Raw genomic sequence first — 144,179 nt, 5'->3', positions numbered from 1 at the left:
TTTGTGCAGCCCAGACACTGCATAGTTGCCTCCCCCAAAAGGGTCCAAATCATCTCTCACCTGCTCATATAAGTCCAACAGGTTAATGCGGTTCAGCCTAAACATCCCCACAACCTGTTGATCCGAGAGGGAGTCCAGGTACAGCCGAGCACGATACATACGTGGGGTACGCAGTAGTCGGGGGGCTACCTGGATCTGGCGCGCAGCTTCCTCCCTCCTGCGCAGCTCCTCCAAATGGGCCACATCACAGATAAGCAACTCCAAACCACTCTGCAAAATCTCCATGTCTCAAACCCTCACAGGTGTCCTTAATGATGTTGGGGTTTATGTAGGGGTGTTGCTGAGTGAAAATGAGGGCACCTGTGCTGAAATTAACCATGTGTGCACTTGACCTGGGCCAAATCGCCAAACAGAACCTGGTCTGAAATAAGTGCGATTATTAGACACCTAAAAAGTGCGATTTGAGAAAACGCATTGCATTAAATAAGCGATTTGTATACTTTTCTATACGAAAACATCTGGATGCGATATAAATGCGAATTTATCTCGCACTTTTGGTCCGCATGCGTTAACGCACATAATATGCGATTTCAGTCCCTTAGCGCATCCTATTAAATAGGCGATTTGACGTAAAAATGCGATGTCGCCATTTTGTTTACTAATTAACGCCAAAAAAACACAAATCTCATCCCATAGAATGTCACCCTCTGTCTTTAGTCTTATTACTTCACTTAAAAATAAGTTTTACCCCTTTACCCACTGGGCCATTTTCTCCTCAACATGTACATTGCCAGCAATTGATGATTCCCATTCAGATGGTTTCACATCAACGAGGCTACCCATCACTGTTGCCATCGATGGCAACCATCAATGATAAACCCAACGATGGCCATCCCAATGAAAGAGTATACACTCAACAATTGCGGACACTACCGATATCGGTGACCCTACAAACTTGCCGATGCCGGCGGGTAAAAGTGAAGGGAGGGGGGAAAGCTGCATTCACGGCTTTCAATAAGGATGTACATTGTCTGTATGTACATGTGGGTAGGGGTCGTTGGGTCCACCCTATTTAGGTCCACATACAGTAGGTCGACCACTGCAGGTTGACAGGGCTCAGGTCAATACTTAAAGTAGGTGAACCGGGCTAAGGTCGACATAATCATTAGGTCGACAATAGGAAAGTCGACAGTCAAAAGGTCAACCTTTTGACTGTCGACCGCCCCATTGTCAACGTAATGCTTGTGTTGACCTACCGACCCTGTCAACCTTAGCCATGTCGACTTATTTCAGCCCTGTCAACCTTCAGTGGTCGACCTAATGTCCGTCGACATTTATAGGGTCGACCTAATGACCGTATGCCGTGCATGTACAGGAGCGGGCATTGCTCATCATTTGCGGCGTACACACTGGGTGATATTATGAAAAATATCGCTCAGAAGTGCCAAAATGAGCGATATTGTTCATTAGATCGCCCAGTGTGTACGCACCTTAATCTGTGCTCCAGATTGGCAGTTATGTCTAATGAGAGAGTAACCTATTACCGTGGGCTTTAAATCTATGGTTCATATTAACATGGAATTATACAGTAGGTGAGTTGCAGAGGACAGCGAATCGTTATCCTGAGGGCTCTGGTCTCCAGGGGCCCATTACAAGTTACTTGGCATAAGCCCTATCCTTACCCTAATAACACATAATAAACCCATAAAAGGCTACTAGAATAGCTGATACAGTATGCAAACAAACATGTTTTGCAAGACTGAGAATAGATCTTTTACCTCTCCACCTACCTTCCTCGTCATCATGAGAACATCAAAATACAAAATACACTAAAATAGAGATGGCCATCGATCATCGATGATTCACAATCATCAAAGGTATGACCGATGTACAGTAGAATAGTTGGTACTTGTGTATTATCACGGCGCCCCCTGATATTAAGTTGCACGATTTTTAATCGCATCGCATGCCATCGCATGCCATACATCTGATGCACAGCGATGCGATGCGATTTAAGCCCCTATACGATTTGAAATTGTATAAGCACCCTAACGGGTGCTTACAATGTTAAATGCACCTCTACGCCACCCCCAGTATGAACGCCAACCCGAAGTGTGGCGAGCGCAGCGAGCCCGCGAGGGGCGGCAGTACGCGTCCTCCGACCTTTTCATACCCCCACTATCCACGTCGGCGTGGAGTTAATTTCATATAGTGTGGCGAGCGCAGCGAGCCCCGCGAGGGGACGCTTATTACTGTACATGTATTCCGCGTCCCCACCCATTAGGGTGCTTATACAATTTAAAATCGCATCGCATTGTATGGCATTGGGGGAAATCGCATCGCATACCATCGCATGCCTTATGGTCTGCGATGCGATGGGCGCCATGATAGTTCACAAGTACCGAATAGTTTTGCCATCGATGGGGGAGAACCAGATAGTTTCCCTCCACCAATGGCGCAGCATAACTGAATAGTGTTTTTTGTTTTTCAGGGGCTGGGAATGGAGCATAGCCCCTAACACCCATAAAGCCCCGCCCCCAGGTTCTGATTGCCCCACAGGCCAGTCAGTCAAATAAAATGAATGGCCATCGATAGCTAAATCCATCCATGGCAACCATCGATGGTGATAGCATCGATGGCCATCCCTACACTAGAATACAACTAGATTACAATGTGCATTATGCTAATTTGGACTGATATGCATTCTTTCCTAAAGCACAGTAGACGGGACGGGACGGGGGGGGGGGGGGGGTGGATTTGAGAACAGCACATGTCTGTTTATCTCTTGCTGGTCCCATCTTCCCAGCTGAGTTAATATAGCCCAGGGCAGCTCTTTAGATGGAAGCCACTATTTGCAAATGTCAGGCAACTACAATTCGTATACCCGATATATATATATATATATATATATATATATATATATATATATATATATTTATCACTAAAAGGAAAAGAAACAGGTCATAGCTAGGGGGTGTACATTTAAGCTTTACCAGTGGTCCTACCTTCTTGGGGTGACATGGTGACAGCCGGAATGGGGTGAAATCGCCTTATTATGGCGCTGATCAAACATTGCCATTTATTTACTAAGATTGTAGTCAGGGCCGGTGCTAGGGTGTTCGGCACCCTCCTGCAAACTATAAATTTGCGCCCTCCCATACTTTACAAAGAGACAATGCTTGCCGAAGGCGCACGTTGAAAAAAAGAGTGTATAATGCCCATAGTAGTAGCGCCTCTGATACTTAAAATGTGCCCAGTAACAGCAATGCTGTATCTAGACATTTTGGTGGGTAGTGCCAGAAAAGGAATTGGTGGCCAACCCCCACACAGTGAAAACGGGTATAGTGCGCGCCGAAGGCGTGCGTAAAAAAATCTACATTACACATTATGCCACACACCTTAATGCCATTACACATTATGCCACACACCGTAATGCCTATGACACATTATGCCAAACACTGTAATGCCTATGACACATTATACCACGTCATAATGCCCATTACATATTATGCCACACGCCATAAAGCCTACTGTATTAGGCATTATGCCACACACTGTAATGCCCATTACATATCATGCCATAATGCCCATTACATATTATGCCACACATGGCAATGCCCCTTACACATTATACTGCACACCTTTATGCATAATACACATTATGCCACACAAGTAATTGGTCGACCAGAGATGGTCACTGATGAAAGGGAACCTCTGCCAACGGTGCCGCAGAGGTAATCAGCTGGTCGCAGGAGCAAGCTTCTGCGACCAGCGATTAGAACGGGGCTGAAAACGGGGCCGCGCACCCGGCGATTTATCGCCGGAGCACACTCCCAATCAGCGACCATATTTCCAGCGATTTCAGCCCCTATCGCCTCCGTGTGTACACAGTTTTAGCGTGCACCAGGATGAAGACAGGGTCGGTTGCTGACATCCAGGCACACATCATCCCATCCACATACCCATGGAAACGTCCAGTATTTTCATGGGTGCGCCCATAAAACGCTGGACGTTACCATACCTGCCCCCTACCTGCCCTGATCCTTGCAAATGGCTCAGCGACCGTGCAAGTACCCGAAGCCATTTGCAAAGGGGAGCTGCACATGCGCATAATATACCCTGAATCAGAATGAGGGCCTGTAATGCCTATTACACATTATGCCACGACTGTAATGCCTTTTACATATTATGCCCCATAAGTGCCACCTGTCTACATGATCGTTGCCAGGAGTTACATGCACAGTGCAAAGAGTTGTATGGTCGCTGCCTGGGATTACATACTCATTGCCAGGGGTTAAATGTGAATTGCCAGGTTTTTATCCAAACATTAGTGTGTGTATGTGTGTTATAAACGTGTTTTTGCACCTTGACAATGGGGTTTTATAGACCCGAAACATTGAGTCTCTTGCACGCTATGTTTGGATAAAAAACATTTGCAGGGACTATGTAAAAACCGGACCCGGACTAGACTCTGGACCGCCGGACAGGACATCACAATCTGCAGTCCGGAGCTTGTAGGGTCCGGTCCGTGTCCTGTCCAGGGGGTGTCTTGTCCGGGGGGGTCCCTGTGATAGCTATCACCAGGGTCATGGGGAGGGGAGATTACAGCCTCCCCGTGTGCTCCGGACCGTCCGGTTTTTGCTACATGCCCGGACCAGGGAGACTTTATTCTCCTCCTCTACCTGGTGACAGGTGTCACAGGCAGCCCCCCCGGACAGGACACCCCCGGACAGGACAGAGTTTGATGTCCGGTCCGGCGGTTTTGTCCTGGTCCGGTTTTCACCCATACCCACATTTGCACTGTACCACTACTTATATGTACTACTTATAGTCTCTGAGTGCCACTACTTATATGCATCTACAATCCTTGAATGGCACCAGAGTGTTTCCTAATGCATGAGTGCTGATCCTCCCCAAACTAGCCCAATAAATATGTATATACATACACACAGTGACAATGCTGTGTGTGTGTGTATATATATATATATATATATATATATATATATATATATACATACATACACACACACACACACACACACACACACAAGGCTCTGGTTAAAAAAACACACACACTTACACCTCACTGTAGTAATCCAGGGTATGAAAGGTTAAACTTTTGGTGTGATTGTCTCTAGCAGCAGCTCCCCGTGCATCAGCACTCTCTACCTTATCACTTTTCAAGGCTTAGTACATCTGCCCCTGTGTATACACAACATCTATATACACTATGTGGAAGAAAGTCATTGGACACCCTGGTTTAACTCTGAAATAATGGAATCTTCCTGACAAGGTGAATATGGACTCTTCCTACATGTATAAATATGGAAGCAAGCGTCGCAGCAGATCATTTGCTGATAAAATGACGGACAGGAAACGCACTCGGTTATCATCGTTGAGCTGTGGCTCACAAGCCTCTGATCACAAAAACCAATACACGACAGAGACTTTGTTGGTGTAAGGAGCGGAAAAACTGGACGGTGGAGCAATGGAAACAAGTTCGGTGGAGCGATGAATCGCGCTTCACATTGTTTCGATCAGATGGGAGAGTGTGGGTATGGCGATTGCCTGGAGAACGCCTGTTACCGGAATGTGTAGTGACAACAGTAAAATTTGGAGGTGGAGGCATCATGTTCTGGGGTTGTTTCTGCTGGCATGGCGTGGGCCCACTCATACAGGTGCATGGGAACATGACATCGGCGACCTACCGACATATTCTGGATAACTCCATGTTACCTACATTGTGGCGTTTCTATGGCAACGACGATTGTGTGTTCCAGGACGGCAATGCCACGTGTCATGTTTTGAGGGCTACAATGGAGTGATATGACGAAAATCACGTCACCCGACTAGCGTGGCCTGCGCAAAGCCCTGATTTGAACCCCAAAGAACATCTGTGGGAATGGCACAATATCCCACTATGGGCGAGATTTACCAAACTAAAAATGCTGTAAAAAACCCAATTTTTGGGGTTTTTACTGCATTTTCATATGCAGCAAAGCCCGACCGCTGGGGCTTCGCTGCGGGGGGTTACGCCAGTTCTATATGGCGTAACCCCATGGAAGCCTATGGGCTTCCCTTCGCGTCCCCCGCCGCTCCGCGCTGCCCTCCTGCTGTGCTGCCCGGACAAGTGACCTCCTCCTCCCTGCACCTCTTCCGAGTGCAGGGAGGAGGAAAGGGAGCCCTTAAAGCCGGGTAAGGGTGCAGGGAGGGAGGGGGGGTCCCGCTGCACATCACCGGTCATCGCCTTTGAATTAATAATCGCATATGTTAGTGCATATGTGATTATTAACAATGCGAATGCCGGCGATGTGAGGCGGGGGTTATTAGTGAATCCCGCCCAATGTGTGCTACACGAACTTGTGGAAAGTTTACCACGACGAGAAGATGCTGTTATTTCTGCAAAAGGTGGACCTATCCCCTATTGATTGTAAATAAACGCATGGTTTCCGTTAACATGGAAATTTACTAAAGGAAATTTGTAAAATATAGGTGTATTTGTATCCAGAAATACACTTATTTTTTACATTTACTATCCCGAAAATACGGCAATTCATATTCGTATTGATAGCACATCCATACGACTGCGCATTGCCATATTTTCGGGATAGTAAATGTCAAAAATAAGTGTATTTCTGGATACAAATACACCTATTTTTTTACAAATTTCCTTTAGTAAATTTCCCCCGTGGTGTCCAATTACTTTCTTCCATGTAGTGTACATTATGGGGGAAATTTACTAAAGGAAATTTACTATCCCGAAAATACGGCAGTTCGTATTCGTATTGATAGCACATCAATACAAATACGAATTGCCGTATTTTCGGGATAGTAAATGTAAAAAATTAGTGTATTTCTGGATACAAATACACCTATTTTTTTTACAAATTTCCTTTAGTAAATTTCCCCCTATATGTCTAGTGTCCGTGAGTCTCCGATACGAACCCATCTGCTGGCAGAGAGTGAAACTACATCTCTTTCTCACACATGCATAAAAACAGAAGGTAGCAGACTAGCTTTCGAAGCTTTTGCTTCGAGCGGGCTTACTAGTTAACTCTTAATATTATAATTGTATTTTAAAAATAGTCTATTTTTAACATATAAGCACTTAGGAAACTTTGTAACATCCGAGACGGATTTAGCCCTAATTCAGGTTACTGAGCGCCTGAGATGCTACACCCCCACCCCCCCCCCCATTTTAAACATACAGATTGTTACATCAAGTGTCTAGGTCGACAGTCAAAAGGTCAACACATCAAAAAGGTTGACATGCTTTTCCCATGTCTGCATTTTGTTTGTGTCGACCTAATGTACAGATGGAGCGGGTCCCAGCTTTGCAGGGGATTGCGGAAGATTCGCCATCTGCCATCCCCCGCAAGGGGATGCGCGCACACAAGATGCGCGCGCGTCCCCTTACAATGGGGGTCCCCGCCGCCTCGCCGACGGTCGCCCCGGGTCCCCGTCGCCTTGCCGCATCCCCCCCCCCCAACCCTGTCCATCTCCCTGAAGCGGAAACGGACAGGGTTCCCGTCCCCCCGCCGACGGGAAACTGAGACGCGCGTGTCAGTCAGATGGAGCACCTTCTCCGCCGGTGATCGCCAGTGGACAGATTCTGGCGATCCCAGCGCAATAATGAGAGGCGCTCCATCTGTATGTTAAATTTTGTAATGTGTTGACTGTTGACCTAGACACTTTCAACCTAACAACCCACACCCTTGCATGGGGCAGTGCGGGGGGGGGGGGGGGTGCATGGGGGCGGTGGATTCGGGTCGCGCCCATGTGAACACCCAGCGCTTCATGTGCGTCCCCATGAAAATGTTGGGCCTTCCCATGGGAATTTGGGCTGGGCTTTCAGTCCCGGGTAACAACCCCCCCCCCCCCCCCCGCCACCTCCCCAATTACTCGCCCGGTGGCGGTGGCAGCGGCGTGGTGTCACCCTCCTGCATCCCCTCAGGCGTCCCCTTGGTCGTGTATGCACAGTGCACCCTGTAGAGCGCCGAGCCTGGGACATAGAGGGGAGCGCCCGGATGATGCTGATCTGCGCTCCCCCGCTGTGTTCTGGGCTCGGCGCTCTGCCCTGTGTGGTGTGTGTGCCTGGCTGGGGAGAGGCGGGGGGTTGGCGCTGTGGGCAAAATGAGCTGCCCAGGCCCTTCCTGTTGCCCCTGGCTGCAAGCACCCCCTACTCCTCTCTTCTCTATGGGGTGGAAAAGTTTTTTTCAGTTTCTGCAAACAACCAAAGAAACCCTCTAATACTCATATTATACACATGACCATTGAAAAGCTGAGGGGACAGAGACAGGACTGGGGGAAAGGAGCTGGTAATAGGACAGCAGATGAGACAAGCAGCACAGCACCACCACACCCATCCTACACGCGGCCCCAGGACTTCAGCCAGAACGCAGAACAGACGTCTGAGCCAGTGGTGGAGGCGCGCGCTCAGTTCAGGTGGTGGTCGTTCAGCTCGGACATCTGTACGGAGGCCCGGCAGTACAGCACAGACTTAAGACTACCGAGCGGACGGCGGGCCCACAGTCAGACAGTGCAGACAGGTGGCGGGGCACAGATGGAGCACCATGCTCTGTCTCTGTTGCCCCTCCGAATCATTGGGCCTGTGACAGTTGCCCCCCTGCCGCCGGTAATGGTCATAAGGCCTGATTCAGGCCAGTTAGCATGGCTGCAGTTTTTGCAGATGGACAAAACCATGTGGGACTGCAGGTGGGGCAGATGTAACAGGTGCCGAGTTACATTTGGGTAAGTTACTTTGTTTCTGTGCAGGGTAAATAATGGCTGCTTTATTACACTACAATTAAGATTTCAGTTTGAACATTCCACCTAAATCTAACCCTCTGCACGTTACATCTACCCCACCTGCAGTGCAGTATGGTTTCAGCCTTGGTCTGAAATAGGCCCTAAGCGCAGCCAGCGTTTGCCATTGGGTTACGGTCTACAAGCATTAGGTTGACACTACTAGGTTTACATGACTGAGGGTCGACATGACTGAAGTTCAACAGGGTCATTAGGTTGACACAAGCAGAATGTCGACAGTCAAAAGGGTGACGTGGGGTTTTGAATTTTCTTTTGAGCGGACATGTGCCGACAGGCGGCATTTCATGCCCTACCATCCACTAGAGCATGGATAGTGTGCCGAGCGCAGCGAGCCATGCGAGGGGGCGCGGTGCTACGTCTCAGTGTCCATGACGACGGTGTCGACATTCGGGTAAACAAAGTGAAAAACCCCATGTCGACCTTTTGACTGTCTACCTTTCCCATGTCGACCTAATGACCCTGTCAACCTTCCTGCATGTCGACCTAGTGGTGTTGACCTGATGGTTGTCAACCTAGTTAGTGTCTATCCAATGATCCACACCCTTGCCATTAATGGGGGATCTCAGCAGTTACTGTATATACAATATCTTCCGCAGTCTCCTGTACATACCTCTGGTCATTGTTAGTATTTGTGTGTATTGATTAGATTAGAAAGATGTGGTAGGATCCCACTGACATGGATGTTTATGGATGTTCCAGACAAAATAGTTCACATTTTGTCTCCTCGGTCCAGAGCACCTGCTGACATTTTTCTGTAGCCTAGTTTCCATGTTTTTGTGCACGGTTTTGCTGCTTGCCTTGTTTCATTGTATGCACTAAATTCCCTTGGCTGACCACTGTGTATACGGCCGCAATGTCAAATGTTTCTTTTTGCTTCATCAAAATCAGTCTGCTTTGAAATATTTGCCTGAGAGAGACCCTGCTGATGCAGTACAACTACGTTATGTCTTGTTTCTGTGCCCTGTCTTGCCATGGTGTATGACCTGTGACATGGAACTGTCTACAACAACCTCATATTTGCAGCAGAGTTTGGGTCCCTTCATCGTAAGGGACTGAATGGTGGGGGGGGTGCCTGCTCATGTGTGTGTTTATATGCATGTGCAAATCCCGGGAGCGAACGGTGTAGGCGAGTTTCACACATGCAGAGCCGTTTGCTCCAGAGGGGGGCCGGCTGGAGTAGAAGAATGCTCAGCATTATATCGGCATCCCCACGAAAATGCTGGTTATTCCCCTGGAAGCACAGGTGGGGCGGGAGGCTGACATCATTGGGCGCCTGCCCCATATTCGTCCATGTCCGGCTGGAATAAAAGTTAGTTTGTGCAGGTGTTACTAGAAGAATTAATCCCATTTTGAAGGTAAAGGGTGCTCACAACAAATATTGATTTGATCTGTTCAGTCACTTTGCATTTTGTTAATTGATAAAAAGAAAGTATTGACACTTTTTTTTGCGCATTCTTTCCTTTCAGCAATTTTTTCCACCTCTGCCTATAACTTGCACAGTACTGTATACAACATTATAGTGCCCCCAGTTCATATAATGCCACACTTTGTAGTTTCCAGTTAATATTGTGCCATAACACATTGCTTCCAGCTCATACCATGTAGCATTACAGGTTTGGGTATTCGAGCACTTAAGTATTTGGAAGCGCACAAGCGCTCAGGTATTGGGGTGCTCGAGTATTTGGGTGTTCGGGATCCAGGTGATTAGCAGGGGAGCAGCAGGGGGGTGGCGATGTGTGGGGTGAGTGACGATTGTATGGGGGAAGTGACGACGATGCACACCTACATGTCAGTGGCATGTATGGAAATATGCAAAGGCCGTGGGGAGAAAAAGGCAGCTGATGATGCCATCGGCCCTCTCTCGCTCCCAGTGGCCGGGGAACGTCTGCATTTTCTGGGGCACTCCCAGAAAACACTGCGTTACCGCCGCCAAACACCCGCATGATGTCAATCACTCGCTGTCTCCATGCAGATGCTGGCTGTCTCCGACTCTCTGTACAGACGGCTTGCGCATGCGATCAGCATGCGCGGTCATCCGATAATCTCCCGTGCTGCGATTTTGAGAGTCTGAATCAGGCCCAAAATGTGTTATGGACTATAATGTATGTTCCGGTTATTCTAGTGGTGTTCAGTAATAAACCTTGGGGTAACGTTACTAAGGGGCAGATCTATTGGAGATGGGATGGTGCCCATATCAACCAATCAGATTCTATCGGTTATTTATTTAGCACCTTTTAGAAGATAATAGATTAAATCTGATTGGTTGCTATGGGCAATGTCCCATGCTCAACAGAACTCCCATCTTAATAAATTCCCCCCCTTATCTGGCAATAAAACAATTTGTATTTTCAAACCGACCAATTGAAGAAAAGCTCCGGTACAGTTGTGTTTTGTGCTGTCTGTTTCCCTTTAATATCCTGCGCAGTCCGTCCTTTGTTCTCCTGTGTACAGTAAAGCGCTGAGTCACTTCTTGGCAGGAGCAGACGCCTGGGAATTTTGGAGGTTACGTAATTTTCTGCTGTTTCCTTGTGAGACAATACGAGAATTCTAAACATCAGTAATGATTAAAAGGTACCTTACATGTAGTTTATTTTGTCTTCTTTATGTGGTTTTTTTTGTGTTTTTTTTTTTTTTACAGGGAATGAAAATACTGTATTTTGCATATACTTTGTGCCCTCCAGACTCACATTTTACACACTGCATCATCTTTATTTCAACAATAACTTTAGCATTATTATATTATCATTATTACATTTTATTTATAAGGCGCCACAAGTGGTACGCCACGCCGCACATAGTGCACACATTAAAACAATACAGGGTACATGGAACCAGTGCCAGATTAAGCCTTCGGGGGGTCCGGGGCACTTTAGACGGGGGGGGGGGGGGGGGGCCTTGCACTTGTCATTACTGGCCGCAAACTGCATGGGAGAATATTACACTGCCAAAACAAAGAGAAAAGGCAGTCAATGGGTAACTGCAGGGGGTATTATATATATATATATATATATATATATATACACACACACACCACATGAAAAGCCTGTGTTTGTCCCTCTGCACCTTACTCTTTAGGACTGTAAAACCCTCCCATGACTAGGCTGCTGCTGCTGTCCTCCATGGACCTGAGAAGCATGTAATGAGCTCCACCAATCAGAGCTCAGCACAAACCTCTCAGCCTCTGACCTCTTGTGCAAAGTCTAAAGTCAACTCCCAGTAATGCACTGCACACTTGTGCAGTCAGTGTGCCTTGGCACCCCATGCTCAGCACCATTAATCATTGTCACATTGGCAGATAGGTGAAGCTGCAGCACTACCCAACTCCCATGCACAAAACCTTTAATTTTTTTTTTTAAATACATGCCAACCACAGGGGGCCTCTAGCTAGAGGAGTGCCCAGGGGTACTGACCCCTGCTTTAATCCGGCCCTGCACAGAACTAAACATAACAGTAACTGAAGAACAAATGCAGAGTACAGGTAATTAGCAGCACAATTCTTAGTGCACAGGGCCTAATTCAGGTTGGCTCGCTAGGCTGCACAAATTTGCTGCCTAATGAGTACCTTATTGCCGCCCCACCGAACAAATTTGTGCATGCGCAGACCCCTCACCATCAGAACGGGGCCAAATTCGGCTCCATCCGATCACTGTTAAATCGCCCCCACAATACAGCTGGGATGTAGGAATCAGAGGAGTTGCCCACATGCTGCCAGGGGCAGGATGCCATCGGTAGAGGTGAATGAACACAAGCGAGAAAAGATGCGGGTATAGATGGTAGACGGGTAAGAGAGCTGTAACTGAAATGCAAGAAGTGGGCTGTGAGAACTGGAGGGAAGAGGGTCCTGCTCCAAGGAGCTTACAGTCTAGAGGGAGGGGGAGACAGACAGGTGACATGAGGTGCAGGCATGGAGGCCTGAAGGCAAGAGGTGACCATGGCAGGGATCAGTGGCGGAACTCCCAGAGGCAAACCTTCCAACTTAAGCAGTGCAGAAGTCAGGACCCCACTTAAGAGGGGGTGGGGCTTCAATGCAGGTGGGTGGGGTTTCTTACAGAGGGAGATGTGACCGTTCACCACCACCCCATTAGTGTCAATTTGGGGGCGTGTCCAGAACTCCCGAAAGTGCAGAAGCCCCAGTCTTCTCCCTGCACTGTACAGATGCCATGTGAGTGTGAACGTCATCTGTTTAACGATTATCGGCTGAAGCAGACAAGCAGTGATCATCGGCTTCCCAAACTACCCCCTCCCCTGGGACACTGTGACCTGTGGTAGGGACAGCGTATCATTCTGCAATTAGCGGTACTGTCCCGCTGTAATCGGGACAGTTGGGAGGTATGGGCAATGGAGACAATGGCCTCTGGGCGCTAGCTATTAAAGGGGCACATACTGTAATAATAGGGCCGATTCGGAAACCAGTGCATTCACGTCCGTGCCCTGGGCAATTACGTCTGACTGTGTTGGCGGCAACCGCAGCTCCAGCCCCTCCGCCAGTCCTACAGTAGTTTCAGCCAGAGCAGCGCTGGATGCAGCTCTGATGCGGCCTGGCTGTGACATCAGGTGAAGCAGCAGGTGATGGCATTCCACCCGCATGGATGATGTCTGCAGGCACTGAAGGACTGCTGAGCAGTGAGGGACTGGAAGCTCTGGGTGACAGCGGGATAAATAACCAGGCAAGCTGAGGGAGAGACAACCCCTATAGCCAACTGTGCAGCCTCCTTAGCTTGGAGAGACTGATATTACTAACTTATAAAATAATACATTTCATAAAAAAACGCTGGGCATTCCCCTGGAAACGCAGGCGCGGCTGACATCACATGACGTCAGAGCCCGCCCCGTCTTCATCAATCAGACTGACTTTTATTACCGGAGGGGAGAAAACTCATTTGATGGTGGAATGATTTCTCTCCCCTTTTAGCCACATGCGAGGGGGTGTTCCTGTAAACATCCCACGTGCTTGCTAGTGCAGGGACGTGAGCAGCGCGGGTGGTGTTGGGTGGGGGCGGGGCTTTCAGCAGAGCAGCGCTGACCTGTTCACTGGATTGCAAGAATACGCAGACTAGTGAAGGATCTGAATCAGGCCCTTAGTTCCATAAGGACTTCAGTAAGGAACCTATTACTCATTCTGAAGAAGTCAGCGTTTATTGCTTTATGTACTAGTATAACTGGGGGCCTTATTTTGGTTCATTCTTTCTGACAAAATCCTTCTTAGATGGGCAAAACCATGTGCACTGCAGGTGGGGCAGATGTAACATGTGCAGAGAGAATTAGATTTGGGTGGGGGTTTTACTTCAAAGTGAGATCTATATTGCAGTGTTAAAATAAAGCAGTCAGTATTTTCTCTGCACAGAAACAAAATTACTCACCCAAATCTAATTCTCTCTGCACATGTTACATCTGCCCCCCCCCCTGCAGTGCACATGGTTTTGTCCGTCTAAGAAGGATTTTGTCAGAAAGAATGAACCAAAATAAGGCCCTGGGTTCTCTGCCGCTCTCTGCCATAAAGCGGCTCCAGAGAGGACAGTCAGTTCATTCAGTGCTGAAAGGAAAACAAAGACTTTTTTTTGCAATTTAAACAGTCTAGTTTCATTTTTAAATATTTAGTTTTATTCAAAATGGTCTACATTGAATGTTGAACGATGTTAATGTTCTTATCTTAAAGTGGCTAGCGCTAGGGCTGTTGAGCCTGACTAAATGTTAGACCTGAAAGGGTTAACAAGCAAGTTAGGAAATTCGATACGGTGACAAATATGTTGCAATAACTTTTGCAAGCCTTAACCCTTTGATTGCCGACGTCTCTGTGAGAGATTGGCAAAATACCCGCTAAAAACGCCAACGTCGCTCACATTTGTTATATTAATTCAAATAAAAAATGTGCAAAAAAAAAGACCTTCTAGGAGTTACTGAACTTGTGGAACTACAGGTAAGGGTATAGTGCACCACCAGGGGTATATGGGACGCCAGCCCCTGGTGCCATTCATACACCTTGCAGTACCTCATTGTCTCGTCCTCCCTGAACATAGCCCATTTTCCCTGGCACTTCCAGGGCTGGCGACAGGGGGGGTCAAGGGGGACATGTGTGACGGGCCCCAGCAATTTGGAGGGCCCCAGAGCCCGGCCGCGGCCCATCTGTATTAGCCCCCACGGCCATCTACTGTGCAGTCCCGGGTCCGCGTCTGTGTGCTGCCTGGCTCGGCCGTCCGATTGTGTGTGCAGTGCACCGCCGCTGGGTCTCTCCTGCTGTGTGTGTGTCCGCAATAGGCGTGCGCACCCCACTCCTGTCCCCCTCATTAATATTCACGAGCTGGTCCCCGCTCACTGTACACACCGGTTGCTGCTGTTGCCATCCTCTCTACCTTCCTCTCTGTCAGGCTCCCACTACCTGCTCGTGCGCCCGGCCACATGGGGGGACAAAGGGCTCAGCCACTCAGCTGCTTATCCCAGCCACACAGCCTCTATCCCCTCCCTGCTCCCCGGTCAGCGATGTACTTAACCGCTTGGCCGCTCAGCTCCCTGACTGCCCGCTCAGCTTCACCATCCAGCCGCTCAGATAATATTTGTTTTAACAGTAACGGTTTCCTGATAAGGCAGTATGTTGTAGTGTTTGAGACTACACAGAGATTTGTTACCCGCCGGGTTGCTCAAACCCTGCACCCCACAACTCATCACACTCAGCTCACCTGCCTCCCCTCTTAGGTGCTGGTCCACAGATTGGACCCATCCATCCCAAGGCTCCTGCCACCGGTACAAATACCCCTGCCAGGCGCAAGTCAAAGTTGATGGTGACTCCAGCTTTTCCATAATTTTAGAGGTGAGGCCATCTGTGCTGGGAAAACCATTATATGGGACTTCATGCCACCAATATTCCCAACTTCCCTCCCTCCTCCACACCACTACTCCAACTCTCCCTCTCTGCTCTGCAACACTACTCCAACCCTTCCTCCCTGCTTCGCACCACTCCAGTAATGGGCACAGGGCGCCTCCATTTTATGTTCAAGCATAGCTGGTGTGGGGGGGTTAATAGTGCTTGAGGGGGTGGGGGCCCCCAGAGATTTTAGTGTATAGGGCCCCGAGATTTCTGTTGCCGGCCCTGGGCACTTCACGGACTAGCATTTATTGTGTTTACCCACCACAGTATACACTGAGGCATACCTATCCCTACCCTACCTCAGGTATACACCAGTCAGCAGCAGACACAGCTCAAGCCTGTGAGAGTTGCGTGCACTGGATCACCTCACCGCTTATCTATAGCATTGAAATTGTATATAATCTTGTGCTTTTTCCTGTGAGCATCATTCATGGTTAATTATACCCATGATTGTTTAACGATTGCATCTCAAATAAATTGATTTTATTTCACCTCTCATTAGACCAGACCATCCTTTATTTGATTATCAGGGGTACATCCATTACACCCAACACCATTGAAGGTGAGCGCAGGGCTAGCCCCCTATTCATCATACGTATAGGAGTGTGGACACACTCCAACTCAGCAGCCCCTTCGTCCAATTCTGGTATCTAGAGCGCGGACACACCAACATCGATACAATTGAAATGTTAAATCTGAACCACCTGCAGTGCACATGTTTTTGTTCATTAGGGAGAGAATTTGCTTTTGCAAGTGAACCAGAATCAGGACCACAGACTCAGAACGGGTCAAGGAGGAGAGGAGACAACTGTTATATTGGAGGGACCAGGCTCACCCTGTGTCACGCCTGAGGAATTTGTTGGTGAGAATTTGAAGACTGGCTCCCTTAGGAGCTTGGTACACATGTGTGGATAACCTCAGGTTTGGGTGCAGAGTCCAGGGTCCGAAGGCGTGACCAATGATGGAGGAAATGGGAATGAAATCAATGTGTTGTTTATTGAACAGTAATTTAAACAGTGGTAATTACTGGGAGATAGTCTTTAGACTTAGCAATTGGAAACAGTAATAACTGTGTGAGTCTATGGTCTCGGGTTTGCCTGAGTAGAGTCTATGACCAGAGTGGAACCGGTAGGACGGGAATTAGCAGAAGCTGAAGAATAGATGTCGTTACTGATGTCTGATGATGACCATCAATGGGAAAATAAGAGGCGGATATAAGCTGTACTCAGGGCCGGTGCCACCACTAGGCAGGTTTAGGCATTTGCCTAGGGCGCCGGCCATGGGAGGGCGGTAGTGAGCTGCAGGCCAGCAGCAGCAGGAAAGCTACCGCAGAGGGGAGCCGGAGGAAGGAAGCTGCATCGATCTTGCAAGCACTTACTCACAGACAGTCACTGCTATCCGGTGAGTGATTCCCCCCCCCCATCTTCGTGGCGGGCGGGCAGCGGGCGCCCAAGCCCCCCGCCAGCTAGTCAGCCGCAATCCGCTCACCGGATTTTAAAATTTGAAAAGTGTATGTGAGAAGTAGGGGGGGGGGGGGCGGTATCCTGTAGGTTTGCCTAGGGCTCCTAGGTGCCTTGCACCGGCCCTGGCTGTACTCTATACAGGACTTGGAGTACCAATACCATAGGCACAGAGGAGGGTAGACCTGGTGATGATGGGTACCGATGCTGGATACCGATGGTGGTTGATATCAGTGTGGTCTGACTGGGAGGAGGTAGCACTTAAGGAGATAGCAGTATAGAAGCAACATACTTTAAATATCAGCTGATGCAAACAATAGCAGGTATCGATTAAATCGATGCTAGGGCACGATGTTAGGGTGCAATGCTAGGGAGCGATGTCTTTGAAGATAGCAGTCGATGGTATGGACCGTTGTATGCAATCAAGTAATGACAATAAATGATGAATTTCGATGATAATGACAGTCAATGAAGACAATTGATTGACTATTGATGGTGGAGGAGTGGACAGACGACTTGGAAGCAAATGCAGGACTGAGCTGGAACCCAGGGGAGCCACCAGGGACACTGGAGGAAGTCAGGCCGTGCATCAGGATGGTAAGTGCACACAGAGACAGCAGGATCTCACTGGAGCTGTAGCTTACTCTAGAAACATCATTGTACTGGTGATTTCCTAGGGCTCGGCCCACTATACTTACAGGGAGAGCTGCACGGAGATTGGCTGGTAATCTGTGATGTCAGTAATAGGAAGTCTGTGACTGACTGGAAGTGATCATGTTACTGAATCCGAGATGGCCACACCCATAGAATCAAATGGAAGGAACTTTGGTTTGTATGCAGCGTGGCTGCGGCCTGCAGTAATGGCGGAGGATAGCACGGAGTATCACAGGATGAGGAGGCCATAGCAGAGTCAGGAGAGAACGCTACAGTATGCAACGATGACACGCTGACCAGACACTGGATTGTCAGCAGCATGTGTATCTAGATTCAGTCTCCTGGGTGTGCAGTGCAGAGCAAACCTGGAGAGACACTTGAGAGGTAGAAAAATGTTTCTGACACCCCAAATCAGCACCCTGTCATCCTGCACACACTAGTAACCAGGGAGGAAGAGTTAGCACTGCAGCTTGGCCACTGCTACCCACAACCCCACAGTGGCCGGCTGTGATGTTTCCCTGTAGGCCCCGCCCACCGCTATTTCCGAATGCATGCATGCACGGTCCAGATTTTAATGGAGACCCCAGAAACTGGGAGGACTGAAGGGGTTTGTGGGTCAACGGGAGGCTCCTGTAAAAGTCGGGAGTCTCTAGCTGAATGCAGGAGGGTAGGCAAGCCTGGTTATACGTGTCTGGCTGTAGCCCACTCCCTACTCTTCATAAACTCCATTACTATCTAAACCCACTGACCTGTGTGAGCCCTAGGCAGGGGAAGTGACGAGGGAGGAGCTACAGGCTCTGGCTGGTAGCTGCTCTCTGCAGGGTGCTAGCCGCTTGAAGATGTAGGAGAAGCTGGGTGCTGGCTGGGGAGTCTGGAGTCCCATCTCCTACTGCTGCTGATAATCTCCAGAGGTCAGAGGATCATGTGATGGGCTCTCCTAAAATCAGGTCAGCACTTGATCCTCTGACCCCTCTGAAAGGACTCCATACTTACCTACTTTTGAAAACTAGTTTCAGGCAGATTAAAGTTGGTAATAGAATTTTGCACAGTGCCCCATTGTAGGGGCGTGTCATGCTCCTGCCAAAGGGCGTGTCTAGTTCCCTATATGGAGAGATTGTGAAAAGAGATCGTGAACTTGGCACCTAGAAGCGTGGGAGTGTACTGCTATATCTCCCAAATATATCTGAGAGGAATCTTGAACAATGACATATTCAAATGTAGATGAGCCCCAAAGCAGTTAGTAAGAGCTACTATACTTGGTAAAGTGCAGGGAGTCTCCTGCAGAATGCAGGAGGGGCGATAACTATGGTGTAACAGTGTAATGTGGGCTAGGTGACATGAGGGAGATTGCTAGACTAATGAGGGAGAGAGGGAGATTGCTGCTATGTCAGGGAGTCTCCTGCAGAATGCAGAAGGGGAGGTAACTATGATGTAACAGTGTAATGTGGGCTAGGTGACATGAGGGAGATTGCTAGACTAATGAGGGAGAGAGGGAGATTGCTGCTATGTCAGGGAGTATCCTGCAGAATGCAGAAGGGAGGTAACTATGATGTAACAGTGTAATGTGGGCTAGGTGACATGAGGGAGATTGCTAGACTAATGAGGGAAATTGCTGCTATGTCAGGGAGTCTCCTGCAGAATACAGGAGGGTAGGCAGCTATGTTCTACTCTGGCAGGGAGGGAGGCAGGCGCGCTGAGTGGGCTGTGAGCACAGCAGAGGAGATGTGGCCCCTCAGAGTAGGAGCTTGCAGTCAGTCGACTCCATTGTCTCCAGCAGTTCCGCCCCTGGCTAGAAGTCCATCTGCACCAAGTGAATTTAGATTGGGGTAGTTGGTGGCATCAGACCACATGCGAGAGGTACTAAGCTTCAAAAGGTGATGAAGTGAGATGATAAACAACCAGCCAATCAGCTCCTACTGTACCTGTACATGCTGGGTTTGAAAAATGACAGGAGCTGATTGGTTGGTCATTTATCACTCTCCATTTTATTACTTTAAAATCTTAATACATCTGGCCCATGCGTCGAGTGTCAAGTGTTTTTTATTCTTTCACCGATGTCACACTGAGATTATCCATAGCTCAGTTTCTAGGTCACTAAACTAAACAATAGTGAAAACGCCTTCCAAATTCATCCAGTAGTAGGGCATACGGTCACTAGGTCGACCCTATTTAGGTCAACATGCACCGGGTCGACACAAGCAATAGGTCGACAATGGGAATGTCTACAGTCAAAATGTCGACATGTGGTTTTTGCCTTTTTTGTCCCGGATGTCGACATAGTCGACATGGACACCATGTAAGTGTACAGAGTCCACTCACATGGCTTTCTGCTCTCATCATGCTTCAGGCACTATTGTAAATTCCCATCACTCCCTAGTGCAGGGATGGGGAACCTTCACTCTTCCAGCTGCTGTTGAACTACACATCCCAGCATGCCCTGCAACAGATTTAGCATGGCCAAATAGCAAAACTGTAGAAGGGTATGCTGGGATGTGTAGTTCAACAACAGCTGGAGGGCTGAAGGTTCCCCATTTCTGTCCTAGTAAATGGTAGGGCATGCAAAATAGAAAACAATGGTACACCTGCGCAAGATTCACTAAAGCAGCTTGGACACTGTCAATGAAGTAACACCAGAACTTCAAAAAAAGACAAATAGAAAACAATGGAGTCAGTGTCCTGGGCGCTAAAGTCTTATTGTATAAAATGATTTTGCACTTACACAAACATAAATAAAGTTATTGTGACGGAGAGTTTTTCCTCTTTTCAAAAGAAATTTTCTGTATCCAAATCCGAACACAGTTCATACACCTCCCACTCTTCCTTTGTCTCTAAAAAAGAGAAGTAATCGTGCACCTCCTTTTTGACAGGGGGGAACAATTTATTTTTGCAATACACTCACAAAGGTAGATAAAAACAGGCGTATAGTCACCAGCGGTGACACAAAAGGGAGCTCTCACCAACCACTCCTGTGGTTCTGACCGAAAGATAGCGACTCCTTCAAGCAGACCTCAGTGCGGGTGGTCCTCCTCCACGTAGGCAATTCTGTTCTCCAGCCACGGATACAGCAGCTCAATGCATTTCAGACCTTTTGGGCCTTCATCTACCTTTGTGAGTGTATTGCAAAAATAAATTGTTCCCCCCTGTCAAAAAGGAGGTGCACGATTACTTCTCTTTTTTAGAGACAAAGGAAGAGTGGGAGGTGTATGAACTGTGTTTGGATTTGGATACAGAAAATTTCTTTTGAAAAGAGGAAAAACTCTCCATCACAATAACTTTATTTATGTTTGTGTAAGTGCAAAATCATTTATACAATAAGAAATGGTAGGGCATGAAATACCGCCTGCTGGCACACGTTGGCTAAAAAAACTCCCCGGAAAATCTCATGTTGACATTTTGACTGTAGACAGCCGACATGTGTCGACAGGCGGTATTTCATGCCCTACCATCCACCACAGAGTGATGGGAGAATAAAATAGTGTGTCGAGCACAGCAAGGCACCGTGCCCGAAGCATGGCGAGCGCAGCAAACCATGCGGGGGTGCAGTATTTATGGTGTCCATGTCCACTATGTCGACATTCGGGACAAAAAAAATGGCCATGTCGACCTTCGGTGGTCGGCCCAATGCATGTTGATCTAAATTGGGTCGACCCAATTTCCTTTACCACTGAACAGACAGACAGAAAAGAATTCTATATTTCTCATAAAAAAAATAACTCTACATATAGTCACAGCCCTGACAGTTTTTACATATGTATAGAATACATGTTTGTTACGGGAAGCCTAGTATTTGCCTGATTCAAAGCTAAAAATGTAAATTATTTTTATTATTTGTACTATGCAATGGAAACTTTTTTATTGGCTTCTTTTTGATTTAACCCTTGATCATAAAGTTGTCTGTGACACTTCCAAAAAGAGGAAGCACGGTCAGCCGCAACACAAAAAGAGGAAGTCATCGGTCACATGATGAGCTCATTGTCTGGAGACCACTTTCTCTCCTTGCATTAGTTATATTATTAGGTGTGTACATAAACGATTAACGTGTCAGACGCCCCTGCTCTTAAAATATAAGGTTTGGTTTTTTTGTCTTTAGGATTCAATTTCTTTACAAGTTGCTTGAGGCTCAGTTAGGGAAGATTTATTCATTGACTAATTACACTGGTCAATAAATTGTTATTTTTTGTTATGCAATAAAGTATTATCGGCATAGTTTTTGAGAAACAGATGACCTACATTTTACAAAGAGTGGTGTTCTGATTGAAGCCCTGTACACATGCATCGATTTTTCCCGATTTTCGATTCGATTTTGCTTATAGAAGCAAAATCGAATCGAATCCTAAACGAAATCGAATGGTTTTTGTCTCACTTTCTATCTACATTCGATTCGATGCGCGCTCCCGTTTTCACAAAATCGAACAGAAAAATCTACTGTGCAGCCAAGGAAATATCGAATTCGATCTAGAAAATCGAATGTGTACACTGTACCATGAATGTATATCGAATTCGATATCTAATGCAAAAGTACAGATCGAATGCCAAATCAAATGGAAAGATCTCATGCCAGATCTAATAGAAAATCTAATCTAACATCAAATCAAAAGCCAATCGATGTGTGTGTACAGGGCTTTAGAGATATACGGTAACCTGATGGTTGAAGGACTGTGCATATCCGTTAGCAGGGTCTCCCAGTCACAGCTTGATTGACAAGCTACAGGCATTTGGGAGGCGGAGAGGGGTTTTTCCTAGCCAGCGTTCCCAGCAACGGGGGCATGCTGCCCCTGTTTTTCCAGGAAGGATGAGGACGGGGTCTTCAGGCCTGCAAACAGATTTCCCATCCTCGCAAGCTTACGGCGACTGGCTAAACCTGAAACCATCACCATAGATGGTTTTAATGGAGATTCCAGGCAGCGGCTACATATGCAGAGAGAGAGTTAGATTTAGGGGAGTTTTTGTGTTTTCTGTGCAGGGTAAATACTGGCTGCTTTTTTTTTTTTAACACTGCAATTTAGATTTCAGTTTCCACAGTCCCTCACCCAAAACTCTCTCTGTACCTGTTACATCTGCCCCACCTGCATTGCAGCATGGTTTTGCACCCATTGGAGAAAGGTTTTACTTTTGCAAACAACTCTGAATCAGTCCTGATATTTGGATTTATTTTGCAACAATACTTTTCCAACATAGGGCCCGATTCAGACCTGCGTATATTCAGGGATGTCAGCCGTCCACCCCATGGAAGCATGGGCACACCTGCGTTCACTGGGGTATACCCATCATTTCCATAGGCGCTCCCCCATAAAACGCTGAGTGGTTCCCTGCATTCGCCCAATGCCCACCCCCTTCCTGCCCACCACTTAGCGAACACCCTGGGGAGTGTGAAAGGTTTCTGTGGTTTGTATTTGCTCATGCACAAACCAACACCATTGGGACCGGGAACGAATTCGGATCTCAGCCATCAGGTCTGAATGAAACAAGAAAGGGACTGCCCTAAGGTAGTCCGAGGGCGCTGTCAATGGGTGTATGTCAAAAAGAAAGCTGCTACTTAAAGGGACTGAGTGGGTCCCTTAAAAAAGAGAAATATAAAAAAGAAAGGAAGTAGCGCTTTACCAATGAGTTGAAATCAATGTAAAAAACATTTAATATGCATAGAATAAAAAATTTGACATGTACATAAACATATAAATAATAAAAAATGGGAAATATAAAACTCTCTCAAGGGCCCACTGTATGTGCCACTATATAATGGGATCCGTTCCTATTATTGCTGTCTGGATGGAAAAAGTCCCAGAGGGAATTGATGCAGTTCTTTGAACTGGGGGTATATAAATGGCTGTCCACTGGATTCAAAAACCACAATAGGAGGTTGGTATATTTACCGCTGAGTGTCCCTTGGGAGACTTGTATCCGTGAAGGACTGCTGTTTTAAGCTGTGTTCTCCATTTGAAGGGAAAAGGGTAGATGGTGTATCTCTCCTATGTGGGAATCACGATGGTGTGGAAAGCAGGTGAGAATGTCCTGAACAAGCAAAGGCTCCAAATGTGGAGGTGAAGACGGCTGGTTGGATCCTGATGAGCAACAGTGTGACGATGGCAGTTAGGGGCCTTGAGAGGGAGCAGCTTCCAACGCGTTTCACTGCCTCTAGGGGCAGCTTTTTCAAGGATATGCTGCTATGGGGCTGGAGGGGGTATTTATACCTGCATTTGATTATCAAACATAATGCACCTGTGCACATGCACATCTCAAAACTAGAAAGTTCGAAATGTTACTTTCTAGTTTTGTTGCCTTCTATTGCTCTCCATCATTGAATAATATGTATGTAAAATCCAATGAGATGTGCATGTGCACAGGTGCATTATGTTTGATAATCAAATGCAGGTATAAATACCCCCTCCAGCCCCATAGCAGCATATCCTTGAAAAAGCTGCCCCTAGAGGCAGTGAAACGCGTTGGAAGCTGCTCCCTCTCAAGGCCCCTAACTGCCATCGTCACACTGTTGCTCATCAGGATCCAACCAGCCGTCTTCACCTCCACATTTGGAGCCTTTGCTTGTTCAGGACATTCTCACCTGCTTTCCACACCATCGTGATTCCCACATAGGAGAGATACACCATCTACCCTTTTCCCTTCAAATGGAGAACACAGCTTAAAACAGCAGTCCTTCACGGATACAAGTCTCCCAAGGGACACTCAGCGGTAAATATACCAACCTCCTATTGTGGTTTTTGAATCCAGTGGACAGCCATTTATATACCCCCAGTTCAAAGAACTGCATCAATTCCCTCTGGGACTTTTTCCATCCAGACGGCAATAATAGGAACGGATCCCATTATATAGTGGCACATACAGTGGGCCCTTGAGAGAGTTTTATATTTCCCATTTTTTATTATTTATATGTTTATGTACATGTCAAATTTTTTATTCTATGCATATTAAATGTTTTTTACATTGATTTCAACTCATTGGTAAAGCGCTACTTCCTTTCTTCTTTTTTATCAGGTCTGAATGGCCCCAATAGATATACGCTCAACTTTCCTTTCACTCAAATTGCATCCAACAGCTCTAAATTAGGCCAGAAAGTTGTTTACAATATCCTGGCGGTAGTTTTCTGATTAATGACTAGAAAAATCTCTGCAAATCCTCTTAGATAACAACCATGCAGATATCTTATGTTCATTGAGTTCTGAGTCAAATATATAATCTCAAAGCAGTCCCACAAAAATACCCTTTATTACCTTTGTATGTCTCAAATGAGTCATGTTTATCTTACTTCTTGTATTTCACAATACTGTTTTTCAATTATAAATCGATAATTAAATCAATTAAACAAACTATGAAAATAGCTATGGGCCTTATTCTAGTTCTTTCTTTCTGACAAAATCCTTCTTAGATGGACAAAACTATGTGCACTGCAGGGGGGCAGATGTAACATGTGCAGAGAGAATTAGATTTGGGTGAGTTTTTTTGTTTCTGTGCAGGGTAAATACTGGCTGCTTTATTTTACACTGCAATATAGATCTCACTTTGAAGTAAAACCCCACCCAAATCTAATCATATCTGCACAAGTAACATCTGCCCCACCTGCAGTGCACATGGTTTTGTCCATCTAAGAAGGATTTTGTCAGAAAGAGAGAACTAGAATAAGGCCCTATGTTTGCTACTGTTTTGGTTCCAAATGTTCTACAGAACTTTTGATGGAACACTATGGGTGAAAACTTCTGAAATCATATTGGAACTCAGCGTAAAAAGCATCAGGTAATACATACCTCCCAACTGTCCCTCTTTCCACGGGAACGTCCCTGCATCCCGCCTGGGGCCGCCAGTGTCCCGCGACGGGGGGGGCAGTTGGGAGTCCCCCCCAGTCCGAAGGGAATAGACGCTGGGCGTTCAGTGCTACAGAGGGGCGAAAAATGGGGGAATGGGCTTAGGAAGCATCATCTGTGAAAGAATGCCCCCTTTTCCACAGGCCATGCCCCCTTTTTAGGCGTGCGGGAGCGCAGCTCCGCCTCGCAAGTGTTCCTCTTCCCAAGCCCCAAATGTTGGGAGGTATGCAACGGTCCTGCTTCTCGCAGGACCATACCACTTTTTTGCGGGATCGACCCTTTTTTTGGGACGGTCAAGCCTCCCTCCCATTACCGGTAGTGTCCCGCGTTGGAGGGTAGTTGGGAGTCCCCCCTGCCCGGTGCTCCAGAGCTGGGAATAGACGCTGCGCGCACGCTCCCTCAGGCTGAATGTTGGGAGGTATGGGAGACCCCTTGAGTTGTGACAGGACTTCTTTATGAGAAGAGGAGGGCTGACACTGGACAATTTCCCTGAGGTGGAGATACATATACAGTAGCTGGCAGGCCAGAGACTGCCTTCAGGATCCACTTGGCAGATTTATTAAGCTCGATGAAGTGATAAAATGGCTGCTACTTTATCACCACCTAATCAGCTCCTAAGTATTAAGTTGCAGGCTGGGTTTGAAAATGACAGTTAGGGGCTGACTGGTCTGTGATAAAGTACCAGCCTCCTTTCCACTTCAAGGAATTGTTGCCTTCAGTTAATGAAAAAAGAACGCCCAAATCTATTCTTCAGTAGTGGGGGGGCTGTTCCCAACAGTCAGGGGATTACTATGCTATACAAAGAAGAAAGGGACTGTTGTGTGAAACGCACAAGTTGAAATTAAAACGTAACTTTTATTTCAGATATAATCAAATTCCCTTGTAATATACTTCCGGAAAGAACAGTGAAATTATAGAGGTTAAAATCACACAGACAAATGTAAACACACAGACCGTGCTCATATAGAATGGAAGTAAAGTGTATTAAAATGACACAAGTGTCCACTTGAATATGTCCTGTCAATTTAGCAGGAATTATTGAAGGTATGCAGTTTTAGTAATCCCGCCTTAATAGTGTAGGTTCAGGGGATTCTAGTAGGATATTTACTTCAATGGCTGAGTTGACTCAATTCTGGTCTCATTTGTATCAGGGTAAATCCCTAATTGGTATTGGGAGGTATACAGATATTATTACTAGATCTGTATCGTCCACTCTTAAACTTGCAATAAAGATCTTAATCTTACAATAAAAGATCCTATTAGTAGAGAGACTTAGAATTATCAGTTGTCTGTATCATTAGATATAATCAGCAGATAGATATGTATTAGTATTTTAATATCTATTCATTTGGTAGAGCTTTGCTGCCCTCTGCTGGACTAATGATATAGGCTTAATTGTGTCAATTCCTCACAGATTTACTCATTTGTAGGTCTTTGCTGCCCTCTGCTGGTTAAATGAAATAGACTTAATTGTATCAGTCCCTCATATAATTGGTCTTTAGGCTGCTACTAAGGATGCCAATCCCAAAGAATTTTTTTCAATCCCGGGAATCGGGATTGAAAAATGCTCAATTTCAGGATTCCCAGGATCCTAGTATTGGCATCCCTAAAAGAAAATCGCCCCTGTGTCCCACACTGACTTGCTTTTGGGGAGCGGTGGAGGGGGCAGGCGGCAGCGGTGCGGAGGCAGGTGGCGGGTATGACGTGTGCAGCTAGGGGAGGCCCGGCAGTGAGCGGGTTACAGCACCACACTGACTTACTTTTGGGGAGCGGTGGTGGGGGGCAGGTGGCAGTGGTACGGAGGCAGGCGGGTATGATGCGTGCGGCTGGGGGAGGCCCAGTGGCAAGGGGGTTCTGGCGTCACACTGAATTACTTTTGAGGAACGGTGGTGGGGGCAGGCAGCAGCAGTGGGGAGGCAGGCGGTGGGTATTAAGCATGCGGCTGGGGGAGGCCCGGCGGCGAGCGGGTTCCAGCACTGGTGGTGCAGCGCTGCGGCCTGCACAGCATGACCTATGACCGAATCGGGTCATAGGTCTGGGTCGGGAACAGCCGGGCAATGTCTGAGCAAGTGCTTAGACGCTGCCTGGCATTAGACTGAGCTTGCGCAGTCTGATCCCGAAACCCAGGGATTGGATACTCCAGATATATTGGGGCCAAATTCCAGGATCCCGCCGATCCTGGGATTGGCCACCCTAGTTGCTATCTTTTGCAATGGTGTGTCACTGAGGGGGTTATTCTAGTCCATTCTTTCTGACAAAATCCTTCTTAGATGGACAAAACCATGTGCACTGCGGGTGGGGCAGATGTAACTTGTGCAGAGAGAATTAGATTTGGGTGGGGTTTTTCTTCAAAGTGAGATATATGATGCAGTGTAAAATAAAGCAGTCAGTATTTTCCCTGCACAGAAACAAAATAACTCACCCAAATCTAATTCTCTCTGCACATGTTACATCTGCCCCCCTGCAGTGCACATGGTTTTGTCCATCTAAGAAGGATTTTGTCAGAAAGAATGAACTAGAATAAACCCCTGAGTAACTAGGTTCTTATACTACTAGATTGTAAGCTCCTCGGAGTAGGGCCCTCTTCCCTCCTGTTGTCACAGCCCACTTCTCTTCACATTTCACTCACAGCTCTCCTATACTCCAACACTCAGTGACCATCTTCATACTCATCTCCATCATTGGCATCTAGCCTCTAGTTGTATGTTGATTGAGTCCTCACTACTTACATTTAAGCTGTAATGTGTATTGTACTGTGGTGCTCTTTATTTGTACTGTATTTTTGTTATTTATTCAATGTTATGCCAAGCTTTGTCTCCCTGTATTGTTCCTTTGTATGGCGCTGCGAAACACTTGTGGCGCCTTATAAATAAAATTATAATAATACTCCACTCAGTCGCCACATTTTAATCTCATCTAGTGAGAAGAGTTAACTGCCATTTTTATGTTATGGTGCATGGGTAGAATGTGGTCGTTTATATGATCCAAAATAACATGACTGTGGGTGGATGGGTGGGTGGGAACAGACCGAGGTACTGGGTACACGAAGCTCCTCTCCAGCAGCTGACTCCCAGTCCTTGTCTCCTCGCCTCCTCCTCCTGTTTCCCCAGCCCTCCTCCAGAAGTTATTGTGAATGTCTAATTAATATCAAACCGATGGATAATAAGTGAAGTGCGCAGATTACGTACTGTGTCTGTAAACGTACAACCTTTTATTCCTAGCTACGGGCGAACTAAAGCGTAACGCCACGTAGCGAACCTTATTAGTGTTGCACACACCGTATTACGATACCCTGATAGCGGTATCCTTTCGCAGTACTTAATTATGAGAAAATACACCAGGTATAAATTACTGTAAACCTTTCAGTTTCCTGCGAATAATACACGAGACGGTATAAATTCCGGAATAAGGGTACAAAGTCCTTAACCGTATATTTGAGTCCCTAGCGGAAAAACAGGGGATTACTGAAACACATTATACAATTTACCTTAAAATACAAACAATATATATTGAAAAGGGGAAAGCCAGATATAAATACAATCGGCTCAAATACAAATACACAGAAAAGGAAACGGGGTACCGTCTCTCGCGCTTGCGCCCCTCCGTCGGACCGGGGCACTATAGTCAGAGATCCTGATCACAGTGGGATAAAAAAGCAAATGGACTGTCCTGACTCCTTGTGCAAGGAGGTATAGGGTCCAGACAAAAGGATGCAATAAAGTTCTCTATTGGCCAAGAGGTCAGGTTTCGCTTCTCCTTGATTGGTACAGTAGAATGCACAGCTGTCTCTTGTCCACAGGCTTGTCATCATGTCCAGGGGTCTTTGCTGTGCAATTGAAAACCATCTGTTTACTTCTGCACATGGCTTCAAATACATGTTTTATAACCACAGTTGATAACTTATTGCTGGTATATGCTGGACTGCGTGCAAGAGACTGATCAGATAGGTACTAAATATGTCCAGGGGGAATCGTGTATTAGCCTTAATACTATGTGTAGCGATTTTTAACCATATAACTATATTTTATTATTTGTCAATGTGGGATATGAATTTATGTGTAGTATTATGGCTGCACACGGGGTTCGTATTATTATTTCACCTGGTTCCTTCACTCCATTTACGTAACTCTGCGAACCAAAATGGCGGCCATACCATTGTATTGTGGTGTATATGCAACTCCACTTTGACATTATCTTGGAAACCCAGTTGCGGACTCCATTTGTCCCTAGCTCCTTACCACCTCCTCCTATGTCCCAAACTACCCGAAGCTCTCCTCTACCTGTAATCTCTGATTCCCAGTCCCCTCTTGTCCTTGGCTCCTCACCTGGCTCCTCCTGTGTCCCCATCCTGTAATGTCTGACTACCAGTCCCTGTCCCCGGCTCCTCACCTCCTTCTCCTGTTTCCCCAGCTCCCCTCCAGAAGTTATCTTGGAAATCCAGTTGCGGACTCCACTCCGGGGGTGCTACTAATGATGTGTCCCCAGCTCCACTCCAGCAGCTGACTCCCAGTCCCTGTTCTTGGCTCCTCACCTCCTGCTCCTGTGTCCCCAACCTGTAATCTCTGACTCCCAGTCCCCTCACCTCCTCCTCCTCCTGTCCCCAGCCCTGGCATGTGCGATTCGTATGAATGACAATATTAAAGGCATTAGGGTTGGTAAATCCGAACACAAATTAGCTTTGTATGCGGATGACCTCTTGGAATCCATATTTAGTCCTACTACATCTTTATCAGCCTTGATGTTGGAGATTAAGAAATTTGCATCATTATCCAACTTCAAAATTAATTTTACAAAATCAGTAGCTTTAAATATAACTACGCCTGACAACATAATAGAGGGACTCAAACAGAACTTTCCTTTTTCTTGGCACCCATCACATATAAAGAACTTGGGGGTTATATCGTCTAGAAATAACTCAAATCTTTTTCAACTCAATTTTATGCCACTAATAACTAAATTGAAAGCTGCTTTTTTGAAGTGGTCTGCCCTTAGATTATCATGGCTAGGTAAAATGAATACGATAAAAATGAACATCCTCCCCAAAGTCCTCTACTTACTCCAAGCCCTTCCAATTGCAAATTATCCCTCCTTCTTTAAAGAATTACAGAGTATAGTGGGTAACTTTGTCTGGGAGAATCGCAGACCAAGGTTAGCTCAGAAAGTTCTTGTCCAGAGTCGTTCTTCAAGAGTTGTAGAAATGTTTAGGCCTGTACTGTATAAACAATGGCCCTCAATTGAAGGTCATTCAGTTGGCCTATCTCCTCGTGTCAATCCTTGGCTTTGGAAAATCCCTATGGTACAGCATCCAACATTAACTTCAATGATCAAATGCTGGGTTAAGTCTTTCCTACTTCGACCCAGGTACCTCACTTCTCACTCCTTTAATTAATAATCCAGAATTTCCTCCAAGATTCATTCTATGGAACCTCTTAAGAATATTTTCAGTGGATGTGTCTTACCTGGGTCAACTAGTTGATAAGTCTGGCCTACGTTCTTTCTCTGATTTACGTGATGGTATTGGTCTTCCGTCTAGTCTTTTTTGGTTCTATCTCCTGATTAGACCCTATATTTCATCTCTCCCCCGTGAAGTCACATTTGGGAACCGACACCCTTTGAGTCACTATTTTTATTACAGGACCCCCCGAAACACTTGATATCCAAGTTATACCATGTGTGTTTCAGTAATTTCACTGACTCAATGCCTAATTATACCCTGGCTTTGCACAAGGAGTTGGACCGAGACAAGAAGATCTGCAGAGCAAAATATTTAATTTCACATTTGCCTCCTCACCGGTACAGACACTAGAAACTCAATATAAGATACTGTCTTGTTGGTATAGATGCCCCTCAATACTGCATCAAATATCTCCCAAATGTTTGCTGGAGATGCAACCAGTCCCCGATACCCCCTACACATCTGTTGGTCATGTCCAGTGCTCTCTGTGTGCTGGCGTCAAATTCACCCTCTCATGCAGAAATTTTGGTTACTTAGTCTAACAGATATGCCCATCTCACAATTAAAAAATCTCTAACCAGGCATTTACTGAATGCAGCCAGAGCAATTATACCTTGCTACTGGAGATCTGCTGCGTCTCCTCCCCTATCCCGGTGGCTCCGGAGAATCAACTTCTATGGCAGGTATTCAATGCGGCCGGCGAGGGGGTTAAACAGCGAGGATTGCAGAAAACCAGCGATCCTCGCTGTTTAACCCCCTCGCCCTATTCAACGTTCTGGGGAAATCCTCGCCGTTACAGGACGGCGAGAATTCCCCAAAACAGCGAGACCCGCGGCTAATGCAGAAAACTCGCTGTATTTAGCCGCGAGTCTCGCTGCTTCTGGAGCTGCATACGCCGATTCCCCCTCGCTCAAAAAACAGAGCGAGGGGGAATTGGCGTATGAAGGGGGGTGCGTTGAATACTGACAGGGTGAGTGGTGACAGCGAGCAGGAAGTCCTGCTCGCTGACGCTGCTCGCCCACAGCATTGAATACCTGCCTATATGTTCATGGAAGACCTCACTTCTTTTCTGAATCACGCCTCTCAAACTTTTAATGCTACAAGGTATGGCTGGTTAAAATTTAAAGAATCCTCAGATTACTCCATGCACTCTATGCCTGGCCTTACTTCTAACACACAGTGATCCTTAAGACAATTCTTCTCTTAACTGCTCACTCTTTCTTTTCTCTCTTTCCTCTTTTTCCCTTTCCTCTTTTTCCCTTTCCTCTTTTTCCCTTTCCTCTTCTTACTTTTTATGTCTTTCACTCTTCTTCTTTGTTGAGTAGAATAACTGTATAAGTGAAATAGGGGCAATTCATCTTGTTTGGCAAACAATTCTGCGTATGTATTTGTATGTATCGGAAGAACACTATATTGTTATGCTATATTGATGTTGTTTTGAAGCTGTAATTCAATAAAAATGAAATGCATAAAATAAAAAAAGAGCAGATCATGTTCCCTTCCGACCCCCTAGTGTGCCTCCTCGGACATTCATCGCCAAGATTCTCAATTATTGTGACAGGGATGCTATTCTCAAACTGACGCGCACTAAGGGCCCACTGATTAATGGCTCTAAGGTTACTGTGTTTCCCGACTTTGCCATGGAGATACAAAAGACCCGTACACAATTTCATCCAATCAAGCGTCGTCTGAGAGACTTGAACATTCCTTATGCCATGCTGTTCAAATCTAGGCTGTGTGTGGTCATGAAGGTGAAACCAAGGGTTTTTCTACTCCCAGGGAGGAGGGTGTGTGGCTGGACACTCACAGGTCGGCGAGATGGGCCAGGTTGGTTGACCCCGATGAGCAACCCTATTTGTTTTTCTATGCCTTCTGTTACGGTTCTACACCTCCTCCGTCCAGCCAGACTAATTGTTGGGTTGATGTGCGGCTCAGTTACCTTAGTTACTTCTGTCCATTTGCACAGCAGCAAGGATTGGGTCATGCAATGCTTGATTGGGCGGAGAGTCTGGTCTTCTGTCCTGTTGTCACTGTATTTTTATCCCATCACTTTGTATGCTAAGATGTAGTTTGATTGCCTGTTGTATGCCTCAGTTAGGGTTGGTATACAGGGTTGGATGGGTTAGTTTTTTTTTTTCTTACTTGCTGTATTGATGTGTACTCATGATGTGTCGTTTGTTTTGCTGGGTTATTTTTGAGTGTGCTGCTGCCCCCATGGTCATTGTTTTTGCCGCAGATCTGATGTTTGGGTCCCTTCACCATGAACTTTACAGAAGGCACGCCGTCACTCAAAGAAGTTCAAGCGTGCAGGGACAGGGAGCGCAGTGGCACACAGCCAGGCTGGAGGCTGATGCAGCTGCTGCCAAGAAGACAGATGCTGAAGGCACACCAACATGTATAACATCCCATTCCCAGCAGTCACCTCTCCAGTTAAATCCCCCAGTGTTACTGTATAATGACCCATTCCCAGCAGTCACCTCTCCGGTCATATCCCCAGTATTACTGTATAATATCCCATTCCCAGCAGTCACCTCTCCGGTCATATCCCCAGTATTACTGTATAATATCCCATTCCCAGCAGTCACCTCTCCGGTCATATCCCCAGTATTACTGTATAATACCCCATTCCCAGCAGTCACCTCTCCAGTTACGTCCCCCAGTGTTACTGTATAATGTCCCATTCCTGGCAGTCACCTCTCATGTCACATCCCCAGTGTTACTGTATAATGTCCCATTCCTGGCAGTCACCTCTCATGTCACATCCCCAGTGTTACTGTATAATGTCCCATTCCCAGCAGTCACCTCTCCGTTCACACCACCCGGTGTTACTGTATAATGTTCCATTCCCAGCAGTCACCTCTCCGGTCACATCCCCCGGTTTTACTGTAAAATGTCTCATTCCCAGCGGTCACCACGCAGGTCACATCCCCCGGTGTTACTGTATAACGTCTGATTGCCAGGAGTCACCTCTCCGGTCACATCCCCCATTGTTACTGTATTAATGCCACATTCCCAGCAGTCACATCCCCCGGTGTTTCTGTACAACGTCCCAATCCTAGTGGTCACCTCTCCGGTCACATCCCCCCAGTGTTACTGTATAAATGCCACATTCCCAGCAGTCACATCCCCCGGTGTTTCTGTACAACGTCCCAATCCTAGTGGTCACCTCTCCGGTCACATCCCCCCAGTGTTACTGTATAATGTCACATTCCCATCTGTCACATCCCCGATGTTACTGTATAATTTCTCATTCCCAGCGTTCACCTCTCCGGTCACATACCCCGCCCCGGTATTACTGTATAACATTCCATTCCCAGCGGTCACCACTCCGGTCAAATCCCCGGAGTTACTGTAAAATGTCCCATTCCCAGCATTCCTATGGGGACACTCACCTGCCAGCCACCCACTACTTTTACCGACAGGAGCGGCTCCAATTTCTGGGTATCACTCTGCAATGTATATTATTTGCGCTTTGTGGTGCTGCCGCTGCGCACCTAACTTCCGGGTTCTGCGTTCCACCTCACGCTCTTCCTGTAAGGCTGTACGTCCTGCCGTCAGCTCTCTAACACAGGGGGCTGTCACACACCCGTACGTCTGGGATAGGAGTTCCAGTGCACTTCCTGGTTATGCGGTCCACTCTACTTTCGGAAAGTGCGTTCCACCGTACTCCGCCTCTGCTCTAAGTTCTTTCCAAGGCCCAGGAATGTATACTTAAGTTTCTTCTGTCCATATCAAGCTGCGGGTTAGGGAGGAGGCAGCAGGGAGGATACAGTGTTGTGTCAGGCAGCATCAGGTAATCAGATATAGTATTGTTGTTACATTATATTATATTAGTGTTATAGGGTGGAGCAGTCTGTGGTGCTCTGTGATTATAATGCAGGCGGAGCAGACTCTGGTGTCCTGAGAGTGTTAAATGATATATATATGTATATCAGACTGTTGTGCCCTGTGGCTGTAGTACCAGACCCATATACTGGACCATTCCCACATGGACACAGTTCCCATTTCCTGGGCTCCATAATGTCTGGTAATGTATATACTAATGTGGGGTAACAAAGGGGTATCAGGGACTATGTAAAAACCGGACCGGACTAAACCCCGGACTGCCGGACAGGACATCAAAATCTGCAGTCCGGAGCTTGTAGGGTCCGGTCCGGGGGGGTGTCCTGTCCGGGGGGTGTCTTGTCCGGGGGGGGTCCCTGTGATAGCTATCACCAGGGACATGGGGGAGGGGAGATTACAGCCTCCCCGTGTGGTCCGGACCGTCCGGTTTTTGCTACATGCCCGTACCATACAGGGAGGCTTTTTTCTACCCCCCTCCTCTACCTGGTGACAGGTGTGACAGGCAGCCCCCCGGACAGGACACCCCCCGGACCGGAGGCTACAAGCTACAAAATGCAGAGTTTGATGTCCGGTCCGGAGGTTTTGTGTTGGTCCGTTTTTCACCCATACCCGGGGTATCACTGCGCTAGTGAGGAGTAAATAAGAGTCTCTTCATATAAAGTTATATGTAGTAAAATCTACTTGTATGTGCTTATTAAAGAGGAGTGAAACACAAGACTCTGCATAGATTAAAATATTATTTATGTATATTTAATCATAAAAACATTTCATATAAGATGACAATTAAAAAATATATAATTGAAGATAAAATTGAATTCAGAAGCATCAGAATCTTCGGGTGAGAACCCTTTAAGACATAAATAGTCAGATTTAGATGCTGGCCTCCCATACACACATATATATATATATATATATATATATATATATATATATATATATATATATATATATATATATATATATATATATATATATATATATATATATATATATATATATATATATATATATACACAAGACCTGCACTCTCACCCTCATATACAGGTAGCCGCTGGGGTGCCGTATAAATAACAGTGTAGCCAAAACTCACACTGCTATATAGATACAGAGACTCCCCAATGGGGAAAACAGCACTCACCAGACTTGTTGAATGGAGTCACCAGGGTTAATGTCCCAATCAATTTATTCAGAAATAAGCCTGCCGATGTTTCGGTCCCTCAGGACCATTCTCAAGGCAGCACAGCAAATCAAGCAATATGTCCAAGGGGGGACAAGGGCAGGGGAGCTGATTCCTGGTCCCTGCTTATAAAGGGGAGTGTATCCTCCCACCGCTGGTTTGCGTTCCACATCGATGATAGTGCAGTGCTGATCGCAAGTTTAAAGTAAGCGATCAGCAGCGGTCAGTGCTGCACAAGTGTCCTCTTGCAGGGGTCAAGGTGGCCGGCTAATATGTGGGACCCTATCGCAATTATCCTGCATATCCATATGATATTAAAGCTGGGCGGTCACATGGTCACCACAGCCAATGCCATTCATTGGTTGGTAGGGGTCATGTGTCCAATGTTGTGGTTCTGGGCTGTCAATTTAATTGATGCTGCCGTGGGACAATGGGTTGTGCAGCACTGCAAAGCAGGGACCAAACACACGGGTGGGGGGACCTGATACACGGATATTTAGCATAGTGATCATACTAGACACCGACAATAAACAATTTATATAGCATTAAATAGGCTTATGCCTCTAGAGTGATATGAGTTAATAAAGGTATTGGTCAATACACGGTAGATGCATACAGACATGGGTTAAAAAATCATGCATGCATAAAGTAAAAATTATTTATCAGGGTGGGACTCCGGGATTCGCTCCTACTAAGGGGTCTATTGTAACCAAGTGTAGACTAACCTATATTATGTGTGATAATACTAGGGGTGGGCAAATTAGCACAGTGAATTTGTATATAGCACGTGTACCGCTACAAGATCACCATCCCTGGATCCCGCTAATAGACATAATCTGTGCCACGAACCACAACTCCAGTGGTATCCTGCGCTGTTTGAATAGCAGCACTTCTCTAGGACCCTGCTGTTAATAGAGGTCCAGTAGATAGATATAAAGAAAGATATAGAGGTGTGCTTGAATGTGTTTCACCCCCAATTTTTTTTTACATAGGTAAAAAGTAGAATATATTTATTGCAAACAATAATAAAACATAAAATACACTTATTCTGAAGAGTAGTTTCCAATTGGTGATTTCACATAGGCATTTTGATACCCGATTCGACCATAAGTATGTATTGGTCTGAGATAACCCTACGCGTTTCGTCCCATGGGGACTTCTTCAGGGGTAACAAAGGATCAATTGGTAACAGATTTCAGTTGGAAATAGACAAAGTATAAATTACTCTAAGGTATATCGATAGAAAGGGTATTGAAGCTTAATTTCATATACCAAAGTATGGCTTCAATCAAGGGTGGAAATAATGAACATGATTAGAAAACTATCCAATTGATGTCTTCACAAAACTCCTATGTGAAAAATCTTTTTGGGGTGATCTCTCTCTATCTATCTATCTATCTATCTATCTATCTATCTATCTATCTCGTGTTTCGGTTTTATTAACCGTCTTCAGAATAATAAATCCAAAACCTCATGGTTAATATCTGAGCTCCTTGGAATCAGTTTATTTGGAGGAAGCGAGTGCCGCCATGTGTCATATACTAATTCTTCAAATATTGGAAGGGACCGCAAATGCTGTTCACATGACCTTTCGTATTTGGAGTGCCGACCATCTACCATATTGACCCTATTGAGTGCCGCCAGAGTATGCATGCTTGTATGGTATACTGCCTCCTTTGGTAGTATTAACCACGGAAGGCACCAAGAACGTTAATGGACTATGCAGAGAGTGCCGGAGTGACATATACATACATACATACATACATACATACATATATATATATATATATATATATATATATATATATATATATATATATATATTCTACATAATTTATAGGGCACAAAATCGATGAAGCTATTTGAAAGGTGGTGGTGAATCAGCTCAGTGAGGTATAGAGAAATGTGTGAGGGCTTCAGATGAGGCAGTGTCTGATTTGTGTGTGCCATATTTCTGCTATTGCCAGAGGGGTGAGGTTGTTTAAGAGGAAGAAAACAGAGATGGAGGCTAGTTCGTTACAGGGTCTGCATTCCCTCCTGCTCAATGAACGGATCTGTAACGCTATGGGAGAAGGGTGATGTGTTTGTGTTTGCTGGATTTCTATAGTATTCGGAATTAGATTTTCATCTAAGGATGGGGGAGATAAACCGCCAACTAATGGGAGGCAAAGGCACAAGAGATTAACATTTTAAACCTAGTAATTGGAAGATGTGTGTTATTTCTTTTTTTTTAATTAGGGAGAAGATCTGAATGATATTATGTGGGAAGATACAGAGGGAAAAGAAGAGACATATATGATGGATGACCAGCAGTGTAAGAAGGAGAAAATCCCTACAGGTACCAGCACAGGTGAGAAATAACTTATTCTCCTTGTCACAACAGCAGCCTCTTATCCTGCACCCTCCTCTGTCAGTACAGACTAATGAGGGGAATGTATCTGCCCAGTGGGGGAGTCAGGAGCCATCAGCCCCTATTATACCATCGCTCTCCCCTTCCCATCATGTCACTGTGTGTTACCAGCACAGAGATCTGACCAGTCCCCCCCCCCCACACACACACACACTCACACTCTCTGGTGTATCACATACATCAGGAGCCATCAGCCCCTATTATACTCCTGCTCTACCCTCACATCATGTCACTGTGTGTTACCAGCCCAGAGATCTGACCAGTCTCCTCCTTACACTCTCTGGTGTATCTCATACATCAGGAGCCATCAGCCCCTATTCTACTCCTTCTCTTCCCCTCACATCATGTCACTGTGTGTTACCAGCCCAGAGATCTGACCAGTCTCCTCCCCACACTCTCTCTGGTGTATCTCATACATCAGTAGCCATCAGCCCCTATTATACTCCTGCTCTCCCTCCCACATCATGTCACTGTGTGTTACCAGCCCAGAGATCTGACCAGTCTCCTCCCCACACTCTCTGGTGTATCTCATACATCAGGAGCCATCAGCCCCTATTATACTCCTGCTCTCCCCTCACATCATGTCACTGTGTGTTACCAGCCCAGAGATCTGACCAGTCTCCTCCCCACACTCACGTGTATCACATACATCAGGAGCCATCAGTCCCTATTATACTCCTGCTGTCCCCTCACATCATGTCACTGTGTGTTACCAGCCCAGAGATCTGACCAGTCTCCTCCCCACACTCTCTGGTGTATCTCATACATCAGCAGCCATCAGCCCCTATTATACTCCTGCTCTCCCCCTCACATCATGTCACTGTGTGTTACCAGCCCAGAGATCCGACCAGTCTCCTCCACACACTCTGTTGCATCTCATACATCAGCAGCCATCAGCCCCGATTATACTCCTGCTCTCCCCTCACATCATGTCACTGTGTGTTACCAGCCCAGAGATCTGACTAGTCTCCTCCCCACACTCTCTGGTGTATCTCATACATCAGTAGCCATCAGCCCCTATTATACTCCTGTTCTCCCCTCACATCACGTCACTGTGTGTTACCAGCCCAGAGATCTGACCAGTCTCCTCCCCACACTCTCTGGTGTATCTCATACATCAGGAGCCATCAGCCCCTATTATACTCCTGCTCTCCCCTCACATCATGTCACTGTGTGTTACCAGCCCAGAGATCTGACCAGTCTCCTCCCCACACTCTCTGGTGTAACTCATACATCATGAGCCATCAGCCCCTATTATACTCCTGCTCTCCCCTCACATCATGTCACCGTGTTACCAGACCAGAGATCTGACCAGTCTCCTCCCCACACTCTCTGGTGTATCTCATACATCAGTAGCCATCAGCCCCTATTATACTCCTGCTCTCCCCTCACATCATGTCACTGTGTGTTACCAGCCCAGAGATCTGACCAGTCTCCTCCCCACACTCTCTGGTGTATCTCATACATCATGAGCCATCAGCCCCTATTATACTCCTGCTCTCCCCTCACATCATGTCACCGTGTTACCAGACCAGAGATCTGACCAGTCTCCTCCCCACACTCTCTGGTGTATCTCATACATCAGTAGCCATCAGCCCCTATTATACTCCTGCTCTCCCCTCACATCATGTCACTGTGTGTTACCAGCCCAGAGATCTGACCAGTCTCCTCCCCACACTCTCTGGTGTCTCTCATAAATCAGGAGCCATCAGCCCCTATTATACTCCTGCTCTCCCCTCATATCATGTCACTGTGTGTTACCAGCCCAGAGATCTGACCAGTCTCCTCCCTGCACTCTCTGGTGTATCTCATACGTCAGGTGCCATCAGCCCCTATTATACTCCTGCTCTCCCCCTCACATCATGTCACTGTGTGTTACTAGCCCAGAGATCTGACCAGTCTCCTCCTCACACTCTCTGGTGTATCTCCTACATCAGGAGTCATCAGCCCCTATTATACTCCTGCTCTCCCTTCACATCATGTCACTGTGTGTTACCAGCCCAGAGATCTGACAAGTCTCCTCCCCACACTCTCTGGTGTATCTCATACATCAGGAGCCATCAGCCCCTATTATACTCCTGCTCTCCCCCTCACATCATGTCACTGTGTGTTACCAGAGATCTGACCAGTCTCCTCCCCACACTCTCTGGTGTATCTCATACATCAGCAGCCATCATCCCCTATTATACTCCTGCTCTCCTCCTCACATCATGTCACTGTGTGTTACTAGCCCAGAGATCTGACCAGTCTCCTCCCCACACTCTCTGGTGTATCTCATACATCAGTAGCCATCAGCCCCTATTATACTCCTGCTCTCCCCCTCACATCATGTCACTGTGTGTTACCAGCCCAGAGATCTGACCAGTCTCCTCCCCACACTCTCTGGTGTATCTCATACATCATGAGCCATCAGCCCCTATTATACTCCTGCTCTCCTCCTCACATCATGTCACTGTGTGTTACCAGCCCAGATATCTGACCAGTCTCCTCACCACACTCTCTGGTGTAACTCATTACTCAGGAGCCATCAGCCCCTATTATACTCCTGCTCTCCCCCTCACATCATGTCACTGTGTGTTACCAGCCCAGAGATCTGACCAGTCTCCTCCTCACACTCTCTGGTGTATCTCATACATCAGGAGCCATCAGCTCCTATTATACTCCTGCTCTCCCCCTCACATCATGTCACCGTGTGTTACCAGCCCAGAGATCTGACCAGTCTCCTCCCCACACTCTCTGGTGTATCTCATACATCATGAGCCATCAGCCCCTATTATACTCCTGCTCTCCCCTCACATCATGTCACCGTGTTACCAGACCAGAGATCTGACCAGTCTCCTCCCCACACTCTCTGGTGTATCTCATACATCAGGAACCATCAGCCCCTATTATACTCCTGCTCTCCCCCTCACATCATGTCACCGTGTGTTACCAGCCCAGAGATCTGACCAGTCTCCTCCCCACACTCTCTGGTGTATCTCATACATCAGGAGCCATCAGCCCCTATTATCTTGCCATCACTGAAACCTGGCTGTCCGCATCTGACACTACCTCCCCTGCTGCCCTCTCTTATGGAGGCCTCTCCTTCACACACTCGGTCAGACCGGATGGCCGCCAGGGTGGAGGAGTGGGCATCCTCCTCTCCCCCAACTGCACCTTCCGCGCCATCCCACCTGAGCCCTCCCTCACATTCTCCACCTTTGAGGTACACACTATCCGCCTCTTCTACCCCATTCACCTCCTTGTGGCTGTAATCTACCGCCCCCCTGGCCCCTGCTCCCCTTTCCTTGATAACTTTGCTGCGTGGCTTCCACACTTTCTCGCCTCTGACCTCCCATCTATCATCCTCGGTGACTTTAACATTCCTATTGACATCAATAATGCTGCCTCCTCTAACCTTCTTGACCTTACCACCTCCTTTGGACTTTCTTAATGGACCTCCACCCCCACTCATAATCTCGGACACTCCCTTGACCTAGTCTTCACCCACCATTGTAATCTCTCTGATTTCTCTAATTCTTCCTTCCCACTCTCTGACCACAATCTGCTCTCTTTCACCCTCTCATCCTCCCCTCTCCCCTCATTGCCCAGACCCACAGTCACCAGACGTAACCTCGGGTCTCTTGACCCCACTGTCCTGTCTTCCCTGGAGACTTTCCTCTCTCAACCATGACTTGCCCCAACCAGGCTGCCTCTTTCTATTACTCTTCTCTCACCTCTGCTCTCGACTCTGTAGCCCCTCTCCACACTACCACAACCCTGGCACAACAAAATAACTCGATTCTTGCAAAAATGTGCACGCTCTGCTGAACGCCTCTGGAGGAAATCTCACTCTCTGGAAGACTTCCTCCATTTCAAGTTCATTCTCTCCTCCTACAGCGCTGCTCTCTCCTATACCAAACAATCTTTCTTCAAATCTCTCATCTCTTCCCATTCCTCCAATCCCCGACGTCTCTTTGAAACTTTCAACACTCTACTTCGCCCTGCACCACCCCTCCTCCCTTCATCCCTCACTGCCACTGACTTTGCCGCCTTCTTCCTCTCTAAAATTGAGGTAATCCGACATGATATCTCCTTCCATACCCCCTCTGCTGCCCACCCACCCCAATCATCCTCCCCTACCAACTACCCCACTCTGTCATCCTTCTGCCCTACTACAGCTGAGGAAGTCCACTCCCTCATCTCATCCTCTCCCCCCTCTACCTGTCCCTTGGACCCTCTCCCCTCCGTCTCCTCAGTTCCCTCTCTCCCACTGGCTGCTCCCACCTTGCTCACCTCTTTAACCTATCTCTTTCTACTGGCATCTTTCCCTCACCCTTCAAACACGCTCTGGTCTCGCCTATTCTTAAAAAACCTAACCTGGACCCTTTATCTCCCACAAGCTACCGCCCTATCTCTCTTCTCCCATTTGCCTCTAAAATACTAGAACGGCTGGTTTACAGGCGTCTCACCAGCTACCTGTCTGACCACTCCATCCTAGATCCCCTTCAATCTGGCTTTCGCCCACTTCATTCCACTGAGACTGCCCTAGTGAAAGTCACCAATGACCTGCTGTCAGCCAAATCCAAGGGTCACTTCTCCCTGCTTATCCTTTTGGACCTATCTGCTGCCTTTGACACTGTGGATCACCCTCTCCTCCTCCACACACTCCAAAACATTGGCCTCTCTGGCACAGTCTTCAACTGGTTTTCCTCTTACCTCTTCAACCGTTCCTTCTCAGTCTCTGCCTCTGGCTCTACCTCACCACCTTCTATCCTTCCTGTCGGGGTCCCTCAGGGTTCCGTCCTTGGCCCCATTCTGTTCTCTCTGTACACCTCCTCTCTGGGTGCACTCATTAACTCCTTTGGCTTCCAATATCACCTCTATGCAGATGACACCCAAATCTACCTCTCCTCTCCTGATCTGTCCCCCACTGTTTTCTCTCAAGTTTCCAACTGCCTCGCTGCCATCTCTACCTGGATGTCTGAGCGATTTCTGAAGCTGAATATGGACAAAACCGAACTTATTATCTTTCCCCCACCCAGAGCTATGCCCCCTACTAATATCTCTATCACTGTTAACAACACCATCATCTCCCCTGTTCCCCAACTCCGCTGCCTGGGTGTCACTCTTGACTCCTCCCTCTCCTTTGCACCCCACATCCAAACGCTGGCCCATTCTTGCCGGTTCCAGTTACGCAACATTGCTCGCATCAGGCCCTTTCTCTCACAGAGTGCAACTAAGCTGATCATCCACTCATTGGTCATCTCACGGCTTGACTACTGTAATGCTCTTCTCACCGGCCTTGCTCAATCCCAACTAGCTCCTCTCCAATCTGTCCTCAATGCTGCAGCCAGGCTTATCTTCCTCTCCCGCCGCTCTAATTCTGCTACTCCCCTTCAACAAAATCTGCACTGGCTTCCATTCCCCTACAGAATCCTCTTCAAACACCTCACACTCACATACAGGGCCATCTCTAATTCCATTGCTCCATATATCTCTAACCTCATCTCCATTCATACACCCTCCCGCCCTCTACGGTCAGCTGACGACTGTCGTCTCTCCTCCACCCTGATCACTGCTTCCCATGCTAGAGTACAGGACTTTGCCCGTGCTGCACCCCTTCAGTGGAACGCACTCCCTCGCTCCATTAGACTCTCCCCGACCTTGCAAAGCTTCAAACGGGCACTGAAAACTCACCTATTCATCAAAGCGTACCCTTCCACTGCATAAACCAGCTGGTTCTCCGACCCCTTGCCTGTTTCCTGTTTACATCCTGCTATCTAACCACCACCCCCTCGCTTGCACCTCTTGTAATCTGTCTGTCTCCCCTTCCTACTAGATTGTAAGCTCCTCCGAGTAGGGCCCTCTTCCCTCCTGTTGTCAAAGCCCACTTCTCTTCACATTTCACTCACAGCTCTCCTTTACTCCAACACTCAGTGACCATCTTCGTCTGCATACTCCTCTCCATCATTGGCCTCAAGCCTCTAGTTGTATGTTGATTGAGTCCTCACTACTTATATCCAAGCTGTAATGTGTATTGATCTGTGGCGCTCTTTATTTGTACTGTATTTTTGTTATTTATTCAATGTTATGCCAAGTTTTATCTCCCTGTATTGTTCCTTTGTACGGCGCTGCGAAACACTTGTGGCGCCTTATAAATAAAATTATAATAATAATAATATTATACTCCTGCTCTCCCCTCACATCATGTCACTGTGTGTTACCAGCCCAGAGATCTGACCAATCTCCTCCTCACACTCTCTGGTGTCTCTCATACATCAGCAGCCATCAGCCCCTATTATACTCCTGCTCTCCTCCTCACATCATGTCACTGTGTGTTACCAGCCCAGAGATCTGACCAGTCTCCTCCCCACACTCTCTGGTGTATCTCATACATCAGGAGCCATCAGCCACTATTATACTCCTGCTCTCCCCCTCACATCATGTCACTGTGTGTTACTAGCCCAGAGATCTGATCAGTCTCCTCCCCACACTCTCTGGTGTATCTCATACATCAGGAGCCATCAGCCCCTATTATACTCCTGCTCTCCTCCTCACATCATGTCACTGTGTGTTACTAGCCCAGAGATCTGATCAGTCTCCTCCCCACACTCTCTGGTGTATCTCATACATCGGCAGCCTACAGCCACTATTATACTCCTGCTCTCCCCCTCACATCATGTCACTGTGTGTTACCAGCCCAGAGATCTGATCAGTCTCCTCCCCACACTCTCTGGTGTATCTCATACATCAGGAGCCATCAGCCCCTATTATACTCCTGCTCTCCTCCTCACATCATGTCACTGTGTGTTACTAGCCCAGAGATCTGATCAGTCTCCTCCCCACACTCTCTGGTGTATCTCATACATCGGCAGCCTACAGCCACTATTATACTCCTGCTCTCCACCTCACATCATGTCACTGTGTGTTACCAGCCCAGAGATCTGATCAGTCTCCTCCCCACACTCTCTGGTGTATCTCATACATCAGGAGCCATCAGCCCCTATTATACTCCTGCTCTCCTCCTCACATCATGTCACTGTGTGTTACTAGCCCAGAGATCTGATCAGTCTCCTCCCCGCACTCTCTGGTGTATCTCATACATCGGCAGCCTACAGCCACTATTATACTCCTGCTCTCCACCTCACATCATGTCACTGTGTGTTACCAGCCCAGAGATCTGATCAGTCTCCTCCCCGCACTCTCTGGTGTATGTCATACATCAGCAGCCATCAGCCCCTATTATACTCCTGCTCTCCCTCTCACATAATGTCACTGTGTGTTACCAGCCCAGAGATCTGACCAGTCTCCTCCCCACACTCTCTGGTGTATCTCATACATCATGAGCCATCAGCCCCTATTATACTCCTGCTCTCCCCTCACATCATGTCACCGTGTTACCAGACCAGAGATCTGACCAGTCTCCTCCCCACACTCTCTGGTGTCTCTCATACATCAGGAGCCATCAGCCCCTATTATACTCCTGCTCTCCCCTCATATCATGTCACTGTGTGTTACAGCCCAGAGATCTGACCAGTCTCCTCCCTGCACTCTCTGGTGTATCTCATACATCAGGAGCCATCAGCCACTATTATACTCCTGCTCTCCCCTCACATCATGTCACTGTGTGTTACCAACCCAGAGATCTGACCAGTCTCCTCCCCACACTCTCTGGTGTATCTCATACATCAGGAGCCATCAGCCCCTATTATACTCCTGCTCTCCCCTCACATCATGTCACTGTGTGTTACCAGAGATCTGACCAGTCTCCTCCCCGCACTCTCTGGTGTATCTCATACATCCGGAGCCATCAGCTCCTATTATACTCCTGCTCTTCCCCTCACATCATGTCACTGTGTTACCAGCCCAGAGATCTGACCAGTCTCCTCCCCACACTCTCTGGTGTATCTCATACATCAGCAGCCATCAGCCCCTATTATACTCCTGCTCTCCCCCTCACATCATGTCACTGTGTGTTACCAGCCCAGAGATCTGACCAGTCTCCTCCCCACACTCTCTGGTGTATCTCATACATCAGGAGCCATCAGCCCCTATTATACTCCTGCTCTCCCCTCACATCATGTCACTGTGTTACCAGCCCAGAGATCTGACCAGTCTCCTCCCCACACTCTCTGGTGTATCTCATACATCAGCAGCCATAAGCCCCTATTATACTCCTGCTCTCCCCCTCACATCATGTCACTGTGTGTTACCAGCCCAGAGATCTGACCAGTCTCCTCCCCGCACTCTCTGGTGTATCTCATACATCAGGAGCCATCAGCCCCTATTATACTCCTGCTCTCCCCTCACATCATGTCACTGTGTGTTACCAGCCCAGAGATCTGACCAATCTACTCCCCACACTCTCTGGTGTATCTCATACATCAGCAGCCATCAGCCCCTATTATACTCCTGCTCTCCTCTCACATCATGTCACTGTGTGTTACCAGCCCAGAGATCTGACCAGTCTCCTCCCCGCACTCTCTGGTGTATCTCATACATCAGGAGCCATCAGCCCCTATTATACTCCTGCTCTCCCCTCACATCATGTCACTGTGTGTTACCAGCCCAGAGATCTGACCAATCTACTCCCCACACTCTCTGGTGTATCTCATACATCAGCAGCCATCAGCCCCTATTATACTCCTGCTCTCCTCTCACATCATGTCACTGTGTGTTACCAGCCCAGAGATCTGACCAGTCTCCTCCCCGCACTCTCTGGTGTATCTCATACATCAGGAGCCATCAGCCCCTATTATACTCCTGCTCTCCCCCTCACATCATGTCACTGTGTGTTACCAGCCCGGAGATCTGACCAGTCTCCTCCCCACACTCTCTGGTGTATCTCATACATCAGGAGCCATCAGCCCCTATTATACTCCTGCTCTCCCCCTCACATCATGTCACTGTGTGTTACCAGCCCAGAGATCTGACCAGTCTCCTCCCCACACTCTCTGGTGTATCTCATACACCAGGTGCCATCAGCCCCTATTATACTCCTGCTCTCCCCTCACATCATGTCACTGTGTGTTACCAGCCCAGAGATCTGACCAGTCTCCTCCCCACACTCTCTGGTGTATCTCATACATCAGGAGCCATCAGCCCCTATTATACTCCTGCTCTCCCCTCACATCATGTCACTGTGTGTTACCAGCCCAGAGATCTGACCAGTCTCCTCCCCACACTCTCTGGTGTATCTCATACATCAGGTGCCATCAGCCCCTATTATACTCCTGCTCTCCCCTCACATCATGTCACTGTGTGTTACCAGCCCAGAGATCTGACCAGTCTCCTCCCCAGACTCTCTGGTGTATCTCATACATCAGTAGCCATCAGCCCCTATTATACTCCCGCTCTCCCCTCACATCATGTCACTGTGTGTTACCAGCCCATAGATCTGACCAGTCTCCTCCCCACACTCTCTGGTGTATCTCATACATCAGGAGACATCAGCCCCTATTATACTCCTGCTCTCTCCCTCACATCATGTCACTGTGTGTTACCAGCCCAGATATCTGACCAGTCTCCTCCCCACACTCTCTGGTGTATCTCATACATCAGCAGCCATCAGCCCCTATTATACTCCTGCTCTCCCCCTCACATCATGTCACTGTGTGTTACCAGCCCAGAGATCTGACCAGTCTCCTCCCTGCACTCTATGGTGTATCTCATACATCAGGAGCCATCAGCCCCTATTATACTAGATTTTATTATTTTATTTTATATAATTGTATGTCTAATGGGTGCAGACAATTACAATGAAGTATGTGTAGTTATGGAAAGATAGATATATATATATATATATATATATATATATATATATATATATATATATATATATATATATATATATATATATATATATATTGTTTTTTTTATTATTATTATTACATTTCTGATTTAAACATCTCTGATTCAGTGTCATCACATGTGACGGCAGCGCTCTGTATGTGACTGGGTTATTACATTCTGTCACTTGTTAGTGTTTTACAGCTGTCAGGAGAGGATTGGTTGGTAGTTTATCTCTCTCCAGTTTATCCCTATTCAAGGCTTAGTACATCTGTCCCATTATGTGATAATTACATATATACTGTCAGTCACTGTGTGTCTCCTACAGGTGGGCCCAGTAACAGAGATACCCCAGAGAGATGCCCCCGTCCTCTGTATTCCCAGCACAGTACAGAGGAGACTGACAGAACCCCACAGGAGGATCAGGTAGGTGGGATTTACCAAAGTGAGTTCTCACTACATGACCTGTAGAGAAGCGGTGTGTGTCTCATTCACTAATGATTTACTGTTATTTAGGGTGAAGGCCTTATTGATACAGAGGGAGAAGATACAGAGGGAGAAGATACAGAGGGAGAAGATACAGAGGGAGAAGATACAGAGGGAGAAGATACAGAGGGAGAAGATACAGATGTGACTGATAATAAGGCAGAAGATACAGAGGGAGAAGAGACGGATGTGACTGATAGTAGGGCAGAAGATACAGACGGAGAAGATACAGAGGGAGAAGAGACGGATGTGACTGATACTAATGTAGAAGATTCAGAAGGAGAAGAGACGGATGTGACTGATAATAAGGCAGAAGATACAGAGGGAGAAGAGACGGATGTGACTGATACTAATGTAGAAGATTCAGATGGAGAAGAACAGATGGATTTGAGGGGAGACCAGCAGTGTAAGGAGGAGGAAATCTCTACAGATACCAGCACAGGTGCGTAATAATCACTTTTTACAGAGAGTCGCATATTCTCCCTGTTCTGTCACTACAGCAGCCTCCTATCCTGCACCCTCCTCTGTCAGTACAGACTAATGAAGGGAATATATCTGCCCAGTGGGGGAGTCAGGAGCCATCAGCCGCTACTATTGTCCTCTTCTCCTCCGCACATTTGTTCATTGTCTGCTACCAACCCAGAGATCTGACCAATCCCCCTATGTTCTCCAGTAACTCCCCTACATCATCAGTAGATTGTAGGGGAATAATAGCAGTATAGGCAGTATAGAGAGTGAAAGTCTTCTTAAGGAGGACAATGTAATGGCAGATCATATGAATAATTATTTCTGCTCAGTATTCACTGCTGAAAGAGAGGGGAAGGGGCCACAATTAAGTTGCAAGTATAGTCAGAAAATTGAGGGAGAAACAAGTACATTTACAGAGGAGAAAGTCCTCACAGAACTCTCAAAACTGAAAGTGGATAAATCAATGGGGCCAGATGGGATACATCCAAGGATACTAAAATAGCTTAAAGGGGAGCTGATAAAAACCAATAACAGAATTATTTAACCAGTCACTAGCTACTGGAGTAATCCCAGTGGACTGGAAAACAGCGAACGTAGTCCCACTGCACAAAAGTGGAAGCAAGGAAGAGGTAAGCAATTATCGACCAGTGAGCCTTACATCAGTAGTCGGAAAATTGATGGAAACACTCCTAAAACAAATATCTCAAAACCAACAATTTACAGGATCCGAAACAGCATGGGTTTACTGGGGAAGATCATGTCAAACAAATCTTATTGACTTTTTTGACTGGGTGACTAAAGTAATAGATCAAGGTGGGGCTGTAGATGTAGTTTATCTAGACTTTAGTAAGGCTTTTGACAATGTCCCACATCACAGACTGATAAATAAACTTGAAAGCTTGGGATTGGATTCTAAGATAGTTTAATGGATAAGGGCGTGGTTGCAGGACAGAAAACAGAGAATTGTAGTAAACGGAGTACAGTCAAATTGAGGGAAAGATTACAAATGGAGTACCCCAGGGATCTGTACTTGGACCGGTGCTTTTTAATATCTTTATTGGTGATATTGCAAATGGAATTGAGGGATAAAATGTGCCTTTTTGCAGATGACACAAAGGTATGCAACAGGGTGGACACACCAGGAGGGTTAAAACAAATGTTTGATGATCTAGGTAAATTAGAGGAATTGTCAAGAGCATGGCAACTACAGTTTAATGCCAAAAAATGCCAAATAATGCACTTGGGTTGCAAAAATCCAAAGACTAAATATAGTATAAATTGCACTATAATGGAAACTACTGAGGAAGAGAGGGATCTAGGTGTCACTATTTCAGGGGACTTAAAGGCAGGTAGGCAATGTAACAAAGCAATGAAGAATGCAAGTCAGATGCTTGGTTGCATAGGGAGAGGTATCAGCAGTAGAAAGAAATAAGTAATAATGCCACTGTATAGGTCATTGGTACGACCTCACCTAGAGTATTGTGTTCAGTTCTGGAGGCCATATCTCCAGAAGGATATAAATACATTAGAGACTGTACAAAGAAGGGCAACTAAAATGGTGCATGGCCTACATCACAAAACGTACCAGGAAAGACTAAAATATCTTAATATGTATACTTTGGAGAAGAGAAGGGAAAGGGGGGACATGATAGAAACTTTCAAATATATCAAGGGTTTTAACAAGGTACAGGTGGGAGACATTCTTAACAGGAAGAGGAGCAGCAGAACACGAGGACATGTACTGACACTAGAGAGGAAGATTCAGGGGAAATGTGAGGAAGAATTACTTCACAGAAATAGTAGTAGATAAGTGGAATAGCCTCCCATCAGAGGTGGTAGAGGCAAATACAGTAGTACAATTTAAACATGCTTGGGATAGGCATATTGATATCCTTACAAAAAAATAAGGATCAAATATGGTTTGAGGTAACAGGTTTAAAAAAGGGGCAGACTAGATGGGCCAAGTGGTTCTTCTCTGCCGTCAAATTCTATGTTTTTAGGCATATGCTACAATACTAAAGTATAATAGCAGGTGACCCCACACACACCCCAAGATCACACACCTCACAACACACACACACCTATAACTGCACATCCTGCATTACACAATATCTCCCCTCAATCTCTGTCCTCTTACCATAATCATCATTGTCTATTTATAGGGTGCCACAAATTCTGTACCGCTGTGCAATCATCATACAGATATAATATCCCTGGTTACAGTATGTATAGGGTGCCACAGATTCTGTGCTGCTGGGGGTCATCATACAGATATAATATCCCTGGTTACAGTATGTATAGGGTGCCGCAGATTCTGTGCTGCCGGGCGGTCATCATACAGATATAATATCCCCGGTTACAGTATGTATAGGGTGCCGCAGGTTCTGTGCTGCTGGGCGGTCATCATACAGATATAATGTCCATGGTTACAGTATGTATAGGGTGCCACAGATTCTGTGCTGCTGGGCGGTCATCATACAGATATAATATCCCTGGTTACAGTATGTATAGGGGCCACAGATTCTGTGCTGCTGGGCGGTTATCATACAGGTATAATAGCCCTGGTTACAGTATGTATAGGGTGCCACAGATTCTGTGCTGCTGGGCGGTCATCATACAGATATAATATCCCTGGTTACAGTATGTATAGGGTGCCACAGATTCTGTGCTGCTGGGCGGTCATCATACAGATATAATGTCCATGGTTACAGTATGTATAGGGTGCCACAGATTCTGTGCTGCCGGGCGGTCATCATACAGATATAATATCCCTGGTTACAGCATGTATAGGGTGCCACAGATTCTGTGCTGCTGGGCGGTCATCCTACAGATATAATATCCCTGGTTACAGTATGTTTAGGGGGCCACAGATTCTGTGCTGCTGGGCGGTCATCATACAGATATATTATCCATGGTTATAGTATGTATAGGGTGCCACAGATTCTGTGCTGCTGGGAGATCATCATACAGATATAATATCCCTGGTTACAGTATGTATAGGGTGCCACAGATTCTGTGCTGCTGGGCGGTCATCATACAGATATAATATCCCTGGTTACAGTATGTATAGGGTGCCGCAGATTCTGTGCTGCTGGGCGGTCATCGTACAGATATAATATCCCTGGTTACAGTATGTATAGGGTGCCACAGATTCTGTGCTGCTGGGCGGTCATCATACAGATATAATGTCCCTGGTTACAGTATGTATAGGGTGCCACAGATTCTGTGCTGCTGGGCGGTCATCATACAGATATAATGTCCCTGGTTACAGTATGTATAGGGTGCCACAGATTCTGTGCTGCTGGGCGGTCATCATACAGATATAATATCCCTGGTTACAGTATGTATAGGGTGCCGCAGATTCTGTGCTGCTGGGCGGTCATCATACAGATATAATATCCCTGGTTACAGTATGTATAGGGTGCCGCAGATTCTGTGCTGCTGGGCGGTCATCATACAGATATATATCCCCGGTTACAGTATGAATAGGATACCACAGATTCTGTGCCGCTGGGCGGTCATCATACAGATATAATATCCCTGGTTACAGTATGTATAGGGTGCCACAAATTCTGTACCGCTGTGCAATCATACAGATATAATATCCCTGGTTACAATATGTAAAGGGGGCCACAGATTCTGTGCTGCTAGGTGGTCATCATACAGATATAATATCCCTGGTTACAGTATGTATAGGGGGCCACAGATTCTGTGCTGCTGGGCGGTTATCATACAGATATAATATCCCTGGTTACAGTATGTATAGGGTGCCACAGATTCTGTGCCACTGGGCGGTCATCATACAGATATAATATCCCTGGTTACAGTATGTATAGGGTGCCACAGATTCTGTGCTGCCGGGCGGTCATCATACAGATATATATCCCCGGTTACAGTATGTATAGGATACCACAGATTCTGTGCCGCTGGGCGGTCATCATACAGATATAATATCCCTGGTTACAGTATGTATAGGGTGCCACAGATTCTGTGCTGCTGGGCGGTCATCATACAGATATAATATCCCTGGTTACAGTATGTATAGGGTGCCACAGATTCTGTGCTGCTGGGCGGTCATCATACAGATATAATGTCCCTGGTTACAGTATGTATAGGGTGCCACAGATTCTGTGCTGCTGGGCGGTCATCATACAGATATAATGTCCCTGGTTACAGTATGTATAGGGTGCCACAGATTCTGTGCTGCTGGGCGGTCATCATACAGATATAATATCCCTGGTTACAGTATGTATAGGGTGCCGCAGATTCTGTGCTGCTGGGCGGTCATCATACAGATATAATATCCCTGGTTACAGTATGTATAGGGTGCCGCAGATTCTGTGCTGCTGGGCGGTCATCATACAGATATATATCCCCGGTTACAGTATGTATAGGATACCACAGATTCTGTGCCGCTGGGCGGTCATCATACAGATATAATATCCCTGGTTACAGTATGTATAGGGTGCCACAAATTCTGTACCGCTGTGCAATCATACAGATATAATATCCCTGGTTACAATATGTAAAGGGGGCCACAGATTCTGTGCTGCTAGGTGGTCATCATACAGATCTATATCCCCGGTTACAGTATGTATAGGATACCACAGATTCTGTGCCGCTGGGCGGTCATCATACAGATATAATATCCCTGGTTACAGTATGTATAGGGTGCCACAGATTCTGTGCTGCTGGGCGGTCATCATACAGATAAATTATCCATGGTTACAGTTATATAGGGGGCCACAGATTCTGTGCTGCTGGGCGGTCATCATACAGATATAATATCCCTGGTTACAGTATGTATAGGGGGCCACAGATTCTGTACCGCTGTGCAATCATACAGATATAATATCCCTGGTTTCAATATGTAAAGGGGGCCACAGATTCTGTGCTGCTAGGTGGTCATCATACAGATATAATGTCCCTGGTTACAGTATGTATAGGGTGCCACAGATTCTGTGCTGCTGGGCGGTCATCATACAGATATAATATCCCTGGTTACAGTATGTATAGGGTGCCACAGATTCTGTGCTGCTGGGCGGTCATCATACAGATATCATATCCCTGGTTACAGTATGTATAGGGTGCCGCAGATTCTGTGCTGCTGGGCGGTCATCATACAGATATAATATCCCTGGTTACAGTATGTATAGGGTGCCGCAGATTCTGTGCTGCTGGGCGGTCATCATACAGATATATATCCCCGGTTACAGTATGTATAGGATACCACAAATTCTGTACCGCTGTGCAATCATCATACAGATATAATATCCACGGTTACAGTATGTATAGGGTGCCACAGATTCTGTGCTGCTGGGTGGTCATCATGCAGATATATTATCCATGGTTACAGTATGTATAGGGGGCCACAGATTCTGTGCTGCTGGGCGGTCATCATACAGATATAATATCCCTGGTTACAGTATGTATAGGGGGCCACAGATTCTGTGCTGCTGGGCGGTCATCATACAGATATAATATCCCTGGGTACAGTATGTATAGGATACCACAGATTCTGTGCCGCTGGGCGGTCATCATACAGATATAATATCCCTGGTTACAGTATGTATAGGGTGCCACAGATTCTGTGCTGCTGGGCGGTCATCATACAGATATAATATCCCCGGTTACAGTATGTATAGGGTGCCACAGATTCTGTGCTGCTGGCGGTCATCATACAGATATAGTATCCCTGGTTACAGTATGTATAGGGTGCCACAGATTCTGTGCTGCTGGGCGGTCATCATACAGATATAATATCCCTGGTTACAGTATGTATAGGGGCCACAGATTCTGTGCTGCTGGGCAGTCATCATACAGATATACTATCCCTGGTTACAGTATGTACATGGTGCCACAGATTATGTGCTGCCGGGCGGTCATCATACAGATATAATATCCCCGGTTACAGTATGTATAGGGTGCCACAGATCCTGTGCTGCTGGGCGGTCATCATACAGATATAATATCCCTGGTTACAGTATGTATAGGGGGCCACAGATTCTGTGCTGCTGGGCGGTCATCATACAGATATAATATCCCTGGTTACAGTATGTATAGGGTGCCACAGATTCTGTGCTGCTGGGCGGTCATCGTACATATATAATATCCGTGGTTACAGTATGTATAGGGTGCCACAAATTCTGTACCGCTGTGCAATCATCATACAGATATAATATCCCTGGTTACAATATGTATAGGGGGCCACAGATTTTGTGCTGCTAGGTGGTCATCATACAGATATAATATCCCCGGTTACAGTATGTATAGGGTGCCACAGATTCTGTGCTGCTGGGCGGTCATCATACAGATATAATATCCCTGGTTACAGTATGTATAGGGTGCCACAGATTCTGTGCTGCTGGGTGGTCATCATACAGATATAATATCCCAGGTTACAGTATGTATAGGGTGCCGCAGATTCTGTGCTGCCGGGCGGTCATCATACAGATATAATATCCCTGGTTACAGTATGTATAGGGTGCCACAGATTCTGTGCTGCTGGGTGGTCATCATACAGATATAATATCCCAGGTTACAGTATGTATAGGGTGCCACAGATTCTGTGCTGCTGGGCGGTCATCATACAGATATAATATCCCCGGTTACAGTATGTATAGGGTGCCGCAGGTTCTGTGCTGCTGGGCGGTCATCATACAGATATAATGTCCATGGTTACAGTATGTATAGGGGGCCACAGATTCTGTGCTGCTGGGCGGTCATCATACAGATATAATATCCCTGGTTACAGTATGTATAGGGTGCCACAGATTCTGTGCTGCTGGGCGGTCCTCGTACATATATAATATCCGTGGTTACAGTATGTATAGGGTGCCACAAATTCTGTACCGCTGTGCAATCATCATACAGATATAATATCCCTGGTTACAATATGTATAGGGGGCCACAGATTTTGTGCTGCTAGGTGGTCATCATACAGATATAATATCCCCGGTTACAGTATGTATAGGGTGCCACAGATTCTGTGCTGCTGAGCGGTCATCATACAGATATAATATCCCTGGTTACAGTATGTATAGGGTGCCACAGATTCTGTGCTGCTGGGCGGTCATCATACAGATATAATATCCCTGGTTACAGTATGTATAGGGTGCCACAGATTCTGTGCTGCTGGGCGGTCATCATACAGATATAATATCCCTGGTTACAGTATGTATAGGGTGCCACAGATTCTGTGCTGCTGGGTGGTCATCATACAGATATAATATCCCAGGTTACAGTATGTATAGGGTGCCGCAGATTCTGTGCTGCCGGGCGGTCATCATACAGATATAATATCCCTGGTTACAGTATGTATAGGGTGCCACAGATTCTGTGCTGATAGGTGGTCATCATACAGATATAATATCCACGGTTACAGTATGTATAGGGTGCCACAGATTCTGTGCTGCTGGGCGGTCATCATACAGATATAATATCCCTGGTTACAGTATGTATAGGGTGCCACAGATTCTGTGCTGCTGGGTGGTCATCATACAGATATAATATCCCTGGTTACAGTATGTATAGGGTGCCGCAGATTCTGTGCTGCCGGGCGGTCATCATACAGATATAATATCCCTGGTTACAGTATGTATAGGGTGCCGCAGATTCTGTGCTGCTGGGCGGTCATCATACAGATATAATATCCCCGGTTACAGTATGTATAGGGTGCCACAGATTCTGTGCTGCTGGGCAGTCATCATACAGATATAATATCCCTGGTTACAGTATGTATAGGGTGCCACAGATTCTGTGCTGCTGGGCGGTCATCATACAGATATAATAGCCCTGGTTACAGTATGTATAGGGTGCCACAGATTCTGTGCTGCTGGGCGGTCATCATACAGATATAATAGCCCTGGTTACAGTTTGTATAGGGTGCAGAAGATTCTGTGCTGCTGGGCGGTCATCATGCAGATATATTATCCATGGTTACAGTATGTATAAATATAACCAAGATTTAGCAGATAAGTGAATACAGTTTTGCAATGTAAGAGACAAAAGAGGCTTCCAGTCCTGTGACGCTGGCTGGGCAATGTGGTTGGCTACTATGTAGGCTAATGGACTTTTGGTCTTTACCAGCGACTCGCACAATGGGGTTTGGGCTTCGAGTAAACCGATGTGCGAGTCAACGATCTCTGACTGTGGTCTAAGGTACGGGTAAGTAGGTATGAAGGAATTGTGGGCAGAGACTGGTCATGGGGCATATTATAGCGTTGTTATTGGGATTGTGTCACAACCAGACGGACAGTGCAATACTAGGGGACAGCCAGAATCCGGTCAGAGCATAGCCAGAGGTCACACTGGGAAGTCACTAAGAGTAGTATCATAGGGAAACCTGGAACATGTGAGGCGAGGCCACTGCTGAGTGGGAGTAAGTGTGTGAGGCAGCAGCTTCCCAGTGTCTTCTGTGTATGAGCTGACGGGCATGTGGCGGTGTGGCTAACAGGATCTCAGATGTAGCTGCTGACAGGGATCTCCTGGACAGCTGGGCTCCCGGAGCTGTAGCGAGGCCCTTGTTGTCCGGGCAGAAAGGGTGAATGCCGGCAGTGGGGGTGAGTTGGGTGGCCTAGTGCACCCACGAGTGGAGGCTGGTGAATGTGCTGGACAATATAAAGATTGGCCTGTCCTGTGCTGTGTCCTCCAGTCGGAGGTGATGAATGGTGGATCGTCCTAAAATAAAATATTTTTTTTTTTACAAATGGGGTGTCAAAAAAAAATACCCTGCTAAATGATGACACCGGCTGCTTGTAGGGTGCAGGATGCTATCAAGTTTTTGAACATCATTATATATTTTGACCCTTCTGTCCTTTATATTGGACTGTTCTTTGGGCGACACCATATGTCAATCAGTTTACCCAGTGTTGCTCGCTGCATGTACTGGGCCCACATTCACCTATGTAATATGGTGCATTAATGTATATGTCAGAACTGTGTTAAACACCGTTTGGGACAGCTTGGCCGATATACCCTGTTGGTAGTTCTCCTGATTCAACGTATAGACCCGCTTGGGTTAAAAACGAGATTACACCTTTTCTGGGTACAGATTTTATATATCAATTTATTGCGTTAATTCCTGTGTGCACGGAACTCTGGTCAGTGTCATGGGTAAAACGGGTAATACAGTGGCGGCTACACACCTGGAGAGAGATGCCAGATCTCAAACAGGAAACACCTCACAATCCGTACTCGCCACCCCACAAACCACTCCCTCGAAAGGGCCTAACCCACTACCACTTCTGATATTACTTTGCAACAGATTCTGGAAGCTATCTGCAACAGTGAACAGCGGTTGACCGAAAAAATTAATGAGGGACAGCCCTGATAATACAGGGCGTAAAAGATAGGATGAAGGAGGCTGAAAGTTGGGCCTCCAGGTTAGAAGACGGAAAAAAAAAAAAGTTTAGTGGATGAGATGGCAGCACAAATTCTTGATATCAACTACAAATTGTCAGATGTTGAAGGCAGATGACGTAGAATCAACATAAGGCTTGTGGGGCTTCCGGAGAGACCAGTAGGGAACGATGCCTCAAAGTTTGTGGAGCAGCTGCTTTGTGATAACTATACGGCTACACCTTTTCTGGTCAATTTGCAGTTGAAAGGGCACACAGGGTACCAGCTAGGCCATCTCCACCAGGAGCCCCTCCCCGCACCATGATTATTAAAATGCTTAATTATCTAGATCGGGATACAATTCTGTGACTGGTCAGTTGGATTACAAAGGGGCTAAAGTGTCAGCTTTCCCAGACTTTTCCTCTGGAAGTGCAGAGTTAAATTTGCTGAGATTAAGAAAAGATTCAAGGGAACTTGATTTGAAATACTTTCTTGTATCCTGCAAAATTGAAAATGGTTGTGGATGGTGAATCTATATTCTTTCATACTCCGAAAGAAGCAGGAGATCCTTGATGGCTAACCTTGACACTCCAGCTGTTGGTCGACTACACATCCCAGCATGCTCTGCTTCAGTTTTGCTACTTGGCCATGCTAAATCTGATGCAGAGCATGCTGGGATGTGTAGTTCAACAACAGCTGGAGTGTCAAGGTTAGCCATCAAGGCGTTAGATAGAAGGCACCAGTTAAGAGTCAATTGGCTCCTTAAATAATCAGTAATTAGTATTTTTGTCATGCCAGGGGGCCTATAACTGCCTTTCTTTGTTAGGTGGCCTCGGGGTTATAGCCTCTAATTGTTAGTTAGGTAGGTTTTAGTGTATTTGTTAAAAGTGTTTTTGTGTTTTTTTGGGGGGGTATATGTATTATATTTTATGTGATATTGTTAAAGAGGGCAGTGAGGCGCCTGATTTGTTGTTGCCACTGTGAGGTAGTGTTGGGAGCGCGGCGCACATGATAAATTGTGTATACATGTAGCAAATGGTTCGCATGCTAACATGGAATGTCAGTGGTATTAGCGACCAGATACAAAGGGCCTTATTTTGGTTCATTCTTTCTGACAAAATCCTTCTTAGATGGACAAAACCATGTGCACTGCAGGGGGGCAGATGTAACATGTGCAGAGAGAATTAGATTTGGGTAAGTAATTTTGTTTCTGTGCAGGGAAAATACTGACTGCTTTATTTTTACACTGCAATATAGATCTCACTTTGAAGTAAAACCCCACCCAAATCTAATTCTCTCTGCGCATGTTACATCTACCCCACCTGCAGTGCACATGGTTTTGCCCATCTAAGAAGGATTTTGTCAGAAAGAATGAACCAAAATAAGGCCCAAAGTTTGCTTGTCATGCGGCAGATTAGACACTATGGGCCGGATATAGGGCCTTATTCAGATCTGAGCTCAATACAAATTTGTTTGGAGAATGGGCAAAACCATGTGCACTGCAGTTGGGGCAGATGTAACAGGTGCAGAGAGAGTTATATTTGGGTGGGGTGTGCCGAGACTGAAATCTAAATTGCAGTGTAAAAATAATGCAGCCAGTATTTACCCTGCACAGAAACAAAATAACTCGCACAAATTTAACTCTCTCTGCAAATGTTACATCTGCCCCACCTGCAGTGCACATGGTTTTGACCATTTCCCAAACAAATTTGTTCTAAGCTCAGATCTGAATAAGGCCCATAGTGTGCTTAATTGAGACCCATCTGTTAGGGGCAAAATTACAGATGCTCAAAAAGGCCTGGGTGGGCTATGTATACCACGTTCCCTTCACTTCCTCTGCGCGGGGTATTTACATTCTTGATAAAACAATAACTGCCTTTGTATGTAATAGGGTCAAAATTGATCCAGGCGGTCGTTACATTTTTTTGGACTGTATCATTTACACCAGGGCTGGGCAACACCGGCCCTCCAGATGTTGATGAACTACACATCCCAGCATGCCTTGCATCAGTTTCAGCATGGCCACATAGCAAAACTAATGCAAAGCATCCTGGGATGCATCCTCCCATCAACATCTGGAGGGCCGGTGTTGCCCAGCCCTGATTTACACCCTGCATACACATCTGCTGGCTATCTATGTGTCCCGTCCCCCCATCCCCACCCCCCATTTACTTTTGACATCTTGGTAAAAGCAGCCAATTTGCATGTGAGATTTTAATAATGCGATCGATTCTCATTGGGTAGATGAAAAAAAGCCCAGACTGAGAGGGTAGAGGCAACAAGGGTTTTGGGAACTTCATAGCAGATATGGGCTGGTTGGATCCTTGGAGGTGAAAAAATCCAGATGTGATGCAGTTCTCCTGGTTTTCTACGCCTTATTTAGCATTCTCTAGAATTGGTTTGGTTTGGATCTCGAAATCATTTGCCTCATGTATTAGAGGTGGTATAAAAAACCGGGATACGGTCATTTGGACTACGGTATGTTGGTCGACAAGCATTGAGTCGACACCATTAGGTTGACATGGGTCTAGGTCGACATGGGTTTAGGTCGACAGGTCATTAGGTCAAAAGTGTCTAGGTCGACATGGGGTTTGTCACTGTTTTTTGAGCCGACATGTGCCGACAGGTGGTATTAAATGCCCTACCATCCACTAGGGCAGTGATTCCCAACCCTGGTCCTCCAGTACCCCCAACAGTGCACGTTTTCCAGGTCACCCGGCAGGTGCACTCATTATTCAGGCACATTTGAAAAGATCCACAGGTGGAGCTAATTATAGCACTTGTGATTCTGTGTGGAGACCTGCAAAACGTGCACTGTACTTGAGGACCAGGGTTGGGAACCACTGCACTAGGGCGTGGTGGGAGAATAGAATAGTGTGCCCGAAACATTGCGAGGGGATGCGGTGCACTTTAAACTATGTCCATGTTGACTGTGTGGACATTTGGGTAAAAAACTGTGAAAAACCCCATGTCTACCTTTTCACTGTCGACCTAGACACTTGACCTAATGCTTGTGTCGACCTAGAGCCATGTTGACCTAATGCTTGTCGACCAAGAAATTGTAGACCAAACGATCCAAACCCATAAAACCAGGGGGATTTCAGATCACTCCCCATTAATAATAGAGCTATTGGAATCTATTGACAAAGGATGTTCATTTTGGGACTTTTTCATTTTTTTTAGGTACTTGTCGCATCGCAGACCATATTGCATGCGATGTTCCACAATGTCATACAATTAAAAAAAAAATTGGCATCGTATATGGCAGCGGTGGCCAACCTGCGGCTCGCGAGCCGCATGCGGCTCGCCGAGCTGTAAACTGCGGCTCCAGCCTCCCGTCTGCAAAGCGGGGTTTTGAATTTGGCGCCAATTCGGCTGCCAAATTCAAAACGCTGCATCGGCGGCCAATAGAAAACGACCGCGGCGAGCCATCAGCGCTCGCCGCGCCGTTTCTGCCCTGCCCCCCGGCGTCTGACATCAGACGCCAGCGGGAGGGCGAAAAGTCTTCTCCACGCCGGCGGAGCGCAGGAGCGCTCCTGAAGACGCGAGAAGCCGCCGGAGGATGGCGCAGAAGACGGCGGCGGGGAGAAGAGTTCCGGCGCCGCTGAAGAGGCCAGAAGACGCCGGGATCAAGACAGAAGATCTCCGGCGCCTTCTGCAAGAAAAAAGAAGATGGCTCCCGGAGAGGCCAGCGGGGGTGGGAAGCAAAAGAGCTGACGAAGCTCCCCCCAGCGGCCTCTCCCAACACCAGGTAGGGGCCTTTGGCCTCCTACCCTCCATCCACCCTAGACCACCGGGTGTCGGGCACTAGGCCCGTGGGCAAATTCAGGCCCTTCTGGCCTGTGTGCACATTTATTTGTTGGGCCCTCCTGGCCCTCTAGGTGGGCCCTTTAGTTAGGAAGCTGGGCCCTCCAGCATAGGTGTTGCACTGTGGGCAACACCTGTGCTGGAGGGCCCAGCTTCCTAACTGTGGGGTCATATGATGTTTGGCACTGTGGGGGGGCATATGTTTGGCACTTTGAGGGGCATGTGATGTTTGGCACTTTGCGGGGCATGTGATGTTTGGCACTTTGCGGGGCATGTGATGTTTGGCACTGTGGGGGGCATGTGATGTTTGGCACTGTGGGGGGCATGTGATGTTTGGCACTGTGGGGGGCATGTGATGTTTGGCACTGTGGGGGGCATATGATGTTTGGCACTGTGGGGGGCATATGATGTTTGGCACTGTGGGGGGCATATGATGTTTGGCACTGTGGTGGGCATATCTGGCACTGGGGGCATAAAGTTTTGTCATGTGGCCACTCTCCTTGTGTCATATGACCACGCCCCTGACCACTCCCCCGATCACGCCCCTTTTTGGCGAGCGCGCCTTCGGCGCGCGCATGACGTTGGCTCTTTGGCTTGACAACTGATATTTTTCGGCTCTTTACCTCTGACCGGTTGGCCACCCCTGGTATATGGCATACAATGCCATACAATGTGATGGGATGCGATTATAACTTGTATAAGCACCCTAATGGGTGCTTACAATGTTAAATGCACCCCCACGCCACCCCCCAAGTATAAACGTGAACCCGAAGCGTGGCGAGCGGCGGCGGTACGCGTCCTACGACCTTTTCATACCCCCACTATCCATGCCGCCGTGGAGTTGATTCTATAAAGTGTGGTGAGCGCAGCGAGCCACCGAGCCCGAAGCGTGGCGAGCGGACGCGCAGAACTTCACAGGTATACGCGTCCCCTCGCTGCGCTCGCCACGCTTCGGGCTCGGTGGCTCGCTGCGCTCGCCACACTTTATAGAATCAACTCCACGCTAGTACACAAGGACCTTTTTTTTACATTACATATACATTATACAATAAAGTTATTGTTTTACAATATGTATTTGCAAAGTAAACATATAGCATATTAAATAGCGTATGCATATCCAATCCTATATTTTGTCCAGCCATCACACAAAGAAAGCAGGGATTACATAAGAGGAAATAATAGGTATTGCATCCACAAATTTATTCAAGAGAAATAGGTGGGTCTTGAGCAGCCGTTCTAGTTAAATACCACATAGTTGTTTTGAAACTATCATGGATCAGTTGTCTTGTGGTAAGAGGAAGAGAGGGTATATAAGATTCCCATAAAAGAAAAAAAAATCCATGTATTTACCTCTATCAACAGTGGCCTCTACCCAATCCATCTTAAATTTGATGCTACCTGGCTGACAAAAATGGGCCCTGTGGGCCAGTGGCGTAACTTTTTGATTCACGGCACCCTAATTTATCATAATATTTTTCAAGGCACCACTAGGCCAAAAGTTTGTTACTGAGAGTTTCAGAAAAAAATATTAAATTAAATAAATTGTGATTAAATTGTATCTCTCGGTCCAGTTATGTGGTGAGGAACATGATTCACTTCTGTTTACCCACATATTTTATAATTGGAAGCTACTGTATGAGCACTGATTTTGCCTATTTCATTAGCCATAAATAATTTTAATTGGTTCTGGACCACCAACCTCAGGCACCCCTGCAAGTGCTCCGAGGCACCCCAGGGAGCCTAGGCACACAGTTTAGGAACCACTGGTGTAACTATTAAATGGGTGGCCCCCCTGCCGAAAATTTTGGTAGCCCACCCCCAACCCTGCCTTACCCCTCCGCATCCCACATGCTGCTGCCATGTTCTTGGCACGGACCCGCAGATCTTGTCTGCTGTCCAACGCTCCTCGAACTCCTGCTAATGAAAACGGACCCTCACAAAATGGCTTCTTGATCACATCAATTATGCTGCTTTCTCACTGCCTAAATGGGTAAAGACCAGGTATTTGTAAACTGGTCTTTAAATGGGTAAGAGCTATAAAGACCCTTTCCCACTGCAGCTCTTAAACAGTAATTTGCCATTTAAATGCCGTTTTTGTCACATTCACATATACCCATTTAAGCAACCCATTTAAACCCATAGTAAACATGGGCTGTCATATAGAATGGACTTTTCTGCCCCCACAGGCCCACAATGATGACGTTTTGAGAGAACAAATGGAGGGGGTGGAGAGTGGTCTGATCAGTGTTGCAATAATGGCAGACAGAGAACATGTCTCTGCTGATTTCCTGCCTGATTTTCTTCCACGTCCTCATTCTGTTTCAGGGATCACTTCCGGGGTCTGTGGTCGCAGCATGTCCTCGTTAAACAGGGGTGTGGATGTTGTGGACTGGGCTGGTTCCACAGGTGGGGTTAATGTTTGTTCTGCACACGACTGTGCAGCTTCATGCCGACTTTCGGCTGCTGCCAGGCTAGATGATAATGCTACTGGATTAGCAAGTGCAGAATGCCCGAAAACCACCATGCATTGGTCAAAGTACAACCACTCCCTACGTGCAGAGCCGCTTCGGTTCCGGTACTGGTCTAGTACATTGCATACTTGTCTACTTTTGAAAACTAGTTTCAGGGAGATTATAGTTGGAAATAGAATTTTGCACAGCGCCCCATTGAGGAGGCTTGTCATGCTCCACCCACAGGGCGTGTCTAGTTCCATATATGGAGAGATTGTGAAAAGAGATGGTGAACGTGGCACCTAGAAGCGTGGCTGTGTACTGCTACATCTTAGAGGAATCTTTTAAAATGACTTCTATACAAATGTAGATGAGCCCCAAAGCAGTTAGTAAGAGCTACTGTACTTGGAAAAGTGCTGGGAAATGGTGCTGATGATTCAGTGTAAATGTATCTGTCTCTCATCTCTCCCCCCCCCCCCCCCCCCAAAAAAAAAAAACTGTAACAGTGTAATGTGGACTAGGTGAAATTAGGGAGATTGCTAGACTAATGAGGGAGATTGCTGCTATTTCAGGGAGTCTCCTGCAGAATGCAGGAGGGTAGGCAACTATGGTACATTGTGGAATAAGCATTTCAATGCCTTCAGCTTATTTATAATTTGCGTAGTGGTTCTTATAAATCCTGATGCTGCCATCATATTGCTGATATTATGGTATATTGCAGCATCCTTTACCGTACCGGTCATCTGACACATGATTTCTTCTTCCCCACGAATTCGAAGGAGTTCCCTGATCTCTTCCTCTGTCCAACTGGGCATGGTAGCAGAATGTAAACAGCAGTACAGCACAAAAACGTTTTAGCTCTTCTCTGTCTACTGTCTGCTGTGATTACTTCCTGGATGTGGTGACTGTACAGTCATCACAAGCAGGAAGCCAATCCTGTTCTTAACCTTTATTATTATTATTACTAAATACCATTTAAGACCCTTTCCCACTGGCAAAAAATGGCTCTTAAATGGGTAAAACTCTGCTTTTTACCCATTTTTAAAAAAAGGGTATTTTTAAACGGGTACAGCAACCTGGAGCATTCCCACTGCATCTCTACTCATTTAAAAAGGCTAAAAAAAAATGGCAAATTGCCACTTAAGAGCTGCAGTGGGAAAGGGGTATCACAGAGCATCCTCTCCCAAAAACAAAAAAAAACACGTTCCGGAGAAAACACAATATTCACAATTGAAGCCATGAAAATGGGTCATTTATCAGGGATTTTTTTCTCCCGCCAAAGTCAGTCACTTTGCACTAGGACAAGCTCGTACTCTCTTTTACTAAGCTAAAGTATATTAATAAACCACTCTAAAGGTGCCCATACACTAGTAAGATTTATCTTCAGATCTGGCTGGTTGGGACAAAAACATGGTGATGGATGAGTGACAGTTTGTCAGTTTTCCAGCATTTCCAAGCTGTCAGCTGTCATTTGCTCTCATCCATAACCAGGTTTTTGTTCCAACCAGCCAGATCTGCAGATAAATCTGCGTGTGTATTTCCACCTTAACACAGGGGCTATTACACAATGGACGCCGTAGTACAGGAGGGTAGCCTAATACTCTGCCACTGGGTACTGCCTAGAGATGGCCTTTTATAGGGAGTGGTACTAATGTGGCACCAACATGAAGTTACATTTCTTTGAATAAAGTGATATTTTAAGAATTTTTCCACAATAAACAATACAAAGAAAAAAACAACAGAAAGGCCATCGGGTACAAATTAAAAAGTATAAAAGGTATATATAGTAAGCAAAAGTAGTAAAAAAAGAATCCATAAACTATATGGAGCAGGTTAACAAATACATTAGCAAATAGACAGTTCCGTCCACACACAAACCAAAATAACATAAATGTACCAGACACCAAGTATAGTCAATCGTTGGATGAATTGCATAGTAATGGACCAGACCACCCATCCACCCCATTTCTCATGGAATTTAGCCATAGCATTACCTGGTTTATTATTATTTATGTGTTGTGCTTAAACACACCATTAACCAACACCCTCCATTTACCCGGATCAGGATGGGTATAAGCAAAGCAAACTCGTGCTATAATTACCTTGGCCAAAGTAGAAAGGTATAGCAAATATTTATACAATGCTCAGGAATGTGCCTCATCCAAATCGAGACCAAATAGACATATTCTAGGGTTGAGAGAATAAAATGTAAGTACCATATCATCCCACACCTGAGACCAGGACATAATCAATGGGATAGTCCATAGTCCATAATAGATACCAGAGCCAGCGCTCCCGCATTTAGGACACAGATCGTTCTCATGAAGTTCCATATTTAATTGCCTGTCCCTATAAATTGTAAACAGAGCATCGCACATCTCCCTGCTGCCACCAGGGAAGGGGCCAGAGCCACCTATACTGGCACCAGGAAGGGGAAGCACTGGCCATCACCATGGGCACTGGGCAGAAGGATGAGACTGTTACTAGAAGACTGGCACCTGTCATCCACAGTACCGCAGGTGCCCGGGGAATACCAGCACCACCAGACCCAGTAACAAGGAGTTGGGCTTCAGCTTACTGGCTGCGCGAACCTACTCCGAATAACTTGTACTCACTAATAGTATGAAATGGGTGAGGGGAAAGGGAAAGAGCGATATATCTATATCTGTATGTTATTTCCAGCAGATGGACACAGAAGCAGGAATACCTCGGAGGGACATCTTATTCTGTCTCCAGGATATAAAACAGAAGATAACATCACACAGGACTCTCCAGAAGAAACCTCCATTACCCTAAATATACAGCCAGTGCTTCACAGTGCAGATACATCACCTGATACCTCTGATTCTGAGGACTGTTCTCCTGGTAACTCAGATACTGCTACACATAGAGCAGCTCATACAGGGGCTAACATATTTACCTGTTCTGAATGTGATGCATATTTTATAAATCAGTCAGCTTTAATTAGACATCAGAGAACTCACTCAGTTAAGCAACTATTTCCATGTTCCAAGTGTGGTAAATGTTTTACCCAGAAATCAACTCTTCTTTCACATCAGAGAACTCACAAAGGTGAGAAGCCGTTTCCATGTTCTGAGTGTAGTAAATCTTTTGCCCAGAAATCAAATCTAGTTACACATGAGAGAACTCACACAGGTGATCAGTTATTTCCATGTTCTGGGTGTGGGAAATCTTTTACCACAAAACAGAGCCTTGTTCGACATGAGAGAACTCACACAGGTAAGAAAACATTTCCATGTTCTGAGTGTGGGAAATCTTTTACCACAAAATCAGATCTCGTTAAACATGAGAGAACTCACACAGGTGAGAAGCCATTTCCGTGTTCTGAGTGTGGGAAATCTTTTACCACAAAATCAGATCTCGTTAAACATGAGAGAACTCACACAGGTGAGAAGCCATTTCCGTGTTCTGAGTGTGGGAAATCTTTTGCTTTGAAATCAGATCTCGTTAAACATGAGAGAACTCACACAGGTGAGAAGCCATTTCCGTGTTCTGAGTGTGGGAAATCTTTTACCACAAAATCAAATCTCGTTAAACATGAGAGAACTCACACAGGTGAGAAGCCATTTCCATGTTCTGAGTGTGGGAAATCTTTTACCACAAAATCAGATCTCGTTAAACATGAGAGAACTCACACAGGTGAGAAGCCATTTCCTTGTTCTGAGTGTGGGAAATCTTTTACCACAAAATCAGAACTCGTTAAACATGAGAGAACTCACACAGGTGAGAAGCCATTTCCGTGTTCTGAGTGTAGGAAATCTTTTGCTTTGAAATCAGCTCTTGTTATACATGAGCGAACTCACACAGGTGAGAAGCCATTTCCGTGTTCTGAGTGTAGGAAATCTTTTGCTTTGAAATCAGCTCTTGTTATACATGAGCGAACTCACACAGGTGAGAAGCCGTTTCCATGTACAAAATGTGGATACTCTTTTACCAGGAAAGAAGGTCTCGTTAAACATGAGAGAACTCACACAGGTGAGAAACCATTTCCATGTTCTGAGTGTGGGAAATGTTTTTCCCAGAAATCACATCTTGTTAGGCATGAGAGAACTCACACAGGTGAGAAACCATTTGCATGTCCTGAGTGTTGGAAATCTTTTGCCCAGAAATCAGCGCTTGTCCGACATGAGAAGTCACACAGATGAGAAACTATTTCCATGTTCTTAGGGCCCGATTCAGTCCTGATTGTTGGGCTGTGAGCTTTCAGAGACCAGGTAAACTCTGCACCACACAAGTACATTCCCGCCCATGTGCACAGCTGCGAATGCAATTGCAGCTGTGCAATAGTGGAAATTCATTCAACCATCAAATAAATCCCCCCCCCCCCACACACACACACCCATGTGTAGTGCCCTAAAAGCTGAGACTTGGCAGTGCGATGGCTGTGGAGAGATCAGAACCACGGCACTCCAAGAAAATGCCGGCATTACACCCCCAAACGCCCAGCGCCTGTCAATCAACTTGCGTACGGCCATTGTCCTTTGTGGAACTCTCCTACGTACCATGATATAGAGCAGAGAAAGAGGTAAAACCATGTGTATGTAAATAATACTGCTGTTACAACAGGGTAAAGACCCCACGGATCCAGAAACATATACACCAATATTACTGATACCATCTGAGGCTAAAATATTGGTGAAGATCTTGGTGACAAGGTTGAATAAACACATAGAACAACTTATTTACCCCAATCAGCCTGGGTTCTTGCCCGGTAAATCATCTTCTATAAATATAAGAAGTGTTCAGACATTTACAGATATCACAGAATAAAGCGAATGATGCAGCGATAATGTCATTAGATGCCATTAAGGCATTTGATGCGGTAGAATGGTTGTATTTATGGGAGGTAATGAGGGCGTTCGGGTCAAACTTCATAAGACAGATACAGCTGCTTTACACCGAGTATGGATCATTTGGTCTACAGCAAGTAGGTCGACATGGCTTTAGGTCGACACAAGCACTAGGTCAATCTGGGCAAGGTCAACATGGGGTTTTTCACTGTTTTTTTTACAACACAGTTGACATGGACACAAGTTAAAATGCACCGCGTACCCTCGCATGGCTCGCTGCGCTTGCCATGCTTCGGGCATGGTGCCCCAGTACACTATTTTATTCTCCCACCATGCTCTAGTGCAGGGGTGGCCAACCCATCTGAGACAAAGAGCCAAAGAATTTGTCCTGTTACAAATATATATATAACTCAAAAGTTGGGAGGCACTCACAGGTCTTATAGTGCAGTAAATAAAGTAATAGGAAGAGGACACTGAGGTCTCATCAAGCTTGTGTGTGTGTGTGTGTGTATGTATATGTGTATATATATATATATATATATATATATATATATATATATATATATATATATAATGGAGAGAGTATTGACAAACTGCGCCCAAAAGTCCGTCAACAGTATACCAGTTGGAGAGTCCACTGTTTATCAAAACAGGGGGTAATAGCACCAAAGTTCAATGAAACTTGCAGCTGCTTCTTTCTCTATTTGGAGGTCCCTGGAATCCACAGGGCAAAAGATCTAGAGAGAGGCAGAAAGAAGGCGCTTCATGGTGCAGTATTTTAGTTATGAGAATTTATTTTAAAATGACAATCCAGGGTACAGTTTAACATGAACTCGTACCATATGTTAAAACACTGTGGACTGGGTACCACACGGCATGGGTTTTTAAAACCAAAGGCAAAACTGCTCACACTGTACCGGGACCTTGGTAGCACTCAAAACGCTGCAGAGCTTGCTTGCACGGAAGCGTGCGAAGGAGAACCACGTCCAGGAGACCAGTGACCAGAGTAGAAGGAGCATCGTAGGCCACGCCCTGACGAGTTTCATCACTGCGGGCTTTGTCAGAGGGCGTGGCTACTACGTACGCTCATACAGAATATAAAGGACTATCCCCGTCACTCAAGGAACAGATAAGTGCGCGGTATTGGACACCGCTAGTGAGAGGGCGGGTGGATGTATCGCGCGTCATCCAAGTGACGGGGAGGGTGAGTATGCCGTACGTCACCCGAATAATTTAGAGAGGCGGTTTCAAACGAGCCCGAGCCAATAGATGCCTGGGACACGCTTACAAGACAGCGACGAAAACCAATAGGCTGCGTCTCTTGTATAATACGTCTCCTGCCTGATGACACGGACCAATATAAAATGTGGAATACCGATGGGGCATAGAGGTAGATAAAAGCAATTAATTGCTTAATCTAAGTCGGCAGCTTGAGCCGCACATACTATGTACCAATTATTAGCTCTACATTATTGGTATCTCAGGCTAGCTTGAACTTTGGGTTGCTTCTCTATGTATATATATTATGATTACAGTAATTATGGCTGATGCATTAATTAACTATATAATAATGAAGGTTACTCAGACTGTTTTACAAAATTGTGTCATGCATTTTGTACATGAACACATATTTTATATATCTCTTGTTTCCACTGACCGGGTTTGTGGACTAATTCACTTGAGATGTGAGTTGTGTTGATACCAGGTATCCCTGTTTCATTGCACTATTCAATGGTTACTGTATATTTACATTGAAGAAGGTTATGTATTTAATCGCATCAGGAAGACATAGTTAATCCTGTAGAACGATTTGAACATTTTAGCTAGATGTATATGTGTTAGCTAGTTGATATGGAATGTATTTTTGTGTTGCGACTATATGTTAATTTTTTTTTTTTATTATGTTTTACTTCCAAGAGGTACACTGCTCACACAAAGTATCTGTACCAGTGGTACATTATATACTGGTTATAATTATTCCTATGTCAGGTACAATAGTGTTGTCCCTATTTCATATAGTTCGCATTTATTGCGGCACACCGATCTGCCTTTTGACAGACGGTGATAGTTTGGTGCGTCTCATCCAATGAGATGGCCTATTGTATGGTACCTTCTGTTCCCCTATTGGCCCATATCTCCGGTGACCAACATCATTTACATGTCCTTATAACAGCGAGCTGTGGCCTAGTACTTTGTCTCGCTGGTACATAGTATGTGCGGCTCAAGCTGCCAACTTAGATTAAGCAATTAATTGCTTTTATCTACCTCTATGCCCCATCGGTATTCCACATTTTATATTGGTCCGTGTCATCAGGCAGGAGACGTATTATACAAGAGACGCAGCCTATTGGTTTTCGTCGCTGTCCTGTAAGCATGTCCCAGGCATCTATTGGCTCGGGCTCGTTTGAAACCGCCTCTCTAAATTATTCGGGTGACGTACGGCATACTCACCCTCCCCGTCCGCGTCACTTGGATGACGCGCGATACATCCACCCGCCCTCTCACTAGCGGTGTCCAATACCGCGCACTTACCTGTTCCTTGAGTGACGGGGATAGTCCTTTATATTCTGTATGAGCGTACGTAGTAGCCACGCCCTCTGACGAAGTCCGCAGTGACGAAACGCGTCAGTGTGTGGCCTACGACGCTCCTTCTACTCTGGTCACTGGTCTCCTGGACGTGGTTCTCCTTCGTACGCTTCCGTGCAAGCCAGCTCTGCAGTGTTTCGAGTGCTACCAAGCTCCCCGTACAGTGTGAGCAGTTTTGGCTTTGGTTTTAAAAACCCATGCCGTGTGGTACCCAGTCCACAGTGTTTTGACATATGGTACGAGTGCATGTTAAACTGTACCCTGGATTGTCATTTTAAAATAAATTCTCATAACTAAAATACTGCACCATGAAGCGCCTTCTTTCTGCCTCTCTCTAGATAGATAGATATCTATCTATCTATATATATATATATATATATATATATATATATATATATATATATATATATATATATATACATATACACTCTCCAATTGTAGTATAGCGCCTACAATATTAAGATGTCCACAAGTTCCTTAGAGATCCACAAAATGATAGTGTTTTTTCAATATTGTGCTTTATTCGTTTCTTCGTAGTATAACAAGAGTCCCAACGCGTTTCGTCTTTACAAAGACTTCATCAGGGGAACAGTTTACAATCTTTATAGTGTATCACAGGTGATGTGATCCATTGAAAAAACGATATAGTTATAAGTAGTCAATCCTTATTCCCTAATAGCAGGACCCGGTGAGAATATCAACCCGTAATTATGAAAGACTCTTTAGCACAAAATTCATAATCGCATTATAAAAATAACCACAAGGGTTTTTGGTGAAGTAATTCCTAGTGGCTGTCCTATGATACCATAACAGAACCCACAAAATTCTTGATATAGATGCCAGTGATTTAAAGCTCCTGTAGGGACCTCCTTCTCCTGTAGGGTAAGCCACTAGAATTCTGAGAATTCTTGTCGGCTTTCAAGCAGGGCAAATTAATGACACCGTTGCAATCTATGCAGATGATTTGCTGATTTTTCGGTCTGATTATGCAAAATCGGCTCCCAGCATACTGAATATAATAAAGATCCATGGCAGCTATTACGGGTTTGGTGTGAAATTCAATAAATCAAGTATTCTTACTTATTTAAATATCTTGGAATCTGGATATTGAGAGACCCCTATGAGTTTATGCAATTGAACATGCAGCCGCTATTGGTTTATTTAAGTGCTAAATTAAAATTTTGGAGTAAACGGTACTGCTTTCCTAGCACGGCGCCCACGATCTAGATTGTATGTGTGGGGCTGATATCGCAAGCATCTCATGCATCTTATGTGTTTGTGCGGCATAAGATGCATGAGATGATGCAATCAACGCGATCGACGAGATTTTTACATTGGAATTAATGTAAAAAGCCCCCAAAACCCCAATTTTAATTGCTAACCCCCCCCCCCCTCATGGGTGAAATGGCCCCCCCATTGTTAACGCCACCCCACTATTGACGCCAACCCGAAGCGTGGCGAGCGCAGCTGTACGCGTCCTCCGACCTTTTCATACCCCCACTATCCACGTCGGCGTGGAGTTGATTTTATATAGTGTGGCGAGCCCAGCGAGGGGACGCGGAATACATGTAAAGTAGTCCGCTGCGCTCGCCACGCTATATAAAATCAACTCCACGCCGACGTGGATAGTGGGTGTATGAAAAGGTCGGAGGACGCATAACCGCCGCCCCTCGCGGGCTCGCTGCGCTTGCCACGCTTCGGGTTGGCGTTGATAGTGCTGGTGGCGTTAACAATGGTTATTGGGGGCTCACGATTTTTTATCTCATGGATCTCATGCATCTTATGGATGCATAAGATCCATGAGATTAAAAAATCGGGTCCATCGCATTGATTGTATGCCTTAAGTACCTTTAAACTTAAGGCATACAATCAATGAGACGGGCGCCGTGCTAGGAAAGCAGTACCAAGTAAACTATTACTGACTGTCATGGGTCAGTAATAGTAAAAAATGATTGTGTTACCCAAATTTCTCTACGTTCTACAACAGTCACCAATATACTGTATCTACTGTTATCTGTTTTTAATAAAAATAAACCATTTAATCTCTTCATTCAAATCAATACATTAATGAGGAAGAAAGGTCAGGGTGGTATTGCCTTTACCAATTCTAGAATGTACTATTTATCTGGTCAGTTAAAGCATATAAGGGACTGGGTGATGACTAGAGACAGGATTATATGCATTTGCATATTTTGCCCATTCTCACTGGTTATTGCATATCTTACATAAAATCTAGTGATGGTGCATATTTTAGGCCCCGCCCTCTTCCCACCCACGAGTCACAGCACTGCTTTGCCCTGCTGCTGCTGGCCAGGTAGTGGTAGAGTGTGCAGGCTGGGGCAATATATGCGCAGTGTGGGGACCCTTGGATGTACGCTAAGTCGGACACTGCTCCAGTCTGCCAATCCATGTTTATAAAAGTCAGTCGGGGCGGATGCCATTACGAAGCTACTGAACCTTTGCCTGCCCCTGGCCTGGGACTTTACACCAAGAGACAGAGGGCCTTATTCTAGTTCACTCTTTCTGACAAAATCCTTCTTAGACGACAAAACCATGTGCGCTGCAGGGGGGCAGATGTAAAATGTGCAGAGAGAATTAGATTTGGGTGAGTTATTTTGTTTCTGTGCAGGGTAAATACTGGCTGCTTTATTTTTACACTGCAATATAGATCTTACTTTGAAGTAAAACCCCACTCAAATCTAATTCTCTCTGCACATGTTACATCTGCCCCACCTGCAGTGCACATGGTTCTGTCCATCTAAGCAGTGGCGTCACTAGGCAGGTGCGGGGGGTGCGGGCCACACCAGTTGTCACCAGTCTCTGGGGTGACACCTTCTGCAGTGGCAGTGCAGAGCTTTGAGAGCTGATGACAGCGCCTGGGCTTCCTGGCTGTCAGTGATAATGACTGACAGCCAGCAGGCTGAGAGTGTGAGCGGCGCACAGCACAGGGGAGCGGGGCTGTGGGCTGACTGGCATGCTATACTGTACTATGCACACTGCGCAGTGTGCAGGGAGGCTGGGCAGCTGGCAGTGTAGAGCGGTTGCCTCCCCCTCCTGCTGTGGGGATTGGCCACCCCAGGGGACGGAGGAGGGACACGGCTTCCGCACAGCTTGTGCGCAGGCAGCCTGAGTGGACTGTCAATCACTGCCGGTGTCTCCCCCTCCTGCTCTGGGGATTGGCCAACCGTTGATGGAGGAGGGTCCCGGGTAGCTTGGGCATGCACTTTGCAGGCTGTCACTTAATGGGGGGGGGGTGGGAGATCATCTTCTTGGCAGATAATTGAATCTGCAGCCAGCGACATTTTATGTTGCGCACTGCGCAGCAAGTTCAAGTTGAGTTCTTCTGCTACTCCGTCCAGCCTCCTCCACCTCCTGTCCCAGTGACCTGAGTATATTAGGACTGGAGGAGTCCTAACCAGCCTGCCTGCTTCTTCTGTGTGGTGGAATGACAAGTCAGACACTGGCACTGCTCCCTAAACCCTGGACTGGTCTCTGGTGCATCTATTTTGTTGGTGAGTGACTGAGACTGTCTTTGTCTGCACTGCAGCAGATAAGTAAGTTAGTACTGGTCTGTGAGTCAGGGTGTGGGGCCTGGAGGAGCAACAGTAGGTATAATAATGTATGCTGCGCTGGAATATTTGGCACTGTGGGCCAGGGGAATATATGACACTGTGGGGTATATGTTTGGCACTGTGGGGGCATATCTGTGTCTGGCACTATGGGGGCATATGTGTAATGGGCATCATGGTGTGGGGTGTAATGGGCAGCATTATGGTGTGGGGAGTATTGTGTAATTGCCATCACAGTGTGGGGTGTAATTGGCATCACGGTGTGCGGCGTATTGTGTAATTGGTATCATGGTGTGGCATAATGGGCATCATTGCGTGTGGTGCAATGGGCATCAAGGTGTGTGGCATATTGTGTAATTGGCATCACGGTGTGTGGCGTAATGGGCATCACGGTGTGCGTCGTAATGGACATCATGGTGTGCGGCGTATTGTGTAATTGACATTACGATGTGTGGCATAATGGGCATCATGGTGTGCGGTGTAATGAGCATCACGGTGTGCGGCATAATGGGCATCATGGTGTGCTGTGTAATGGGCATCACGGTGTGCGGCTTATTGTGTAATTGGCATCACGGTGTGGCGTAATGGGCATCACGATGTGCGGCTTACTGTGTAATTGGCATCACGGTGTGCGGCAAAATGTGTAATTGGCATTATGGATAGACAAGCATCCTGTCTCCAGCTTCTGGAAATTTGGAGGGGGGGGGGGGGGTGGCACCATGAGTTACTACACCGGGTGACACCAACCCTAGTAACGCCACTGCATCTAAGAAGGATTTTGTCAGAGAGTGAACTAGAATACCCCCAGACTTCTGCAGCAGAGGAGGCGGGATTAATGAGGGTCACCTACAACTCACAGTATGACCAGTGAGAGTCTCCCTATAAATTACCATATTTTTGCTGCGCTTTTTTAAAATTAACCAGGTACAAGAACCAGCATACCATAAATTTTAGAACATACCCAATAAAAGTTAAATCTTAAATAATTCACATAAACCCTGACCTGTGATATAAGGGTGCCCCCACCCAGAGTTTTTTTCCTTTTTTCTCCTCCTCCCTTGGCATTGTATCATTGCAACTGTTACTCTGGGGTGCACCACTGACTGTCCCATACAGAGGCACCATAAGACACACACTGTCTGAGTGCTCTGGGATCCATTGTTCCTTATACTAGGGAAATAGTCAGTCCTCACAGAGCAAAATCATCATCCTTCATTATTTCTTGCTCCATAAATACCAGTGCGGTTATACTCTTTATCCTTCCCCAAGCTCCTTTCCCTCTCCCTTTTCTACTTACAGATTGGGGGAAGGAAGACAAGGGTCTCAAGGTTATATAATCTACTGTTGGCCTCAATGTTTGATGATTGGCTGATTAAGCTCAGTGGAAAAATGGTCAGCTGATAATTGGTCCACTGCACTCCGAGGAATGGGCAATGGCTGGTGCAAACCGCAACAAACTCAATAAAGGTGCCACAGGTCTTATTTGTGTATGTCAAGATTGGTGAAAATGGGGGGGTAGGACTTGGAAACAATGCCCTAAATGCAGAAGAGAGCCTGGTTCCTTTTGGCATTAATTTAGGGAATGTGAGGTTCTGAGGGCATTTTGGGATAAAGTGAACAAGCCTTGATCAACAGGGGCATACCAAGCTCCGTGCTGACTCCTAAAGGCTGTGTGCTAAATATTTGTTTGGGCGGCTCTCTAACATGCAATGCTGGGTAATACGCAGCATTGCGTGTGGCTGAAATGCCTCTGGAATCCACAGAGGAAGAAAATGTAGTGGGGGATAGAAGAAATGCGCTTTAATATTTATAGGGTCCACAGGTGAGACAACAGGGACTCGTACCAAATCACAAAACACTGTGGGCTGTGGGAATATATTTGATATATTCCATATGATATCCAGCCCTCAGTGTTTTATCATTTGGTACAAGTCCCTGTTGTCGCACCTGTGAACCCTATAAATATTAAAGTGTGTTTTATCTATACATACTGCACCATGAAGCACATTTCTTCTCCCACTAGATTATATATATATATAATTTGAGCAGAAATAATAAAAGAGAGCAGAAAAGAAAAAGAAAAAATGATGTAAAGATTTGGCACAGATCGAACAATTCTGGATATGCGCCCGGCGTGTATATCATAAATTAAACGGTATGGGGTAGTATGGTTATTGTTAGACATGAGTAATTAATAGGCCATCACTTTAAGTTAAAGCAATATGTATGCGTCACGTATAGAATTTGTTCTTCATGCAAATGGTTATAATACTTCTAGTATAATGGGGTAGTAGATAAAGTGGTTGGTACATGTTTCCTAGCAGGGCACCCAGATTTCCTACGTACGTTAATGTAGTGAAATCGCGTTGCATCAGCCATTTTAGTGCCGCGCGATGCGATGTTTCCAGGTAATTTATTCACTGCTCTGTATGCCCCAGGGGATCGCATCGCACCTCCCGCAAAATCACATGCGATTTCATAGGGTGTGCGATGCCATTACATTAGCTATACGATAATATCATTGTATGACATACAATGATGTTTTACGCACCCCCCCCACTATCCATGCCACCCCGAAGCCTGGTGAGCGCAGCGGAATGCGTCCTCCGACCTTTTCATACCCCCACTATCCACGTCGGCATGGAGTTGATTTTACATAGTGTGGCGAGCCACCGAGCCCGAAGCGTGGCGAACAGACGCGGATTACTTCACATGTATTCCGCGTCCGCTCGCCACGCTTCGGGCTCGGTGGCTCGCTGCACTCGCCACACTATAGAAAATCATCTCCACGCAGACGTGGATAGTGGGGGTATGAAAAGGTCGGAGGACCCGTTCCGCCGCCGCGCTTCGGGGTGGTGTGGATAGTTGGGGGGGTGCCTAAAACATCATTGTATGTCATACAAAGATATTATTGTATAGCTAATGTAATGACATCACACACCCTATAAAATCGCATGCGATTTTGCAGGAAATGCGATGCGATGAGATCCCCTGGGGCATACAGAGCAGTGAATAAACTACATTAAAAAAATTGCATTGCATCACATCGCACAGCACTAAAAAGGCCCATGCGATGCAATGCAATGTGATTTTCCTACGCAGAATAGCCCACTAAGCTATTTGCCTAGTGGGCGCCCTGCTAGAAAACAAGTACCAAGTGGTTTATTATAAGAGAATAGTTGTCCACTATGAGTGTTTGCACAGCGCTGATGCACCCAATTGTTCCTGCATAGCAGCTATTAGCGTTGTCCTATGTATCTGGTATATTACTAACCAGGGCTGGACTTTTTACAATTGCTGGTCAGCAAAGTCCGTAGCCTCGGCCATATAAGGCTGTGGTGAGGCCAATCTATAGCAGCCATTGTATCTTGTCGACAATATGTCATCTAAGAACCTTAGGCTCTCTGTAACCTGTTATCAGGCAGTAATGGCGCCTCACTGTCCTATGTGTTTCTCTGCGTAAAGTGTATATACAGTAGGTATTGCATGTGTATCTTCGGCTGCTAGTTGTTACCCAGCTCTCTGCCTGTATTGTTTATGTCATGTTCAAACTCAATAAAAAAAAATAAAAAGAGTAGTATCCTAGGAGTAAGCAAAGACTTGTCAGATGGACCAGATCAGAACACAGGGACTAACACCGGGGCCGATACAGAATGGACGCCGTAGTAGAGGAGGGTAGCCTAATACTCTGCCACTGGGTAGTGCCTAGAGACGGCCTTTTATAGGGAGTGGTACTAATGTGGCACCAACATAAAGTTACATGTTTAATTGCCTGTCCCTATATAGCCATCTATACTGGCACCAGGAAGGGGAAGCACTGGCCATCACCATGGGCACTGGGCAGATGGGAGGCAGAAGGATGAGACGGTTACTAGAAGACTGGCACCGGTCATCCATAGTACTGCAGGTGCCCAGGGAGGACCAGCACCACCAGACCCAGTAACAAGGAGTTGGGCTTCAGCTTACTGGCTGCGCGAACCTACACCCCTCCCCAGCACTTAACGCTGGTTAATACATCTGCCCCAGTGTTCTCATTCCGGAATAGTGTTTCTCCCCTCTCCCCTGTTCTTTACTCCTATTCTGTCTTTCGGGGCTTTGTTAGGCAGAATAGTGACACCCAGTCTTACAGTTCCCTTACACTGCCCGGCTCCCAATACTTCAGTGTCTCCCAATGCACTAATATAATAAGGGTTACCTTGTCTACATAAATCCTATTATTAGCTGCATGATATTTAGAGCTGTAAGAAAGTATTTATAACTGAATAACTTGTACTCACTGATAGTATGAAATGGGTGAGGGGAAAGGGTGATATATCTATATCTGTATGTTATTTCCAGCAGATGGACACAGAAGCAGGAATACCTCGGAGGGACATCTTATTCTGTCTCCAGGATATAAAACAGAAGATAACATCACACAGGACTCTCCAGAAGACACATCCATTACCCTAAATATACAGCCAGTGCCTCACAGTGCAGATAAATCACCCGATACCTCTGATTCTGAGGACTGTTCTCCTGGTAACTCAGATACTGCTACACATAGAGCAGCTCATACAGGGGCTAACATATTTACCTGTTCTGAATGTGACACATATTTTATAAATCAGTCAGCTTTAATTAGACATCAGAGAACTCACTCAGTTAAGCAACTATTCCCATGTTCCAAGCGTGGGAAATGTTTTACCCAGAAATCAACTCTTCTTTCACATCAGAGAACTCACAAAGGTGAGAAGCCGTTTCCATGTTCTGAGTGTAGTAAATCTTTTTCCCGGAAATCAAATCTAGTTACACATGAGAGAACTCACACAGGTGATCAGTTATTTCCATGTTCTGAGTGTGGGAAATCTTTTACCACAAAACCGAGCCTTGTTCGACATGAGAGAACTCACACAGGTGAGAAACCATTTCCATGTTCTGAGTGTGGGAAATCTTTTACCACAAAAACAGATCTCGTTAAACATGAGAGAACTCACACAGGTGAGAAACCATTTCCATGTTCTGAGTGTGGGAAATGTTTTTCCCGGAAATCACATCTTGTTATGCATGAGAGATCTCACACAGGTGAGAAGCCATTTCCGTGTTCTGAGTGTAGGAAATCTTTTGTAAAGAAATCAGATCTTGTTAGACATGAGCGAACTCACACAGGTGAGAAGCCATTTCCTTGTTCTGAGTGTGGGAAATCTTTTGCTTTGAAATCAGCTCTTGTTATACATGAGCGAACTCACACAGGTGAGAAGCCGTTCCCATGTACAGAATGTGGATACTCTTTTACCATGAAATCAGATCTCGTTAAACATGAGAGAACTCACACAGGTGAGAAACCATTTCCATGTACAGAATGTGGATGCTCTTTTACCACGAAATCAGATCTCGTTATACATGAGAGAACTCACACAGGGGAGAAACCATTTCCATGTTCTGAGTGTGGGAAATGTTTTTCCCGGAAATCACATCTTGTTAGGCATGAGAGAACTCACACAGGTGAGAAACCATTTCCATGTTCTGAGTGTGGGAAATATTTTACCCACAAATCAGCGCTTGCTTCACATCAGAGAACTCACACAGGGGCGTGCCTGTCAGACAACCTGGGTGTCTGGTGCTGCTGATCACCCGGCTGGAGGCTACATAGTAAATAAAGTGCAAGTGCTTGTGATACATGAAAGTGACAGGTACATACACTATTAAAAACAGTCAGCAGTACAGGCATGCCATTATAGTTGTTAACTAGGCAATTTAAAGTAGCTGCATGATTTTTAAGGCTACAAAGCAAACTAACTGAATGGTCGACATTGCGGTGTCGACACTTTGCAAAAATGTCCTGAAAGACGCAAAAAATTGGGCAAAAGGCTAGATGGATGATACAAGGGTTATATAAGTGTATTCCACATAATTCTTTCATTTAACCCTTTTGGGGATACAGTGTCCAACCGATGGATCCACCTTGCTTCAAGGCGGAGTAGGGCTTTCTGTCGGTCACCACCCCTGGGCATGGGGGGGACATGGTCGATGATGTAGTATTTTAGTGATGACAGAGGATGTTTCAAAAGCTTGAAGTGTACTGCCACCGGCTGTTCCATGGGCTTGTTTTCCAGCGCTGCCTTGATGGCAGATCTGTGTTGTGCCATTCTTTCTTTGAATTCCCTGGTAGACATGCCTACGTAATAGAGTCCACATGGACATACTATCACGTAGACAATGTACCTGGTGCTACACGTGAGGACATGTCTGATGGGATATATGATGTCCTCATGGGGATGTTTAAATGAGGTGCACTGTATCAACATTTGGCAGGTTGTGCATTTTATGCACCTGTAGCATCCGTTGGCCTTAGTTTTATATTTTCCAGATCTGCTACTATCAAAGCCAGTGACATCTGTATGGACAAGCATGTCACGCAAGTTCCTGCCCCTTCTGTAACAGGTCATCGGGCGGATGTTGGAAAAACACGGTAAGCTTTTATCAGTGGCCAAAATTGGCCATAGTGCCTTGCTGGCAATGGGTATGAGACTGCTGTTTGTGTCAAACGTTGTGGTCCATGGGAACACTTGTTTTCTGGTGACTTGTGGTATCGAGGGGTTCAACAACTCCTCTCTATTTAATCGTAGTACTTTCTCTTTGGCTAATTTTAGAGCCTGGAGTTTATAGCCACGTTGGCGAAATCTCTCAATGATGGTATCCAATTCAGTTGGTAGCTGCGACGTGTCACTGCAGATTCGAGCCGCCCGGAGCATCTGGGAGTACGCTAAACCCCTCTTCAATGGGGGGGGATGGTGGCTACTTGCTAGAAGGAGCGTATTCCTGTCCGTTTTCTTGTAGAAGATGTTGGTACTGATGATGCCGTTGTTAAGAGTTAGAGAGACGTCCAGAAAGTCAATGTGTTCCTGATGCCAGGTGTAGGTAAATTTGATGGGACCTGGCATGCTGTTAATTTGAGACATGAGGTTAATGAATTCCTCTGCTGTGCCCTGCCATAACATAAAGAGGTCATCTATATATCTGCATAGCAAAATGATGCTCCTATTCCTGATGTCCTCATTGAAGAATGTTAGTTCCTGCTGTGCCATGTAGGTGTTGGCATATGACGGTGCCACCGCCGACCCCATGGCACAGCCCTCCAGTTGGAGGTATATCTGGCCGTCAAATCTGAAAAAATTACGCGTGAGGACTAATTCAAGGAGTTGGAGATATAGCAGTTTGTCAAAGGTGAAGTCATCCCCCAAAGATTCCAGGAACCTTTGCATGGCCAGCAGGCCCTGGTCGTGAGGGATGGACGTATATAGAGACGTCACGTCCATGGTACACATGATGGTGTTGGGGGGTAGCAGAGGTAGTCTTTTTAACCGGTTAAGAAATGCAGTGGTATCTAGCAAATGTGTTTCCTGTTTGACAACAAACGGTTGAATCAATGTATCAAGTAGTTGGGATATTGGCTGGAAAAGGCTGCCACGCGCCGAGATGATGGGACGGCCGGGTGGGACTGTGGCATGTTTGTGGATCTTTGGGACACTATACAGTATGGGTAGTATCGGGTGATCTGTGGTTAGGGAGTCCAACAGCTTTTTGTCAATTTTGTTGTCCTTGTATGCATTCTGCAAAAGTGACATCAATTCCTTTTTATACTTGTCAGTGGGGTCATTGTGTAATTTTTTATACACTTTGACATCGGCCAGTTGGCGGTCCAATTCTTTTTTGTAAGCACTGAGGTCTTGTAGGACTATTGCCCCGCGTTTGTCAGCGGGGCGTATTGTTATACTTTTGTCCATCTGCAGTGTTTTAAGTGCATTACTCTCCCTGGTAGACAGGTTAGGATGGAATGGGGTGGTTGCCGCCTTGAATCTGTCCATAGATGCATTCATAAGTCGCGTATAGGACTTAATGGACGAATTCTGGGAAATGGGGTCGAAGGACGAATGTCGATGAGATTGTATAAATTGGGTGTCGGAGTCACAGGGTTGATGGTATGTTGGAAGTGCTCTCTGAGCCGTAGTTTGCGGCCCATTTTATGCATATCCAACTGCCAGTTAAAGGCATCGTGGCGATTTGATGGAATAAATGATAGTCCCTTATTGAGAACATTCTCTTCGTCTGCCGACAGGGTGCGACTTGATAAGTTGAAAACAGCTTTTACTTGCGGCCTGTGGGCTTTGTAGAGCCTCTCCCCTTGGCCGCCACGACGGGTTCTTTTGTGCCTCTTCCCCTTCTGGTAGTCACCCCTAAAGGGGGTCTTTGGCTGGAGCGGCTTTCGTCGGAATCATTGGGAACAAAGTCGCTGTCGGACTGTGAGGATGCTGCATTTCGGGAAGTGTCTGTTCTTTTGTTGCGCCAATTGCTACGGGATGGAGGTCTGGCGTATCTGGGTTGTGGCTCGTTACCAGTGAGCCAACGGTAGACCTGGTTGGTCTCGTAGTCGTTTTCCACCGTGGCTAGTTTGGTTTTCTTGAATTTCTGTAGGTTTTTACGATATAAGTCACACTGCTGTTTCAATTTAGTGGACCAAGCCTCAAACTCAGAGGTAGCCAGAGTGTCCCGGTGTTCAATTTTGATATTGTCCATCTTTAATTTGGTCCTGGTTAACTCTTTACCCGCCTCCTCCACCACCAGCAGCATCAAGTCCAGGCTGCACTTGTTGAGCACGGCCACCCAACGCCTACAAAACTCTGGACTTGACCTGCCAATGGTGGGGACATTGCGGACTCGGAACCCCCTGGGGATAAATTTCTTCCGGTAATAATCGGAAAGTGACTGCCCATGCAATTGGTAGTCTATCTCCCTTCTGCCGAGTTTAAGCATAGTATGGTACAGATCCTCTGCCTCCACTGACGTCGGCGTTTCTTCAGCAAATAGAATGCGGGTTGCCTCATCTTCTGAGAGTGATAAGATCTCTCCAACAGGTGTAATGGGGATACCACGTGTACAACATCCGCCCGATGACCTGTTACAGAAGGGGCAGGAACTTGCGTGACATGCTTGTCCATACAGATGTCACTGGCTTTGATAGTAGCAGATCTGGAAAATATAAAACTAAGGCCAACGGATGCTACAGGTGCATAAAATGCACAACCTGCCAAATGTTGATACAGTGCACCTCATTTAAACATCCCCATGAGGACATCATATATCCCATCAGACATGTCCTCACGTGTAGCACCAGGTACATTGTCTACGTGATAGTATGTCCATGTGGACTCTATTACGTAGGCATGTCTACCAGGGAATTCAAAGAAAGAATGGCACAACACAGATCTGCCATCAAGGCAGCGCTGGAAAACAAGCCCATGGAACAGCCGGTGGCAGTACACTTCAAGCTTTTGAAACATCCTCTGTCATCACTAAAATACTACATCATCGACCATGTCCCCCCCATGCCCAGGGGTGGTGACCGACAGAAAGCCCTACTCCGCCTTGAAGCAAGGTGGATCCATCGGTTGGACACTGTATCCCCAAAAGGGTTAAATGAAAGAATTATGTGGAATACACTTATATAACCCTTGTATCATCCATCTAGCCTTTTGCCCAATTTTTTGCGTCTTTCAGGACATTTTTGCAAAGTGTCGACACCGCAATGTCGACCATTCAGTTAGTTTGCTTTGTAGCCTTAAAAATCATGCAGCTACTTTAAATTGCCTAGTTAACAACTATAATGTCATGCCTGTACTGCTGACTGTTTTTAATAGTGTATGTACCTGTCACTTTCATGTATCACAAGCACTTGCACTTTATTTACTATGTAGCCTCCAGCCGGGTGATCAGCAGCACCAGACACCCAGGTTGTCTGACAGGCACGCCCCTGTTTGCATGGCAACGGGACGCGTTGATGCTGCAGCCAACCAGGGATAGTCCAGCAACAGGAAGTGAGTCTCCGGGCGTCGGCCCGGCTTCCGGCCACCTCCTATGCTGGCGTCTGCTAATGCAGCTGATCCCGGATCACCTGGGGCCTCTCCTACACTATAAGGTAAGCACCTTAAACACTGTTTTCACTATTCTTGATGTAAGCCTGACGAAGGGGCCAAGCAGCCTCGAAACTGTTGCAATAAATACCATTTTGAATTCACTTGAAAATCCTTGGAGTGCCGTGTGATGCTTCACCCCGAGTGGGTCACATCTCTACCACTATATATATATATATATATATATATATATATATATATAGACTTTCTGCGGGGCTGGGCACTCCTCCTAGAAACGAATTTCTGCGTTGTGTGCCTTCAACAGGTGAGGTATAGACTTGTAGAATGAAGCGGCGCTCCAATCAATATAGCGGTGAAAGAAAGCTCTTTTATTAGCAACGTTTCAATACGGGTGAAGCCTGAAGATAATACACCGTATTGAAAAGTTGCTAATAAAAGAGCTTTCTTTCACCGCTATATTGATTGGAGTGCCGCTTCATTCTACAAGTATATATATATATATATATATATATATATATATAGAACAAAAGAAATACCCTTTCAATGCGCTGGAAGATATCTGTCGGGGCAGCAACTCTATTAGTCCCCCCTGTTAGTGGGGGAAGTAGAAGAAATGGAGAAAAGAGAAAAACAGAGTGCGCCCCTAATGTAAATTCCACCACCAGAATACAGCCAATAACCAAAAGTCAATGGTAATGCTGAAATTACCATTGACTTTTGGTTATTGGCTGTATTCTGGTGGTGGAATTTACATTAGGGGCGCACTCTGTTTTTCTCTTTTCTCTCTCTCTCTCTCTCTCTCTCTCTCTCTCTCTCTCTCTCTCTCTCTCTCTCTCTCTCTCTCTCTCTCTCTCTCTCTCTCTCTCTCTCTCTCTCTCTCTCTCTCTCTCTCTCTCTCTCTCTCTCTCTCTCTCTCTCTCTCTCTCTATATATATATATATATATATATATATATATATATATATATATATATATATATATATATACACACACAGACACACAAGCATGATGAGACCTCAGTGTCCTCTTCCTATTACTTTATTTACTGCGCTATAAGACCTGTGAGTGCCTCCCAACTTTTGAGTTTATATATATATATATATATATATATATATATATATATATATATATATATATATATATATATATATATATATATATATATATATATAAACTCAAAAGTTGGGAGGCACTCACAGGTCTTATAGCGCAGTAAATAAAGTAATAGGAAGAGGACACTGAGGTCTCATCATGCTTGTGTGTCTGTGTGTATATATATATATATATATCACTCCCCAATTGTGGTATAGCACCTAGAATATTAAGATGTCCACAAGTTCCTTAGAGATCCAAATAATGAAGAAAGTGGTTTTTCAATATTGTGTTTTATTCGTTTCTTCAGTAGTATAACAAGTGTGCCAACGCGTTTCGTCTTTACAGAGACTTCGTCGGGGGAACAGTTTACAATCTTTATAGTGTATCACAGGTGATGTGATCCATTGAAAAAACTATATAGTTATAAGTAGTCGATCCTTATTCCCTAATAGCAGGACCCAGAGAGAATATCAACCCGTAATTATGAAAGACTCTATAGCACAAAATTCATTATCACTGGAATAATGTTAAAAATAAGAATAAAAATAACCACAAGGGTTTTTGGTGACGTAATTCCTAGTGGCTGTCCTATGATACCTTAACAGAACCCACAAAGTTCTTGATATAGATGCCAGCGATTTAAAGCTCCTGTAGGGACCTCCTTCTCCTGTAGGGTAAGCCACTAGAATTCTGAGCCATTGGTGTGTCGCCATAAGATCCCATCCTGAAATTGTCGGCTTTCAAGCAGGGCAAATTAATGACACAGTTGCACTCTATGCAGATGATTTGCTGATTTTTCGATCTGATTATTCAAAATCGGCTCCCAGGATACTGAATATAGTAAAGATCCATGGCAGCTATTCCAGGTTTGGTGTGAAATTCAATAAATCAAGTATTGTCACTTTAAAATATTTAAATATCTTGGAATCTGGATATTGAGAGACCCCTATGAGTTTAGTCAATTGAACATGCAGCCGCTATTGGTTTATTTAAGTGCTAAATTTAAATTGTGGAGTAAACTATTACTTACTGTCTTGGGTCGTGTCAACTTGATAAAAATGATTGTTACCTAAATTTCTAAATGTTTTACAACAGTCACCAATATATCTACTGTTATCTGTTTTTAATAAAATAAACCGTTTAATCTCTTCATTCATTTGGAACAGCAAACTAGCTAAAATTCAAATCAACACATTAATGAGGAAGAAAGGTCAGGGTGGTATTGCCCTTCCCAATTCTAGAATGTACTATTTATCTGGTCAGTTAATGCATATAAGGGACTGGGTGATGACGATATTGGCAGTGATTTAGTCAAGACGTTAGTGGCCCAACGGGATGCAAGTAGTACTCCCCTACAGTGTCTATTAAAGGGTTGGATCTCTGTAAATGACCCACTGTTGGTTGGTAATAGAGGCCCTTAAAATATGACGGGAAACCAATAAGATAATTAAATTTTTTGATATACATATTGATCATCCTTAAGTTGATTATAAGTTGCTGAATGAACTAAAAGCGAGTTTATTCGGTACTCTTTACCTAGAACGGCGACCATCGCATGCAATAAAAAACGGGTGCGATGCGATGCCCGCGATGGCCGCGATTTCCCATAGGGATCAATGTAAAAAGTGTGATTGGACGCGATTTTAGTGTTCAATGCCTCAATGGCCGCGATTTTTCCATAGGAAAAAATGTTAAATGGGCCACAGAGCCCAAATAGTCACCGTAAAGTCAGAAATGGCCCCCACAATTGTTAACGCCACCCCACGATCAACGTGAACCCGAAGCGTGGCGAGGGGCGGCGGTACGCGTCCTCCGACCTTTTCATACCCCCACTATCCACGTCGGCGTGGAGTTGAGAATAGAATAGTGTGGCGAGCCACCGAGCCCGAAGCGTGGCGAGCGGACGCCGATACCTTCACAGGTAAATGCGTCCCTTCGCGGGCTTCACAGGTATCCACGTCCCCTCGCGGGGCTCGCCACGCTTCGGGCTCGCCACACTATTCTATTCTCAACTCCACGCCGACGTGGATAGTGGGGGTATAAAAAGGTCGGAGGACGCGTACCGCCGCCCCTCGCGGGCTCGCTGCGCTCGCCACGCTTCGGGTTCACGTTGATCGTGGGGTGGCGTTAAAAATTGTGTGGGCCATTTAAGACTTCAGGGGGACTATTAGGGCTCTGTGGCCCATTTAACATTGATGCCTATGGGAAAATCGCGGGCATCGCGTCGCACCCGTTTTTTTAGTGCATGCGATGGCCGCGATGCCCGCAATTTTTTACCCCCGATGACCGCGATGGACATCGTGGGCGCCGTTCTAGGTAAAGAGTACCGTTTATTCTTTTTAGATCATATTTCTTTAGCTTTTTTACAGCTAAGAAGTGCTCTGGAGGCTCAGTTTAATGGCGTGGCACCAAGCTTCTCTGTATCCCCTATTAAAAAAGCTTTACAGATTGGGGGAAGGAAGAAGGGGGTCCTCAAGGTTATATTATCTACTGTTGGCCTCAATGTTTGATGATGGGCTGATTAAGCTCAGTGGAAAAATGGTCAGCTGATAATTGGTCCACTGACCTCCGAGGAATGGGCAATGGCTGGTGCAAACCGCAACAAACTCAATAAAGGGGCCACAGGTCTTATTTGTGTATGTCATGATTGGTGAAAATGGGGGGGGTAGGACTTGGAAACAATGCCCTAAATGCAGAAGAGAGCCTGGTTCCTTTTTGCATTTATTTAGGGAATGTGAGATTCTGAGGGCATTTGGGGATAAAGTGAACAAGCCCTGATCAACAGGGGCATACCAAGCTCCGTGCTGACTCCTAAAGGCTGTGTGCTAAACATTTGTTTGGGCGGCTCTCTAACATGCAATGCTGGGTAATACGCAGCATTGCGTGTGGCTGAAATTCCGCCTGCCGCCCGACGAAGGAAATGTAGTTGGGGATAGAAGAAATGCGCTTTAATATTTATAGGGTCCACAGGTGAGACAACAGGGACTCATACCAAATGACAAAACACTGTGGGCTGTGGGAATAGATTTTATATATTCCATATGATATCCAGCCCACAGTGTTTTATCATTTGGTACGAGTCCCTGTTGTCGCACCTGTGAACCCTATAAATATTAGTGTGTTTTATCTATACATACTTCACCATGAAGCGCATTTCTTCTATCTCCCACTAGATATATATATATATTTGAGCAGAAATAATAAAAGAGAAGAAAAAATGATGTAAAGATTTGGCACAGATCGAACAATTCTGGATATGCGCCCGGCGGGTATATCATCAATTATACGGTATGGGGGCAGTATGTAGTATGGTTATTATTAGACATGAGAAATTAATAGGCCATCACTTTAAGTTAAAGCAATATGTATGCGTCACGTATAGAATTTGTTCTTCATGCAAATGGTTATAATACTTCTAGTATAATGGGGTAGTAGATAAAGTGGTTGGTACATGTTTCCTAGCTGGGCACCCAGATTTCCTACGTACGTTAATGTAGTGAAATCGCGTTGCATCGCATTGGCCATTTTAGTGCCGCGCGATGCGATGTTTCCAGGTAATTTAGTCACTGCTCTGTATGCCCCAGGGGATCGCATCGCACCTCCCGCAAAATCGCATGCCATTTTCATAGGGTGTGCGATGCCATTACATTAGCTATACAATAATATCATTGTATGACATACAATGATGTTTTACGCACACCCCCACTATCCATGCCACCCCGAAGCCTGGTGAGCGCAGCGGAATGCGTCCTCCGACCTTTTCATACCCCCACTATCCACGTCGGCATGGAGTTGATTTTACATAGTATGGCGAGCTACCGAGCCCGAAGCGTGGCGAGCATGCGATGCGATGCAATGTGATTTTCCTACCCAGAATAGCCCACTAAGCTATTTGCCTAGTGGGCGCCCTGCTAGAAAACAAGTACCAAGTGGTTTATTAGAGATTATAAGAGAATAGTTGTCCACTATGAGTGTTTGCACAGCGCTGATGCACCCAATTGTTCCTGCATAGCAGCTATTAGCGTTGTCCTGTGTATCTAGTATATTACTAACCAGGGCTGGACTTTTTACAATTGCTGGTCAGCAAACTCCGTAGCCTCGGCCATATAAGGCTGTGGTGAGGCCAATCTATAGCAGCCATTGTATCTTGTCGACAATATGTCATCTAAGAACCTTAGGCTCTCTGTAACCTGTTATCAGGCAGTAATGGCGCCTCACTGTCCTCTGTGTTTCTCTGCGTAAAGTGTATATACAGTAGGTATTGCATGTGTATCTTCGGCTGGTAGTTGTTACCCAGCTCTCTGCCTGTATTGTTTATGTCATGTTCAAACTCAATAAAAAAAATTAAAAAGAGTAGTATCCTAGGAGTAAGCAATGGACCAGATCAGAACACAGGATCTGGTCAGATGGACTAGATCAGAACACAGGGACTAACACCGGGGCTGATACAGAATGGACGCCGTAGTACAGGAGGGTAGCCTAATACTCTGCCACTGGGTAGTGCCTAGAGACGGCCTTTTATAGGGAGTGGTACTAATGTGGCACCAACATGAAGTTACATTTCTTTGAATAAGTGATATTTTAAGAATTTTTCCACAATAAACAATACAAAGAAAAAAAAACAACAGAAAGTCCGTCGGGTACAAATTAAAAAGTATAAAAGGTATATAGTAAGCAAAAGTAGTAAAAAAAGAATCCATAAACTATATGGAGCAGGTAAACAAATAAACTAGCAAATAGTTCCGTCCCCACACAAACCAAAATAACATAAATTTACCAGACACCAAGTATAGTCAAAACGAATTGCAGTATTTTCGAGATAGTAAATGTCAAAAGTAAGTGTATTTCTGGATACAAATACACCTATTTTTTTACAAATTTCCTTTAGTAAATTTCCCCCCTAGTCTTACAGTTCTCTTACACTGCCCGGCTCCCAATACTTCAGTGTCTCCCAATGCACTAATATAATAAGGGTTACCTTGTCTACATAAATCCCATTATTTGCTGCATGATATTTAGAGCTGTAAGAAAGTATTTATAGCTGAATAACTTGTACTCACTGATAGTATGAAATGGGTGAGGGGAAAGGGTGATATATCTATATCTGTATGTTATTTCCAGCAGATGGACACAGAAGCAGGAATACCTCGGAGGGACGTCTTATTCTGTCTCCAGGATATAAAACAGAAGATAACATCACACAGGACTCTCCAGAAGAAACCTCCATTACCCTAAATATACAGCCAGTGCTTCACAGTGCAGATACATCACCTGATACCTCTGATTCTGAGGACTGTTCTCCTGGTAACTCAGATACTGCTACACATAGAACAGCTCATACAGGGGCTAACATATTTATTTGTACTGAATGTGATACGTATTTTATAAATCAGTCAGCTTTAATTTCACATCAGAGAACTCACAAAGGTGATCAGTTATTTCCATGTTCTGAGTGTGGGAAATCTTTTACCACAAAACCGAGCCTTGTTCGACATGAGAGAACTCACACAGGTGAGAAACCATTTACATGTTCTGAGTGTTGGAAATGTTTTACCACGAAATCAGAACTTGTAAACCATCAGAGAACTCACACAGGTGAGAAGCCGTTTCCATGTTCTGAGTGTAGTAAATCTTTTGCCCAGAAATCAAATCTAGTTACACATGAGAGAACTCACACAGGTGATCAGTTATTTCCATGTTCTGAGTGTGGGAAATCTTTTACCATAAAAGCGAGACTTGTTCAACACGAGAGAACCCACACAGGTGAGAAACCGTTTCCATGTTCTGAGTGTGGGAAATGTTTTTCCCGGAAATCACATCTTGTTATGCATGAGAGAACTCACACAGGTGAGACGCCGTTTCCATGTTCTGAGTGTAGTAAATCTTTTGCCCGGAAATCAAATCTAGTTACACATGAGAGAACTCACACATGTGATCAGTTATTTCCATGTTCTGAGTGTGGGAAATCTTTTACCACAAAACCGAGCCTTGTTCGACATGAGAGAACTCACACAGGTGAGAAACCATTTACATGTTCTGAGTGTTGGAAATGTTTTACCACTAAATCAGAACTTGTAAACCATCAGAGAACTCACACAGGTGAGAAACCATTCCCATGTTCTGAATGTGGAAAATGTTTTTCCCGGAAATCACATCTTGTTATGCATGGGAAAACTCACACAGGTGAGAAGCCATTTCCATGTTCTGAGTGTAGGAATGCTTTTGTTAAGAAATCAGATCTTGTTAGACATGAGCGAACTCACACAGGTGAGAAGCCATTTCCTTGTTCTGAGTGTGGGAAATCTTTTGCTTTGAAATCAGCTCTTGTTTTACATGAGCGAACTCACACAGGTGAGAAGCCGTTCCCATGTACAGAATGTGGATACTCTTTTACCATGAAATCAGCTCTTGTTATACATGAGCGAACTCACACAGGTGAGAAGCCATTTCCATGTACAAAATGTGGATACTCTTTTACCAGGAAAGCAGATCTCGTTAAACATGAGAGAACTCACACAGGTGAGAAGCCATTTCCATGTTCTGAGTGTGGGAAATGTTTTGCACAGAAATCATCGCTTGCTTTACATCAGAGAACTCACACAGGTGAGAAACCATTTGCATGTTCTGAGTGTGGGATATGTTTTCCCCAGAAATCACATCTTGTTATACATGAGAGAACTCACAAAGGTGAGAAACCATTTCCATGTTCTGAGTGTGGGAAATATTTTACCCACAAATCAGCGCTTGCTTTACATCAGAGAACTCACACAGGGGAGAAACCATTTCCATGTTCTGAGTGTGGGAAATGTTTTTCCCGGAAATCACTTCTTGTTATGCATGAGAGAACTCACACAGGTGAGAAACCATTTCCATGTTCTGAGTGTGGGAAATGTTTTTCCCGGAAATCACTTCTTGTTTTGCATGAGAAATCTCACACAGGTGAGAAACCATTTCCATGTCCTGAGTGTGCAAAATCTTTTGCCACAAAATCACTGCTTGTCCGACATGAGAAGTCACACAGGTGAGAAACTATTTCCATGTTGTTAGGGCCCGATTCAGTCCTGATTGTTGGGCTGTGAGTTTTAAGAGACCAGCGATCAGGTAAACTCTGCACCACACAAGTACATTCCCGCCCATGTGCACAGCTGCGAATGCAAATCCAACAATATTGGTATACACCACAGTGCGCAAAAAGCTGCCGGGATGGTGCTATCTCAATGGTATTTCTTCTTTACCCAAAAAAGACAATAACATGCAAAAAGAATAGAAATAGACCCTCAACCAGCGCTAATATGTAATGCATGCAAAAACTTCCCTTCTCAGGGTTTTTCTCTTATGCAACTTCTTTCCCTTAATCCTCACAAGGTCGTCTCCACATCACCAAGCCTCAGAGATGATATATGTGAAGATACAAACATAGGACATCATCGCATAAAACTGTATTTTTAATTTCCACAATAAGTAAAACAAAGGGGTACAATGTTAAAACGTTTTCCCAAACATCCGGGTAGGCATACAAAGTACACTGGGCTGTAGGCTTAGGCCTGGAAAGGTAATTACCAGATGGATTGGAACTGTTGGATAAAAACAGTTCAAACAGGCATATGTAAAGTCACATACGGATCCCGGGTCACGCAGGTGCTTCCACAGTCTGAAGGTAATCTCCTCTCCTGGGCGTCTGCTGGGCCCGTGTCCACCAACGCGTTTCGGATCTCTCTCTGGATCCTTTATCAAGGTGTATGCCTCTGAAGGTATAAGGACCTATATTTATATAAACAACCAATCGCAAGTGTCCTTTTTCCCGCACATCTGCGGGTGTATCTGAAGCTTACTTCCGGGTGTAGTCAATCCGGAAGGACGTTCGCGTCATTTCCGGTTCCTGGCTGTGTCTAAAGATGTCATGTACACCAAACAGGAAGCCGGGCGGGCGCCGCGTGTACTTCCGGTTCCGGCTTTCAGTCTGCTGGGTGTAGATGAAGCCAGCAGCAGGGTGTACATGGCGTCCATGTTACTTCCGGTTTCGGATGTACCTGATCAGTAGAAGGTGATGAGTCCATAAGTGCGGTCATGTGACTTGCGCTTTTAAGGGCAAAACCTTTGCCCACACATGAATTCATTTAATGTCCATATTATTTAACAACAGGAGTCCAATTTGTCTATAAATAAATAAAAAGTTTGAAGATATCAATAGCAGCACGGAAAATAAGTAAACATATTTATTTATAGACAAATTGGACTCCTGTTGTTAAATAATATGGACATTAAATGAACTCATGTGTGGGCAAAGGTTTTGCCCTTAAAAGCGCAAGTCACATGACCGCACTTATGACTCATCGCCTTCTACTGATCAGGTACATCCGAAACCGGAAGTAACATGGACGCCATGTACACCCTGCTGCTGGCTTCATCTACACCCAGCAGACTGAAAGCCGGAACCGGAAGTACACGCGGCGCCCGCCCGGCTTCCTGTTTGGTGTACATGACATCTTTAGACACAGCCAGGAACCGAAAATGACGCGAACGTCCTTCCGGATTGACTACACCCGGAAGTAAGCTTCAGATACACCCGCAGATGTGCGGGAAAACGGACACTTGCGATTGGTTGTTTGTTTACATAAATATAGGTCCTTATACCTTCGGAGGCATACACCTTGATAAAGGATCCAGAGAGGGATCCGAAACGCGTTGGTGGACACGGGCCCAGCAGACGCCCAGGAGAGGAGATTACCTTCAGACTGTGAAAGCACCTGCGTGACCCGGGATCCGTATGTGACTTTACATATGCCTGTTTGAACTGTTTTTATGCAACAGTTCCAATCCATCTGGTAATTACCTTTCCAGGCCTAAGCCTACAGCCCAGTGTACTTTGTATGCCTACCCGGATGTTTGGGAAAACGTTTTAACATTGTACCCCTTTGTTTTACTTATTGTGGAAATTAAAAATACAGTTTTATGCGATGATGTCCTATGTTTGTATCTTCACATATATCATCTCTGAGGCTTGGTGATGTGGAGACGACCTTGTGAGGATCAAGGGAAAGAAGTTGCATAAGAGAAAAACCCTGAGAAGGGAAGTTTTTGCATGCATTACATATTAGCGCTAGTTGAGGGTCTATTTCTTTTTGCATGTGCACAGCTGCGAATGCGATTGCAGCCGTGCAATAGTGGAAATTCATTCAACCATCAAATAAATTCCCCACACACACACACCCATGTGTAGTGCCCTAAAAGCTGAGACTTGGCAGTGCGATGGCTGTGGAGAGATCAGAACCAGGGCACTCCAAGAAAATGCCTGCATTACACACCCAAACGCCCAGCACCTGTCAATCAACTTGCATACGGCCATTGTCCTTTGTGGAACTCTCCTACATACCATGATATAGAGCAGAGAAAGAGGTAAAACCATGTGTATGCAGTCTTCTAGGTATGAGCTCTTATATTGCCTATTCCTTATTATTACTCTGGAAAATACATTTTGTACTAGATTAGTTAAACAATGAAGGAGGAGAATATTCTAGTAGCAGTCAGGAAGGGAGCATCCTAGTGACCATCATAGGATAGAGAGCGCCTCCTAGTAGCAGTCAGGGAGGGAGCATCCTAGTGACCATCATAGGATAGAGAGCGCCTCCTAGTAGCAGTCAGGGAGGGAGCATCCTAGTGACCATCATAGGATAGAGAGCGCCTCCTAGTAGCAGTCAGGAAAGGAGCATCCTATTGACCATCATAGGATAGAGAGCGCCTCCTAGTAGCAGTCAGGAAGGGAGCATCCTAGTGACCATCATAGGATAGAGGGAGCCTCCTAGTAGCAGTCAGGAAGGGAGCATCCTAGTGACCATCATAGGATATATGGGGCCTCCTAGTAGCAGTCAGGAAGGGAGTATCCTAGTGACCATCATAGAATAGAGAGCGCCTCCTAGTAGCATTCAGGAAGGGAGCATCCTAGTGACCATCATAGGATAGAGAGCGCCTCCTAGTAGCAGTCAGGAAGGGAGCATCCTAGTGACCATCATAGGATAGATGGAGCCTCCTAGTAGCAGTCAGGGAGGGAGTATCCTAGTGACCATCATAGGATAGAGAGAGCCTCCTAGTAGCAGTCAGGAAGGGAGCATCCTAGTGACCATCATAGGATAGAGGGAGCCTCCTAGTAGCAGTCAGGAAGGGAGCATCCTAGTGACCATCATAGGATAGAGGGAGCCTCCTAGTAGCAGTCAGGAAGGGAGTATCCTAGTGACCATCATAGGATAGAGAGCCTCCTAGTAGCAGTCAGGAAGGGAGTATCATAGTGACCATCATAGGATAGAGAGAGCCTCCTAGTAGCAGTCAGGGAGGGAGCATCCTAGTGACCATCATGGGATAGAGAGCGCCTCCTAGTAGCAGTCAGGGAGGGAGCATCCTAGTGACCATCATGGGATAGAGAGCGCCTCCTAGTAGCAGTCAGGAAGGGAGTATCCTAGTGACCATCATAGGATAGAGGGAGCTTCCTAGTAGCAGGGAGGGAGCATCCTAGTGACCATCATGGGATAGAGAGCGCCTCCTAGTAGCAGTCAGGAAGGGAGTATCATAGTGACCATCATAGGATAGATGGAGCCTCCTAGTAGCAGTCAGGAAGGGAGCATCCTAGTGACCATCATAGGATAGAGAGCCTCCTAGTAGCAGTCAGGAAGGGAGTATCCTAGTGACCATCATAGGATAGAGGGAGCTTCCTAGTAGCAGTCAGGGAGGGAGCATCCTAGTGACCATCATGGGATAGAGAGCGCCTCCTAGTAGCAGTCAGGAAGGGAGTATCATAGTGACTATCATAGGATAGAGGGAGCCTCCTAGTAGCAGTCAGGGAGGGAGAATCCTAGTGACCATCATAGGATAGAGAGAGCCTCCTAGTAGCAGTCAGGAAGGGAGTATCCTAGTGACCATCATAGGATAGAGGGAGCTTTCTAGTAGCAGTCAGGAAGGGAGCATCCTAGTGACCATCATAGGATAGAGAGAGCTTCCTAGTAGCAGTCAGGAAGGGAGCATCCTAGTGACCATCATAGGATAGAGGGAGCTTCCTTGTAGCAGTCAGGGAGGGAGAATCCTAGTGACCATCATAGGATAGAGAGCGCCTCCTAGTTGCAGTCAGGAAGGGAGCATCCTAGTGACCATCATAAGATAGAGAGAGCCTCCTAGTAGCAGTCAGGAAGGGAGCATCCTAGTGACCATCATAGGATAGAGAGCGCCTCCTAGTAGCAGTCAGGGAGGGAGCATCCTAGTGACCATCATAGGATAGAGAGAGCTTTCTAGTAGCAGTCAGGAAGGGAGCATCCTAGTGACCATCATAGGATAGAGGGAGCTTCCTTGTAGCAGTCAGGGAGGGAGAATCCTAGTGACCATCATAGGATAGAGAGCGCCTCCTAGTTGCAGTCAGGAAGGGAGCATCCTAGTGACCATCATAAGATAGAGAGAGCCTCCTAGTAGCAGTCAGGAAGGGAGCATCCTAGTGACCATCATAGGATAGAGAGCGCCTCCTAGTAGCAGTCAGGGAGGGAGCATCCTAGTGACCATCATAGGATAGAGAGAGCTTTCTAGTAGCAGTCAGGAAGGGAGCATCCTAGTGACCATCATAGGATAGAGAGAGAGCTTCCTAGTAGCAGTCAGGAAGGGAGCATCCTAGTGACCATCATAGGATAGATGGAGCTTCCTAGTAGCAGTCAGGAAGGGAGCATCCTAGTGACCATCATAGGATAGATGGAGCCTCCTAGTAGCAGTCAGGGAGGGAGCATCCTAGTGACCATCATAGGATAGAGAGAGCTTCCTAGTAGCAGTCAGGAAGGGAGCATCCTAGTGACCATCATAGGATAGATGGAGCCTCCTAGTAGCAGTCAGGGAGGGAGAATCCTAGTGACCATCATAGGATAGAGAGCCTCCTAGTAGCAGTCAGGAATGGAGTATCCTAGTGACCATCATAGGATAGAGGGAGCTTCCTAGTAGCAGTCAGGGAGGGAGCATCCTAGTGACCATCATAGGATAGAGACCGCCTCCTAGTTGCAGTCAGGAAGGGAGCATCCTAGTGACCATCATAGGATAGAGAGAGCCTCCTAGTAGCAGTCAGGAAGGGAGCATCCTACTGACCATCATAGGATAGAGAGCGCCTCCTAGTAGCAGTCAGGGAGGGAGCATCCTAGTGACCATCATAGGATAGAGGGAGCCTCCTAGTAGCAGTCAGGGAGGGAGTATCCTAGTGACCATCATAGGATAGAGAGAGCCTCCTAGTAGCAGTCAGGGAGGGAGAATCCTAGTAGTGATCATCATAGGACAGAAGGAGCTTCCTAGTAGCAGTCAGGGAGGGAGCATCCTAGTGACCATCATAGGATAGAGACCGCCTCCTAGTTGCAGTCAGGAAGGGAGCATCCTAGTGACCATCATAGGATAGAGAGAGCCTCCTAGTAGCAGTCAGGAAGGGAGCATCCTACTGACCATCATAGGATAGAGAGCGCCTCCTAGTAGCAGTCAGGGAGGGAGCATCCTAGTGACCATCATAGTATAGAGGGAGCCTCCTAGTAGCAGTCAGGGAGGGAGTATCCTAGTGACCATCATAGGATAGAGAGAGCCTCCTAGTAGCAGTCAGGGAGGGAGAATCCTAGTAGTGATCATCATAGGACAGAAGGAGCTTCCTAGTAGCAGTAAGGAAGGGAGCATCCTAGTGACCATCATAGGATAGAGGGAGCCTCCTAGTAGCAGTCAGGGAGGGAGCATCCTAGTGACCATCATAGGATAGAGGGAGCCTCCTAGTAGCGGTCAGGGAGGGAGCATCCTAGTGACCATCATAGGATAGAGAGAGCCTCCTAGTAGCAGTCAGGAAGGGAGCATCCTAGTGACCATCATAGGATAGAGCAGTGGTGGGCTCATGACTGGCCCGCCACTCAAACTTGTAGCACATTGACAAGCGGCCCGACAGCTGAGCCGCTGGTCATTGTGCCCTACTGTGCTGCCGCTGAGGACTGAGGAGAGCAGTGATATTTCCCCCTCCCCCTCTCTGTGACCTTCCGCTGCAGGCTCCGCCCCAACTGGCGCGCGCGCACTTTATGTGCTCGGAGAGATGTTGCAGGGCGCCGGGAAGACAACCATGAGGAGGAGACCGCACCGGCCTCATGGGAAAAGTAAGTACTGCGCGCTGCAGTGCCAGCCCCCTTCCTGTTGCTCTGGATTGGTGGACCGCTGACCGGGAACTCACAGTACTGCAGTGGCTGCAATGTTATCATCATGCAGGGTACATATGTATGTATGTTCCGTATGTACATTGCTGGGGAGGGGGGTGGACATACCCATCATGATAATAACATTGCAGCCACTGTTGTGATTTCCCGGCCAGCTTTCAAAGATGACAGACCGAGCTCCTACGCAGGGGCAGAGATAGCGGGGGCACAGGCAGCTGAACACTGTCTGAATGTGAGAAGGCTGCAGCACATCGCACCACACAGCCCCGGAGTGTTCAGGGACAACTACCGCAATTTATAGGTCAGTGTGTCTCCGGGGTCCTGGCAGGGAGGTGATGTGGGGGCAGTAGCTATTCATTGGACTGCATTCATTTTATTAAAGGAAAGAAGTCTGTGTGTGTTTGGTGGGCTATTTATATGTGTGAGTTTGTGTGTGGTGTGCAGTATGTGTGATATACTATGTATTACTGGTGAGCTGTGTGTGGTGTTCTATGTGGTTCATTTTATTTGTTAAGAATTTTTTATTAAGGTTTTTATTATTATGTTTGGAGAACCACTGCTATAGATGACACAATTACACATATAGCCCAGGCAAAAGCTTCATATTGGCCTTAAATGTTTAAATTTGTAGATTATTAACCTTCACTCCATATGGACCCAGAGAGGCCAGGTAGGACCCCAATTTTCAGAAGTGAAGGGTCCCAGGGACCCACTTTTTTGGCGGGTTTTCGCGATCACTGCCACTGTTCAGAACCCAGCCTTCTCCGCGGCAGTAGCACAGAGAAGGTATATGGTCTGGTACACTACACTCAAGGACACCCCCCTTTTGAGAGACCACACCCCCTTTTCCTGAGTGCGGCCCTCGACCATTTACTGGAAGTGTTAAGCGGACCCCCATCAATAGTAGGATAGAGCAAGCTTCCTAGTAGCAGTCAGGAAGGGAGTATCCTAATCACCACCATAAGACAGAGAGAGCTTCCTAGTAGCAGTCAGGGAGTATCCTAATTCACATCTCATTTTATACTAGGTGAGTAGAGTCCTGTTCCTCACAGATGCGACTTCTATACTACATAGAAGGCATTATGCACCCAATCTACAAAACCTAAATTACATTTGCAGGATATATGTAACTGTCCTGCTGTGGATCCTGATTCAGCAGAACATCAGATCTAAGTCTAAACCATCACAGGCCAATCCGGGCCTCTTCCATGTCTACTGTCTTCTTACTGTCATGTTCCTGTAATCCAATTTACATAGAAATGAATGTGTCACTATTAGTAACAGAAGCCGAATGTCTAAGTTCAATCATTTTTATCGATTCTGACCTGATACATAAACAAGTACATCCAATAAACATTAACAATGACAACAAGCAAATCAGTCTGTGTGGTCTCATTCATACAATACAGCAATGTACATTGTACCATCGATACACAGAGAACAATAAAGATTTGGGTACTTATGTATTAACTGGGCTCCCATGTTAAATGCACCCCATTTTTTCATACCCCTACTATCCAACTACGCATGGAGTTGATTTCAGAGAAATTACCAACAACATTATATAAGCTTCTACCCCCAGACGCTACACTCGCCATCCTAACGGATGTGGTCTGCTGTTTTGTTCTGGTTAAATGAGGAGAATCCAGACATTTAGCCCAAATATGGCTTTTTTCTGCTTTTCTAAATATTAAAACCTCACATGTGCTCCGGTCTCATTTACTAGAGGAGTCCAAGCGTATAATACCGGGACTTCTACAGCCATCCACAAGCAGGAAATCCAAACCTTAGCAAGTACGCGCATGTCAATATAATGTCTAGTAGATGCATCTAGGACCTCTTCAACATTTGCTGATAATGTACATACAGGTGTAAGAACATCACACAGGCCGCCTGTAGTTACAGATGTAGCACCTCTCATCATTGCCGCCAGCTCGCCGTGGCGGAGGTTCTGGCGTTACAATTTTCTTCTTGCGCTCCCATCCGCCAAGGGGAGTGGGTGCATGCCATGCAATACAATCCGCCACCACTGGGTGGCTAATGCTCCATCAAGCTAGCTTCGGAGTGATATACTGTAATGTGCCAATGGAACCCCTTCATTCGCCGAACGGAGCGCGCTTACAATACAGTATGAGACGCTCGTACGTAATGAGATGCTCGTGTGTATGAGCCGCCTGTGAACATCGCTGCGAGCAAATGAGCTGTGTAGTGTAATGATCCTATACAAATATTTACCTTCATATTTGGAAAGTTATATTTAATAAAACTAGACCATTAAATGTAGCTGGTCAACTGCCGCCTCCCCTCCCCCAATGGTGGAGGGGGTCGACTTGACCTGAATACAGTACATTACTTTATCTCCAGCAGCGCTAATCCACAAAGGGACCGTCCCCGACGCTGCCGCAACTCGGGTTTCGCCAATAGCGCTACGAATGCCACTGATTATACCAGCACTCTACAGACCGTACACATCACCGTGTTGCATTGTTGCATAGTGTAGTGGATAGCTGCGCGGCTCGAAATGCTGGAGACCCGTGTTCGATTACGGTGTCAATTTTTTTTTTTTTTTTTTTCTAATATTTTGGAAAGTGACATTTAATAAAACTAGACCGTTAAATGTAACCGTTTTAACAAAACTAGAAAAATAAAACAGTTAATGTTTTCCAGGTCTCCTCACAGAATCATACTGTAAATGAAGTAATTAGCTCCACCTGTGGATCATTTATAATGTGTCAGTCAGTAACGAGTACACCTGTGCCCCAGCTAGGTATTCTAGAAAACATGAACTGTTGGTACTGCACAGTAGCTCTCCAGGACTGGAGTTGGCTACCACTGCAATACTGTCTCTTCCAGGGAGTAATGTGTACTGTATGCAGCTGAAGTCCACCGTCAAACAGATGGAACGCCTCTCCGCCTGTGCCAGCATGATCCCCTCTCTGCCAAAGTCTCTGTGAGAGAGAGGCGCTGACTAGGCTTGCCAGGGACAGTACAGTACAGCGTAGCAGCACAAATTTCACGCATGCGCAATGAGGATTTCAAAAAGTGACATCTGGTGGTGGACGATCACTGGTTATTGCACTCATCCGGAGACGCCACTGCATTTCACCAAGCTTTTAAAATCTATTGCGAAGCCGCCTGCCGTGGTCCCCCATGGCGGGCTGGCAGTACAATCGCCATAGGTAGAAAGGATGAGCGGGGCTACATCTGTACCAGTGTACTAATACCACCATTCAAAACAGTTACCTGAGGGCAGGTCCAAATCAAGTGCCAGAAAGTGCCAGTGATTTACCCCTAAGCAGAGTAATTCGGATTTGTCCAAGTTAATTAGAAGTCCAGAATAATGACTAAATGTATTAATGATCTCAAGGACCGTGGGCATAGGCTTAGCATTGTCTCCTGTACCGACTCAAAGCCTTTGACTATCAGCATTAGCCGGTGTTAGGCAGGCCAGGGGTTCAATGGCAAAAGAGACAAGACAGGAGAAAGAGAACAACCCTGGGATGTTCCTCTAGAAAAGGCAAAAGATAGATATACATAGACATTCACTGATACCCTTGCGACTGGGGTAAAGTAACCAAATAAATTGAAAAAAATTTGGACCAAAACTGTTTCCCACAAAAATGCCAACTCCACAGAATCAAATGTCTTTTTGGCATCCAACAAGACACTAATGGAAGCGTGAGTGTTTTCATGAGGGACCTGCAGATGGGTTGAAAAGATATCTGAGATGTATGGATGTGGAATTTGGTTGGGATGTATAATTTGTGTTATGGCCTTATTGAATCTGGTAGATACATTTTTGGCCAGGATTATAATGTCCTTGCGAAGAAGCCATATAGGAGTCAGGGTTCCTAGGCTTCTTGTCAGGCTTAGGTAAGACAATTATTAGTGCTTTTGCCATGGAACAGGAGACAACTATGTTAGAATATTTGATTAAAAGGTTTATGCAAACAGCATAAAAAAAATGTTTTTATGCCTTTCTAATGGAATTCCATCTAGCACTGAAACTGAAACACCAAAAGACGCCTCAGTCTCATCTAGTGTTAAGGGCATCCATAAAATGCATGTGACAAAGAGGGCAGGGGTATCCTGTGTACATAAGCCCACAACCCCAGCGGACTACAGATGAGTCTGGTATTGTATAACTGTTGGTAGAAGAACACAAATTCAGATCCAAAACTAAACTGCCTGGCCCCTGACGTTCCATTACTGTACCAGAGGAGTGTTCACTGTGCGCAAGACTGGCCTGATAGCTACCCGGTCTATATCCTGAGGCATACAAAGAATGTGTCCTATAGAGGAGTCTATACTGCGTTGTGTCTACCAAACATACCTTCTGAGTAGACAACCATGCAGATTTAGATGTATCTAACCCAGACTTCTGGTGGGGGGCCCAAGAAAAGGGCGCATATTATGGAGCTACCCGAGATCCTCTGCTGCCATGTGTGGAAACCGGAGTTACGGCTGTTCTGCTGGCTCCAGTCCACGGCGGAGGCTCTATGACAACTTCAGGGATAAGGTCAGGCAAGTAGTGCCTGCTGGCACCCTGCTCCACTCACCACCACAGCATTCAGGAAGGTGGGAACCATACTGTTCATTCCCCCATTAGTGTCATGCTCCCTCTCAGCCATGGCTGCTATTACAGCACTTTACATGTGCTCAGTGCCATCTTGGAGGAGGCACCCAGCACCAGAAGATACATTGCTTTCACTCTGCCTAACTGCTCCCTGCAACTTCCTCCCTCTCCCTGATAACCTTTTACTGGGACAGTGTATTATTGATTTTATGCTACAAAACCGCATCAATGCAGTATATTGCAAGTTTGCCTTATCTATGGAGAAGTATATGGGGAAAACTCCAAACTATGGCCCTCCAGCTGTTTTGAAACTACGAGTCAGATCATCCCTTGCCACAATTTTGCTATTAGGAAATGCTAAAACTATGGCAAGGCATGCTGGGATATCTAGTTTCACAACAGCTGGAGGGCCACAGTTTGGACATGCCTGCCCTAGAGGGTCTAGTGCAGGGCTGGGCAATTGCGGCCCTCCAGATGTTGAGGAACTACACATCCCAGGATGCTTTGCATTAGTTTTGCTATATGGCCATGCTGAAACTGATGCAAGGCATGCTGGGATGTGTAGTTCCTCAACATCTGGAGGGCCGCAATTGCCCAGCCCTGGTCTAGTGGCTCCCAGTCTGCTAAAACTAAAAAAATCCCACCTTTTCACCTTCCTCTACCCCTCCCAGGGAGGTACCAATTGAGGCTTTATTTGACAATGCTAAATACAATTCCCTTTCCATCCAAAGGGCTAAGGAGATTTCAGCTATTATCTCGCTCTTGCTGGACATTACGCTGGCACCACTTACCTAAGAAATTACGTCAGCCACGGCCCAAATTACGCAACATAATGAACGCTTAACAGAAGCTGAAGACCGCATCTCCACTTTAGAGGTGGACCTTCATGAAGCAAAATTAACATTGCAATCACTAGAAGTGACTCTTACGGCCCTAAGTGACAAAATAACATCCTCCTGATCGGTGTGCCTGAGTCCGCGAAGCCCAGAGATTTTCCATAAAATGGTCTCTGCCTGGTTGCCTGAGGATTTGGGTATTTGGGTATCCTTTAAAAGTGGAACACACACACCACATAGGTCCTGACCATCATTCTACTCATCAATGGCCCTGGCTGGTAATTATCAGGCTCCTCAACTACTTGGCTAAAGTAAAGCTACTAGACGCTTTCCGCAAATCTGGTGGCATTTCCCACGAAGATTCCAAGTTGCTCATGTTCCAAGATTTTCCATTCCAGGGCCCCGCCAGGTGAGGCAAGTTTTCACCTGTTGTTAAGGATGCAAAACAGGGGATTTGCAGGTGCACGATGCACTCATTTCTGCTAACATATATTCTTTGTTATATTTAATTTATGAGGTTGTTAGCATACATTTGGCCAAAGATATGTACCTGCTCACCACATTAAGGTCACCTCTTTTGAGCAGGTCCCTACTACTGTGGGGTCCATGCCTGGGGTGCAGTCCAGGAAAACCACCCCAGGGCATCACACCTCTCATTACAGGGTGTGCAGTCTAGCCCTCCCCCCCCCCCCCTCTTCCTATATAGTTGTTATGGATGGCAAACCATTTTATTTTGAATCTCCGACTGTAGCCCAGAATTTTCTTTCATCCCTCTCGTCTGATTCTCTGGACAGATCCATTGACGTTGATGACTGATTATTTGGATACTGTTTGGCATCCGTTCTACTAGTTATTTCATCTCATGTTTTCACAATTCAGGTTTGCTGGATACATGATACCTGAGAACGCTTTTTGGCAGTTACTGTCACTATATTGTTATGGTATATTCGTAAGGAATTTTCAGGGAAATTAGTTATCGGCTGGCTATTGAGGCAGCCTCCATGGATGTCAGTTTGGGTTCTGACAAAAATGCTAAAAATTACATTATTTATTGTTTTGAATGTTTTCTTTTTTTTTACTAGGTTCTTCATGCACATGTGGTTGTTCTCTGTTATTGACATGTATGTTACAACATTTATTGCTATTGACTTAAATATATATATATATATCATAATTTGCAGTCGAATTGTTATCCACTTGCCCCTGATGAAGTCATGTGAATGATGAAACGCGTTGGTCCATCTGCATTATCCGAAAGATACGTGTCATCAAATTGCTTTAAAGGATGCCACACTGATACACTGTGAAATTGTATATGTGAATACTATACACTTCTGGTTTGCCAAAAAATGGCGATTTTTTTTATGTGATTTTATAACAGTTTTATGTATTAAATTTCCATTTTGAACAAATGGAACTGATTCTTAGCGCCCTCTGAAACTTTTGTTCTCTCTCTCTCTCTCTCTCTATATATATATAGCAATGGACTTGCGGGCGGCACTCACGGATATGAAAAAACGAGGACACAGCAGTGTAGCTTAACGTTTCAATTCACAGCGGAATTTTCATCAGAAGCAACTTGTATAATACACAAACAACATTTAAATACCCTTACCTACACCCCGTGGTGTGAGCAGTCGTCCCCGGCCCGATTTCCCGCCTTCGTCCGTCCCGGCGTCGCCCCGCTGATGACGTCACAGGCGTCATCCCGTTACCTGGATACTACCGGCAACACTTCCGTGTGCCGCGCTCGCGTCCTGGTTACTATGACAACCCGCCGCTCATTCAGTCAGCTGCTACCTATGCCGGCTACGTCCCCAAAGCTGGATCGGTTGCCCAGGGAACGGTGTCTGCAAAAAACAAAGTGGCATTTAGGACACATTCTATATCATAGAAACAACATTAATATAAGCATATGAGCAGTTTTAAAGGGGAGAAGAGAGACAATTAAGAAGAACAATCAAAGAAAACAATTTAGGTTTAGCTGTTCATTAAGGCCGGATGGGCTCACAGTGTCCAATCTATAAATCCACCGCGCTTCTTTCTGTAACAGCGCCTTGGCACGGTCGCCCCCTCTGATGTCAGGTGGTACACTGTCTATGATTTTATATCTGACAGTCGATTCTCCGTGCTTCATGGCTTTAAAGTGACGGGCCACTGGTTGGTCCGTCTCTCGGCCCAATAGTGCCAAGCGTATGGCACTTCTATGTTGTCCCATCCTCTCTTTGAATTTACATGTGGTCTTGCCCACATACGCAAGACCACATGGGCATTTTATCAAATACACCACAAATGTGGAATTGCAAGTGTATACATGTTTAATTTTGAAGACTCTGCCAGACCTGGGGTGCGTGAATGTATCACCCACCTCCAGGAAATTGCATGTTGTACATCCCAAACACCGGTAATTTCCTGGTTTCTTGCTGAGGAAATGAACAGCTGTTTCAGGCATCTTCTTTCGGGGACCGGTTTTTACAATCCAGTCTCTGATGCTGCGACTTCGTTTGAAACAGGGTACCAATGTGTTGTCCCTTAATAAGGGTAACTCAGGGTCTGAGTTAATAACAGGCCATAAACACTTAGCTTTTCCAACAATTTTCCTACTGGCTGTAGAATATTCAGTAACCATGATAGTGCTGTTGGCTAAGCTCTTCTTAGGCTTCACACTACGAAGTTCCATTTGTGAAATATTTTTCACTTTCTTCAAAGCTGTGCTAACAGTATTGGGGGAATACCCTCGTTGTAAGAATTTTTTGGACATGATTGTTAGTTGATTGTCCTCTTCATTGGGGTCACTACAGATCCTCCGGACCCTGCACATTTGTGAGAATGGAAGTGCCTCTATCAAGGGCTCTGGATGGAAGCTTGTAGCCAATAGAAGAGAGTTGCCATCAGTCGGTTTGCTAAACAAGGTGGTAGAAATTTTACCTTCATTTATCATTACCCTGACATCCAGGAAGGAAATATCCTTCTCGCTGATTGAATATGTAAATTTAATATGTTCATCTTGGGTGTTAATAAGATTCATGATATTAATAAATTCAGATTCTGTGCCCCTCCAAATGACGAAGATATCGTCAATAAATCTTTTGAAGAAAATGCAGTGGTCTGCAAACTCGGGGTTTTTGAAGAACAAATCCTCTTCGATCTGAAACATAAAGCAATTTGCGTACGTGGGTGCCACACAAGCACCCATTGCACACCCACGTACTTGGATGTACAGGTCTTCTTGAAAGATGAAGTAGTTCCTTGTCAGAATTAATTCAAGTAACTTAAGTACCAGGTTAACATCAGGACCTTTGTAGGTGGGGTTGTCGGTTAGTATTCTCTTTGTCGCCTGTACACCTCGATCATGTGGTATACTAGTGTACAGGCTAACCACATCTATAGTACATAGAAAATGGCCACCCCCCGTCAAATCAACTTTTTGTAGCTCATTAAGAAACATAGTAGTGTCCTGTAAATATGTATGCTCTGCCTGAATCACTGGCTGCAAAAATGTATCCAAGTACTTCGCCACATCATATAGATAAGAGCCCCTGCCCGAAACTATTGGCCTACCGGGCGGCTTCTCCAGGCTCTTATGTATCTTCGGAATTAGATAAAGCACCGGGACCCTCGGGGTTCTGTTAATTAGAGCCAAATATTCCCTCTTGGATATTATTTTGTCTTCCATAGCTTTCTTCAATATGTCGTCTAATTCCTTCAAAAATTGCTGTGTGGGATCTCCTTGTAATTTACGGTACACTTGAATGTCATTGAGCTGTGCGTATGCCTCTGCCAGATAGTCGCTGGAGTTTAGAACCACTATACCGCCCCCCTTGTCTGCGGGGCGTATAGTGATTTCTTCTCTAGTTGATAACGATTTTAATGCTTCCCTCTCAGCAAAGCTCAGGTTGTAATGTCCAGTATATTTACTCTTTGCTGTCTCTTCAATGGTCGCTGCCAGAGAGGTAGTAAAAGATTTAATCGATGTACTGTTTGAGGGAGGATCAAATAAATGTTTGGACTTCAATATCGGTTTAGAGGCATCGCGTTCTAAAGTCATGATGTTTTCCTGCTTACCATAAAATTCCTTGAGTCTTAATTGTCTGTTGAAGCGACATAGATCAATCTTACTTTGGAATGGGTCATGTTTGTTGGTAGGAACAAAACCCAAACCGCGCTTCAATACTGCCAGTTCGTTGTCATTCAATTTGTGGTTAGATAAATTGTAAATTATCTTTTCCCCTTGTTTGCTGCTCTCTGCTTTTGTAATGCGGACATTTTGTCCCGCTCGTCTTGTATGGGGTCTATTAAAGGGCCTCCTTTTGCCCTGGTTGATACCCCTAAAGGGAGTCCCGAACTGGTGCCAGCTCCATGTCGATTCTCTCCCTCACTGTTTGTTGTGTCAGATGTTTCTGTGTCCAATGGGAATCTTCTGTTTGCTCTTTGGCGAAATTTATTCTGCCTATAGTTGCGTGTTACTCCGCTGGTCCACTGGTAAACTTTCTTGTCTTCATAGTCTTTATTGACTAGGGACAATTTCTTTTTCTTAAACGTTATCAGCTCCTGCCGATATTTCTTAATTTGTATGTCCAGTTTCTCCAAATAATTCTCTGTTTTATCTTGTTGTAGGGTATTGAGATGTATACGTTCATATGAGGAGATCTTTTCTTTAGTCACTTTGCATTCGCGTGTAGACTCTTCCACCACCAGAAGTATTAAGTCAAACGATGCTCGGTTCAGTATCGCAGCCCACTTCCTGCAAAACTCAGCATTATTTCGGCCAATAGTGGGTGCATTTTTAATCCTGAACCCTCTCGGGATTAATTTCTCAATGTAGTACTCCGAGAGAGTGATACTATGCAGATCAAAGTCGACCTCCCTCTTGCGTAAACGCAGTAGATTTTGGTAGATGTGTTGTGTCGACACATCTGCTGCCAACAGGCACTTATCTCTTCTCAAAATACCCTCAATTTCTGTTTCAGAGAACGTGAACAGGTCTCCCACTGGTAGATCCACCTCCAACAATCCTGTGGGTGCATGGGCCCCCTGGGACATCACTGGTTCCATATTCATAGAACGTGAAATACACCCGTGAATGTTCGCACAACCAGTGTGCTCCACCACCAAGGCTTGAGATGATGGTATTACTTTTCAGTATAGCGGTGCCATATAAGTGTGAAAACACCAATACATACAGTCCCAGATAATCGGCACTCAGCTTAGCGATGTGATATGGCTCCGGGTGCCTTCCTTGGTTATCAGGGTATGTAGCAATGGACTTGCGGGCGGCACTCACGGATATGAAAAAACGAGGACACAGCAGTGTAGCTTAACGTTTCAATTCACAGCGGAATTTTCATCAGAAGCAACTTGTATAATACACAAACAACATTTAAATACCCTTACCTACACCCCGTGGTGTGAGCAGTCGTCCCCGGCCCGATTTCCCGCCTTCGTCCGTCCCGGCGTCGCCCCGCTGATGACGTCACAGGCGTCATCCCAATACCTGGATACTACCGGCAACACTTCCGTGTGCCGCGCTCGCGTCCTGGTTACTATGACAACCCGCCGCTCATTCAGTCAGCTGCTACCTATGCCGGCTACGTCCCCAAAGCTGGATCGGTTGCCCAGGGAACGGTGTCTGCAAAAAACAAAGTGGCATTTAGGACACATTCTATATCATAGAAACAACATTAATATAAGCATATGAGCAGTTTTAAAGGGGAGAAGAGAGACAATTAAGAAGAACAATCAAAGAAAACAATTTAGGTTTAGCTGTTCATTAAGGCCGGATGGGCTCACAGTGTCCAATCTATAAATCCACCGCGCTTCTTTCTGTAACAGCGCCTTGGCACGGTCGCCCCCTCTGATGTCAGGTGGTACACTGTCTATGATTTTATATCTGACAGTCGATTCTCCGTGCTTCATGGCTTTAAAGTGACGGGCCACTGGTTGGTCCGTCTCTCGGCCCAATAGTGCCAAGCGTATGGCACTTCTATGTTGTCCCATCCTCTCTTTGAATTTACATGTGGTCTTGCCCACATACGCAAGACCACATGGGCATTTTATCAAATACACCACAAATGTGGAATTGCAAGTGTATACATGTTTAATTTTGAAGACTCTGCCAGACCTGGGGTGCGTGAATGTATCACCCACCTCCAGGAAATTGCATGTTGTACATCCCAAACACCGGTAATTTCCTGGTTTCTTGCTGAGGAAATGAACAGCTGTTTCAGGCATCTTCTTTCGGGGACCGGTTTTTACAATCCAGTCTCTGATGCTGCGACTTCGTTTGAAACAGGGTACCAATGTGTTGTCCCTTAATAAGGGTAACTCAGGGTCTGAGTTAATAACAGGCCATAAACACTTAGCTTTTCCAACAATTTTCCTACTGGCTGTAGAATATTCAGTAACCATGATAGTGCTGTTGGCTAAGCTCTTCTTAGGCTTCACACTACGAAGTTCCATTTGTGAAATATTTTTTGCGTATGTGGGCAAGACCACATGTAAATTCAAAGAGAGGATGGGACAACATAGAAGTGCCATACGCTTGGCACTATTGGGCCGAGAGACGGACCAACCAGTGGCCCGTCACTTTAAAGCCATGAAGCACGGAGAATCGACTGTCAGATATAAAATCATAGACAGTGTACCACCTGACATCAGAGGGGGCGACCGTGCCAAGGCGCTGTTACAGAAAGAAGCGCGGTGGATTTATAGATTGGACACTGTGAGCCCATCCGGCCTTAATGAACAGCTAAACCTAAATTGTTTTCTTTGATTGTTCTTCTTAATTGTCTCTCTTCTCCCCTTTAAAACTGCTCATATGCTTATATTAATGTTGTTTCTATGATATAGAATGTGTCCTAAATGCCACTTTGTTTTTTGCAGACACCGTTCCCTGGGCAACCGATCCAGCTTTGGGGACGTAGCCGGCATAGGTAGCAGCTGACTGAATGAGCGGCGGGTTGTCATAGTAACCAGGACGCGAGCGCGGCACACGGAAGTGTTGCCGGTAGTATCCAGGTAACGGGATGACGCCTGTGACGTCATCAGCGGGGCGACGCCGGGACGGACGAAGGCGGGAAATCGGGCCGGGGACGACTGCTCACACCACGGGGTGTAGGTAAGGGTATTTAAATGTTGTTTGTGTATTATACAAGTTGCTTCTGATGAAAATTCCGCTGTGAATTGAAACGTTAAGCTACACTGCTGTGTCCTCGTTTTTTCATATCCGTGAGTGCCGCCCGCAAGTCCATTGCTACATACCCTGATAACCAAGGAAGGCACCCGGAGCCATATCACATCGCTAAGCTGAGTGCCGATTATCTGGGACTGTATGTATTGGTGTTTTCACACTTATATGGCACCGCTATACTGAAAAGTAATACCATCATCTCAAGCCTTGGTGGTGGAGCACACTGGTTGTGCGAACATTCACGGGTGTATTTCACGTTCTATGAATATGGAACCAGTGATGTCCCAGGGGGCCCATGCACCCACAGGATTGTTGGAGGTGGATCTACCAGTGGGAGACCTGTTCACGTTCTCTGAAACAGAAATTGAGGGTATTTTGAGAAGAGATAAGTGCCTGTTGGCAGCAGATGTGTCGACACAACACATCTACCAAAATCTACTGCGTTTACGCAAGAGGGAGGTCGACTTTGATCTGCATAGTATCACTCTCTCGGAGTACTACATTGAGAAATTAATCCCGAGAGGGTTCAGGATTAAAAATGCACCCACTATTGGCCGAAATAATGCTGAGTTTTGCAGGAAGTGGGCTGCGATACTGAACCGAGCATCGTTTGACTTAATACTTCTGGTGGTGGAAGAGTCTACACGCGAATGCAAAGTGACTAAAGAAAAGATCTCCTCATATGAACGTATACATCTCAATACCCTACAACAAGATAAAACAGAGAATTATTTGGAGAAACTGGACATACAAATTAAGAAATATCGGCAGGAGCTGATAACGTTTAAGAAAAAGAAATTGTCCCTAGTCAATAAAGACTATGAAGACAAGAAAGTTTACCAGTGGACCAGCGGAGTAACACGCAACTATAGGCAGAATAAATTTCGCCAAAGAGCAAACAGAAGATTCCCATTGGACACAGAAACATCTGACACAACAAACAGTGAGGGAGAGAATTGACATGGAGCTGGCACCAGTTCGGGACTCCCTTTAGGGGTATCAACCAGGGCAAAAGGAGGCCCTTTAATAGACCCCATACAAGACGAGCGGGACAAAATGTCCGCATTACAAAAGCAGAGAGCAGCAAACAAGGGGAAAAGATAATTTACAATTTATCTAACCACAAATTGAATGACAACGAACTGGCAGTATTGAAGCGCGGTTTGGGTTTTGTTCCTACCAACAAACATGACCCATTCCAAAGTAAGATTGATCTATGTCGCTTCAACAGACAATTAAGACTCAAGGAATTTTATGGTAAGCAGGAAAACATCATGACTTTAGAACGCGATGCCTCTAAACCGATATTGAAGTCCAAACATTTATTTGATCCTCCCTCAAACAGTACATTGATTAAATCTTTTACTACCTCTCTGGCAGCGACCATTGAAGAGACAGCAAAGAGTAAATATACTGGACATTACAACCTGAGCTTTGCTGAGAGGGAAGCATTAAAATCGTTATCAACTAGAGAAGAAATCACTATACGCCCCGCAGACAAGGGGGGCGGTATAGTGGTTCTAAACTCCAGCGACTATCTGGCAGAGGCATACGCACAGCTCAATGACATTCAAGTGTACCGTAAATTACAAGGAGATCCCACACAGCAATTTTTGAAGGAATTAGACGACATATTGAAGAAAGCTATGGAAGACAAAATAATATCCAAGAGGGAATATTTGGCTCTAATTAACAGAACCCCGAGGGTCCCGGTGCTTTATCTAATTCCGAAGATACATAAGAGCCTGGAGAAGCCGCCCGGTAGGCCAATAGTTTCGGGCAGGGGCTCTTATCTATATGATGTGGCGAAGTACTTGGATACATTTTTGCAGCCAGTGATTCAGGCAGAGCATACATATTTACAGGACACTACTATGTTTCTTAATGAGCTACAAAAAGTTGATTTGACGGGGGGGTGGCCATTTTCTATGTACTATAGATGTGGTTAGCCTGTACACTAGTATACCACATGATCGAGGTGTACAGGCGACAAAGAGAATACTAACCGACAACCCCACCTACAAAGGTCCTGATGTTAACCTGGTACTTAAGTTACTTGAATTAATTCTGACAAGGAACTACTTCATCTTTCAAGAAGACCTGTACATCCAAGTACGTGGGTGTGCAATGGGTGCTTGTGTGGCACCCACGTACGCAAATTGCTTTATGTTTCAGATCGAAGAGGATTTGTTCTTCAAAAACCCCGAGTTTGCAGACCACTGCATTTTCTTCAAAAGATTTATTGACGATATCTTCGTCATTTGGAGGGGCACAGAATCTGAATTTATTAATATCATGAATCTTATTAACACCCAAGATGAACATATTAAATTTACATATTCAATCAGCGAGAAGGATATTTCCTTCCTGGATGTCAGGGTAATGATAAATGAAGGTAAAATTTCTACCACCTTGTTTAGCAAACCGACTGATGGCAACTCTCTTCTATTGGCTACAAGCTTCCATCCAGAGCCCTTGATAGAGGCACTTCCATTCTCACAAATGTGCAGGGTCCGGAGGATCTGTAGTGACCCCAATGAAGAGGACAATCAACTAACAATCATGTCCAAAAAATTCTTACAACGAGGGTATTCCCCCAATACTGTTAGCACAGCTTTGAAGAAAGTGAAAAATATTTCACAAATGGAACTTCGTAGTGTGAAGCCTAAGAAGAGCTTAGCCAACAGCACTATCATGGTTACTGAATATTCTACAGCCAGTAGGAAAATTGTTGGAAAAGCTAAGTGTTTATGGCCTGTTATTAACTCAGACCCTGAGTTACCCTTATTAAGGGACAACACATTGGTACCCTGTTTCAAACGAAGTCGCAGCATCAGAGACTGGATTGTAAAAACCGGTCCCCGAAAGAAGATGCCTGAAACAGCTGTTCATTTCCTCAGCAAGAAACCAGGAAATTACCGGTGTTTGGGATGTACAACATGCAATTTCCTGGAGGTGGGTGATACATTCACGCACCCCAGGTCTGGCAGAGTCTTCAAAATTAAACATGTATACACTTGCAATTCCACATTTGTGGTGTATTTGATAAAATGCCCATGTGGTCTTGCGTATGTGGGCAAGACCACATGTAAATTCAAAGAGAGGATGGGACAACATAGAAGTGCCATACGCTTGGCACTATTGGGCCGAGAGACGGACCAACCAGTGGCCCGTCACTTTAAAGCCATGAAGCACGGAGAATCGACTGTCAGATATAAAATCATAGACAGTGTACCACCTGACATCAGAGGGGGCGACCGTGCCAAGGCGCTGTTACAGAAAGAAGCGCGGTGGATTTATAGATTGGACACTGTGAGCCCATCCGGCCTTAATGAACAGCTAAACCTAAATTGTTTTCTTTGATTGTTCTTCTTAATTGTCTCTCTTCTCCCCTTTAAAACTGCTCATATGCTTATATTAATGTTGTTTCTATGATATAGAATGTGTCCTAAATGCCACTTTGTTTTTTGCAGACACCGTTCCCTGGGCAACCGATCCAGCTTTGGGGACGTAGCCGGCATAGGTAGCAGCTGACTGAATGAGCGGCGGGTTGTCATAGTAACCAGGACGCGAGCGCGGCACACGGAAGTGTTGCCGGTAGTATCCAGGTAACGGGATGACGCCTGTGACGTCATCAGCGGGGCGACGCCGGGACGGACGAAGGCGGGAAATCGGGCCGGGGACGACTGCTCACACCACGGGGTGTAGGTAAGGGTATTTAAATGTTGTTTGTGTATTATACAAGTTGCTTCTGATGAAAATTCCGCTGTGAATTGAAACGTTAAGCTACACTGCTGTGTCCTCGTTTTTTCATATCCGTGAGTGCCGCCCGCAAGTCCATTGCTACATACCCTGATAACCAAGGAAGGCACCCGGAGCCATATCACATCGCTAAGCTGAGTGCCGATTATCTGGGACTGTATGTATTGGTGTTTTCACACTTATATGGCACCGCTATACTGAAAAGTAATACCATCATCTCAAGCCTTGGTGGTGGAGCACACTGGTTGTGCGAACATTCACGGGTGTATTTCACGTTCTATGAATATGGAACCAGTGATGTCCCAGGGGGCCCATGCACCCACAGGATTGTTGGAGGTGGATCTACCAGTGGGAGACCTGTTCACGTTCTCTGAAACAGAAATTGAGGGTATTTTGAGAAGAGATAAGTGCCTGTTGGCAGCAGATGTGTCGACACAACACATCTACCAAAATCTACTGCGTTTACGCAAGAGGGAGGTCGACTTTGATCTGCATAGTATCACTCTCTCGGAGTACTACATTGAGAAATTAATCCCGAGAGGGTTCAGGATTAAAAATGCACCCACTATTGGCCGAAATAATGCTGAGTTTTGCAGGAAGTGGGCTGCGATACTGAACCGAGCATCGTTTGACTTAATACTTCTGGTGGTGGAAGAGTCTACACGCGAATGCAAAGTGACTAAAGAAAAGATCTCCTCATATGAACGTATACATCTCAATACCCTACAACAAGATAAAACAGAGAATTATTTGGAGAAACTGGACATACAAATTAAGAAATATCGGCAGGAGCTGATAACGTTTAAGAAAAAGAAATTGTCCCTAGTCAATAAAGACTATGAAGACAAGAAAGTTTACCAGTGGACCAGCGGAGTAACACGCAACTATAGGCAGAATAAATTTCGCCAAAGAGCAAACAGAAGATTCCCATTGGACACAGAAACATCTGACACAACAAACAGTGAGGGAGAGAATTGACATGGAGCTGACACCAGTTCGGGACTCCCTTTAGGGGTATCAACCAGGGCAAAAGGAGGCCCTTTAATAGACCCCATACAAGACGAGCGGGACAAAATGTCCGCATTACAAAAGCAGAGAGCAGCAAACAAGGGGAAAAGATAATTTACAATTTATCTAACCACAAATTGAATGACAACGAACTGGCAGTATTGAAGCGCGGTTTGGGTTTTGTTCCTACCAACAAACATGACCCATTCCAAAGTAAGATTGATCTATGTCGCTTCAACAGACAATTAAGACTCAAGGAATTTTATGGTAAGCAGGAAAACATCATGACTTTAGAACGCGATGCCTCTAAACCGATATTGAAGTCCAAACATTTATTTGATCCTCCCTCAAACAGTACATCGATTAAATCTTTTACTACCTCTCTGGCAGCGACCATTGAAGAGACAGCAAAGAGTAAATATACTGGACATTACAACCTGAGCTTTGCTGAGAGGGAAGCATTAAAATCGTTATCAACTAGAGAAGAAATCACTATACGCCCCGCAGACAAGGGGGGCGGTATAGTGGTTCTAAACTCCAGCGACTATCTGGCAGAGGCATACGCACAGCTCAATGACATTCAAGTGTACCGTAAATTACAAGGAGATCCCACACAGCAATTTTTGAAGGAATTAGACGACATATTGAAGAAAGCTATGGAAGACAAAATAATATCCAAGAGGGAATATTTGGCTCTAATTAACAGAACCCCGAGGGTCCCGGTGCTTTATCTAATTCCGAAGATACATAAGAGCCTGGAGAAGCCGCCCGGTAGGCCAATAGTTTCGGGCAGGGGCTCTTATCTATATGATGTGGCGAAGTACTTGGATACATTTTTGCAGCCAGTGATTCAGGCAGAGCATACATATTTACAGGACACTACTATGTTTCTTAATGAGCTACAAAAAGTTGATTTGACGGGGGGTGGCCATTTTCTATGTACTATAGATGTGGTTAGCCTGTACACTAGTATACCACATGATCGAGGTGTACAGGCGACAAAGAGAATACTAACCGACAACCCCACCTACAAAGGTCCTGATGTTAACCTGGTACTTAAGTTACTTGAATTAATTCTGACAAGGAACTACTTCATCTTTCAAGAAGACCTGTACATCCAAGTACGTGGGTGTGCAATGGGTGCTTGTGTGGCACCCACGTACGCAAATTGCTTTATGTTTCAGATCGAAGAGGATTTGTTCTTCAAAAACCCCGAGTTTGCAGACCACTGCATTTTCTTCAAAAGATTTATTGACGATATCTTCGTCATTTGGAGGGGCACAGAATCTGAATTTATTAATATCATGAATCTTATTAACACCCAAGATGAACATATTAAATTTACATATTCAATCAGCGAGAAGGATATTTCCTTCCTGGATGTCAGGGTAATGATAAATGAAGGTAAAATTTCTACCACCTTGTTTAGCAAACCGACTGATGGCAACTCTCTTCTATTGGCTACAAGCTTCCATCCAGAGCCCTTGATAGAGGCACTTCCATTCTCACAAATGTGCAGGGTCCGGAGGATCTGTAGTGACCCCAATGAAGAGGACAATCAACTAACAATCATGTCCAAAAAATTCTTACAACGAGGGTATTCCCCCAATACTGTTAGCACAGCTTTGAAGAAAGTGAAAAATATTTCACAAATGGAACTTCGTAGTGTGAAGCCTAAGAAGAGCTTAGCCAACAGCACTATCATGGTTACTGAATATTCTACAGCCAGTAGGAAAATTGTTGGAAAAGCTAAGTGTTTATGGCCTGTTATTAACTCAGACCCTGAGTTACCCTTATTAAGGGACAACACATTGGTACCCTGTTTCAAACGAAGTCGCAGCATCAGAGACTGGATTGTAAAAACCGGTCCCCGAAAGAAGATGCCTGAAACAGCTGTTCATTTCCTCAGCAAGAAACCAGGAAATTACCGGTGTTTGGGATGTACAACATGCAATTTCCTGGAGGTGGGTGATACATTCACGCACCCCAGGTCTGGCAGAGTCTTCAAAATTAAACATGTATACACTTGCAATTCCACATTTGTGGTGTATTTGATAAAATGCCCATGTGGTCTTGCGTATGTGGGCAAGACCACATGTAAATTCAAAGAGAGGATGGGACAACATAGAAGTGCCATACGCTTGGCACTATTGGGCCGAGAGACGGACCAACCAGTGGCCCGTCACTTTAAAGCCATGAAGCACGGAGAATCGACTGTCAGATATAAAATCATAGACAGTGTACCACCTGACATCAGAGGGGGCGACCGTGCCAAGGCGCTGTTACAGAAAGAAGCGCGGTGGATTTATAGATTGGACACTGTGAGCCCATCCGGCCTTAATGAACAGCTAAACCTAAATTGTTTTCTTTGATTGTTCTTCTTAATTGTCTCTCTTCTCCCCTTTAAAACTGCTCATATGCTTATATTAATGTTGTTTCTATGATATAGAATGTGTCCTAAATGCCACTTTGTTTTTTGCAGACACCGTTCCCTGGGCAACCGATCCAGCTTTGGGGACGTAGCCGGCATAGGTAGCAGCTGACTGAATGAGCGGCGGGTTGTCATAGTAACCAGGACGCGAGCGCGGCACACGGAAGTGTTGCCGGTAGTATCCAGGTAACGGGATGACGCCTGTGACGTCATCAGCGGGGCGACGCCGGGACGGACGAAGGCGGGAAATCGGGCCGGGGACGACTGCTCACACCACGGGGTGTAGGTAAGGGTATTTAAATGTTGTTTGTGTATTATACAAGTTGCTTCTGATGAAAATTCCGCTGTGAATTGAAACGTTAAGCTACACTGCTGTGTCCTCGTTTTTTCATATCCGTGAGTGCCGCCCGCAAGTCCATTGCTACATACCCTGATAACCAAGGAAGGCACCCGGAGCCATATCACATCGCTAAGCTGAGTGCCGATTATCTGGGACTGTCTATATATATATATATATATATATATATATATATATATATATATATATGAAAAGAAAGGAGGTATAGAGAGCGCTTTTTAACCACCAATAGATTGTTAAAATACAAAACAGTACAAATATTTTTAAAAAACCAGTGTGCTTTTTATTAGATAATTTTCACATCTGGAAATGATATCCTTTTCGGAAATACAAGCAACCCGACGCGTTTCGTCTTGAAAAAGACTTCATCAGGGGTTTAGTACTGCAGGTGGTAAAACATAACAATGATGGTATATTACATACTGATATTTCCAATACATATACAAAATATAATACAAGTACAAAAATTATATAAGCATTTTATACATTATAAAATAAATCTTTGTTAAAATGGTTAAGAAAATGCGGACCTCTTGGTCCTTAAAACTATATAAGTAGTTTAGGAGAACGAGCACAGAAAAAATAGACAGAATGAAGTGCATATTAGCGTAAACAGAGGGCTTGATAGAAAATAAGATCGAGGGTAAATTGAAGGGTATTGAACATACCATTATGATATTAAAATGCTTGTGCTAGCATGTGTTTCCTCAGATTAGTGTAGACAATAAAGATGTTCTTCAGTAGGGCAGACTCAGAAAATCTGTGGGAGAACCATGCGTTTGATAATGAATATGTATGATGTTCAGAAAGTGAAATAGTTTGAAGGCTACAGGACACATCAAAAAATAGTAATCCATAGCATACCGGTAATGATTTTAACGACTTGTAATGCTCCAAATTCCTAGGATTATGGTGACCTCCCTCAATAAGGTAAATTTCAGATGGTGACCTCCCTCAATGGGGTAGATTCCTGAAGGGAAAGGTCCTTTTTATAGATACAGTTTTCATTTATACATTTATGTGGAGGTAATTCAAAAGGGTTACCGTACCTAAGGAAAATTCAATATATATACAGGCGTCTAATATCTTGTGTGAAGGCTGTGGTAGTCTTTTCTTCACAGGAATGATTAACTAATAATTATAGAAAAATTAATATAAGCAGTGTTTTAATGCTAATTTATACTGAAAGGCATATAGTGGTTAACATACCCGAATGTTTATCTCTTTACCAGCCCTAAGTATGGGCAATTAACCTGTTGATTTTGTAATTATACTATAAATGTAGTATTTCCCTTTGAGTAATAAGACGCCGCATCGCACCACATACTAGACCTAATTTGATACTATTTAAATCATTTACAGAAACGGAATCTTCTGTTCTGCCTTCTACGTTTCAAAGGGATCATTTGGTATGTAAATATTCTAACCCATGTTAGGTGTTATGAACACTGGTTGCCATATACTCAAACGCCCATTATTACAGATATTGTGGACCCCTATCATTGGACCGGGTCCTACACAGAATTTTTCCTCATTAATCTTAAAACTGAGCAAAATCCCAAGACCTTCAAAGATTGGGAATACACCGGGGCGACTTTTACCCTACAAAAAGTGACAATTCGGGTATGTTAACCACTATATGCCTTTCAGTATAAATTAGCATTAAAACACTGCTTATATTAATTTTTCTATAATTATTAGTTAATCATTCCTGTGAAGAAAAGACTACCACAGCCTTCACACAAGATATTAGACGCCTGTATATATATTGAATTTTCCTTAGGTACGGTAACCCTTTTGAATTACCTCCACATAAATGTATAAATGAAAACTGTATCTATAAAAAGGACCTTTCCCTTCAGGAATCTACCCCATTGAGGGAGGTCACCATCTGAAATTTACCTTATTGAGGGAGGTCACCATAATCCTAGGAATTTGGAGCATTACAAGTCGTTAAAATCATTACCGGTATGCTATGGATTACTATTTTTTGATGTGTCCTGTAGCCTTCAAACTATTTCACTTTCTGAACATCATACATATTCATTATCAAACGCATGGTTCTCCCACAGATTTTCTGAGTCTGCCCTACTGAAGAACATCTTTATTGTCTACACTAATCTGAGGAAACACATGCTAGCACAAGCATTTTAATATCATAATGGTATGTTCAATACCCTTCAATTTACCCTCGATCTTATTTTCTATCAAGCCCTCTGTTTACGCTAATATGCACTTCATTCTGTCTATTTTTTCTGTGCTCGTTCTCCTAAACTACTTATATAGTTTTAAGGACCAAGAGGTCCGCATTTTCTTAACCATTTTAACAAAGATTTATTTTATAATGTATAAAATGCTTATATAATTTTTGTACTTGTATTATATTTTGTATATGTATTGGAAATATCAGTATGTAATATACCATCATTGTTATGTTTTACCACCTGCAGTACTAAACCCCTGATGAAGTCTTTTTCAAGACGAAACGCGTCGGGTTGCTTGTATTTCCGAAAAGGATATCATTTCCAGATGTGAAAATTATCTAATAAAAAGCACACTGGTTTTTTAAAAATATTTGTACTGTTTTGTATTTTAACAATCTATTGGTGGTTAAAAAGCGCTCTCTATACCTCCTTTCTTTTCATTTCTAAACACCGCCTCCCACTAACAGGGGGGGCTATAGAGTAGCTGCTCACAACTTAAGGGCGCACGTGGGGTCATTCTTTTGATATATATATATATATATATATATATATATACACAAGGAAAAAGAAGGAGCGCACAAAAGAGCCAAATGTTAAGAATTTACTAAAAAATCTGTATCAAAGCTCATACATCACAATTAACATAGCCAGCATGAGAAAAATATTCACCAACAGTTTATGTACGCTACGGGTACGGGATCTGGGGACTCCAGGTAACTCCGACCAAGATGTGCAGCGGCAGCGGCGTTCTCTTGATGAGGAACACGTGTGGTACGGGATCTGGGGACTCCAGCAACTTCCGACCAGGATGGATAAGCGGTGACAGCGTACTCGACACACCACGCTGAGGGCTCGGGACCTGGGGACTCCAGTCACTCCGACCCAGATAGACCAGCGGCGGCGTTCTCAGCACGGCGATGCAACAGACAAGCAGGAACCAGCACAGGAGTTCTGATACGTCAGGAGGACACGCCCCAACGCATTTCGTCGTGGGACTTCCACGAAAGATCCAGGTTGCTTTACCCGGTTAAAAATACCGGGTTTTTTTAAACGGGTAAAAAGCACAGTTTTACCCGTTTAAAAGCCCTTTTTTTGGCAGTGGGAAAGGGGTACCCCTTTTACCCGTTAAAAAAAAAACGGCATGGGGTCCCCCCCCCACTGCCGTAACCAGCACCAGGCTGAAAGAGCCGGGGCTGGTATTAAAAAATCAGGAAACCCGACAAATAGGGCTTCGCTGATTTTTTAAAATCAGCCCCAGGCTCCAGGTCCGGGGCTGGTTCCCAAAATACGGGGGACAAAATGACTAGGGGTCCCCCGTATTTTAAGAACCAGCCCCAGGCCAAACCAGCCAGCAGGGTAATGCCACAGCCGGGGGACACTTATGATATAAGTTCCCGCGGCCAAAGCATTCATCCCTACTGACCAGTCAGCCTGGCCAGGGGGAGTGGGGACCCCCCCCAATGAAGGGGTCCCCCCCCTTCAGGACTTACCTGACCAGGCTGAAGCCTGGTGCTGTGCCCGATGCCCCTGGGCGGTGGGCATCGGGCTGATGGAATGGTGTAAAAAAAATAGAATAAAAACTATTGTCTTTTACTGTGGAACTTTGAGTCCCAGCAAGCCTCCCCCGCAGGCTGGGACTTGGAGAACCACAAGTCCCAGCCTGCGGGGCATTAAAGGGCCCGCTGGCACTTGTAGTTCCACAGTAAAAGAAATAGTTAAATAAACACACTGACACACGTGAAAAATAAAAGTTTAATACATCCATTACACAAACACACTTATACACACCTATCTTGAGCCCATAGGTAGCCTTCAGTCGGTGTCAGCATCGGCATCCTCCTCCGGTGTCGGTGTCCGGTTCCGACACAATCCATAGGTATAGCTGTGGAAGGAAACTATACTTGCAAGTGTCCTCCGGCGAAGATCACGTCCTCTTCTGTCCATGTAGCATCCCCGGGACTTGTCAAAATAACAAACCGGCTTAACGCGAAACCCACGGACTGTGAGCAGGAGCCGCACGTGTGTTTGTTTACATCGTGCGGCTCCGCCCCCGAATGCCGCTAGTTCAACGTCAACCCGAAGCGTGGCGAGCGGCGGCAGTACGCGTCCTCCGACCTTTTCATACCCCCACTATCCACGTCGGTGCGGAATAGAAAGTGCGGCGAGCGCAGCGAGCCCGAAGCGTGGCGAGCGGACGCGGATACCTTCACAGCTATACGTGTCCCCTCGCGGGCTTCACAGGTATCCGCGTCCGCTCGCCACGCTTCGGGCTCGCCACACTTTCTATTCTCAACTCCACGCTGACGTGGATAGTGGGGGTATGAAAAGGTCGGAGGACGCGTACCGCCGCCCCTCGCGGCCTCGCTGCGCTCGCCACGCTTCGGGTTGACGTTGATCGTGGGGTAGCGTTAACAATTGGGGGGGGCCATTTCACACTTCAGGGTGGGTATTTGGGGTCTGTGGGCCATTCAACATTGTTCCCTATGTGAAATCGGGTCAATTGGGCCATTCAACATTGTTCCCTATTGTAAGACAGTGGCAGGGAAAGTCATAGACGGCAGGTACCTTTCCCCTAGAATCCTGTCTTATGGCATATAGACTGCAGGCTATTTCAATCTGTGTGGTAAGCTCCGGCTTACAAAGGGTGTTCTGTCCTGGGCTGGTAATCATGAGAGCACCTGATTCTTTAAAAAGGAGTCAGCCCTCTCCATAGAGCTCTCTCTCTCTCCCTGGGTGTTGGAGGCAGTAAGCTGCTGCTAGAGAGAGACAAGGCTGTAAGTACTGCATTACTTGATCTATATCTGCTGTGTGTGTCCAGTGTCACATAGTGTGGCCCTGGTATAGAGAGGGACGTTTATTCTGTTTAGTTAGAGCTCAGACGAGCAGGTTTTATTTTCTGTTTTGCCTGAAGTGTAAAGGCTGTTTTTAGTTTCTTGCTCTGAGTGCTGCAATAAAACTCAGGCAAGCCCTGTTTTGGACCCAAGCCGTGATGTCACTGTCTAAGTCTGTGCCAAATCCTCACCTGTGCCTACCCGTTTGATGCTAAAACCCCACACTATGTAAAATCGGTAATCGCGTCGGTCGCATCGCATGCGATTTTTTTGGCCGCATGTGATGCGATCGACGCGATTTACATTTTACCATGCATTTCTATGTAAAATCGCGGACATCGCATCGGTCACATCGCATGCCTTTATAATGGCATGCGATGTACATGCGATGCCCGCGATGGGCGCCGTTCTAGGAAACAAGTACCACTATTTGCAGCTTGGAAATGTAACATTTACAATATTATTATTAGAATAAGCGCCTGAAATCATTGTGTATATTAGCGTGTACTGTTGTATACACTTTTATCAATGCTGTTTATTCAAAAAAAAAAAGCAATGTCTAAACTTTAATACCAATAAGCAAAAAGGAACAGCTAGCAACTGGGAAAAATCGTGACGAGATGTCAGTCGGCCCTACACAATGGACGCCCGTGCAGACTGAGCGATATAGCGCTATTGTCTATCATGTCCACATTCAGCTGCATGTTGTCAGCCACTGGCTCACCCCATCTACCAGGTAGCAGAGCAGATCGGATGACCCATTGGTAGGCGGGCTGGAGACAAGATACTGCTCACACGCACAATAGATGTTCCGATCTTAGAACGTGTACCCAGCCTAGGGAGTGGTTGGCGTAGACAATTGCGATATGCAGGGTTATTAAAATAAACACCTTCACTACCTTTAGATTTTCCTTTATTGGTTCAAGACATCCAGTTACCATTTTTGGGAGACGGGTTACTAGATCTCGGGTCTGTTACATAGGGCCTTATTTTGGTTCATTCTTTCAGACAAAATCCTTCTTAGATGGGCAAAACCATGTGCACTGCAGGTGGGGCAGATGTAACATGTGCAGAGAGAATTAGATTTGGGTGGGGTTTTACTTCAAAGTGAGATCTATATTGCAGTGTAAAAATAAAGCAGTCAGTATTTTCCCTGCACAGAAACAAAATTACTCACCCAAATCTAATTCTCTCTGCACATGTTACATCTGCCCCCTTCAGTGCACATGGTTTTGTCCATCTAAGAAGGATTTTGTCAGAAAGAATGAACCAAAATAAGGCCCATAGTGAAGAGAAGAGTAGAAAATAGTTAATGTGATCTTACTCAAAAAAAAAAAATTAATTAAAAAAGAAAAACCCTAACATTTTATTTAAAAATAACAAGAATTTGATGTGTGAATGAGAACGGTTATTTATAGACAAGACTATTGTACAGGACCTTAGTAGTCACTTTATAATGAAACCAATTATCTTCTACTTTAAAACTCATCACCTACACTTATATTTTTGCTTTTTAATTAGGTTACTTAATTGAGACTGAAGAGATTGCTGCCTTATGTGCAGGCTCTATAATATTGTACCTACTGTAACATGCTAGCACGCAGCACATTGTATGGAGGCAGGGAAGGTACACACAAGCACCAATTCTCTAATACCCCTTTCAGATCACAAAAGCAGGGTCGGTGCCAGGTTTTGAACACGGATCAGACCCGGGTCATTTATCACTGATTATTGACTCGTTATTACCGGGTTATTGCATTTTTACTAAACCCGGGTCACCCATGTTAAAACCAGCGTGATGTCATTTTTAAATTACTTTATTGGTCTCTGAAATCTGAACAAAGGTGTTGTCTATACAAAGGAGGGGGCTGGGGAATGCTTGGTCCTAATAAAGCCAGATGGCGCTAACATTTTACTGATATTGCGATAAATTATCGCACTATCTGTGCCCATGATTTGCCTACAGATTTCCTCCTCACCCCTGATCTGCAGCAACTCCATGATTTCTTCATCACTCCAGTTTGACATGGCTGTACAGTGCAGTATAGTAGGTGTAATGTACAGTGCAGTATAGTAGGTGTAATGTACAGTGCAGTATAGTAGGTGTAATGTACAGTGCAGTATAGTAGGTGTAATGTACAGTGCAGTATAGTAGGTGTAATGTACAGTGCAGTATAGTAGGTGTAATGTACAGTGCAGTATAGTAGGTGTAATGTACAGTGCAGTATAGTAGGTGTAATGTACAGTGCAGTATAGTAGGTGTAATGTACAGTGCAGTATAGTAGGTGTAATGTACAGTGCAGTATAGTAGGTGTAATGTACAGTGCCGTATAGTAGGTGTAATGTACAGTGCCGTATAGTAGGTGTAATGTACAGTGCAGTATAGTAGGTGTAATGTACAGTGCAGTATAGTAGGTGTAATGTACAGTGCAGTATAGTAGGTGTAATGTACAGTGCAGTATAGTAGGTGTAATGTACAGTGCAGTATAGTAGGTGTAATGTACAGTGCCGTATAGTAGGTGTAATGTACAGTGCAGTATAGTAGGTGTAATGTACAGTGCAGTATAGTAGGTGTAATGTACAGTGCAGTATAGTAGGTTTAATGTACAGTGCAGTATAGTAGGTGTACAGTGCAGTACAGTGCAGTATAGTAGGTGTAATGTACAGTGCAGTATAGTAGGTGTAATGTACAGTGCAGTATAGTAGGTGTAATGTACAGTGCAGTATAGTAGGTGTAATGTACAGTGCCGTATAGTAGGTGTAATGTACAGTGCAGTATAGTAGGTGTAATGTACAGTGCAGTATAGTAGGTGTAATGTACAGTGCAGTATAGTAGGTTTAATGTACAGTGCAGTATAGTAGGTGTACAGTGCAGTACAGTGCAGTATAGTAGGTGTAATGTACAGTGCAGTATAGTAGGTGTAATGTACAGTGCAGTATAGTAGGTGTAATGTACAGTGCCGTATAGTAGGTGTAATGTACAGTGCCGTATAGTAGGTGTAATGTACAGTGCAGTATAGTAGGTGTAATGTACAGTGCAGTATAGTAGGTTTAATGTACAGTGCAGTATAGTAGGTGTACAGTGCAGTACAGTGCAGTATAGTAGGTGTAATGTACAGTGCAGTATAGTAGGTGTAATGTACAGTGCAGTATAGTAGGTGTAATGTACAGTGCAGTATAGTAGGTGTAATGTACAGTGCAGTATAGTAGGTGTAATGTACAGTGCCGTATAGTAGGTGTAATGTACAGTGCAGTATAGTAGGTGTAATGTACAGTGCAGTATAGTAGGTGTAATGTACAGTGCAGTATAGTAGGTTTAATGTACAGTGCAGTATAGTAGGTGTACAGTGCAGTACAGTGCAGTATAGTAGGTGTAATGTACAGTGCAGTATAGTAGGTGTAATGTACAGTGCAGTATAGTAGGTGTAATGTACAGTGCAGTATAGTAGGTGTAATGTACAGTGCCGTATAGTAGGTGTAATGTACAGTGCAGTATAGTAGGTGTACAGTGCAGTACAGTACACTTCTTGCTGCCAAATGTTAGCCGTTATGCTTGTCCTCACTGTGCAGTGCAGAAAATATTGTGCGCTTTACAGGCCTCAGCTGACTGGACACTGAACTCAATCAGCACTCTACTCAGAGCAAGGAAATAACTCCGCTCTGCAGTTTTAAATGTACAATAACCCGGGTCTGACCTGTGTATAACCCTTTTTTTCCCTGGGTTGAAATACTGGGTTATTCAACCTGGGTTATTGACTGTGGTGCTTTCACATCGCACATCGATCTGGGTCGAATCAGCAATAACCCAGGTCTTACCCGGGTTATTTATGCAATGTGAAAAGGGTGAGAGACTCATCACGTAGTGTGGTCATAGCTGGTAGTGATGTAACCATAGCATCTCCTTCTGATTGCTTTGTCACTAGTTACTGTACGTCCTCACAATCCTTCACAAAACTGCTGCTTCCCTCCTCTGGAACTCATTCCCCACCTTATCAGATTGTCTACTAGCCTGCGATGATTCAAAACGGCACATCTTGAACTAAAGACCTCTGTCCTCCCACCCTTCTCAGTTCAAATGCCATTTTTTAAATTCATACAGATAGTGGTAGATGCTCAATTAGTTCAGTAGCATTTCCCAGGTGCATGAGGGAGGGGTTAAATACTGGGTAAGTAAATCAAGACATTTTTTTCCCCTCAACACACTGAGCAATGCTAGTAACCAATCTAGAACACTACATGATAATAGGATTCAGAGATATTGGTTACATATACCTGCGCAGGTGTATGCTATGCCCCCAAGCCGCGTCAAGGCTTCTCTGTATATTGGGGGTCCCTAGCGCTATATCTAGGTGCAGGGTGCGGCACCCCAAAAAACCATCATAAGCTGGGAAGCCCAGTGCGGCATGCCAGTGATATACTAAGTGTTAATAATTAGTGATAGGAAGCCGAAGCTATATAAAAGGGAGATATAAATGAATGTAATAAAAATAGGAGAGAGATAGTGTTAGTGAGGGAAAAGTGTTAATAGAATGTAAGGGCATGCCGCACTAAAGCCACCCAGTCCATCCAGTCCAGGAGCACCGCATCCCACACCACCGTTACCCTAAATTGGGTCTACGATTAACCAGCAAGGAGCCACATGATAATGGCTCCTTACTTGATATATCCAAACTAAGAGCTACCTACCTTGGAGCAACCCCAGACTACTCCATGTGGCATAGCAGGACCCACATCTCCTCCTAATATGGGCTCCCTTCTGCCTCTAACAACATACATACAGATAGTGGTAGATGCTCAATTAGTTCAGTAACATTACCCAGGTGCATGAGGGAGGGGTTAATACTGGGTAAGTAAAACAAGACATTTTTTTCCTCAGCACACTGAGTAATGTAAGTAACCAATCTAGAACACTACATGATAATAAAATTCAGAGATATTGGTTACATATACCTGCGCAGGTGTATGCTATGCCCCAAGCCGCGTCAAGGCTTCTTGATATAGCGCTAGGGACCCCCAATATACAGAGAAGCCTTGACGCGGCTTGGGGGCATAGCATACACCTGCGCAGGTATATGTAACCAATATCTCTGAATTCTATTATCATGTAGTGTTCTAGATTGGTTACTAGCATTGCTCAGTGTGCTGAGGGAAAACATGTCTTGTTTTACTTGCCCTGTAACAGATTTAGCATGGCTAAATAGCAAAACTGTAGCAGGGTATGCTGGGATGTGTAGTTCAACAACAGCTGGAGGGCTGATGGTTCCCCATTCCTGTCCTAGTAAATGGTAGGGCCTGTTGGCACATGTCGGCTAAAAAAACCCCCAGAAAATATCATGTTGACATTTTGACTGTAGACAGCTGACATGTGGCGACAGGCGGCATTTCATGCCCTACCATCCACTACGGAGTGATGGGAGAATAAAATAGTGTGCTGAGCACAGCGAGGCACCGTGCCCGAAGCATGGTGACGCAGGGGTGCGGAACTCAAGGTGTCCATGTCCACTATGTTGACATCGGGACAAAAAAATGACATTCTGGCCCTGTCAACATTAGCCGTGTCGACCTTTGGTGGTCGACCCATGCATGTTGATCTTAATTGGGTCGACCCAATTTCCTTTACTACTGCACAGACACACAAGAATTCTATATTTCACATAAAAAATCGAACTCTATGTACAGACACAGCCCTGACAGTTTTTACATATGTATAGAATACATGTTTGTTACGGGAAGCCTAGTATTTGCCTGACTCAAACCTAAAAATGTAAATTCTTTTTATTATTTGTACTATGCAATGGAAACATTTTTATTGGCTTCTTTTTGATTTAACCCTTGATCATAAAGTTGTCTGTGACACTTCCAAAAAGAGGAAGCACGGTCAGCCGCAACACAAAAAGAGGAAGTCATCGGTCACATGATGAGCTCATTGTCTGGAGACCACTTTCTCTCCTTGCATTAGTTATATTATTAGGTGTGTACATAAACGATTAACATGTCAGAGGCCCCTGCTCTTAAAATATAAGGTTTTATTTTTTGTCTTTAAGATTTAATTTCTTTACAAGTTGCTTGAGGCTCAGGCCGCTATAACAATTCCTGCTTCGCCTCATTAGCGAGGCGAAGCAGGAGGGGACACCGACAAGATCTATTAAGATCTTGCCGCCGGAGTGGGGGAGCGCTAACTCCCCCCTCCGGCGATGTCCCTCCTGGAGACAGCGCATCAGTTAATACTGATGCGCCGTCTCCTTTTCACCCAGCCGGCTCACTGCGCATGCGCGGGATCTCGCTAGTCTCGCGAGATCCCAGCGCAGCTCAGCGCCAGCAGCAGGGACAGAGCTGTCCCTGCTGTTAGGTATAGGGCATCGCCACCTGCAGCTGGTGAAGTCGACAGCTGCAGGCGGCGGAACGGTCAGCGATGCTGACCGTTCATAAATCTGGCAGGAGGCAGGGGCGCAGTTCAAAATATCGCCCCTGCGCTATGCCTCCTGCCCCACACCGCCGGCGTTAGAGTAAACGCTCGGCGGGTGTGATAGATCAGGGCAAGCGCTATCCCCTGCTATAACGCACAGGGATAGCGCAGATTCCCCTGATCGCCATATAATAAATCTACCCCACAGTTAGGGAAGATTTATTAATTTATTAATTACACTGGTCAACAAATTGTTTGTAAAGGTGCGTACACACGGGGCAATATGATTGCTGGCAATATATTGCTAGCAATATATTGCTCAGCAATCATATTGCCCTGTGTCCCGTTTTCATCTGCGACCAGAGATGGTCGCGGATGAAAATTTAAACACTGCTGGGTGAAGAGGCAGGGGATGTCGCTGGTCGGAGGAGCATGTTCCTCCGACCAGCGACCATTCAGGGGCTGATTTATCGCTGGTGCACACTCCAATCACTGGCAATATGGTCGCTTAGCGACCATATTCCCAGCGATTTAAGCCCCTATCGCCCCCGTGTGTACACAGCATTATGCAATAAAGTATTAGCAGGCATAGTTTTTGAGAAACAGATGACCTACATTTTACAAAGCAAAATCGAATCGAATCCTAAACAATCCTAAACAAAATCGAATGGTTTTTGTGTCACTTTCGATTCGATGCGCGCTCCCGTTTTCACGAAATTGAACAGAAAAATCTACTGTGCAGCCATGGAAATATTGAATTCGATCTAGTAAATCGAATGTGTACAATGTACCATGAATATATATCAAATTCGATATCTAATGCAAAAGTACAGATCTAATGCCAAATCGAATGGAAAGATCTAATGCCAGATCTAATAGAAAATCAAATCTAACATCGAATCAAAAGCCAATCGATGTGTGTGTACAGGGCTTTAGAGCTATACGGTAACCTGATGGTGGGAGGACTGTGCATATCCGTTAGCAGGGTCTCCCAGTCACAGCTTGATTGACAAGCTACAGGCATTTGGGAGGCGGAGAGGGGTTTTTCCTAGCCAGCGTTCCCAGCAACGGGGGCATGCTGCCCCTGTTTTTCCAGGAAGGATGAGGACGGGGTCTTCAGGGCTGCAAACAGATCCTCGCAAGCTTACGGCGACTGGCTAAACCTGAAACCATCACCATAGATGGTTTTAATGGAGATTCCAGGCAGCGGCTACATATGCAGAGAGAGAGTTAGATTTAGGGGAGTTTTTGTGTTTTCTGTGCAGGGTAAATACTGGCTGCTTTTTTTTTAACACTGCAATTTAGATTTCAGTTTCCACAGTCCCTCACCCAAAACTCTCTCTGTACCTGTTACATCTGCCCCACCTGCAGTGCACCATGGTTTTGCGCCCATTGGAGAATCCGCACACTAGCATGCAAGTGGATGTGTACGCTAACACATCCGCTTGCATGGGGCCGATAGGAGAAATCAATCGATGGTCCCACACCATCGAATGAATTCTCTAGCCATCACTCTGAAAAGTAAGTGTATACTTGCTTTTCAGATGCCCGCTATCTGCCGAAACTGGGGGCAGGCGCTGACGTCATGTGATGTCAGCCGTCCGCCCCATGGAAGCATGGGCACACCTGCGTTCACTGGGGGACACCCAGCATTTCCATGGTCGCTCCCACTATTTTTGTGGGCACGCCCATAAAACGGTGAGTTTTTCCCTGCATTCGCCCCATGCCGGCCCCCTTCCTGCGCACCATTGATCGAACACCCTGGGAGTGCGAAACGTTCCTGTGGTTTGTACATGCGAATATTTGCTCATGCACAAACCAACACCATTGGGACCGGGAATGAATTCGGACCTCAGCGATCAGGTCTGAATGGCCCCAATAGATAATACTTTGCACTCAACTTGCATCCAAGAGCTGTAAATCAGGCTTGCCTATCCTCCCGGAATGGCCGGGAGTCTCCCGAAAATCGGGTCCTTCTCCCGGCCCCCCGGGAAGGTGGGCAAGTCTCCCGCTTTCTAGTGATAGCCTCCGCTCCCCCCTTGACCGCTGGTTTAATTACCATAAATCGCGGGTCCGAGGTGAGGGGGCGGGGCTTAAATGATGCAATCGCAGCATTTTGCCACATTTAAGACCCGCCTCTCTCTGCAGCCCGCGAATCACTGCATTTTTCGGCATTGGGGGGAGGGGCCAAGTGATGTCAGCCTTGCCCCCGCCCCCCTGACGTGTTGGGTCTCCGGGCTTCTCCAGGAGAGGTGAAATCAAAAGTAGGCAAGGATGCTCCAAATTAGACCAGAAAGTTGTTTACAACATCCCAGAGGTAGTTTTCTGATTTATGACTAGAAAAAATCTCTGCAAATCCTTAGATAACAACCATGCAGATATCTTATGTTCATTGAGTTCTGAGTCAAATATATAATCTCAAAGCAGTCCCACAAAAATACCCTTTATTACCTTTGCATGTCTCAAATGAGTCATGTTTATCTTACTTCTTGTATTTCACAATACTGCTTTTCAATTATAAATCGATAATTAAATCAATTAAACAAACTATGAAAATAGCTATGTTTGCTACTGTTTTGGTTCCAAATGTTCTACAGAACTTTTGATGGAACACTATGGGTGAAAACTTCTGAAATCATATTCGAACTCAGCGTAAAAAGCATCTAATCAGGTAATACATACCTCCCAACTGTCCCTCTTTCCACGGGAAAGTCCCGGTTTTTGGGGACATTCCTGCATCCCGCCTGGGGCCGCCAGTGTCCCGCGATGGGGGGGGGGGGCAGTTGGGAGTCCCCCCCAGTCCGAAGGGAATAGACGCTGGGCGTTCAGTGCTACAGAGGGGCGAAAAATGGGGGAATGGGCTTAGGAAGCATCATCTGTTAAAGAATGCCCCCTTTTCCACAGGCCATGCCCCCTTTTTAGGCGTGCGGGAGCGCAGCTCCGCCTTGCAAGTGTTCCTCTTCCTAAGCCCCAAATGTTGGGAGGTATGCAACTGTCCTGCTTCTCGCAGGACCATACCACTTTTTTGCAGAATCGACCCTTTTTTTTGGGACGGTCAAGCCTCCCTCCCATTACCGGTAGTGTCCCGCGTTGGAGGGTAGTTTCGAGTCCCCCCTGCCCGGTGCTCCAGAGCTGGGAATAGACGCTGCGCGCACGCTCCCTCAGGCTGAATGTTGGGAGGTATGGGAGACCCCTGGAGTTGTGACAGGACTTCTTTATGAGAAGAGGAGGGCTGACACTGGACAATTTCCCTGAGGTGGAGATACATATACAGTAGCTGGCAGGCCAGAAACTGCCTTCAGGATCCACTTGGCAGATTTATTAAGCTCGATGAAGTGATAAAATGGCTGCTACTTTATCACCACCTAATCAGCTCCTAAGTATTAAGTTGCAGGCTGGGTTTGAAAAATTAGTTAGGGGCTGACTGGTCTGTGATAAAGTACCAGCCTCCTTTCCACTTCAAGGAATTGTTGCCTTCAGTTAATGAAAAAAGAACGCCCAAATCTATTCTTCAGTAGTGGGGGGGGCTGTTCCCAACAGTCAGGGGATTAATATGATATACAAAGAAGAAAGGGACTGTTGTGTGAAACGCACAAGTTGAAATTAAAACGTAACTTTTATTTCAGATATAATCAAATTCCCTTGTAATATACTTCCGGAAAGAACAGTGAAATTATAGAGGTTAAAATCACACAGACAAATATAAACACACAGACCGTGCTCATATAGAATGGAAGAAAAGTGTATTAAAAGACACATGTGTCCACTTGAATATGTCCTGTCAATTTAGCAGGAATTACTGAAGGTATGCAGTTTTAGTAATACCGCCTTAATAGTGTAGGTTTAGGGGATTCTAGTAGGATATTTACTTCAATAGCGGAGTTAACTCAATTCTGGTCTCATTTGTATCAGGGTAAATCCCTAATTGGTATTGGGAGGTATACAGATATTATTACTAGATCTGTATCGTCCACTCCTAAACTTGCAATAAAGATCTTAATCTTACAATAAAAGATCCTATCAGTAGAGAGACTTAGAATTATCAGTTGTCTGTATCATTAGATATAATCAGCAGATAGATATGTATTAGTATTTTAATATCTATTAATTTGGTAGAGCTTTGCTGCCCTCTGCTGGACTAATGATATAGGCTTAATTGTGTCAATTCCTCACAGATTTACTCATTTGTAGGTCTTTGCTGCCCTCTGCTGGTTAAATGAAATAGACTTAATTGTATCAGTCCCTCATATAATTGGTCTTTAGGCTGCTACTAAGGATGCCGATCCCAAAGAATTTTTTCAATTCCGGGAATCGGGATTGAAAAATGCTCAATTCCAGGATTCCTAGGATCCTAGTATTGGCATCCCTAAAAGAAAATTGCCCCTGTGTCTCACACTGACTTGCTTTTGGGAGCGGTGGGGGGGGGGGGCAGGCGGCAGCGGTGCGGAGGCAGGTGGCGGGTATGACGTGTGTAGCTAGGGGAGGCCCGGCAGTGAGCGGGTTACAGCACCACAATTACTTACTTTTGGGGAGCGGCGGTGGGGGGCAGGTGGCAGTGGTACGGAGGCAGGCGGGTATGATGCGTGCGGTTGGGGGAGGCCCAGTGGCAAGCGGGTTCTGGCGTCACACTGACTTACTTTTGAGGAATGGTGGTGGGGGCAGGCAGCAGCAGTGGGGAGGCAGGCGGTGGGTATTAAGCATGCGGCTGGGGGAGGCCCGGCGGCGAGCGGGTTCCAGCACTGGTGGTGCAGCGCTGCGGCCTGCGCAGCATGACCTATGACCGAACCGGGTCATAGGTCTGGGTCGGGAACAGCCGGGCAATGTCTGAGCAAGTGCTTAGACGCTGCCTGGCATTAGACTGAGCTTGCGCAGTCTGATCCCGAAATCCCGGGATTGGATACTCCAGATATATTGGGGCCAAATTCCGGGATCCCCCTGATCCTGGGATTGGCCACCCTAGTTGCTATCTTTTGCAATGGTGTGCCACTGAGTAACTAGGTTATTATACTCCACTCAGTCGCCACATTGTAATCTCGTCTAGTGAGAAGAGTTAACTGCCATTTTTTGTGTATATATAAATATATAAAATTCCCCCAATGTTATGGTGCATGGGTAGAATGTGGTCGTTTATATGATCCAAAATAACATGACTGTGGGTGGATGGGTGCGTGGGAACAGACCGAGGTACTTGGTACACTAATGATGTGTCCCCAGACTCCTCTCCAGCAGCTGACTCCCAGTCCTTGTCTCCTCGCCTCCTCCTCCTGTTTCCCCAGCCCTCCTCCAGAAGTTATTGTGAATGTCTAATTAATATCAAACTGATGGATAATAAGTGAAGTGCGCAGATTACGTACTGTGTCTGTAAACTTAAAACCTTCTATTCCTAGCTACGGGCGAACTAAAGCGTAACGCCACGTAGCGAACCTTATTAGTGTTGCACACACCGTATTACGATACCCTGATAGCGGTATCCTTTCGCAGTACTTAATTATGAGAAAATACACTAGGTATAAATTACCGTAAACCTTTCAGCTTACTGCGAATAATACACGAGACGGTATAAATTCCGGAATAAGGGTACAAAGTCCTTAACCGTATATATTTGAGTCCCTAGTGGACAACAGGGGATTACTGAAACATTTTATACAATTTACCTTAAAATACAAACAATATATATTGAAAAGGGGAAAGCCAGATATAAATACAATCGGCTAAAATACAAATACACAGAAAAGGAAACGGGGTACCGTTTCTCACGCTTGCGCCCCTCCGTCGGACCGGGGCACTATAGTCAGAGATCCTGATCACAGTGGGATAAAAAAGCAAATGGACTGTCCAGACTCCTTGTGCAAGGAGGTATCGGGTCCAGACAAAGGGATGCAATAAAGTTCTCTATTGGCCAAGAGGTCAGGTTTCGCTTCTCCTTGATTGGTACAGTAGAATGCACAGCTGTCTCTTTTGTCCACAGGCTTGTCATCATGTCCAGGGGTCTTTGCTGTGCAATTGAAAACCATCTGTTTACTTCTGCACATGGCTTCAAATACATGTTTTATAACCACAGTTGATAACTTATTGCTGGTATATGCTGGACTGCGTGCAAGAGACTGATCAGATAGGTACTAAATATGTCCAGGGGGAATCGTGTATTAGCCTTAATACTATGTGTAGCGATTTTTAACCATATAACTATATTTTATTATTTGTCAATGTGGGATATGAATTTATGTGTAGTATTATGGCTGCACACGGGGTTCGTATTATTATTTCACCTGGTTCCTTCACTCCATTTACGTAACTCTGCGAACCAAAATGGCGGCCATACCATTGTATTGTGGTGTATATGCAACTCCACTTTGACATTATCTTGGAAACCCAGTTGCGGACTCCATTTGTCCCTAGCTCCTCACCACCTCCTCCTATGTCCCAAACTACCCGAAGCTCTCCTCTACCTGTAATCTCTGATTCCCAGTCCCCTCTTGTCCTTGGCTCCTCACCTGGCTCCTCCTGTGTCCCCATCCTGTAATGTCTGACTACCAGTCCCTGTCCCCGGCTCCTCACCTCCTTCTCCTGTTTCCCCAGCCCCCCTCCAGAAGTTATCTTGGAAATCCAGTTGTGGACTCCACTCCGGGGGTGCTACTAATGATGTGTCCCCAGCTCCACTCAAGCAGCTGACTCCCAGTCCCTGTTCTTGGCTCCTCACCTCCTGCTCCTGTGTCCCCAACCTGTAATCTCTGACTCCCAGTCCCCTCTTGTCCTTGGCTCCTCACCTCCTCCTCCTGTCCCCAGCCCTGGCATGTGTGATTCATATGAATGACAATATTAAAGGCATTCATTTTAATTAGCTTTATATGCGGATGACCTCTTGGAATCCATATTTAGTCCTACTACATCTTTATCAGCCTTGATGTTGGAGATTAAGAAATTTGCATCATTATCCAACTTCAAAATTAATTTTACAAAATCAGTAGCTTTAAATATAACTACGCCTGACAACATAATAGAGGGACTCAAACAGAACTTTCCTTTTTCTTGGCACCCATCACATATAAAGAACTTGGGGGTTATATTGTCTAGAAATAACTCAAATCTTTTTCAACTCAATGTTATGCCACTAATAACTAAATTGAAAGCTGCTTTTTTGAAGTGGTCTGCCCTTAGATTATCATGGCTAGGTAAAATGAATACGATAAAAATGAACATCCTCCCCAAAGTCCTCTACTTACTCCAAGCCCTTCCTATTGCAAATCATCCCTCCTTCTTTAAAGAATTACAGAGTATAGTGGGTAACTTTGTCTGGGAGAATCGCAGACCAATGTTAGCTCAGAAAGTTCTTGTCCAGAGTTGTTCTAAGGGAGGTCTTCAAGAGTTGTAGAAATGTCTAGGCCTGTACTGTATAAACAATGGCCCTCAATTGAAGGTCAGTCAGTTGGCCTATCTCCTCGTGTCAATCCTTGGCTTTGGAAAATCCCTATGGTACAGCATCCAACATTAACTTCAACGATCAAATGCTGGGTTAAGTTCCGACATCTTTCCTACTTCGACCCAGGTACCTCACTTCTCACTCCTTTAATTAATAATCCAGAATTTCCTCCAAGATTCAATCTATGGAACCTCTTAAGAATATTTTCAGTGGATGTGTCTTACCTGGGTCAACTGGTTGATAAGTCTGGCCTACGTTCTTTCTCCGATTTACGTGATGGTATTGGTCTTCCGTCTAGTCTTTTTTGGTTCTATCTCCTGATTAGACCCTATATTTCATCTCTCCCCCGTGAAGTCACATTTGGGAACCGACACCCTTTGAGTCACTATTTTTATTACAGGACCCACCGAAACACTTGATATCCAAGTTATACCGTGTGTGTTTCAGTAATTTCACTGACTCAATGCCTAATTATACCCTGGCTTTGCACAAGGAGTTGGACCGAGACCGGAAGATCTGCAGAGCAAAATATTTAATTTCACATTTGCCTCCTCACCGGTACAGACACTAGAAACTCAATATAAGATACTGTCTTGTTGGTATAGATGCCCCTCAATACTGCATCAAATATCTCCCAAATGTTTGCTGGAGATGCAACCAGTCCCCGGTACCCCCTACACATCTGTTGGTCATGTCCAGTGCTCTCTGTGTACTGGCGTCAAATTCACCCTTTCATGACAAAATTTTGGTTACTTAGTCTAACAGATATGCCCATCTCACAATTAAAAAAAATATCTAACCAGGCATTTACTGAATGCAGCCAGAGCAATTATACCTTGCTACTGGAGATCTGCTGAGTCTCCTCCCCTATCCCGGTGGCTCCGGAGAATCAACTTCTATATGTCCATGGAAAACCTCACTTCTTTTCTGAATCACGCCTCTCAAACTTTTAATGCTACAAGGTATGGCTGGTTAAAATGTATAGAATCCTCAGATTACTCCATGCAATCTATGCCTGGCCTTACGTCTAACACACAGTGATTCTTAAGACAATCCTTCTCTTAACTGCCCACTTTTTCTTTTCTCTTTCTTTTTTCCCTTTCCTTTTCATGTCTTTTACTCTCTTCTTCTTTGTAGAGTAGAATAACTATATAAGTGAAATAGGGGCAATTAATCTTGTTTGGCAAACAAGCGCAGCCCTATTTATGTTTTGCGTAAATGTTCTATACCTCCCATTTGAAAACCTTCGTATGTATCGGAAGAACACAATATTGTTATGCTATATTGATGTTGTTTTGAAGCTGTAATTCAATAAAAATTAAATGCATAAAGAAAAAAAAAAAAAGAGCACATTGTGTTCCCTTCTGACCCCCTAGTGCACCTCCTCGGACATTCATCGCCAAGATGCTCAATTATTGTGACAGGGATGCTATTCTCAAACTGACGCGCACTAAGGGCCCACTGCTGATTCATGGCTCTAAGGTTACTGTGTTTCCCGACTTTGCCATGGAGATACAAAAGACCCGTACAAAATTTCATCCAATCAAGAGTTTGCCTGAGAGACTTGAACATTCCTTATGCCATGCTGTTCAAATCTAGGCTGCGTATGGTCATGAAGGTGAAACCAAGGTTTTTTCTACTCCCAGGGATTTGGGCGTGCGGCTGGATACACACAGGTCGGCGAGATGGGCCAGGTTGGTTGACCCCGATGAGTAACCCTATATGTTTTTCTATGCCTTCTGTTACGGTTCTACACCTCCTCCCTCCAGCCAGACTAATTGTTGGGTTGATGTGTGGCTCAGTTACCTTAGTTACTTCTGTCCATTTGCACAGCCGCAAGGATTGGGTCATGCAATGCTTGATTGGGCGGAGAGTCTGGTCTTCTGTCCTGTTGTCACTGTATTTTTATCCCATCAGTTTGTATGCTAAGATATAGTTAGATTGCATGTTGTATGCCTCAGTTAGGGTTGGTATACAGGGTTGGATGGGTTAGTTTGTTTTTTTCTTACTTGCTGTATTGATGTGTACTCATGATGTGTCGTTTGTTTTGCTGGGTTATTTTTGAGTGTGCTGCTGCCCCATGGTCATTGTTTTTGCCGCAGATCTGATGTTTGGTATAATTTTGACTAGGTCTCATAGGTCCCTTCACCATGAACTTTACAGAAGGCACGCCGTCACTCAAAGGAGTTACAGCGACCAGGGAGCGCAGTGGCACACAGCCAGGCTGGAGGCTGATGCAGCTGCTGCCAAGAAGACAGATACTGAGCGCACACCAACATGTATAACGTCCCATTCCCAGCAGTCACCTCTCCAGTTACGTCCCCCAGTGTTACTGTATAATGACCCATTCCCAGCAGTCACCTCTCCGGTCACATGCCCCGGTGTTACAGTATAATGTCCCATTCCCAGCAGTCACCTCTCCGGTCATATCCCCAGTATTACTGTATAATACCCCATTCCCAGCAGTCACCTCTCCAGTTACGTCCCCCAGTGTTACTGTATAATGTCCCATTCCTGGCAGTCACCTCTCATGTCACATCCCCAGTGTTACTGTATAATGTCCCATTCCCAGCAGTCACCTCTCCGGTCACACCACCCAGTGTTACTGTATAATGTCCCATTCCCAGCAGTCACCTCTCTGGTCACATCCCTCAGTATTACTGTATAATACCCCATTCCCAGCAGTCACCTCTCCGGTCACATCCCCCGGTTTTACTGTAAAACGTCTCATTCCCAGCGGTCACCACGCAGGTCACATCCCCCGGTGTTACTGTATAACGTCTGATTGCCAGCAGTCACCTCTCCGGTCACATCCCCCGGTGTTACTGTATAATGTCCCATTCCCAGCAGTCACCTCTCCGGTCACATCCCCCATTGTTACTGTATAAATGCCACATTCCCAGCAGTCACATCCCCCGGTGTTTCTGTACAACGTCCCAATCCTAGTGGTCACCTCTCCTGTCACATCCCCCCAGTGTTACTGTATAATGTCACATTCCCATCTGTCACATCCCCGATGTTACTGTATAATTTCTCATTCCCAGCGTTCACCTCTCCGGGCACATACCCCGCCCCGGTATTACTGTATAACATTCCATTCCCAGCGGTTACCACTCCGGTCAAATCCCCGGAGTTACTGTAAAATGTCCCATTCCCAGCATTCCTATGGGGACACTCACCTGCCAGCCACCCACTACTTTTACCGACAGGAGCGGCTCCAATTTCTGGGTATCACTCTAGTCTGCAATGTAGATTATTTGCGCTTTGTGGTGCTGCCGCTGCGCACCTAACTTCCGGGTTCTGCGTTCCACCTCACGCTCTTCCTGTAAGGCTGTACGTCCTGCCGTCAGCTCTCTAACACAGGGGGCTGTCACACACCCGTACGTCTGGGATAGGAGTTCCAGTGCACTTCCTGGTTATGCGGTCCACTCTACTTTCGGAAAGTGCGTTCCACCGTACTCCGCCTCTGCTCTAAGTTCTTTCCAAGGCCCAGGAATGTATACTTAAGTTTCTTCTGTCCATATCAAGCTGCGGGTTAGGGAGGAGGCAGCAGGGAGGATACAGTGTTGTGTCAGGCAGCATCAGGTAATTAGATATAGTATTGTTGTTACATTATATTATATTAGTGTTATAGGGTGGAGCAGTCTGTGGTGCTCTGTGATTATAATGCAGGCGGAGCAGACTCTGGTCTCCTGAGAGTGTTAAATGATATATATATTTATATCAGACTGTTGTGCCCTGTGGCTGTAGTACCAGACCCATATACTGGACCATTCCCACATGGACACAGTTCCCATTTCCTGGGCTCCATAATGTCTGGTAATGTATATACTAATGTGGGGTAACAAAGGGGTATCAGGGACTATGTAAAAACCGGACCGGACTAAACCCCGGACTGCCGGACAGGACATCAAAATCTGCAGTCCGGAGCTTGTAGGGTCCGGTCCGGGGGGGTGTCCTGTCCAGGGGTGTCTTGTCCGGGGGGGTCCCTGTGATAGCTATCACCAGGGACATGGGGGAGGGGAGATTACAGCCTCCCCGGCTGGTCCGGACCGTCCGGTTTTTGCTACATGCCCGGACCATACAGGGAGGCTTTATTCTACCCCCCCTCCTCTACCTGGTGACAGGTGTGACAGGCAGCCCCCCCGGACAGGACACCCCCTGGACCGGAGGCTACAAAATGCAGAGTTTGATGTCCGGTCCGGCGGTCCGGAGGTTTTGTGTTGGTCCGGTTTTCACCCATACCCGGGGTATCACTGCGCTAGTGAGGAGTAAATAAGAGTCTCTTCATATAAAGTGATATGTAGTAAAATCTACTTGTATGTGCTTATTAAAGAGGAGTGAAACACAAACATATTATTTATGTATATTTAATCATAAAAACATTTCAGGTACTCTTTACTTAGTTGGGCGCCCACGATCTCCATCGCGGGCGTCGCGGGTAAAGAAATCGTGGGGATCGCGGGCATCGCGGTCAGTACATTAACGGCCGCGACGCGATCCCCGCGATTCCCCATAGGGTTCAATGTTAAATTTAGTGCTGCCCGCGATTTCACATTCAATGCTCCAATGGCCGCGATTTGGCCATAGGAATCAATGTTAAATGGGCCACAGAGCCCAAATAGGCACAATTAACACTTAAATGTCCCCCAAAATTTGTAACGCCACCCCACGATCCACGCCCAAATAGGCACAATTAACACTTAAATGTCCCCCCAAATTTGTAACGCCACCCCACGATCCACGCCAACCCGAAGCGTGGCGAGCGGCGGCGGTACGCGTCCTCCGACCTTTTCATACCCCCACTATCCACGTCGGCGTGGAGTTGAGAATAGAATAGTGTGGCGAGCGCAGCGAGCCACCGAGCCCGAAGCGTGGCGAGCGGACGCGGATACCTTCACAGGTAAACGTGGCCCTACGCGGGCTTCACAGGTATCCGCGTCCCCTCGCGGGGCTCGCTGCGCTCGCCACGCTTCGGGTTGGCGTGGATCGTGGGGTGGCGTTACAAATTTGGGGGGACATTTAAGTGTTAATTGTGCCTATTTGGGCACAATTTAACTATTTGGGCATTTAACATTGATTCCTATGGCCAAATCGCGGCCATTGAAGCATTGAATGTAAAACCGCGGCCAGCACTAAATTTAACATTGAACCCTATGTGAAATCGTGGGGAT

At 45.6% G+C, this 144,179-nt stretch overlaps 2 protein-coding genes and 3 long non-coding RNA genes across 9 annotated transcripts in view; 3 read left to right on the top strand and 2 right to left on the bottom strand.

The window, feature by feature from the left end:
- Nucleotides 1-29,012: 29,012 nt before the first annotated feature.
- Nucleotides 29,013-34,593, bottom strand: LOC146007528 (uncharacterized). Of its 2 annotated transcripts, none has more exons than XR_014444344.1 (2): nt 34,464-34,593; nt 29,013-33,427 (listed from the first exon to the last, which is right to left on the bottom strand). It is a non-coding gene; the product is annotated as an uncharacterized LOC146007528 (long non-coding RNA). The 2 variants fall into 2 exon arrangements; XR_014444343.1 differs by having other exon boundaries at nt 29,013-33,430; nt 34,464-34,578.
- A 30-nt stretch (nt 34,594-34,623) lies between these two features.
- Nucleotides 34,624-94,427, top strand: LOC146007514 (uncharacterized). 4 transcript variants are annotated; one of them, XM_083145929.1, is made up of 6 exons: nt 34,625-34,864; nt 38,330-38,441; nt 48,601-48,698; nt 48,789-49,200; nt 67,505-68,902; nt 80,517-81,407. In XM_083145929.1, exons 2-6 carry the CDS (start codon nt 38,351-38,353, stop codon nt 81,395-81,397), a joined length of 2,880 nt encoding a protein of 959 aa, XP_083002055.1. In that variant the 5' UTR covers nt 34,625-34,864; nt 38,330-38,350; the 3' UTR covers nt 81,398-81,407. The 4 variants fall into 4 exon arrangements, with proteins under 4 accessions (XP_083002053.1, XP_083002052.1, XP_083002055.1 ...); XM_083145927.1 differs by lacking the exons at nt 67,505-68,902; nt 80,517-81,407 and adding an exon at nt 91,919-94,427 and having other exon boundaries at nt 34,624-34,864; XM_083145926.1 differs by lacking the exons at nt 67,505-68,902; nt 80,517-81,407 and adding an exon at nt 91,916-94,427 and having other exon boundaries at nt 34,624-34,864.
- A 25,977-nt stretch (nt 94,428-120,404) lies between these two features.
- Nucleotides 120,405-121,116, bottom strand: LOC146007531 (uncharacterized). Its single transcript, XR_014444346.1, has 3 exons — nt 121,009-121,116; nt 120,813-120,904; nt 120,405-120,526 (listed from the first exon to the last, which is right to left on the bottom strand). It is a non-coding gene; the product is annotated as an uncharacterized LOC146007531 (long non-coding RNA).
- A 387-nt stretch (nt 121,117-121,503) lies between these two features.
- Nucleotides 121,504-122,716, top strand: LOC146007526 (uncharacterized). The gene is made up of 6 exons (XR_014444341.1): nt 121,504-121,553; nt 121,628-121,767; nt 121,846-121,927; nt 122,007-122,112; nt 122,217-122,308; nt 122,595-122,716. It is a non-coding gene; the product is annotated as an uncharacterized LOC146007526 (long non-coding RNA).
- Nucleotides 122,717-142,342: 19,626 nt separating this feature from the next.
- LOC146007516 (uncharacterized) overlaps nt 142,343-144,179 on the top strand; it is a 61,478-nt gene continuing 59,641 nt past the window's right edge. The window contains exon 1 of the mRNA XM_083145932.1: nt 142,343-142,590. The gene's annotated coding sequence lies outside the window, so the exon portion shown is untranslated. The remainder of the gene's footprint in view (nt 142,591-144,179) is intronic.

This window comes from Crinia signifera, chromosome 6 (genome assembly GCF_055691185.1).
Source record: "Crinia signifera chromosome 6, ASM5569118v1, whole genome shotgun sequence".
Lineage (NCBI taxonomy): Eukaryota > Metazoa > Chordata > Amphibia > Anura > Myobatrachidae > Crinia > Crinia signifera.
The sequence above is the reverse complement of the archived record's forward strand: the minus strand, read 5'-3'. Positions and strand labels throughout refer to the sequence as shown.

Bases quoted from the DNA above. Each gene is read 5' to 3' on its own strand.
- LOC146007514 (XM_083145929.1), top strand. From the start codon at position 38,351: ATGTGGGAAGATACAGAGGGAAAAGAAGAGACATATATGATGGATGAC. The intron at 38,442-48,600 runs GTGAGAAATAAC...TGTCTCCTACAG, and splicing joins CCCTACAGGTACCAGCACAG to GTGGGCCCAGTAACAGAGAT. The intron at 49,201-67,504 runs GTGCGTAATAAT...TGTTATTTCCAG, and splicing joins CTCTACAGATACCAGCACAG to CAGATGGACACAGAAGCAGG.